Here is a 144,179-nt window from a genome sequence, read left to right as displayed (position 1 = left end):
AAAATATCCTCCCGTCACGTATCTCAGAGTCGATCTGCACGAGTTTCGTCAATGTCATATATGTATATCGTCTAAATAAAAAGAACACTTACGCTACCGGGAATATTATAACGACTAGAACTTCTATACGGTATTCATCCCTAAGTAGATGCTTTTGTCAGGTCACGGGCGTTGTTTTTGACAAACAAAACTGGATGTCTGAAGGTGTCCCTTGGCGACCGTATTCGAGAATGTAAACAGAATGACCATGTGAAACGGTAAAATAGCTTTCAGCCGATCTCAATCGCAGTAATGAGAGGACCGTCTGCATATTTATTTAGGCCGCTTCTTCACTGAACTCGACCTGTCACGTGACATTATCATGCGCGCCTATCTTATTTTTGTTTTATAAAGAACTATTTAATACAAGCGTGTTATATCTAAGGGTGCGGTAAGATAGCTCAGAAAGTGCCTGTGTATAAAATCTATTATCAATATTGTCCTTATGAGGCTAAACACAATGTAATTATATTTTGATTCAAGTAGTATAGGAACCTCATTTGGGAAATTCAATCGGCAGCCTATTATACATTTGAAGCACTGCAGGCTAAGATTGCTTTCACGGCAAAGGCTCCGTCAGAACTAACCGCTGGTTGCAGAACCAGGTTTTCGTATGTTTGCTACATGCATATGAATCAAATGAAAGAAATGGTTTGCCATTTCCATTTGAAAGAAATGGAAAATTGTTTGCCATTATATGTATTGCCTATCGCAGTCTTTTTTTAAGAGAAAGCTATAATGCTTAGACATCATAGCCTTTGTAGGCGTTGCCCTAAGCTGGTTCCAGGTATTCTAATTTGTCTGAAATAGATTTTCAAAGATGTCTCAGAGCAAGTCAGAGTGACTATATACACATGCATATATGCAGAGTCCGACTAGATCAAACGTTCGACCATCTCTGGCCAACGCATGCACATACATGAGTATTTTCCGCCTCACTGTTTACATCACCTCAACCTGAATGTGGAAACTTCATTTACACCTAAATGGCTTTCTAGTTGTGCTTGTTTCTAAATTACAAATCATTATAATTATGGTATTCGGAAACTATGCAACCTTATGTTTGCTCTCAGATCGCCATTCGACCTAGGTCGAACCCCGAAACACAACACACGTATGTCCCAGTGGGATCAAATTGGTCGCATTTAATTCCTATACCTGACGAATAATCTACACTGATAGAAAGTCATTGAGTCGCTACGATCGTATGGCTTCGTATTAGTATTACATACAAAACCGGCTTGTATAGCCTAGAACACACGATAGCGCTAACAAAAACAACTATTGACTGTACCATTGCCATTGAACTACTTCTAAACGATGAGAACATGTTGAAATTAGAATGATCAGCCGCCATCTTACATATTTATAACATTCACTATTAACGTAATCTTCCTGTACGACATACACTCACCTATGCACTCGCTTGTCGAGCAGTATTAACACTTTTTTAAGTTACGTTGAAGAAAACGTTCTTCTTAAACTTTAATATAGTATTACTAAGTTGAATATATATGTCATTTCACTTTTCTGGTGATTTTTTGGCCGTACGTAAAGCTTCGATGAGACTACTAGGTAAAAAATTATCACCAGACTTATCATTGAGACGAAATTGATCTTCCCATGTTCTGCGGAGATTAAGACAGATCTGGCGATATAAGGTTAGGGCTGCAGGTCGAATGTACTAAAATTTGTAGCCTGACTCTCATCAGCTTTTGCCGAATAGCCGTTGACATGATAGAAAGTGATGCTTTTTCTATTACCTGTCCCAGCTGATTTTTTGCAATGACTTCCTATAGTCTAGTGAGTTGCTCACACGAGACGTCTCATTCAGCCGTTTTTATAGGTTCCATCTTACCTTTTTGGCGTCAATTTAAGCTTTGCCAGATATTATGGATCACATTTTTGTGCCTTTTGTCACTCATAATTTTTTTAAAAAGTGTTCCATTTCGTTGTGTTTCTGTAGATTTTAGATAAACATTTAATCTACTTCCTGCTTTCCGTCAATTCGTGTGGCACTCAAAAATCGAGCTTTTTTTTTTGTCGTCAAAACTGGCTTACATTTAGCTTCCGTCCACCGTGGTGGATATTTAGCTTTTTGGCTATATCATGGCTACCTACGTGACGGTCACCAATTTTCATCAATTCTCCCCGTAATCAATCGACCAACACGGAAAGCATTTTTCATATTTGAATCTCTAAAATGAAAGCGACAGAGCCATCTGTGGCCGTTTCGTCCAATGACGTATAAACATTATATCCTTAAACCAGGTAGTCTGATGTCTTTATTGTAATGAAATTATAGAATATAGTAAACTTTCACCTGAAATCTAAATAAAAGCGTTACCGTAATTTTAGCGCGTCTACTACTGCTAAATCGCAGCTGGGCTAAGTGACAGCAACGCCAACCCACACGGTACACGTATTACCTAATATATCTGGTTTTAAAACCGCCCAATATTAAAAACGGTCAATGCTTTTTGAGAATTACATATATACATATACATATATAGGCTGTATGCATACTACTCAGATTGTGACGTCCAAGTTAACACGCGAAAGGTAAAACTACATAGACAGAATACGATGAGAAACAATGGAAGACAATTGCAGTCACCATAGAACATAAGACAATGGAACATACAATCTACCATATGAGAAGAAATGCTCAATTTGTCTGGGCTTTACCCATCAGTTTACTGGCGTTCTCTCCATCACTACTAATTTCCGTACGTCGCCGTCATATTATTCCTGCTTGTTTGTTTATTTATCTTCTATAGCCACCCAGACAGCCTAGTTCACACGAACGATTTACACGAGACGATACGACATGACGATAGATACCTTTGGTTGACTTACGTCTTCGCTGTCTAGCGGCGGTACAAGTCCCGAGGAGATCATTTTGACGAGCTGCTGCGTCTCCTTGTCCGTCCACTGACCCCGGCTCGGGCGATGAGCAGGAGCTGCAGGGGCGGTAGCTGGATGAGGAGGCGTCACGGGCGTTTTTGGGTCGCCCACCGCTTCGCCCACTTTAGCCACACTGGCACACAGGAAGCGCTTAGTAGCAAATAGAGATGTCCGCAATAATCAGCTGCAGTAGAAATGAATCGTGTAGCTCGATGCAATTGCCAGTGGTTAATTATGCTATAGGCGAATCCAGCCGGAAGAAGTAGTTCCGGCCGCTGAATATCGCTGCGATCGCCTCTAATTGGAACCACAACACCTGAGAATGAATGACCAATCGCAATGGCTACGAAGCACAGAAAAAAGGAAGTAGTGTACGAACGTCACCCAGCTGCTACTCTGATGACGGTCATGATGCAGTCATCGTGCAGAGAGTGATGATTAGTGAGCTGTCATGGTTTTTATTACGTAAAGGTGATCTTTATTTTTTTTTGTGTTGCTTCTCGTAGCTGCTGTTATTGTTGTCGTAATAGTTTATGCAATTATAATTTTTGCGGACGCACTTATTCTGCTGGCAGCTTTCAATTTTGCTTGTAACAGTGGTAGTAGCAGCAGTAACCCACTGGATGGACAGAGTAACGATGTGGCCTCGGTGTCATGAGCACGGTGACCACGGCAGTAACTACGAGAGTTGGATTGTATGCATATGCCGAGAGCAGATGATATTTTCCGCGTTCAACTCTTGAGCTTTGAAGGCTTTTAGCACTTTTTCATTGAACTCTCCGAAGCGGTTTGGTGCAAGCCGCCTACGAGGGACTTCGACGTCTCTCTTGCGAACTGCGACGCTGCAGGCTAACTGCCTTGATGACGTTGATCATTTACGACAGCGGCCCGAATTGGCCCAGCCGAGCCTGAGAGCTTGGGCCGATTTCTCTGGTTCGGTGGTTGACGGGATCGACCTTATCCAGGCTGCTTGAGTCCGCCTTAATTCCAAAAGGGCTTAACTGAATCAGGCAGTAATTGTTGTTATCGGCTCTGCATCGCGGACAGCTTAAGGCGTTACGGTCGCAGAGCTAAAAAAGGCTACAATTGTTTCTTACGTTGTATTACCGCTATTGCGGAGGAACGCTAAGGTGAGCACTTAATGGGATTGATTAGTAGATTACGATGATCGTTGGAAAACGGCATTAAGACGGCAAAGTAGCGGTCTTTCACTTTGTACGACCTTGTATTTCTTGTGTCTAGCATACGCATTCTCGCACTTTTCTATGTTTATATATCTATATATATATATAGGTGTATATATATCCTCTAGGTGTTGGTTCCACTCGTTTGACTGGCGATTTTGTGTTTTAGGCTAATTTACTGCTGGCAGTGATGTTGTATTGAAACGGTGTGTGATCGTATCCACTATATCGCGTCGCTTCGGTTACAACAAAGGACCTCTAGTGACGTTGACGTCTATAATATTACAGTTCGGTTGACTGTTTTCCACTCTGTTTTGCGTTTTCTCACTCACAAACATAACTTTTTTCACTGCACACGCAACACTTTCTCGTCTTTCATTCAGTTGTATGCATGGCATTTTTTACAATAGGATGATATTATTATTATGACAATTTTCGATATCCTGCTATCGATCTGGTGTTATTCAACACGTAATGATTCAATAGTCATTTTGGTCTTTTCACTTTCTTTCGTTGCTTTCCTTCTAGAATAATGAGATCGTGTATGTATACTCCCTCTAATACAGACTCCGCTAGCTCGTCACGTTTCAACAACGTTAGCAATATTTATCATTCGAAAGGTCTTGATGATGATGACTTTGTCGTCTTCTTTACTTTCAGGAGATCCCTCATTATTCAATTGACATTATTAATATTTTAGGCAGTTAGTGTGCAAGGCGCGTCGTTTTTTACATCTGTCTCGTCTTTGGGATTTTTTTTTTGTTTCGTTATATTTTATTTACTTAAGCCAATTACTGCTAGCACAGGTGGTAAGTAATTCTCGGGTCGTGAGTGGATGACAGTAGCGTACGTATATGTTTTAGTTGGCCTGTAATTCTATTGTCTCAAAATTTCGTACCCTTGCCTTTAGTTCGTACTTCGTGGCAGTCGGTTGCTAATTTTGTGGCTATCGCAACGTTCGAAAAAGCCGCGCATCTTCACACCAAATGTTACACTGGCCTCCCTATAAAACCTTCCAGGCTAACTTTTCTGACATACGCGGCTCCGAATGCACAACTTAGACACAGCGAAAAAACTCAATTTCAACTTAGTCTACTTGTCAAAACTTTCGTACAGACAGAGCGATAACAACGACTTAAGCGCCTTTAACGAACTTTCGCCATTTCATCTATATTTGGTCTGTCCGCAGCGCGCGTCAACGGTTGCCAGGCATACGCCTCTTCTCGTATTTATGTGCCGTTTATTTCCTTTTATTCTTTAGTCGTTCTTTGTTTTCATATGCTAAAACCCTTCTGTTCGATCGATCCGCTCCTGTCACACTCGCACGGTTCCCACTCTAGCGAACGTCTATGTTGCTTCGATGTCAATCAAATAATCACTTGACACTGAACGTCGGATGGAACTTGTGAACATGGCCGCCGCGAATTCTCTCTTCCATAATTCGCTGCTGGCAGCAGAACACTTCAGTCCAATTAAAAATGTCCAAAGTGTCCAAAAATGTCCATTAGTCCCTAGGGAGGTTCACACGCGGGTGTGTGTGTGGGGGGGGGCAGGGGGCGGGCTACGCAATTTTACCACTTTCACACAGACACCCACGCAGAAAGTAGTGCGAGAGACGCCGTGGCAAAAAGGCCTATAGTCCACTCGTTTACCATTCCCTGGTATGTTTCTTTCGATATCAAATAACGCACACGAATGAAGTGAATTTCTTTCTATTTCGTTTTTCGAATAATGTGTGTATAGGTATAAATTTACGAATGGAAAGCTCAATGTATACTGGTAGCTGTGATAAGCGCTTATAAAAATATCAACTTGTGCACAGATAAACTGACTTTTATGCAACACTCCTTTACACAGCTTCTTTTTCACACGTGTTTGGCAGCGCGTACAGCAGAGCACGTATACGGAGCAGGCAGACAGATAGACAGACACGGGCCTACAGGCCGCCGATAGGACAGTTCTAGGCAACACTCATCACACCTTTTCGACTTTTCGCATTCTCTTTCTTCGAGACTGTCCCTGTCGGTCAACTACTGTCTACCGTCGAAAGCATCTGACCGGCCCACGCTGTCTCGCTGTGCAGGACTCGTGGGCGGCTCGAAGGCATTTGGTCGAGTTGGGCAGAAACGGTGCTCCCCCGTTAGGAAAGGGAAGGCCGTCCAAGGAAACTTCCCTTTCCAGCCACGTACAGCAGATTGTGGACAGGCATGGTTGGCCTGTACGGCCTACAGAAATTGCAGAGTTTTGTTTCACCGGTTAGGTCCTGTCTGGGTGATAACAAGATTGATGACTGCGTGCAGTTCAGCGTGATGGTGTAGCGGTAACGGGTTTGTTTACAACATTTCAGAACACTTAGTGAAGTGGTGTAGCTTCGTTTCCTGCTAAAAGATGTCAGTTGTCTAAAACAAAGCGTAAACTCAAAATATTTGGTTATTTATTTGGTATAACGGATTTAAAATGGAATAGAGAAAATTGAACTTGGCGAGAAGGTGGCTGAGGACCGTGCACAGAGTATAGTGCGGTCTCTCCCTGGCCTTCGACCGAACCTAGGCAGTGCAATAGACCTAGCGGCATTATCCCCAATGCACAAGGTACAAACTCAAAGAAATGGAGATACATAGCGCAATGTAGCACTATCTAGCATCTAATAAAAGCGCGAATACTAAAACGTATTATAGGCGTGAAAACTGACATTTATACACTGATTTCTATAGATATCCATGTCTGTCATGTACGTACAACGAGAGCCGGATTCATACGAACGGTTTTCGGCGAACGGCTTTTCGTATTCTCAATATATGAACTGATAGTTTGCGGAATTTCTTCGAAGCTAAGTTTTTTGCTTAGTCAACCTGGACGAGAAAAATATTGTTTATGGTGCTGTTTATGATTCAAGATAGAACCTTATTTCTTCTCCTAAGTGTGAAGTAAATCGATGAAAGTTTCTGGGAATTAGTATTACTTTCCAGACGTCGAAATATCTCCAATTCAATGTTTTCCCGATGGAGGGCCAGTCCGGCGTAATCTTTAGTAGAAAACGAAGGGATCGAAAGGTACACGACTTCAACACGAAGTTGAAGGACGAATTATTATTTGCTAGCGTAAAGCAGGAGACCCTCAAATTGCTTTTACAAAGCCAATACCTAGCACATATCAAAATGATATTTCATTATAGAGGGTTTGATTGATATGGTCAGTGACGCGCTGTCTGTATTTTATTCGAATTAATACACTAACAACGCACCACGTAATAATGAGGACCTTGAGCAAATTACGTACTGGGGATTCTCTCGGGCAATCGTATCGTAAGCTTTACAAGCCTTCAAGAAATTTGTAGGTTCACTCACAAAATAAGACATAACTTTTTGAGCAGATGCTTATTCAACTTCGATATTAATTAGCGAAGTTACTACGAATTCGTTCACTTATGCTGTTGTAGTATAAGGTCTACAGAGCCTGTCGAAAAGAATATAAGGTAGCCAAGGGCCCAGGTATACTGTTTTTGAAGAAAAGTGTTCATGTATAATAGCTCTCTCTTTCTATTGCTCTGGCACTTTTAAATGGTACTGCGTATTGCAAAACAAGGCGGAAAAGGCTTCGCAATATATCTCCATGAGCCGGTAAGCTTTTGTCAACGTCTTGAAAGCTGACAAGACATTGTATACAGCTTTCCGATCCGTTAAGGATAAGCGCTTTGTGCATTTGTCCTATTATAATAGACACAGTTTCGTCTGCATATGTGAGTAAAAAAAAGTAATGAAAAATATTGTAACGCTTTCGTTTATTTGAAAATACCTCAAATGAATGCTTAGAAATCCATGACCATCGCTGGTATAGATACCTTGCAAAGCATTAAGGCAAATTATTTTCTGTATAATCGTATACTCCTATTACATTTTCCATTGTATAGAACCCGGATTATAATACACCATGGCATTATAATGCTGCACAGGAAGATTATGTACAAAACATGGCATAAATTATATCTTTTGTAGGACTCATGTGGTCATAAAGGTGTCCAGTATGTACTTTTATTGTACTCCTTGTACTAAGGAGCAAAATACGAAGTACAATACCTAAACCTCTACAAATAATAGAATTGTGATTTTTAAGCGAATAGATAACAGTGCAAATAGCAAGACGGTGTTGAAACCATCTTTGATCTCCGGCGATCTGTTGCTCTCAGCGTGTTAAACGGGCGGAACTGTGGTTATTTTCTCTAAAATCACACATTTCTCACAGAAGCAGTCTAATGTATAGAGTAAAAAGCAAAAAAAAAACACTTGTCGGTTTAAAAGTATTTATTTTATATCTGCTAAAGTAGTGAAAGAGTATAGAGGAAAAAAACTAGAAGCTAGAATTTACAAGAAAAACAAAATAAATTGAAGATTTCTAAATTTGTGTTTGTAGCTCATATGTCTGTATGTATTTTGTGTATCTCACGACAAAGTCTATAGCAATGAAAATCGTGAATTTTTGCTACACATGATCCTTGTCAGCCTCGTTCAAGTCCCTCTAAATGCTTTCGACAACAATAGCTTTGATAGGAAAATAAATTAAGGTCCAACTCATTAACCGTGTGTCGCATCGCAAGTGACAAACAAAATCAAAAGGCACGGACTAAAAGGTAATATAATATTATCGATACTATTTCATCTAAATCATGATGACTAATGGCTGGATATTGCCGAAAGTTCACACCTACTATTGGAACTTCTTAAAAATGAAAGCGTGCAAGATACCGGAATCGCTGCTTTCAAACGACCTGGTCTTGGTTCTGCATAGACACACCTATCAGCACGTTGAATACTGCAAAGTGAGTGGGGCACAGAGTCTAGTTGGTGTTTAATCCGTTTCAAAAATTCAAGAAAAGCTGAAAACTGGAAAGGCATCCTTAAATTATAAAAAGAGAAAAAAAAAAGATATTGCTGAAAACAAACGTCTAGGGATCATTCAAGACCAAAACTACTTTCATTTAATTTTATTATTACTACAATTACTCTTCTCTAAAGGCGATAATGGTTTTTAGAGTCTACTGGAAGAATCAAGTGCTGCCCAACCTAAAATACGAAAAGGCGATGAGAACAACGTCCAAAATTATGAGCGGGATGCTCCAGAAGGGCCAATGGGGCGAGCCTAGGTAGGCTTCGTGAGAATCAGGGTGTTCGATACCTTAATAGCTTCTGGACAATGAATTGCACCAAAAAGCTTTGAAGAAATAGAAAGCTTTTTGGAAAAGAAATTTAATTACTTTTTAATATAGGTTTAATGTCATAAAAATGCTCGTCCAGAGCCAGACTATCAGTGACGGATATATTTAATAATACACATGGTAATATATATCTTAAAGATCTGTATGGACGTAGAGAAATGCGGAATCAGTCTTCAGTGATGAGCCGTGTGTGAGCCAGTATTACGTAGCCACCGAGTGAAGAGTCGCAAAAGCGACCACAAAGCTTTGACTAAATAAGCAGTTCGAATAAAACAAAGATCCTTGCATCCCATTGCAGCATCATAAGCCCAAAATAGAGGGCAAAGTGCGTTTACAGCGAGGGTATAGGAACCTCACTTTTAACGGTGACGTATTTAGCAAGACCACATAACAAAACCATCAGATCAGGTAAACCACGTTATGTGTTATGCGTGAAATCCACCCGATAGGATGGATCTAATTTATTTAATAACTTTGTGCTGGACTATTACTGCCCACAGGATGATAAAGGTCGACATTGTAACACGCGCAAACTGCAAATAGTTACTTCAATTTCAATTTGCTGCAGTGTAGAAAGCATTGAAGTGTTTACCTAAACGCTTAATGCTAGCAAGCTCTTACAGTTTATCGCTGTTCCAGTCATTTGCATAAAAAAAAGCCTTCATAGGCATACATGTAGCTTTAGGCTATCTGTACAAATTTTACGTCTTGTTGTTTATGTGAAATACATACAAAGAAGCGATAATTGGACGGCTTTTTGTAGTTGGGTGCCCAGAAGAATACGATTGAGATGCAAAAAAAACACGTAAGAACTTCCGTTATGACGTGTCGTTCTTCGATAGATGAAAGGGTAAATACTAGAAACATACATTGAAAAAAGCCGTCCCCGTGATATCATTATGTCAACAAAATAGAAAATATCATTAGAGAGTTCTGTCAAGCACAGCATATTTTTGTCATAAATTGAAAATGTCAGCAGATGTTATTAGTCAATACTGGTTTGTGTTATTCGTCTAAATCGTGTTATTCCTTTTTTATTTTTTTCTTCATAATAACGCCATACGGTGTTGTTGTCGTTGCTATGTAGAGATTGTTTCTTGTCTGCTTATAAGTAATGGCCATTGAAAGGACCTATAATTGAATTGCGCCATTTGAATCACCCCCGGTAACAAAATCAAAGTAATACATATTCCGGATCCAGTATTTGCATTCGAAGGCAGACAGCGAGAGCATTTCGCCTTGGGCATGTTTCACCCCCCGCATCAGTAGCGCCCTTTAACGTTGGTCGTCATCGGACCTTAGCGCGCAGTCAATCCTGAATCTGAACCCGACCGGTTAGCAAACGCCACAATGTAACGCCACGGTAACATAGCGTATGTAGTAGCAATAGCAAGCGCACAGACTTCTGGCACTTGACTCCCTTCATCCTTGATTGCAGATGAAGGTGGAATCAGCTGAAACTTGAGTACCCTTCTTTTACATTTCCAACTACACTCTCCATTCGGCTGCCTTCGAGCCCTTACTTTTCCTTGAACGGCCTGCGCGCTTTAGTCACTGCACTCAGCCGTCTTACCCATCGAGAATTATGAGGCTCAGAGGACCTCTGGTTTGAGATCGATCGATTATAATGCGGCGAGGCATCGACGTTTTTTCCTACGAAGAGCCAAGTCACATGGCAGTTAGGTTTCGGGACCTATGACCCAGCTCATATATTGACAGCTATTGGCGCAGCCGCGGCAGAAATCTGCTTCGATCTAGCAAGGAAAAGAACAACATTTCCATATGTCTAGAGAGGCTTGGCGTGTACTGTTGTTTCTATGCGTGTATTACGTATAAGTATTCTCGTTTATATACCTTTTACCATGATTGAACGTAACCTTGCCGTGAAAAAGCTGCACTCAAACGGTTACCGTATTTACTAGTCAAAAAGATGCTTCGATCTATTTGTAGTGTGGTGACTCCGAGAGGACTGACGAAGTCGAAATACCAAGCGCTTAAGTATGCACATTTCTAGAACATAAGAACTTAATCTCTCCAAATTCAAATTATATATGAAAAAGAGATACGATGATCTTTTAGTATACGATGATCTGTTAAAAAATTGGTCAGTGGTGTGTAGCTCCTGAGACCTTTACATCTTAATTCTTTTGAGACACTTGAAGCACAGCTCATTTAGGTACGAGGATTTATATGACATTTATCGATAATATATAAAAAACGTATGCCGATAATAAACGAATACGATATTATTACTGGTGATTTGCTACTCAGCTCTCCGGTGAATTAGATCCAAGTAATATTTTAATTATATGAGAGTAACACGCGCATAGGCATACCTTCTCCGCGAGAAAGTCGTTCGTCGTTAGCAGCTCTTCAAATGCTAACGTTGAATTAACGACTTCAACTGATAATTCGTATGTTTGAGCTGAACGTGAAAGAAGAGAAAAACGATGGGCAGAATGCATCTTATAGTATGTCATGTAGCTCTGTGAAGGGCTCGTGTAGATTTCTACATACGCTACAAGTGACATATGCCACCAAATAGGAGAAGTCTTTTAACACCTTTGCTGTAGAGCAAATCTGTAAGCACTACGAGGTATTAACGATAACATTTTTACTGAGAACAAATATCCAAGCTGGACAAACTGGATCAATTGTATGTTTTCCAGCTTCTAATAGACAGACAACAGCGTTCAGTGTTTTTGAGTCATTTTCTTTGGGCAATTGCAGTCGATGCGCAGTGTCGATCCGCCAGTCGGTGGATTGGCGAAATCCTGTCATAAAATAAAGCTTCGTTAGAACGTACGGCGGTTCTACGGTTGTTCCAATCCAATAGATATTAACCTGCGGGAAATTGAGATAATATCGCCAAACAGCGTGTAACAATATCGGAGAAAACAATTTTTTTTTCATCTTTGCCTTTTCCATTTTGCAGAAACCGGCCGTACAGATGAGCAATAGCAGGAAACACAAATACAGGTTTCCGCTGCAAAATTGAACCGAATTACCCGTCGACCTGGAGTCTGCCAGAGGCCCGATGACGGAAGGTCCGCTGCGTCCGAGTTGCCACTTCTCCACGAACTAATCTAACTCTTTCCCTGCTCGTTTTCAACCGTAAGAAACGAAATTCCTTTGTCTCCATTTGCTGGTCCAGCCTTTCCGGTAATCGCGCCTAAGCTGTCCTAGTATATCGAGACATGAGGTAAGGAAGGGAAGTTTTTGTGGTCGAGCGAACACGGCAGTATCGGTGAAATTTCGACAACTGGATAGATTTCCTCCCACGTTTATCGGGCTAGCCTTTCTAATAGGGTAAATCGTGTGAGGGTAGAATTTGATATATTTTTTTTTGACAGAATTTGACAGCTTTTTTTTTTCGATCATCGTTTAGCTGTGCAGTAAACTAGGCTTCTATGGACGGATTCTAAGGCGCTGTTCAACTTAGCTCAAGACCTATCATTTAAAAGTGAGCTACTTTAGCTCAAACATTTAGTTAAAATTGCTACATAGGAGCTAATCAATGTAAATATAGCTATAATCGACACTACTATCACTAGGACAGGGACAATATACAGTCTCAATAGGTAACGTGACATATCGTTAAATTGTATGAGACGAAAACAGCACGGTGAAATGAAAAAAAAAAACTTATTTTTTCAACGCTTCTTTTACATTAGCTTCTTTTGTAACAACGGAAGTTGCCCTTATTATCGGTATCTATAGCTTCTACCTTAGCCGTGATTGAGTACTACCTGAATCAGCTGTTAGCTTTTGCCGTTATTTAAAGAATACGTTTTCAATAATCGTCGCTAGCTTCTGAAATTTCATTCGGTCCATTTCAATTAAACTACTATATTGGGTTAGAGTCAGCGTGAGGCATATTGAGACACTTTAGCGGTAACTTGCAATCTTAACTTTCTTACATCTGGTATGTTAGCCATACGACATTACTTCAAATGCAACTTGCTTGTTTTTCTTCAAAGCGGCACGGTGGTCGCATACCATAATAATAATTTATTAACGATGAAATTTTATCTACCGCTGAGAACATTTTCACAGTTACTGCGACAACGCGCACAAGAGCTGCGCGTTGGCCGGCCACTCAGACCGTAGTACCTTTAATTATAATTGGTGATTTTTACTGTATAATAATGCGTTTCTTATAATTTAATAAGAGACAATAAGGCAACCATAGTAAAAATAATTCCAAAAATGAGAAAGCGGCAGTAAAGATCCAGTGTGTGCTTTAATTATTAGGATGTCGTGATAGGCAAAGCTGCATTTTTGATCTGCAGGATTCCAGGCCTCGATCGTATATCGCCTATTTTATAGCAACAATTAAGTATAGTTGATTAAATACTCACTTGTAGTACATGATTCTTCAAGTATAAAATTTAAGAAAAAGTAATCCACCGGTAATGCTATTTTTTTGCTTTGATAATGCTAGTTTAGCCAAATATTTTGTCTCGAAATGGTTAATATCTCATGATTAGAAAATCCTATATTTATACAAAAAAGAAAAATGCCTTTTGAAACATTTCATCAAGTTCTCCGTGAAAGTATATCACCTGCTGGTCTTTCTAAGGGTGCTTCATTTTACTAACCTTATAGTGTCTATGGAATAATGCTAAACAGAAGTACGTGTGGTTTGACATGTGAAGCCGTAAAAGACAACTACTCATCAGATGGTATAATAATATATACCTCTATGTAAATGTTTGCGCTGGTATGCACATTTACATTCTAAATATATGCAGATATACTTCAGTCATACACTCGAAAAGTTCACCATCTAAGCAGAAGTGCTGCAGACTGGCCAACCGTCACATGGTTAGCCGCACTATTTTCGAGTGGTATCTTCTCGAAGCAATTCTAGGACATCTCCTCCTTCTTCTAACGAAAAAGTGCGTCCATGGGTAAAACTGTATCCTTAGTGTTATAGGATACATTAAGTAACGAGTAACCTTCTGGCGGTCTCGTATAATGCACAATTCCAACGTATACTCGCAAGAGCGTGCCCTAAATATTGGGACCCTGCATGTTTCTTGATTTTAGCTTAAACGAAGTGCGTCAATTTTCATTCGGATAGAAATATCCAATGCACTTTTAGGTAACGTAAAGACCGTAACGAAAGTTTGCCTAACCCTATAAAGGCTGTACTTACAGAGTACTTCACAGGCTATGTCTTCTCGGTTCGACTATTTGTATAGCGGGCGGAAATGGCTAAGACCCGGCGCCGCCACAATGGCGCAGCGGTAACGTGTCTATCGAAGGTTACGTGAGATGGTCTGGGTTCAAAGCCGGGGGGTAGATACAGGGTTCGTTCCGAACCCGAATGAGCCGTCGTCAGCTCTCGAAAGCAATGGGAGATTTAGGCAGTATTGGTCGTCGAAGCTTTACCTGGTTTTATGTTTCGCTACGGAACACGAATCGAACTCGTTTACGAATCTGTTCCGCAACTTTGAGCTCATAGAATCTCAGAACGATTGTTAGCCAAACTTACAAGCTCAGATTGATTAACTATTTAAATTCAATATAATATAGGAGGATAGTAAACGTGCATGCACCAATTTACCCGATAACAGACACTTGCCGACGAATGGAGGCTGTCGGGTTCACGTTGGATCAAATCACCTCGATGTACAATACCTTTGGTCTCTGCCCTATGTAACATTACGACAGCATAATTTGGTGTGTATTTAAATAAAAAACCTATCACTTAACATGAGAAGTTAAAATCACCGGTGACGCATACGCTTGTCCGGACAGTTCCAACAAATAACATTTGCTAATACAGAATAATGGTATCATTTTGAAATTAACAGATACGGATATAATGGTTCCTCAAAGCTAAACCATATTGGCTGAGTAAACCCTCATACCAAGTGACCATTAACTACGGTTTGGACTTGGAAGTGGATTACATACTTGCATGTATGCCCACTTCATCATTGCAGCCAACTCTATACAATTACAATTAACAGGGAATAATGTGGACTCTTAGATAATATCATACTTCAGTTCTGTAATTATATTTCTTTATATCGTTTCTAATTATGGAAAAATTAGGAGCGATATAAACAAAAGAGGAAATACCATCTGAGACTGTGTTATTGCCAAAGCCGTGTGGAAAGTTTAAAAATCTCTGCGTAACTGTTAACTCTTTTAACTATTCGAACTATTTCATCCGAACGTTTTCGCTTCGATATAACTAAATTCACATCCCATTTAATACTAGACTCCTATGGCGTATGTTTGGAGAATCTAGCCTAAAAGATATCTGTTAAAATAATGCGTTGATTTAGGTGGAGTTTCCGTACCCAAGAACAACAAGCCAGTATTACACGTAACGGCGTTTCAGGCCTTTTTTCATATCACACACTCTTTTAAATATACTTTTAGCATAGACCAATCAAGGGACACACGGTAGTCATAATTAGATGTACGGAGTATGCGATATGGTATTGTGTAAGCATAGGCAATACATTCTATTCAAAGCTTTACGTTGTCTTGAGGAGTCATCTTTCCCAGTTTCTTTTTTCACCTTGCTTAAATTTAGCGAAGTGGCAGCTCGGAACTACCTGTAATAACTATATTATACAACAAAACACCACATGTGTGTGTCAATACAAATTGATTAATCAATCACCAGTACGGGTCACTCGAAAAGAGTAGACCGCTGTGAAAGTAAGAACGGCCTCGAACATGGTACTCATAAATGGCGAACCCTGGCCTCATTCAACCAGGGGCTTGACCATCCAAGCCACCATGTCGTCATACGCATGGTGCAATTGCCCGATAGACTATTGCAAAATTATAACTTTAAAAGTTTAGAGATTACTAGGTTTAAGAGCCTTAAATCTTACATAGAGACTAGAGTGCTTTCTCATTATGGGTTATAATTGATTTATTTAAGAATTTATCATACAAGTGTCTCACGTCTAAATTGTCCCACGGCTCCAACAATAGTTCGTTAAGCGCCTTTTACATGTAGGTTATATGAATCAATTTTAGTTAGCCTACGTTACTGTAAGCTTAGCTATCGATGTTCTTTGTAGGTATGAAATATCTCAAACGTACAAAAGCTCAACACGTCGACGACGAGCTTATACGAGGTGTTACCTGTGTAAATGGTCAGGGATGCCAAACTCCTCTCTGTCCTCCGGCTTTTGGCAACAGTCCGGCGCTCCCGGGCTGTTGCCAAAAGCTGTTACCACAAGTTGCCGCACCAAGGCGCCTCAGAACACCTGAGAAAGTATTACTAAAAAATGCCTTATGCTATACAGAACTACACAGATATATTTTCATTGCCACAACCTAAAACGTCATTAATCTTCTTCCCTTCAAAATCCTATATAACACGCGTCCTCTTTTTCATATTTAATCAGACATTATCACTGGCGTGTTGGAGTGCACCAGCTCACTACTAGAAAATGTATACTCAGATTCCGAATCAGTCCGAAATCCCTACTTGCGGAAGGTCTCGATGGATGTTGCCTGCAGACTATATCTATCTATATATATATAACATAGTGTTTGTTAGAAAACCACAGAAAAAAAAACCGACGCGTAGCACGATTGATACGACTGTTTTCATCAGTAGTTCTACGAGAGAAGAAAGGCCAACTTAAAAACAATTATCAAAGATGAAAGATGTTTACATGCACTAATGATAATAAATACTGGGATATACTCACATATAATTTATTATTAGCCACTAATAACGAAAAATAAAACTTACAGTTATGCAGTGGCGTGGTATAACCTATAGCTATACGTGTGGTATTGGCGCTCTAAAACTAGGACAGATGAAATTTAACAATATTATAGATGAAAGTATGATGGAATATTATATCCATTAAATCTCTAATATCGCTTAGAAGCTCTGAGGACACTCACGATAATCGCTCATGCCGTGTAGTATTTGCAGTGACTTCCTTGTGTTATATCAGTAAACGATTATACCTGAAACAAAATGCCACATGTCTGGAGTCAAAGGCATGACCGGCTGACGTACAAATGAATATGTGACACAGTAAAGCGGATTGAACTTCCGAGAGATCGACTGTCTAGTATCCTAAGAAACCCGCCCATATTTCCATGGGCTTGAAATTTAAACGGGCCTTGAAAGAAATTACAAACCAGGTAAAGGTTGTGTACAGGTCCGTCTTCGCGACTGCACTTACGATTCTAAATATTATTCAGCGAAAAATTTTACCAACGGCCAACAGCGTAAATTGAACTTAATTCCACGGCAAGTTACATTTCCTTCACTTTTAACGCGAGTGTTTCTTCGTCTTTACGTTAACTTAAACTATTTAAGTGAATTAATAAACGATATTAAAAATAAATAGTTTACTATTTATTATTACATACTTACTATTACTTCTACAATTTAGTTTTGAATTGATTTTCACATGATTTGATTTATTAAGGCTGAGCATGAATTTTACGGCATAGTTTAAGAGAATTTTGTAAAACGGAAAAGATGAGAATAGACTTTACATAAAACAAGTATGTATAAATTGCAGTCTGCTATTTCTAAATTTTAGAGTAAATTGTAGTTGGAACCTTTTCGACGTTATCCATAAAATGGCGAAGCACTAGATTTTCTAATGTGATAGTTAATCCCAAAAGTAACGGGTTTAATCTTGTAAGGTGTAAAAACTATGTTGAGTATCACACAATTTGATATAAGTACATTTTAGAGAATCAGTTGTACTTTATTTGAATAACCGAACGACATATGGCATGACCATTTTAAAGGATCGTTACTAGGACTGTTTAGTTATTAAAGGAAGTAGCTTGAAAGCGTGAGTGAAAACTTTCTTGCATTCGTCCAAAGCTACGTTTGTATTCATTTTCGATGGTTCCATATACACACTGATGAAAATATTACATTAGAGTTACCGTCATACCATGCGCTACTATTCTTGCTTCTTTTGTAAATATCCCTTGCCTATCTAAGCTTAGCCGATTTTCTGTAGAGATCTTTGAGAAAACATTGTCCAAAAACTTTTATATAAAAAGCACTTCCTTTCTAGTTCGTAGTTGTATATGTGTACCCTGTAATTATTTTTACATTTTATAAGCATTAATGAACGTATCCATTGCCTGTGTATCAAAGTTTCTTGTATTTCTCTGAACATCATGTACATACATGTTTTTGTTCATTAATGATCCCTCTCTATAGTGCGTTTCAGGCATTTGCAGGCTAAAAATTGTGACAAAAAAAACTCGCTGCTATTTTAAATGTTCCCGCCAAATAGTGGATCACATAATCACGTCTGACGCTCTTTTTGTTCTGCCGCTTTGGGTTGCTCCTTTGTCAGCGCACTAGCTGTTATAATGATTTCCGTTTTGCCTATTCGTCAGAAAATGCGTTCATTCAACTTGGGCCACGCGATATTGTTTTGGTTTGCTGCCCAGCCGCGCGTACTCGCACCATATCCCGCACTCGGTCAGAGCAGCACTACGCCAAAAGGGGTACAGGGGAATACCATAAATCGGAGCGAATTGTGAGCGCACTGATTGAGCTCTAGGTGCGACCGTTCGAGAGATCGACTTTCTGCTGGCTTTCACAAACGGAGTGTTATTCAAGCTATAGCTAACGAAGGGAAGGGTGAATTTCTACCAGATGTATTTTGGTGTTGTTATCTGAGGTAGTCGTAAAAATGGAACACGACCACAGCGGAGGTTTACTGAGAAAAAGCAAAATCAGCATTAGAGGTGCTAACAACATTTATAGTGAGTGAAACATCTCGCGGTACCTTCAGAGTAGAGCAAGAAAGAGTAGGAGGCTAGCCAAGGGGTTAATTTTGTGAAAACAGAAGTACACAACGGAACGACAGGATTAGCGAAAGACAGAATGTGGCCACCTGAAAATGTTCGCCAAGCTTAGCCTAATAATATCTGCTACGACAGCAGATGTCAGGCACGTGTAACGCACGAAGGACATCCGAGGACAAGCCAACAGAAATATGGAACAGCATTGTCGTCTCTGGCCCTTCTCTTCGGCGCTGGTGCACACTCTGTATACCAGAGCGATCTGCCTGTCGTGGTAAGTGATTTTTGCGCAGCTCGCTGCAGGAACAAGCAAGTAGCGGCCATAGCGCCACAGTTCTTTTCAGCATTTGGTAATGTCCTTGCTTGCGTTGCACTTTCACGCAAACATCGCCACTGGTTGTCGCTGCTCGTCGAAAACAACCAGACCACTTCTAAAGTTGGTTCTCATCCGGTCAGCTGCGGTACTTCTTAAATGCCCGTTGATTCGTTGCGTCGTTCGGATGGGCGCTGGCGCACACTCGTTGCCCGAACAGTGCCACCACAACGCCCGCTACGACCGCCCTCCGTCCAGCAGCATGAAACCAGCTGCTGCTGTACACGCAGCGGCATAAATCGAGCATTTGAACAAGCTTGCGTCCAGTAATCACTCTTAACAAAACGAAGTAATGGTGCTTGGATTGCAATGATTACAACTTGCGACGTATGCGTATGCTGTGTGTTACGAATAGAGGCTTCGGCTGTGTCAACGGAGAAATAATCGCAAAACATAATGCGGTCGTCACAGAAAATCGAGACCAGCATTAGGCCGATTTACATGCACACCATAGTATAGTGTAAGGACGGTACCGATGTGAACTAGTGATTCAGGATCTGTCCGTCGGATAAGCTGACGAGTCGATTGGCAGTTGCATTAAATGCATTTGTGTCTTTTGTTTCAGCCTAAAAAGAAAAGCGTATGGCAAAGTGGCGCGTGACGCTTGTCGTAATCTCTTTCTGAGAGAGGTGTTGTTCAGCTTGCCGTCACTGGGGCAAGACGTGAAACTACTAGTAAGCCGGACTGCTGTTGCAGCCTCTGTGTGAGTCCTTCCGTAGGTGGTACAGTCGAAATGCTCCTTTCCATTACTTGATGTCGCCCGTCGCGGCTAATAGAGCCACAAAACGCGTCTCGCTTCGCTCCGCCGTCACGATAACAGGAAAACGCAACGACAACGGTAGTCTACGGCAGCAGTGTAGCGGACGAAGACAGGGTCACGGCGAAGGGTGGTGGGCCACCGCTTTGTGTCTGCTCGCATTCGATGTTCACCCGCAGACCGTGTTAAAACCACTGCTGGCGTTTACTCTGTGACTGAGTCGTTCTGTTTGCGCGTGTGTGTATCTATCTGTATAGGTGTTACGGTTAAGTCTTGTATCTTGTATGTGCCAGACAGCTGGCTATTGATGTCTGAAATAAATTGGCGACCATACGATTACTATCGTTGCCACCGTTATCACTCCTGTAAGGAAGGAAGTGAGCCTAATCGAAAAAGAAGGCATCAGGCCTGGGTAAGCGAGCCCCGAGAGAAGGCAGGCTGCTGCTGTTTGCCGTGTATCGGTCTATGTCCTCGACGTGAGAGATGTTTATAGTGGTGCTGATTGTGGAAAAGAGTGTAGTTTGAAGGTGGAAAAAAATTCGTGCGCGAACCGTTTGTCTCGGAAAAAAAACGGCAACGACGAAGAAAAGACTGTTGCTAAAAAGTCTGTGATTCTCATCAGGTGCTGTCTAGCGTACATAGTTGGTATAACTAGTGATTTCTTAGTGGCGGGTTCTTAATACAGGGTTCGCCAACTGCAGGGCCTGCACCGTAACTGTATATAGCAGCAAGGTCGCTCTGCCAATACTGTGCGGCGCGGCGGCAGCCCGAACGAAATACAAGAAGAAAAAAGCTTTTACGAGGAAGTACAACCTATTAATGAAAGAAGTACGCTAAAGAGTGTAGGTGAGATATTTTTTGTTTACTTCGGATCCATGCCCGTATGCAAGAAAGTTCCAGCAGTCTAAACAGCAAAAAGGCATAAGATACAAACAGGGCAAGAAATCAAAAATCTGTCAACGATATCAGTAACGATAACGCAAAAAGTGGAAATAGCAATACTCGCGGCCGAAAAGTGCATCGCCGCGCTGGTACCTTTACCAAACGACATTCGTCCGTCTACCCCCGTACCATCAAGCGTCGAAATCTGTGAATGAGTCTGCTTCAGGCGCGATATAGAGATCAAGAAAATTAACTGGATCGCTTGACTTTCATCTTCTGCTTTACAAGGATAAAACGACAGGATTCACGTCATCATGGAACAGGTAAGAGTTCGCATAGATAATAGAACCCATACAATACCCTGGCTGCAGCGGTCAGCGTGGCGGGCGATGATCGCAATGTCGAAAGAACAGCGAGTGAGATAAACCCATTATGTCCTTCTCATTCAGCCGACAATTACGATAGAATGACTAAGGAAGGGAGCAAGGTTACTTACTGTTCTGTTCGATCAAATGACGCCCGTGGTAATGAAACTGATGGCATAGATGGCGGATGCACCGTTCGAGCTAATTACACAAATCAGGAGCAATAAGTACAACGAGAACGCCGTAAACGTCGAATGTTTGCCACTGTTGTGTAGAGGATGCCAAATCAACCACTTCAAAGGTTCAAATATGTTGGAACGGCGAAAACTTTGGTGTTTGAGCTGGTATATACATATATATATATATATATATATATTTACAGAGCGAATAGATTATATATATGATTATATATATATATATAATCTATTCGCTCTGTAAATATATATATATATATATATAGAGCGAAATACGAAAATGTGAAGGAAAGACGCGCTTGAGAAAGGGAATTGAATTTCAACAGACGAAACTTATTGTTTACGATAAAGTCTAAGTGTGACAGCCTCGTGCGGTAGATCATATCATATGAAAATCGTTTTAGAAAAACAGTGCATCGTGAACCCCGACTGATTGATCTAACACAGTTAATTACGTATTAGATGCATTGGATCAATGATACTTGTGGTATGACTCATAGCAGTGCATGATGAACCCGCTTCCGTTACCTTAAAAACGGGTGTTCTGAAATTTTGTCAACTAAAAATCCCGCAATTCGCTCTTTTGTGTGCCTAGGTGTATTGTGTGTGTGAACTTGAAATTTTCCAATTATTGTTTGAACTATTGTTCTGCAATAACCGTTTAAAAAGTCAAATAAAACAATGTTTGTAGTTCTGTAGTGGTTTTCGTGTTACGAAGAGAACACAGTTTTATAAATCAGTAGTATTTTTTTCAGGTGATCGTTTTAAGTCATGAAGTACTGCTCAAAGAGAAGAAAAACCGTTGACAAAATGATACCTTGCCCCGTAAACTATTTTACCTATTGTCTTTTTTGTTTACATATTTCGTCCACCAGCTGAGAGCCCAGTTGAAGAGAGGAGCACTGTCCCTGATTTTGGAGTCTCAATGCGAGGTATATGGTATTTTCATTTCGACCAAAGACGTCAACACCTGCCTTAAACTGACTGAAATATAGTCTACTATCAAAAATTGGCTTTTTTCACACTTGCTTTCTTTAATCGAACACTCGAATCGAGAAACAGTGATATATCCCGCTAAAAAGAAAATCTGTCCGGTTTCTCTCAGAGAGCTTCTTCTTATGTGCCTGAAAGACCACTACTTACGCGCTCACTAATAACGTTATCATTCATGGCACAACGTTAAGAGGTTAACACCGTTCATATATCGTCATTATTGGTCATTACACTAACTCACCGACTTGCTTGTATTTTGACGCACTTAGCTCATATTTTACAAGCACAGAAATCGTAAACGTTAATTTAATACGTGACGATTCGTTGACGTTCAGCGGCAACAATATGCCGATCGTTAGGAGAGGCCGTTAACAAAAGATTTTTTCCACTGTATTTGATAGACGTTTGTTATTTTTATTTTATGCTGTCATTGATACTGCCTCACTAATGGTACAATATTATAAAAAGCGGTGAGCGTTTCCTACCCCCTAAAGTGACGTAGCTGACAACTGTTTCGTGGTTCTTTCACCTTCCTATGCGTGCGGTATTTGACCGCTTCGAAGGATATCGGTTCCATTTATTGTGGGTAAATGACAATGCCCTCTGCTGTCATACTCTGTATGGTTAAAAAAATACAATGCATCCTTGAAGTTTTTCCGATTTCCCAATGCAATTATGGAGTTTCTTTTTCTCGCCCTTTCGCAAAAAGAGCGTATGTTTTTGAGTTTACCGGTTTAAGTTTTATTTATTTTTTTGTTTTGTGAATATACCGCTTTGCGCTAGATGTGTGAAGTGACAGATGAAAGGCGTACGTCAGATTTGCAATATCCAGGGGTGACTTAAATTGCAACAGCGTTCAACTTCGAAAACAACAATAGCAGTTACCTACGATGCCGACCAGAATGTACATATATGGTAGCATCCTACGAAAGTCGCCAACGTCATTCACCGAAAAGGCCGTTCTCTGTTTCAAAAAGAACTTGTGTTCGTCTTCGTCTGTATGCCTGACCTTCTCAATATGTGCATATACTAAATGGCGTAATATGATTTGTAACAAGGTGCACTAAGAACAAAAAATTGTCCCTAGATTGATGTCGAATACGTTATTCGTTACTCAGTACGATGTCGCTAATATGTTATTTGACTTCACAAAGATTCTTATCAATAAACGATAAAATAATTAACACTTGGTAAACTGTCTTTGGTTTAAGTTCATCAATACAGCACACGTTGACTGACCTGATCTTATTTGATATGCATTATTGATTTAATAAGGAGTACGCTGTACCACTCTGCATAGTACAAATAGCCAAACAAAACAAAATGGTCAGTTTATCATCAGCTGTGCCAATGAATCGGCGAACCAAGAGGACTAACTCTTAGCCACATCATTCTAACGTAAAGCTCTAATTCTGTACGTTTCATTTTTCATACCCTTAACTTTACCAAACAAGTCACTGTTAGCGCCGGTTAAAAACAAAGGAGTAGTAATTAATGTTATACTTGCTATATTTTTTTGTTAAAACAACTTATTGTAAAAGCTCTTGCAGGAAAACTATTCGTTCCCACCGCCGCGCAAAGATAACACCACGGCAGTGAATATATACCTCCCTCGTGATTAGATGATAGATCGATGCCGCGGTAAGATACGGCTCGTCTACAGGATTTTGTACGCAGTATGATGATAAGATTGTGATTACACTGAATGCCGCCGAGGAGTTAGAAACGAAAAGGGTTGCTGGCTGGAAGCTCTGTGGGTAGCACCAACATTTTGCTGTCATGCCGCAAGCTGAACTAAGCAATAGCTGTTTCATTGTTGGCGGCAAGAATCATCACGCTTAAAAGTTGAATGGCGGATAGGCATCGCTTGTGTTTGTTAAATTTCTACGTGCTGGACACGTGATGACGTCATTGAGGACGCACTATGAAGGGACAAGTAGTTTGCGAAGACGACGAATAGCTTAGTAAAAGAAAACAAAGCTTATTATACAGAGGAATGGTTTTCTGTGCGCCAGTATTATAAAGAGGGATTTAGTTTCGATATTTGTATGAATGCCTGAAATTCCAAGGGGCGATGATAACGAACTGTTCACGAATCGAAATATAATAATAATAATGTGTATATTATTCTGAGAAATATTTTAATAAGCTTCAAGAAAAGTAAATTAGACTGTCATCAAAAGCAATTATATTAAAAAAACGAAATACAGCTTGGGCAGAAATATGTATGGTAGCTGGGAGTGCTGATGGTCGACTTCCTATACAATAGTTAGGCAGTTTTAGTATATGTCTGATCTTTATTCGTCCTTTTCTAATGAAGTCGCTCACTATAAAATTTATATATATAAAAAAAAAAATATATATATATATATATATATATATTTTGGGTGATTGTAGCTGCCTGAGGTCGGTGCCTCTTAAACGAGTTGCGCTGAGCTTCATCCAAAAAAAGATTGTTTTTTAAGAAAAAGATGTCGCTTCCCGGAGAGATGCAGAAGGAAAGCATAATTGTGAGATAATTACTTACAAGCGCAGGCCTTTCTTATGTGTAGGAATAGACCACATACATAGAAATATAGAAATAGAGTTCGACTCTTACTTGAAGTCTGTACCTTCGCGGTGCCGGACGCAACCTATGAAATGTTAGACATCGAGTGACAATTGAAAGACCATCTGTTGATAAAACAAACACTATGAAATTGTAAATCTCAGAACTAACCAGAACACATTGAGTGACTGTATATATATTCCAATCATTTTTGCATACGTTCTAGAATTTTATTGCACTTTTTTGTTATTTGGCCAAAAGATTTTCAGATAAAGCCGGATAATTCTGAACTTCCGCATCGGACTTAAAAAACTTTCTTATGTTGCATAAGTAACAAATCCTCCGTCGAGATACAGTTTACGGTTTTTCGAAGTTAATAGTTTACTTTGACACTTGGTTTAATCCTGTATAAATACCCGAATAAAACACATCATCGATTTCCACGCAAATTATTTCCCGCCGCTCGCGCTGAACGTCTCTATTGCATTCGATAGTCCGCGACGGACAGATGTTTCAATGCATGTCATCACATAGCACAACATCACAAATATATATACTTATAAGCATCAAGTAGACGTTTATTAAACAGTGATGTGCAGATCTATAGCGTGGTATGCGCGTGATGTAGCACGTCTCGAGAGAAAACGCTTTGTAATATTCAACGCGAAGGAATGCTTCGCTGAGTGGTCTCTTTTAGCTTATTTGTCAACGGAGAGAGGGCGGGCTAAATAGAATACACATCAAACTCAACTGATTTTTGAGACCTTTACCAAAATTATTGCCCGTAACCAGGTTTGCTTTTTCAAATGAAAATAGCAAACTGTGATTTATAGAAAAAGGAATATTATTAAGAAGAACCGGTAACGTCGAATCGCCGCTGACACGGAAGCTTGTGATAGTGTGCTGCAGTAAAAAATTGAAAACAAGGATGTTTTCAGGGCAGGTAGGCCAATGAGCCAGGATGACACATTCATAGAGTACAGGTCGTAGCTAGCGTTAGAATTACAGTAAATTCAGGGCACTTGATCAAGCATAAGCGTCCAAGAGTCCGCTGTACGTTGCATGATCTACTCAACGACTTGATGGCAAAATGACTGAATGATGAAACGGCGACGTCTTTCAATTTTTTGCTCTAGAACAGCCGAGATATCAATATACGACTCCATAATATTGGAGTCGCACTTTGTTACACCTTTGTTGCACTGTTATTACATTTGTTCGTTGTATTATTAACATACGAGCCTAAAAGCAACTGCCTGAAATGAGCATGGAGGGTACTCGGAACTAAGTTTACCATGTAATATAGTCATGTGAAAAAATGTCTTAATACACATAGTTTTCTTACTGTATTTCGTCTCAGTTAACTAACGGTACCATAACCTTTTTTTGTGATGAACTATACTTCCTATATAACCTTCCTATATAACAACGAAAATTACCAGTATTTTGTGTGCCTTTATTTCTTTTTTTTTTTTTTAAATGACAGATAGCACAGCGTGTTCATGTTTGCGTAGTCACTGAACTCGTATGAAAGCTTTACGTTGTTTCTGTAAACTTTTTACGCCAATTACAGGCCCAGTATATTCGACGAGCGGACAGTAACCGACTGAGGGATATTTTTAATAAGGTATGTAGCGTCCACGCGTTGCACTAAGTGAGTCAGATAAGTTTAGTTCATATATGTATATTTCGAATGTTGGCGCGGAGTCTCAATTCTATATACCAAGTGCGTTTTTGCAGTATTAGTTTATTCGTAAATACAAATGTCAAGTTGTCTACGCGGCTTCTATCTATTAAACGGGCAATGACGTATCAATAAATCAAATAGAACAAATAACCGCATCCTTGTTTACCATTACCATAGAATACAACGAAGACATATATATGTACTCGCATTTGACTTCCGATTGTTCCCGTTTGATGGTAAGCTACCGAAGGGATTCACAGCTGTAGTCAGCAGCCGCAATGAATCGTGAAAATGTTTTGACCTTTTCACATCTGTAGATCACGCGGAAGCAACAATATTATTGCTAACATTAACCTAAATAAATATAGGCCTGACGTAATCTTTTCTGCCCACATCTGCTCTATATAGGCTCACCTCTTTTGACGCGCTGGCTTCTTACTGGTATAAAATGACGTTCGTGAGAGAAATAAGCTTACACAAGAAAATGCAAGGTGTAAATAACAAATATAGCCACTGAGTCTGTACGTAGTGATTATAAGTATCGACTAATGTAACAGATCCTATTAAACATTAGGTGTTCACTTAAAGGTCGTCGATGACAATAACACGAGGGAGCTTGGACATCAAACTCAGCCAGTTCAACTCCCACAACCAAACGTTCCGGCAACCGGGTCAGCTTCAAAAAAAATGAGTCAAGGTGAAATTGCTGCAAGTACCGCCGATGAAAAAGGCAGCACCGAGGCGAACAGTAGTATAGGACATTATGCATAACCGCAATAAGGACGATCACGGAAGTTTGCAGCAATGCTGGACCTCGAGGAAACAAAGATTGCACAGTAAATTAAGAGAGGACTAAAACTCCGACGCCGCTATCCCCCGAAAATTTGAACAGCATAGATATTTTCGGTCTAACGAAACTTGGACAACTATCCCTTTGAGATAACCATGTTTCCATTCTGTCTACTGAAGAATAACGGACCAGGCCGTTCTCTTCTCTACAGTTATATGATAGGCGACCTCAGGCCGTACCTAGCGGAAAATAATGTCATTGCCTTACGTAGTTGGAGCTTAAATCTCTCATAACAGTCTAGGTTCGGCCGAATAATTCGAAATCAACGTATGTATCGTTGGAGGAACTCGCCATTCTGCCTCAAACTCGTCTCAAACCGAGCTCGAGTTCCTACAACTCTTCAAGATACGTGCGCGTATTGCGGTCCTACCTTGACATTGGTCTTCCTAAAACATGCAAGAAGTTCGGTTATCAATATATTTATGCCGAATACAACCAGCAATAGTATTTCAAATAAGTTTCAGCACATCCAATTAAAATTTTTGAATCTACAGTACAGGTTCTCTGTCCTTCACGGAAACACAGGTCATACCTCAACCACATTTGCACCCTTGCCTGAGGGCTAAGATGCTTCTAAACCCTACCCTTTGGTCTCTGCGTGAATAAATCTGTCGAAAAACGTATCCTTCACAAAGATAGCAATATTTTAAAAGCTGGAAACCCGTTTGCTTGCCGATGCGGAACGACCATAGCAGCTCGGCAATATGCTCTGTGGTTCTTGGCCCGTATAAATAACTCCTCAAGTTATTTAGTTTTCACGAGCGATACCTTTTTCGTTGTAGCATGTATAGAGGGGATCTCAATCCTAAAAGAAAATTAAAATTTCAGAGTCGAGGAATTAATGCAAAATCTCGAGAGCCTACACAGGTGGAAAGATGTCGGTACAGAGAATGTATGCAATGAGCATCTCATGTGCGCCGACGTGTTGGCATTGTGCTGGATGGCACTATTTAACAACCTAATTCTATTCTTATTCTTCACCTTGCTGAAGGGCTTCCCTGATCAAATAAAAAGGCCGAGGAAATTAGCGCAATTATCTTGTATGCAAACGAAATAGTGATATAGGAGTCAAACAGGTCCAAGTGCGGCAAGCCTTAGCACGGCTCCATGCGACAGTCACGCACTTGAGATTGACCGTAAGCCTGAACAGTGTGGAGTAATGAAGGGCAGGAGAGTGGCTATTGACGCCTTGCATCTCACCGAGTTTCATCTTCCCTATGCTACCAGTTTCTGTCATGGGGGTTGCTCTTCTCCGCAAACGGCAAAAGTTTCATTGTGCCCGTCATCGAAAGTTGCAGGAATTCAATATTGGCTGCAGGACAATCAAACCGCCTCATCACTCGCCCCTCGCAACCGCTTTTAGCTTATTTTGTACCAAAGTAGTTTCCATCAATTAAAAGGATCTGACGGTGAAGAACCTCGACAATCGGATCCTGTCAAAGCCTCCTTCCTGAAAGAAGTGTTAACACTACATATAGCGATCCGAACTTACCTCGCATATCTCGTAGTCCATTTGTCACTGCCATCCAAGGATCTACGTCGTCGCTTTGAGGCTCCAGCAACCAAAGCCCTGAAGGCCAGCCTTTAAAACTGGGAGTAAAAATTTGTAAAGATCGATATGGATTCCCTTGTTTTTGGGATGCGATAAGCAACAACGAGTGGGAAGGGACGAACCGATTAAAGAGGCATGTCGTCAGTTCCACCACAGATTCTGGAGAAAACCGGGTTTCTACGAACATGACGATACATGTAGGTGCTCCAGACGCGGGGGGAATTGTGATAGTTATGAGGCCACTCGTTGCGTTCTGGTGCCACCTTTAGAAAATCGCTTAAATTGGGTTTATAAACTTAACCAGATTTATACAGCATTTAGGACGTAGTGTTTTAAACTGTTATATATAGTAATTCTATTATTGGGAATATTGTGTTATTAACAATTAGCAAAGATTAAACATTAGTGTTTGTTTTCCTATTAATTGTTGCGCACAATTTAGATGTTTAGATTTACAATTTAGATAGATAGAGGGATGTGACTATTTTGTTAAAGCGAAACTGTTCTGCTGTGTAGTAGGCAATATTGTATGAGTTCTGTGTGTACACTAATGTACTCGATGATTATAAACACGTTTTTTGCTTGCATGATACCCGTGCAGTATGCCTCTGTAGAACAGAAAGGTGAGCGATATATGACAGCAAATGACTTCGTAGTGCGATATCTGGGATTTCTACCTGAATCGAACGCAAATCCGAAGAGTCTTACCTTACTGGGGAACATTCTCGACACTTCGAAAGATGGCCTCATCTCATTCCGTGAGTTTGAGGCGTACGAAGGACTGTTATGTCACCCTGAAGCAATATACAGGTTAGTATTGGTCAATATATTTGTGCATGTATGTGAAAGGTATATGAAAGTACGCAAGTACGTTAATGTACCTTGGCAGTTTGCAGGCTACTCTTCTTATCATCGTTCTACGAATATATAAGTCTTGCATTCTATCTGGTAACGGCCATAACGAATGAAAATGCCATGTATGCAAGTGGATTAATTACATAAATCATTTAATATTTTAGGACGGCGTTCCAGCTATTCGACACGGACGGTTCGGGCCATATTACTGAAAATGAGTTCGAACAGGTCATTAAGCATACCACTCTACACGAAAAAATCCCATTTGATTTCAGTTCCGATTTTGTCGTACTTCACTTTGGCGGGGACCGTAAAAGGACAGTAACATACGCTGAATTTTCGCAGGTTCTCCAGGTAAGTTATACCTGGCTAAATTTATAAAACTTAGAACTAGTCGTTAGTGTGTATTGAATCTAGACAACTCGATTTGCGGGAAGGATGTTGCGTAATCTCTGAGGTACACTGGTCAGGCAACTATATATCTAAACATACTAAGGTCAGAATGTTTCCTATTATATGTTTAATTATTGTGTGTTATTAATGAGGATCTGAAATTCATTCATAGAACTTTAGCTTCATAGCATTCATAGAACGTTAGCTTCTCATGTACTCCTCAGACCCGTATCCCACATTTATCGCACTTGCAATATTAGTTGGTTTCTTTAAAAATCGTAGTTCTAGTTACTCTCGTAGCAGCGGACGTTACTGCATAAAAATCCCTGAGATCGACTATTTGCAATTTGTGTTGTGTATTAACTTTAATGCGTTTCGTTGGTAGGATTTTCACGAAGAACACGCCGTGCAAGCGTTCAAAAAATATGACCCAAAAAAGACTGGTGCCATCACTTCGATGGACTTTACTGACATTATGCTTAGTTGCAAGTCTCATCTACTTTCTGAAAATGTCAAGAAAAACCTGGTTGCAGTTGCCGCTTCCGAACATGGAGGCCATAAGGTGAGCTTACATTTTCATTGATTTTAGCCGATTCGCCATTAAGTCGGACTCTACGACAATGCATTGAATGGTACTTCAGTCTCCGCCTATTACCGCGTGCATTTCACCTTTCAGCTTGCATTAATAATATTTCAAATTGATACGCTTTATTGACCATAAACCATAGTATCGTAGGCAACTACCTTCACAGGTTTTGGCTTGATGCTAGATCTGCAGAGATGCTTATGATTGTAACGTGCTTCTCTATGCGTTTTCTTTATCTTTTGCGTGCAGGTGTCATTCCCTTACTTTATGGCCTTCTGCTCATTACTGAATAATATGGAGCTTGTAAAGAAAATTTACCTGCATTTTACTAAGGGTGACACTCGTACTGAGATGACAAGGGAGGAGTTTGCCGCCACATCTGCTCAAATGTCTCATATGACCCCGCTTGAAATTGATATCCTGTTCAACCTTTGTAGCTTCCTAAGCAACAGCAGTGGGCGAATCACTTATAGCGATCTGGAAAAGGTCGCCCCGTACAGACCAACGCGGGCGGTTCTACTCCGACCGATTGCAGAGGTCAAGGCTGTGGAGGTATGTTAAGTAGCTACAGAGGTTTAGGCAAATTTCACTTACATTTTTATTTTCATTTCCTCTCGAGCGAGTTGCGTGCACTGAATGGCTGTAGGAATGATTTAATTTCAGAAAGTCTCTGAATTTTACACAATGTTTTTCTTCAAATGTTTGCTGCTCTTCGGACTGTTCTCTTGTCTGTTTCCGTGGAAATTTTGCATCACCGATAGAAACCGGAGGACCGCGGCATCGGAATCCAAGTTTTAGAGAGCACATATCGCTTCTTGTTGGGTTCGATCGCCGGTGCGTGCGGAGCCACTGTGGTGTATCCAATCGACCTGGTCAAAACACGAATGCAGAACCAGAGAACCGGCTCAATTGTCGGTCAGTACTATACGGTTGTATCAAAACTAATCAACTAACAAAATAGTTATATAATAATAATCATAGTATTTTCGTTGTTTCATTGAGGGTCAAGGTCGAATGTTATTTTAGGGTAAATACATAACTCTTTACAGATGCGCCGTTTTTACGTCAAACAAACCCTCGCCGACTTTGAATATGAGCTACATATTCCAATTAAATTGTATAATTGTGCACTTACCTTTTAGGTGAAATTATGTACAGAAATAGTTTGGACTGTGCTAAGAAGGTACTTCGGCACGAAGGTCTTTTTGGCTTCTACCGCGGCCTGCTTCCTCAGCTCGTCGGAGTTGCACCCGAAAAAGCCATTAAACTTACGGTAAGATAGCATTTATATTGAGTATTGGCTGGCCAAAAATATCAGAAAATGGATATTTAGGCCATGTGGTTTTTGTATAAGTAGATCTATACCTACGTTGGCTTGGAACCGTAGCGCAGAAGGACTAATCAGCCGTTTTGTCTTAAATAGCCTAGGGTCGACTCACACCAATCAGAGTCTGTAGGCGGTTTCCGGATACACTGAAATGAATGATCGATTATCGAACTTTATTTTAGAGAAGCTGAATAATTTTACAGTTAAATGTATATTAATAATTTTTGTCATGAACTAACGAAGACTGTTCATTTTCTATATGCTCTATCTTATTCAACTTATCCAGATGAACGACTTAGTTCGAGACAAATTTACAGACGAAAAAGGCAACATTCCGTTCTGGGCAGAAATTCTCGCTGGAGCTATGGTAGGTTTGCTTATCTACATGGGGTCCGTAAGACATTAAGGTCTACTCTGATCCATTATACACTATGTAATAGTTTATCATCACACCTCCTGTCCCCGCAGCCTGTATATGTGGAAATGTAAAGAATAAGATTCACATAGCACAGTAAATGTCATGATGTTGTGAATTGAGTTACTATTTAAAATATAACACAGAGAAACACTTCTGCGTTTATAGAATAGGCGCAGGGTTGGAGACGTTTCAGTAGCGCGCTTCTATCTATCAATGCCATCTTAATCACCTTTTGACCCGCTGCTGTGATTTCAGGCTGGCGGATCACAGGTGATGTTCACAAATCCATTAGAGATCGTTAAGATCCGTTTGCAGGTGGCGGGTGAAATAGCCGGTGGTCACAAAGTGTCAGCACTTGGGGTTATCCGGGACTTGGGTCTTACCGGTTTATACAAGGGTTCGCGTGCCTGCTTTCTTCGGGACGTTCCATTCTCTGCAATTTATTTCCCAGTATACGCCCATATGAAGCTCAAAACTCAGGACGATGAAGGCCGCAACTCGCCTTTAAGTCTTCTGGGATCGGCCTTTATTGCAGGTTAACCTTACATTATTTAATCGTAATTACAGACAAACAGCCAGGAAAACGGTTGGAAATTGCAGCTTTGAATTAAAGTGCTTACAAAAACTTTATGAAAAGAATAAATTAGCCAGCAGTTCTGTTAGCCTGTTAGTCGCAATACATTGTTGTCATAATCAGTATGATTGCTCCTTGAACAAATTTGTGCTGATCTAATCAAAGTTGATCTAATCAAAGTGAACCGATGAAGATAACTGCAATGCTTCGTTTATGGCCTTTTCAAGGAAGAAGAATTACTATCATTCATGTGGTTTTTCTTGCGAAGATTAACGCTCCTACTACTGCTACTCATCACCGACATACTACGATTTATAAATTAAAATGCTATACATATAGAATAGACCCTATACACGTAGAATAAGGTAAAAGTATAGTCTCTTCGAAAGACTTTCGCTTTATATAGTATATGATATATCGGTATATCGGGTCCGATTGTTTTCCTATGTCTCGACCTGTTGCTAGATTCCAGTTCTGTTTCCTATTACAGGTGTTCCTGCAGCCTATCTAGTGACTCCAGCTGATGTAATCAAAACTCGCCTCCAGGTGGCAGCTCGAGCTGGACAAACAACTTATTCTGGCGTAATAGACGCATGCGGCAAGATTTTTAAGGAGGAAGGATTCAGCGCTTTCTGGAAGGGCGGCCCTGCTCGAGTGTTCCGTTCTTCGCCGCAATTTGGCTTTACTCTGCTAACCTATGAAGTTCTACAACGGCTTTTCTATGTCGATTTTGGCGGCCGTCGGCCCACTGGTTCCGAGACCTCGCCCGCTCCGATGGAGAAACTCATGTCACACAACCCCGACCATATTGGAGGCTATAAAATGGGTCTCGCTACTTTCAGGGGGGTCGAAACAAAGTTTGGCTTGTTTCTGCCAAAATTCGGTTAAGCGGTTAGTTGTCCCGAGTGTAATTATTATAATAAACAAGTCTAGATTGCCGGCTGCTGATGAGGCCTGCCACAACTAAATTGAATAGCAATACCGCCAACTAAGTTTTTTTTTGGAAGGGCTCAATGTACCATCGTCGCAAGAAGGCACAGATTGACTAGGAACAAACTTATGAATTGTCACAGTCTATCGTCGAAAAAAGCGTCGGAAAGCCACCTCGGAGACACCTTTCTATCTTCAAGATAGTCAAGCACTGTACGGAAATGTTGTTCGTCTATTCTTTGTTTTGTAACGACTGCATGAGTGAAAAATCCCGGATTTTAACAGTGCGCTGTTTCCATGCCAGTTACAACAATATCTGATTTTGTGAGGGTGGACTGCAGTACGTGTACTCCATTGCGTATACACAATTCAACCTCGGTGTCGTTCCACACAGACTCGTGAACCTACTACCTCTCTAATGAGACAAATAATTGATTATATTATTGTTTGCAGGCATGATATGGTTTGAGACAGGTTTGAGGCGTTCAACGAGCTTCTCCTAATATCCTCTTCATTTGTAGTACAGCGAACCTTCCCCAAGCGATATTCCCCATGCCTATTCTTCGAATAAGATACTGTTTGCAATGCGAATATACGCTGATTGTTACAACAGGTAGCTCTCGCCAAAAACAATTATAGCATTCAGCTTTCCTTTCATCCATCGCATTACTTCTTGTACCTTCACAACCGGGTCACGTTGTCACGAGGCCACCTTACGCAGTGGTGGCTCCAATTTGTGAGGACATTGATACAAGAAAACCATGTTGCTTGTTGTTACGGAAGTGTAGAGAAGAAATGTTGCACCGAAAAGATTTTATATGAACCCATTTACACCGATTATATATATATATATATATATATATATATATATTACTTGTATCAACCAGTAAATAACCGGTTTCAACATGCGTTTGAGTTGAAACCGGTTATTTACTGGTTGATACAAGTACCCGAGATGACGAGACTGACGTAAAAGAAGTTCACCATAGACATGTTTTTACATTACTACGGTACGTTATGAATATACTTCCCTCAGGTATAGCCTTCTCGTTACTTGGTAGAATTACTAGTATGAATGAATTTTCTTACATTCTCATACATGTATCTGAGGTTTATATGTGGAAAAGGAGGCAGTAACAATGGCAAATGACTAACGATAAACTGTGCAGTTTCAGAAAAAAGTTGAAAACCATAGCTTTTTTGAGCGGCGGAATAAATTCGTTTCTGCGGGTGCTTCTTATATCTGTATATCGACAGGGGGGATTGCTGGGGGTGCTGTACCAGGAATGCTATAATTACTGCTTTAGAAACAAGTGTATGTCATTTGGAAGCGTTTTTGCACTGGTTCCTGGTATCAAGGAACCGTGAACTTTGTGTGTCGTATACTTCCGATGTGACGATATGGGATTAACTTCTAGAAAATTGATTGCTTTTTTTTAATGAATGATCGTTCACCATTGAACGCGATTAAGAAGTACGCAACATATTTGTACCGGGCGACTCACTATAAATAAAATGAACGAGGTTTCGTATATACCTCTCATTCAAACGGATCATCCATTATACAAACAAGGTGTTAGTCGTTGCCACTTTGTTTCGAGTCATGCGTTGTAGGTGTACTCGGTGCCATCTAATCTGTCTCGACTCTCACAATCTTTTCAATGATACAAGAATCAAATGACCGATGAGTGAACTAGAAAGTTTGATATGAGTGTAATGTAGACATTTTTAGGAAATTGACAAGTTTGGAGTTACTGGGTTGTCTTTGCCATGGCAACAGACATACATTTGTCTCGATAAAGCCGCGGAACCTTGACACAACGGCGATTGTGGCAATGGGACGTCCCGTTAGCGCTCTGGACAAATGAATAGCTCGACTCGAATAATACAATCCTCCGTTTCACACAACTGCCCCATTTTCACACATGGCATGGTAGGCATTCAGTACGCCTAACTATAAAAAAAAAGCACCGAGTCACCGTTATGCAAAACACGGTAGTGACGACAGAAGATGAGACTGGCTGTATGTTTGAATACAGTTGATATACTTGTACTTTATATATAGAGATAGACGATACATAATACTGCCTATGTCAAATGAAAAATTCACGAAGACAACAAAAGAGAGATCGATAGTTATGAAGAGCGTTATTATTGTTATACGGATTAATTAAAGTGCATGCGGCAAACGAACGAACCATATTAATAGTTGCGAACTTTACGGCGAAATATGGAGCTGGTCGAACGCTTCCCCCACCTCCTTCAATCTAGAAGGAATTACGATGGCGTTCAAAACAAACGTACAGAATTATTATTAGAAATTACAAAATGTAGACATTGTATTACGATTAATATACGATACCATAATATAAAAACAAAATAGACTAAAGTGAGTTTTAAAAAAAATATTTATATATATATACATATAGAAAAGCTGTCTTAATAAATTTATGTTCGTTATACTGGCGTCTGGTCTGACCAGAGTGACGCGCAGTGTTATATTGCGGTGTGGTGGAAGTAGAAAGAGAGATTAAAGTTAATAACTATGTCGCAAAACTATGACTCTGACGGCAAAAATGTTCTTAGGTAGATAACCACGTGTGGTAATTAATGAATTAGATGCAAATGGTGGTAACGCTATAAGCTGGCACGAAAGTTGTTCAACAGGCGAACCTGAGCCTGAGATCACCGGCACTGCAATGCAATACCAATTTTTTTTTATCTAACTATTAGATATATACACAGGATAGGATAGAAAGAGATTAAGGAGGAATGACAGCTGTTATATGCAAACATCGACGGGTAACGCGTTCTGTACTACTAATGGCGTACTGTGTATAACAGAAGACAATATTGGTACTTGGATTATTCGAAGCAGCTCAGCAGTACGAGAGATAAAGTTGAAACCATGCCTGAAAAATAGTTCCTTGAAGGAATACACGATATCCGTTAATGAAACTGAACGCTCGCTGTAAGTGATACAAAAATGCGCCGTCGCAGATCGAACGCTTACAGGCGAACGCTTATGGACTGTCACCAATTTTCCAATTAGGGAACGACAGTACATTAATAAGCCGAAATTTGTTCATATCTGGATACCGCATTTTCGTGGAGCGACTCTTACGAATGTGATTATTAAACGGATATTAAATTTACAATTTGAAGCAGTTTAATCACAATTTCTTGTAACATCATAAAGGCAATAGCTCCCGCCATGGCTATTTTCCTCAATTGACATACCTTTATATGATCTTTATGATACTAGTTCTTGACCTTGAAATATGTCGGTAATTTATTCTATACGCACTTTTTTGCACCAAACAAAATGTGGTCCTTCAACTGAAAGGGGACGATTTTCAGGCTGACACCAATGGCAGTTTGCACTTTTTACTAGAATATTTTGCAGAAGAATAATATTTTAGGGCAAAAAAAAACGCCCCTTACGGTGATGCATCGAAGTTATCGAACATAATTACTTACGGCCTTAGCTAGTTGGGCTGATTATGATCAATGCTCTAATGAATTATTTCTATTAAATTGTATCTTAGAATCTTCAAACGTAATCAATTGTTCCAGGATAAACTTAGCTCTCAGACTATCTGATGGTATATTTCATGATAATCTAATCAAATTAGTATCAGTTATTTGTAATTGAACAAAAACTCAACGGACTATTACATCTTTCTTAGCTGGTCTATCCGCTTTAGATCGTAAATATATTTACAACAATAATTGTTATTATGAAATATAAAAAAAAAATCTTAAGCTAGGTAAAATATGTATAAACTGCTCAAAGTCCCAGACAGTTGCAGGAGAACATCAAGATCTGCTAAAAATAGGACTGTTTTCTCGATGCGCCTAAATCTATTCGAATTTATTTAAGTGGAAGCGCCAACTGACGCTCCATATCAGTGCCACACGGTAACATTTGTCATGTATTTTAATGGTGTTTACGACTTTAATCCAGCGTTGCCGAACGTTATAGCAGGGCTATTTACAGGCGACCCCCAAATGGAAACTGAACTTAAACGAAAGTGACACGAATTAAAGATTTGCGCTGCCGAGTCGTATTGGTAAAAGAAACCCGGGCTAATTCCTAAGCGTATTTCTTGATAATATATTACACGTTGATAAAACAACATTTGGATACACTATTTATTCACCGGCTCTTCCGCTAAATTAATTTGCTGCAATGTCAGTAGGCAAGGAACATGTAAAAACTTTGGCTTGATCGGATTAAAGGAATAGGTTCGAAGAGGTAGGGCTTCTTCTTGGGAATGTTTCAGATAAGAAATATTTGACATTCGGTGCCTGTTCATGTATCGCGGGCATCTCATTTAAACGATACCTAGTGTAGGACGGAGGGGGTAGACTGTATAAAATGGAAACGAAGAGGAACCCGAATCTGGTAAACCGAAATTAATTGAAAAATTTCACGAATCTTCTACTACGAGTAAATATTGTTGCATTTAAATCTGTAAGGAAAGTTGATCTAAACCTTTTTCCGTTTCCTAGAAGTTGCAATTAATATTTGAATATCACATGAGTATAATTTGAAGGGTCCGCATCGTTCCATCCGATTCAGTTACCATTTGGGTTATGGTTTAGGTTAGTTTTCGTAAGTTAAAAAGCTGACTCAGTTCTGCGATAGCAGCATCCAGACAGTTGTACAATTAGAAATTCTCCGCCCATAGCTGTATCACAATTATCAGCTTATCTTATTAATTAACCTCACCCGATTTACCGTATCCGATTCTTTGTTAAACTGTGTCGTGTAGTATTGTTAGACAAAGAATTCGCTAAAAACAATCAGGCAGGCCAAAAAACGGTCTTCTCAACTATTCCGCCCGTATGCCGTAGTACTCGACATAACAAATTAAATTCAATATATAATTTTTTCCATGTATTTCTTAGAAAATTGCTAACCCGCTGCGTATCTTTATTGGAGTAATCTGAAATATATAAAAAAGTGAAAAATCGGCCGATTACGGAATGTCATTCAGTTTCTAGTATCAATTAAGCGAGCAGTTAGTTTGACTGGAGGAATATCATTGATCCTTTTTTATCAGCCCGTAGTCCTGTTTATAAAGGTCGATACTAGGCTGCTAGATGTGAATAAGAAACTTGAAATGGCAACAATAACTTCCACTTTTTATATGCAAGGCAAATCGACGACGCAAAAAACATTCTAAAGAATGGAGTTTTTTGCAGCAGGGTAATATTATAATTCCTTTTGGCTCGACTGACATTGTGTAAGAAGCATTTAAACTCGTACTGGCTGACGATATCGAATCCTGACAGATCGGGTTCCTGATCTAGTGACTTCTTATATGTAGGAAAATGTAGTGGAAACAGTTGCAAGACTCACGCATCACTTTCGCCTTCGGAGTTTGCGGTGGTCTATTCTGTTCAGGCTTACTAATAACTGACGATATGGAGAGATGACAGAATTTATTGTTATAATACGTGAATAAACAGGGCCGTTTTGATATAGCTAAAAAAACAGTGATAGAAGCCGTTTCATGACGGTGCATGAAACCATTAACTGACTTAAGAACCGCTCGGTCCATCGTTCATTCATGTTCAAGCTACGGAAAAAGAACTGTCTCAGTTAAACAGCTTTCGGTAGGCAGATTTTCGTACTCGGTGTGAAGGTGTCATCATACAATGTAGGTTCATAGACAACACACAAAAAAGACACCGTACGATCATCAAAAACAAATACCCTAGCTATGCAAAATGAAAACGAACAAATTTCTAGCCAATACAAACTAAGTTTGCTAGGCTTTTTCATTTCACAACATAATAACACTGCTTAAGCGCCTTATTTGGTAATACCGTGCACGTAGCAAGTACTGAATGTATGAGGTGCTTTTATATAAATGGGGGCGACTTAATTAATATAACGAATTAATATAACTAAGATACTACTAAACATCAGTTATGTTTTACAGTAGCGAAATGAAGTTCAGGCTCAGGCGTTGTGTCAATTTGAAAGGACTGACATTTGTTATGAATCATATAAAGAACAATTTAATGCACTTCTAGCAAATTTCCATGTTAATAGTATTAACAAAAATTGACTTTTAGAACAAATTGCGCAGACAGGTATTTGCAGTACTGTCGATTCAACGTAAATGTTTCCATTTTGTCTACACTATAAAAATTTATTGTTAAATTTATTGAAAGTTCAGTGAGTGTTCAGTAAGAAGCAATCTATTCTTTAGTAGTGTGTTTTTGTAAAGCTAGAGCCATCTCTGATATTCTGCCATATGAGACCTTACGAGCTATTCCAGATGCGGGCTATATTGGTATCTTGAAGATAGTAGAAAGGTTGTTTTAATGGCCCTTCCGAACACAAAATCTCCGAAGAAAAAACTATTTCTTAGTTCGTCTCCGTTTTTGCCATTCCTTTTTGTCTATTTTGCATGCCTCAAAGAAAGTTTCCTATGGCTGAACTAGATTCGTATGTTGATGTTTTGGTAATTGCGAGTACACATATGCTTTAAGACCGCTTGATCGTACTAGCGCATAATACGGTAGTGAATACGATTAATGGAGCACAGAATACATACGTATGTATAGTATCGACGTGTCGATGGTATTTTTTATTTCGAGATCTAATCGTCATATGCTCAGTAAGCAGCCCTACTTGGCCCTGCACACTTTTATTTTGTATTTACATTCATGCAGTTTTGGCGGTCTTTCAACAATCACTGCTTAAACATCGTGTTTAGCTATATATATATATATATATATATATATATTATATATATATATATACTAGGTTCCCAAACGTGGCTGGATAGTATTAGGTATATAGGAAGGGTCACAATGATTGGCCAGTTCGACGTTTCGGTCAATACTCCAACAAACAGCAAGACGTTAGTCTTGCTTGTTTTTGATTTTTTTTATTGCTTGACAATTTACACCAAAACTTTTTACACTGTAAAGTGTGCCTGCAGCAGATAAACTCTTTGCCTATAAGCAATGTTTTTTGTTTTGTACTCTGCCTTTTAATTACGTGCTCTTTTTTGGGGTAGAAATAATGTAAATATAGCTATGAAAGGCTACGAGAAACGTGGCAGACGGATCAATGTAGTGTTTAAGAAATTAACCTATCTCAGTCCGTTTCTTTTAAAAGTTATTCCTCGTTCACACTGCTTTTAACTGGGCAAACCCCACCCAATATAGGTAAGCTTAAACATTTGAGCTAGTAGTAATAATTATTTTATGAAACTGATGACTGAGTACCAGCAGACATACGGCAAGAGGCTTGATGCTACAGTCTACTCGCTTAGCGAAGCCGTCAATATACAAGTGTACGCATTGTCCTGATTACAATACCGTGCTCTAGTCAGGCTTAGGAGTGTGCACCTATCATCGGAATTTTGACGCGATGGTACATAATGACACAGATAATACGGTATGACCAATGATATCTAAAATCGTTTTTTCAATTAGTTGAATCTTATATACCAGTTGTAGGAAATTGTAGCTGTAGGACTTAATTTGTTGTATTAGATTAAAAAGGAACCCAGTTGTATAACAAGATGTACTCAACAAATTTTAAATTTCTATGGTCCTGTAACAAAAAGGTACCCTTTCCACGTGAATATTCGTCGGATATATCCTAAAAACATTGTTTTGTTGGAGGTCGCCCACGACATAATGTTATACCTGAGAACTGCAACTTACTTGCTCTATTGCTCTACCTGATTGACGGCCTCGAAGTAGACATACACACTCATGATGATAGACTGGTAGCGCAACTTCAGACAAGTAAATGTTTATCAACGATCTGAGACAAAAAACTATGACGAGCATCTGTCTAACCTGTGAGTAGCAGACTTTAACAAAAATATCTTCATTGTTCTTCAACTGGTAGGCTTCAAAGAACACTGGCGGCAGAAGTCGTGAACGCTGATGTCTTTTTTGTGGTGGATTAAAAGCAAGCACCGATAGTCACATCGTCGTCGCCGAATATCGACAGCTTTGAGGATCCGCCCGTGTCTCACTTATCATCATTTGGCGATGGGGATTTTGTTGGCCAGCATTAAAGCCAAGAAAAAACCCATTGAATTTGACAAGCAATGCGTGTTTGTACAGTGAAAGATAGAACTACAATACTAGACTATTGGATAGCAGAACACAATACGCATCTTTTTATTATTTTTCGATTTATCTGTACATTTTATTTTGCATAAATTATTTCAAAGACTTTGACTCTGTTTCTCATTCTATGCTTCGGGCTGGATGTATTAGCCACCGTTAAAAAGGATACGATTTTCCTTCGGATATTTTAGCTAACCACGATTCTTCAACCGTTCGTAGGACATGCAGATACTTCTTAAGTGATGTGTCCACTTATCTTGAAAAATTATAATGGTAGTTTATCTTTTCTACTGGACATCACATCCAGAACGTGACCTTTGACCGAAAACTCAGACACAGATTTCCAGCAGTAAGCTTACCTTCTGAAGCGTACGCAAATCAGCGATCGTTTCTGTGACTTGGTTTTCCGTTTCTGATGAAAAGTTTTTGTAAGAAAACTCAGACTATTTCATTTTTTAGAAAATGAAGTAACAACCAAAGCCAATAGAATATTTTGGTTTTACTACCCTCGCAGGGCATCTGTTTTGCCATACATACCTGAGGTCTTTGTGAACAACCGTAACATTGTACATGCTACTTTTCCTTCACTAGCACCGTGATTAAAGGATAGATCATTAGAAATGTACTTTTAGAAGTCACTGATTACCTCAAATCCTCAATGTTCTTTTTCAGTTGTAAATTTACCCGTGTGCTATACTAAAACCTGCTTCTATGCAGCCGCATAGAAATCTGCAACCGGGAGCACCGTCAATTTGGAGTGGCACAGGATATTTATAATCCAGCACGTAGAGATTATGCAATACCTGATTGTTGCTGAAAACGACATATTGTCGTTTGCCACGATAAGTTCGCTGTTTCGTTGTAGGAAAAAATAGCTTTCGTATTGTACAGGGAGTAGCGGATGAACGCATGTCCGTTACGTTGAGTTTGTCTTAACTTAGGTATCGTAGTCTGTATATATATATATATTAAACAATTTTCTTTGGACAGTATATATTTATATGTATATCCAAATATCGAAATACGATTGTGTCTTCGTTGCAATTACCGGCTTCTCTTAATCATTTCAATAAATAGAATATATGCCCTAAAAGCATCAATTGCAACGGTTAATCCATAGATACCCTTCAGATTTAGACCGTTACATTGTCCACGGTTCAGAAAGGCAAAGGATGACCTTCCCACTTGTTGCAAACATACCCATCAATTAGTTGGTCAAATATTCAGGAATAAGTAACGTTTTAGAGTAGACCAACTAAGTTAACGATTTATAGCAGTGATTAGCTCTGATCGTTAATTGTTCTTGTCAAGAGGCGAAAGTTCTGACAAACAAACGTTTTCATTCTAATTAAACGTATTAACGTGCGGATGTAGGACATCAGGCACGAGTCAATCAACTATCATCGGTCACAATTTTTTCCTTTTTCACTTGACTTAAATCGTGCGAAATTAACCGTTAGCGAAATTAACGCTTATATTACCTATTATAATATTACTTAACCTAAACCGATCCAATGCCAAATCCCTAAGAATAAACTTGTACCTTACGGAACACTGATCCGAAAAGGTTTCATAATAAGTGCCTGCATTTTTATATCCGAGAGGTACAATACTGACAATCTTACACACTACAATGTCTGCCATGTTTTGTTTTGTTGTCTTTTATTATAGCTTTCCTCGGGGTTGCCTAAGAGTAGTAAGGAAAAATTTTATCCGATTCCTACGTCGGCACCTAAATTGTTACAAGACTGTGAGGCAGATAGAGTAACTTATGGCATAACCCTGGTAAAAAAAAACCTCAGCAATATTGCATTCGTCGTTTATGCCGCTCGTGACTTACAAGGGCAAAGGCTTCATTGATATCACCTGTGGGAAAATAACGCAACGAAATAACATAAGAGAAGTTAGTTGTAACACACTTTGTCTAATAAGGAAACGGAATCGAATATGCTTAAAGTCACAAAGAGAATATAAGCTGAACAAAACTGTAGAATAGAGGAAAATATGACCTACGAAAAGACTTTCACCAGGTTGGCGACTCAGAACCATCGAGTGACCCTAGCTTTTTGGGTAGAGACTGGGTTTCACGGAAGGATCATTTTTAGAAATGTTGTGGGCGGCACGTGCCACATATCGGTGTGTGTAAAGACAATAACATGTCTTTGCTTCGCAAAGAGGATTCAGGAACAGTTCTCCACGCGTTGTTGAACTAGTAGCGTCGCGCTGAACATTCAGTGCGAGGCAACTGTCTCTTGAAGTGGCGGTATTAAAAACAGCACACTTATCATACTTATATATACAGCGCGTTGAAAAAGGGGTATAATTTCTTGTGAGGAACTAGTTAAGGTTGCTATTTTCGAGTTTATTGCTAACGGTAGTATCACCAAACAACGAAAAATGGCTTGATAAAAAAAGTCCTGTATTATAAACAAGAAAGCCTAAGCAACGATGTGACTTTGTACAACACGAAGCACCATATAGTCGTCATTTTACTTGTTTGGCTTTTCGTTGCTTTCTATGTCTCAGGGCTAGCTGGGTACTTCAAAGAATAAGGTGCTGGTAGTTTATTTTGTAACTAAGCTATAAATGAGTACTATAAATGGTTCTTTCGATTAATAGCGCCTCTTCTTCTGTACCTGGGATCGGGCTCGACATCATAGTAGTATTTACCGAAAGTCAAACCATACAAAGAAATCGAATTCAGTAGGTAACGGCGATTTTTTGGGTCGTTACTATTTAAATGCATTATTGTTCATTCATGCTTCACAATATTACCATAATATGACACGGATTTACTGCTTCCATCTGGATGCGTATTGACGTAACATTACAGGGAGCAGTTATGGCGACTTCGTGAAACTATTAAAAATCTGATATTTTTTTTTTTACTTTTTCATTCCTCCAAGAGGAACAGGTTTATTAGTGTCGTTAATGACATTTTTATTATTGTTTCCGCGTGTAAAATGTGTGGCTAGCATTCAAAGGATACTATGAGAGCTGGAAGCAAAAAACGAGCTTAGTTGATAAAACAGCAGTGTGCAATAATGTTAACGAAGAACTAACAATCCGAGAAATACAAATACAAGTGTTTTGTATTTCTTGTTTTTTATACATTTCTTGATGGTTTTATTTACAGATCAAATGGAAGGGAACAGTTTGGGGGGATTTAATAATACATAGCCCCGACATGTGTCCAAGGCAACGTTATAGATTGTTCTATTTAACAGTGAATATCTGTTGCCGACAATTGATTCATGATTAATACACAGACAAAAGTAGGAAATAAATGTTTATCTATGGCTTAAACAGAGTCTTTGGTAAGGCATTATAACAATGGCCAAAGAAATTATACGAGATGTCGCAAACGGAACTATCGATCCCACTGAAACGTGTCAACAAAAAATGTCGTTTTTTCTGAAATGTGCCAAACAAACATTGCCGTCAATACTATCGAGCGCCAATGGCACAAAGGTAAACAATAGCCTATTACTGGGTGTATTACGCATAAATCTCCCAAGTTTGTTGTCTATTAAGTAAGTAAGATGTGACAGAGATGGACAAACAGGGTCCGGAATCCCCACCACAGTATAATGCCTAGGAAGTGTAGTTGGATATCACTTAAATAATAGGTACGACTGTTTCACTTGAGTGTATGAACTGCTATACCACATTGTTGATGTCTTCCAGGCCGCTGATTGTGGTGCATGTGTCAAGAACAGTAAGGCTAACTCTAAACAGATGGCTCATTGGCATGGCAACAGTCGACCCCGAGAATATACATATGAGCGTTAGCAACAGGCAACCACGTGATGTTCTCATTGCCTATCGAAACGCCAGTTAGCAGTTAAATAGGTGTGGTTAGCCATCTACTTGTCTAGATCAGAGCCTTCCCTGTTATCTGGGAGTGTTTTGACTTTGAAGAAGCCTGGTTGTCCACAGATTTTCGAACCATCAGCGCAGTATTTATTCTCAACACGGGGAACCTTCTGAGGTTAGATTTATAATAGCTCTGTTTGGGCTAGTAGTTTTTTGCCACTGTTTGCTAACTGGGTTCAGCACCCAAATTGCTCCTTTCTTCGCCAAAGGCCTTATTTTCTGTGTCCAGTTTAACCTAATGCAGCGGACATGACTACTTGATTTCAAACCAGGCCTGAAGATACTGGTGTATTTACTACGACCATTACGCGTTACGATCGAGCACAAGTATGATCTTGCAGATCTGTTACGTTCTGCTTTATCACAGAAGTTAGGAAGCTGGCTCAAGTCTCAGTGAAATTGCAGGCTGAACCAGCCAGCATACGTGACAAGCTGCTTGCCAAGAGTTCCTAGGTAATGTTGACTGCTAGCACGAAGATTCGAAGTGTTCGGTACAGGTTTTGGTTTTCGAAATGGCCTAGCGAAAATATCCTGTCGGTCTCTTTTCCGCACTGGCTTGCATCGTTTAGATAAAGCTGCGCTTTGACAGAGTCCGTTGTATTCGGTTTGAATCTGCCGAAGACGTGATATGGTCGTTTCATCGAAAATCAGTCGCCCTGAAGGCGCGACTAGTAATACGATATATTGGCGAGAAGTAGTCATGACCAGCCCGGACACGTGCATTGAACGGATTGTGGTACGAATGGTCACGTGGGATAGTGGATCGCAATACGGCACTTATAGAATGCCGTGGTGCGGCCTACTGTGTTCGTTGAATCAGTTTTAGGATTACAAGCAATTTGTCGGTCTTCACTTTTTTTGGGGTCCACTTCGACGCACCAGGAGATCAAGTACAAGTTATGGGATGAGTTTTTCTTTGGGGGTTTCCGCGTCACGCACATAAAGTTAAAACGCGTCATAATGGCGATACAATAACTTGTCAGGAAATCCAGATTTGTCAGAAGTAGGTAATGTATGAAATTCCAGGTTTTAGGTCGCCGTGCAAGTGCTTTAGTGACTAAAGCAGTATTATAGTTGACAGCGACATGCAGTGACTGATGCGAGATTTGACGGAGCTACTGACGAAGCCGCTTTGTGAAATCGAGTCCAACGCTGACGGATTCAACTGACAGCGATTGCGTGTACGTTTGCTAAAAATTACATAACATCAATGAGCTTATCTACATTTCTATACCTAATACCCGGTGTGGTCTTGCCAACTGCGCTAAACTAGGTACGCTGACGGCGTGCGAATGCGCGAAATTGTGTTATGAAATTGTATTGAAAAAACTATGAGCTCGCGCGTTCAAGTCTTCTGGAAGATACCGTGACCCCTCTAGCAAAGGAGTGACACTCCGATCGCCGGCCTTATCATGCAGAAGTCGGTTTTTTTCGCGGAGAGACGGACATTATTTTATGTTGCCTTCGGTTGTAATTAATTCGTGTGCTAGCTATCAGTAGTCGGTACTTCATTTATAGCATAGACAGATAGCTCGGTAAAAAACGCATAATCTTTGATACGTTCAACCCAAGCTGCGAAGTGAGATTACGACAATCTGATATACGTGTCAAAACCCAAACTATTTTATTAACAACATGCCTGGCGCCTACAATCGAATCTATAAGATTTGAATTTTCGAACGTTAATGTATGCGTTTTAAACAATTGGTTGGCATTTCGAGCAAAATCGAGCCCGGGGGCACCGAGTTAATTGAACAACTGTTTCTTGCTTGTCTCGTCTGTCGTTTGCAATCAGCTGTAAGTCTCGATTTTCTTAAACTATATGTACAAATAAATAGACAACGGCAATATCAGAATTAATTTATGACAGACATTAATTTATGATGTAATTACTTATATACTTACATTTAGTTATATGCTATAAAACATTATCTAAAGCACCTAATTTAACGTGAGCGCAATTTTCCTTCGCTAGTACATTAAACTGCGTTTCTTCAATCCAGAAACATAGACGCATTGAGCTTAATCCATATTCTAAATATCTCTAATATTTCGGATTTACGTCCAGTATTGCCGTTAGACATTCCATCAGACGGCTGGTTCAGAACCCGAAACGAAGTATGTCTATTTCCAGGTTCGAAGCGGACCGCAACGTGCCGATACTGTCAGTAGTATCGACTACGTTACCGTCAGCGACGGTGACCTATACATCGCTACGACCATGTCACTTACGATATATGAATTGGTCGTCCAGAAGCTAATATTCAATACTGTAGTCCTAGCAGTGGTCCTAGGTGACTAGTTGTAGTCCAAACTGATAGGTGTAATAGTCACCAATGGAACTGACTATTGGTTCCATTTAATTGACCTGGGGTATACTGTGTAGGAGATAATTAGTACAGACATAAAAAGTAGTTACCGTTTGCACTGCAAAGTAGAAAGTTACTTTAGGAATTTTAAAAAACAGTTTAACATAGCTGGACGTATAAGGGGAAAGGTGAATTTTAACAAAAAAGAATTCTTTTGAATTCCACATGCGGAAAACATATTCCAGCTATAAATATGTGGTTACCGTTATGTCCTACATTATTTTTGCACAATGAACGACTAGCTGCTATAGACATTTCCATTCTGCATTATACATAGGCGCACATAAATTGCCTAGCAAATACACAATACACTTACGGTGACAAGATTATAACGGTTGAAATTCGCATAAATCAAAATTTTCCGCAGTAAAATTGCTAGTACGACATTATAATATTTTTTTGGTATTCGTAATTTTTAATATAACAACTCAAGATATTTAGTCCCGCATTTAGTTAGTGTGTCACAATTTTCTAGCTTCGATTTAGGTGATTTCAACATGCTGGTTTCTTCTCGCCCAGGAAACAGCTAGATGTTTTTACCGTATTTTTGTGCAATCAAACAATGAGAACCCAATATCTTTTCTCAGTTCGCTGCAAACAGAACTACAAATGAAGAATAAATTATTTAAATAAGAAAAAAAAATTACAGGGACTGTGCGTGTTTACTTACGGGAACTTTTTTTTTAGGTCATATGACCAGAAAGGAATTTTTCCAGTTGTACATGTATCTTTTAGTCTGCATATAACTTATAATATTGATCAGTAGTCAATCAAGTCGAAGCCATAATAATTGTTATTGCGCATAGAAAAAAAACATATTTGTCAAGAACTGTGTGAAATTTGTAGAACAGATTAGATCGCAGCGTATTGCAGCTGGCCTAAGAAAAGATATTTGAGATATTAGAACGGAGTAAACGGTTAAGCTTACGAGGGACTTCAATACGAGGGAGTCGATGCAATACAGATTAATTAGGGATTCAACCTTCTCCAGATGGCTTGGAAATGGCTCTGCTTTCGGACAAGTTTCTATGCTATGTTCAGGATGACTCCTCTAAGCACTGACAATTAAACTACTTAAATATATAGAATATTATTGTGTAGTAGTAATATGATTTTTAGTCACTACATGTTAATAAAGGCGCGGCAATAATAGGTAAGTTACTACTTGACTGCGTCTACACAAAGGATCTAAAAAGCCGATTTACTGGCCGCGACACTTTTAAGGCGATGTCGTGGATATAAACCTCTGCTAGTCATCACTCTGCCATTATAATGCTAAGTACATAATTGTATTTAACTAAAGCTATAAAGGGCATATATATTGAATCGTGGAAGTTGTCACATGCCCTATCTACCGCAGTAAGTTTAATCCCCACCTGTGAATTCGTAAAACTGCTATTTTCTCTACAAGTCACGTTCACATGTGAGCTGCTGGTTAATGGGCATCGTTTCGTACGATCTTAACTACACCGTTCTGCACCGAATCAATTCAGCTAAAGCCTAGTTAGAGTATTGCGTTGGAAAAACATACAGTTTCTAGCCATAAGTGGTAATTTTCTATATTTTGTCTAAGTAGTAATGATGATGGACTTAGTTACCCGCTCTACTCAAAATATCGGTGCTCATAATAAACGAGCCCGATATGAACATCGGTTTCTCGCAGTCCTGTCCTGTATTCATGTTTTTTTTTTTTTATGAACTCACGTTGCTCCGATACTTTACTATTAATGAAGTTGACACGGGCAAGCAAAAATACAAATAGCATGGTAGATCCGGTCACGCGTCATTGGCAAGAGGTAATTCTTGTTTGGCCAAATTATTGATACGAGTGTTATGCCTTTTGCGGTGTTTGCCGGAATAGATTGGATTACACAATTAAGTTGAGGATTGACGCTGCAGTCTATGAAGAACTGGGGTAAGCACTGTTCCAGCTGATAGATAAATAGGCAATATATATATATATATATGATATAACGGATTACTTTGTACTCCTAGAGGGGTCAAGCCCGAAAATGAGATCGTGTATAAGAGCTAAAGCACAAGATTGCTTTCGTAATATCCTGCGATTTTGATTAATTTAAATTGTCTTCAGTGCATTTAAGGTTGCCTGTATAGATGCCGTACTTGTGATTTAATCCCCAACAATGACACCAGAAACATTTGCAGCACCTCGCGAACTATCCGAACGGGAAACCAATTGAGGATTGCCTAGTAGCTGGAGTAATGTGAATCGTCTACGAACAAAATTTCGAAAAGAACACTTCATTTTTCACGAATGCGTAAAGAAACAGGTTCCATTCAGTTTTGCATAAAGCACTCAGGCGTACTATGATCACTATCAGTCGAACCAGAGCTAGCAAACTATTCAACGCTCCGTTTTATGCTTTCGGTTAGAAGCCATATACTAAACATTAGTGTTCGTTAATCTGTATCAGTCAAATCGAAATAAGAAAACAGCCTTGCAGAATTAAAGGCGCAACATATCAAGTTCGATTGTCGATATAACATTAGTTATAGGAAACCTTAGTTTCGGATGGAAACTGACTTATTCAAAAATGACCGCCATTCGAAGCTGGCGTGCGACTTCAAACCATTGCGACCCTTTAATCGAATTTTTCATCGTATATTTATTGCCTTATACAAACTGATTATGATTGTATGGTTCTGCCTTTAGCAGCTCGAGTCGTACCTATTGCTGCATTTGATAATTAAAAAGGCATTTATGTATCGAAGTAAAAAAATTTTATTCAGTTATTTCAAGGATTCGTATTATTTTAAATTTGTCTGCTTACCAAAAGTGTTACCTATTGATTTGATTAAGCCATGACGAAAAAACACCATTTGAGACTATGTGGTAGACATAAAGGCAATACCTGCTCAAACTACTCGTCTAGAGATCACTCACATTATAATAATGGCTCATTAGTTATCCGATGTAATATGTACTATACCACAAACTACCACGTTCGTTATCAATTTATTCACACTGTAAAATAAGTAACTTCATCTAAAGTATATTTTCTTGCTGCCTTTTTAATCGGATGATTGAAATAAGAACACAACTTATATAGGGTGACTGAATTTAATTTACTAATAAATTTCATACAGAGAAGGATGCAACAAACGCACCTTATGCGACTGACAATATAACCAAGTGGAAGCTTGCAGCGGCGCCTTGTTAGCTACGGCAAAACTTGTTAGGCCTTAAAATTAGGTATCCCCCATAACCTTCCATATTGCTAATATTCCCAAATGCACAGTTTATGAGCTATAACAGGCAGCAGTGCACCATGCAATAAAGATGTGGACGGTCCCCTGATGCTGTTATTGTGTTTGCGCGAACGACCATAGCAGTCAATACAGTCAACAACGATGAAGACTTTATTTTCAACTTATTTCTTTCTAACAACGGCTCAACTATACATTAGATAGAGGATATTTTTCTAATAAACACATCAATGTCCAGTGAGCAAGCTACTATCTAATAAAATATAACATCAATTGCAGAAATAGAACTTTGCTGTGACTGAAAACGAAAATTGGAAGACACCGTGATTATCACGACACGCACGCTCCTGCCGCTTTATTAAAAACACATGTTTATGGAAACATGCTTGTCGCTGTATGTAACCACTAACTGAAAGGAGATCATAGGGACACGAGTTTTATATAATCATTTGTTTGGGACGATCCGATTCTTGCTATTGATTTACGTTAGTTTTTTATATATATTTATTATACTATATTAAGAAAGCCTCTCTGTAGGGAAACTATTTTAACTCTAACAAATTCGAACTCTAATTTCTCGCGCATCAGTTATACACAGTGTGGCCAAAACCAATAGTGTTAAGCGTTACCGAAGAGGTGATGAAGTAAGGTGATAAAATATCAGGACATAGAACTTGACATCTAAACAAACGACGTTGTTCGTATCCACGACGCTACGTACGTCATTTAGACCCATCGCTAGATGGACAACGTTTTTTCTGTCCTTTATGGACACGTAATTACATAGAGACGCCTAGTGCACTATTGGATGAAACGTACCGTTTCGGGTGCAGACCGCAGACGTGCGCCCTGCGCTTTTTATTAGATAGATAGATTTCGTAGTTTTCTTGTTGTCGAGTGATTGTTTTGGATTGTTAATCTATGATAGAAAAAAACATTGGAGATATGTAAAAATCTCCTAAGTAGATGTTATGATAGCCTTGAGGGATCTATTAAACAAACAGAATAGTTTCTAGCCGGGGTCCCACTAGCTCGGGCAACAGCCAAAACTGAGATGCATTGTATAAAACTAGGGAGGCAATGCATAACTACATTCGACAAATTTTAGAAAAATAGTGGTTGTACATTTAAATAACAGTAGTCATATACACTGCAAAAAAACATTATTGTGCTATGGCAAGCTTTGATTCTATATAAAAAGCTTTCTTGCTCATTATGGTAGCATTACAAATGCATTACGGCTGCAAAACACAAGTTACTTTTCAATTATCGACTACTGGTTCAGCTAAGTTCACCACACAACTGAATATTACGTTGATGCTGCGATCCAGTCATTTGAATTTGAAGCTCAACTACAGTTAATTCTCAAAAATCAGTTCAAAATACACATACACTTGCATCCATACTCAAAATAGAATTATAAAAGCAATATGTACAAACATGTATACCTCTATATGGGCCAAAACAAAAGTCCTCATTCCAGGTTGATAGTTATGTAAAAATTGCTGAATTTTACAAATGATAATTGGCGTTCGTCATATCTTACGTGGAATAAGCTCGATGCGATAATGGACGACGCAGGTATGCCCTATTACTACTCATTAGCCCCCTTCTTCTGGCAAAGATCTATAATCCTATCAGTTGAATGAAGCAACGTAATTTGTTTAGTTTTTCACAAAAAGAACCTTTCTGTAACCACCATTTAGGCCAGCACCATAGTTAAACAGGTCATTGTAATTTAACGATGGAATGTGGTAAGCCACAGGTGTAGATCCTGTGTGAATTCGAATTTTGTGTTGGTCGTATTGTTTATAGGCGGGCTGCTGGCTTTCGTAAGAGGCTTTTACGTCCTGGCCGTGTGCAGGGATCTCCTGAATGCTGGCTTTGTGGTCACCCAGTGTCTGCTTGTGACGGCCATAGTGAATTTTATGATGGCCTGCGATTCGGGCCGAACCACTTGGAATAATCTGAAAAATAAACGCGGCAGAAATAGTCTTGGCCTATAAGCTCAATTTAGATTACAACAAAGGTGAACGAGAAAAGTGTGTAGTGGCTACGTAGAGGCTTTGTTCCAGATTAACAGAATTATTAGAAAGGGAGCCTAGATGAGATAATAGAAAACTATATTTTTTGCAAACTAAGGGGAAATCAGTATACTTTCTCTTAATAGATATATAGCCAGACCACTCACTTGTATTTGATATCTTCCGCACACATCAAAACATGATATCATTGTACTATAACAAAAACCAGCCGGGCCTAAAATGGATTACACTTAGCTAGATTTCTTAATTACAAGCAAAAATAGGCTTGCGTGGTTTTCGCTAAAAATGTTTTTCTTTCTTTGATATTTGTGACCAACGGTTTATGAAAAGTATTTCGATGATTGAGTAGTTTTCCATGCTTCTCATAATGCATATCAAACAAATTACAGATAAATAGTTAGTGCAGAGACCATTGTACCATAGTTATCTGATAGCCTTAGAATAATGGCCAAAGAGCAAATTCCTAAATAATTATCAAATGGGCTAATTAAAACCTTCTTTTCGTAACGTTATTGGGACTCTAAAATAAACTATAGTTACTATGTGAACACTTCGCAAGCTTGCTAATGATTTATTTTCCCACATCTACTACTAGGGGGAAGTTTGCCGCTGTTAGGGGGGCCGGCGTCTTGTTGAGTGAGTTACCATGACATTGGTCATTTAAGCGTTGGCAAATGGTTACTATGGCATATGGTTATCATGTCGTTTCATAGTTCTATTAGACAGAGCACAGATAACTCCAGCGGGACCTATCCTGACTAGACCTGCTAGTGGGTAGTAGACAATACCAAAAATTTCCATCCTTATTATTAAACTACTAAAGCACGTAAAAAATAATCTTTCTGCACTAAATTTTAGCGTCATTAGGAAAAAAATTTAAGTTACCGTATTATTACTAGTGTCACATCGCACACTTCGAGTTGAACTGTGTCCGAAAAATGTTTAATAACAATATTTCACTAATCCAAAATAATGGAAAAAAAAAAATGCGTAATTAGCAGTTTAGCCAGTCTAAAACCGTTCTTGACTTTTTCACTATTCGATTTTATAGCCTATGCGTGAACCGCAGTTCCGACAAACCTTTCCGAAGTCCGACGTAATAGGAGCAAAGGTCGGTTCGGACGTTTTCGTTCCATGTTCATTCGTTTTGATAACAGCACGGAAACCGAATTTGTCTGCTATATATTCAACAGTACGGTAAGGACCGCCTACTTCGCCGAGGTAGTACGAGCCATATACTTGACCGTGTGATCCTTTCTCCTGGCGGCCATTGATGTTATCGTGGTCATCCTTAATATCGTATCTGAACTCATAATGCCCAACATTCTAAAAGGTGAAAAATTAGAAATAAGTTTGTGGGTATATAATTGTATGTCATGCTGCTTCAATCAAAATATACTGAAGTAACGCCAAAGAGGAATGCTTATATCTTAAACAGAAAACATCAAAAAAAGGAGAACTGTTTTTATCGCTTCTTGGCGACACTTGTAGAGGAATGTAGGAGGATCCTTTTAGGAACAAACGTATACTAACGTACGCCAAATTAGCATCGGTAAGCTCCTGCAAATATTCACACTGATCTCTTCATTTAAAGCGTCCAAAACATGCTCTGCGGTACACCAAAGTTATCGTCAGTTGCCTCGGTATGGTAAGGGTAAATTAGTAGCAACTTTATTTGAAAACATTTAACATGAGTTAATCATATTTAAAAAATGATATAGATTTACTTAGAAGATACAGCCATTTACTGAAATGTATATACTTTTTTATTTTAATTCACGCTTGTGTTAAGCTAAAGTAAGCTGCAGCGAACAGCATCCTTGGGAGGCCCTAATTGCCCCCCCGAGAAACTGATGTATCAACTAAAGCCTGCCTATACCCCATTGCCAGTGTTGTTCTGCAAGGGTCAATCTGCTTGAAATCTGTCATGTTCTTAAAAAGCGCAACATCAAAGAGTCAGATATTAACAAACATTAAAGCAACTAAGATAGCGAAATGTAACAATAAACAAACAAGAAGCATGAGTTCGCCGGATCATTATAACACGTCCATTGTTTATCACATTTTTAAGGCGAATTAAGTTTGTGCACGAACGGTACGGCGAAACATCATTTTCTATATTAACCAAATCAATAGGACTAGAAAAAGAATAGGCCCTACGATAATAAAATTATTTCAAATAATTTTTATGATTTGTTCATATGTTTTTAGCTAATGATGAAACGTTTATTAACGTAGACGATTTAGACGCCGTCAAGAAAAGTGAAATAAATCAATTTAGCGTTCTGGTGTTCTAATATGTACACACAAAAATCCTCCTAGCAATTAATTGGGGACACATATATATATTATATATATAATTCTTATATTCCGTAATTATATAATTAGATATTGTGAATTGCATAAGTAAGACGAGTAAAAAAAAGTTGTGCACGACTGTAGCCGATACGAACTAAACTTAATATAAGTGAGTTTAATTGTTAGGGGAATGGATAGAATGTTTACAACCAAAACTAGTGGCGTTCAGATGTGCTGAATGTTTTCATCCACCACAAGATAGAATTATGTAAAAACTATTTATATCATCTAGTCTTCATATAGAACGAAAGTTAGTCACTCTGTAACTTAATGAATTTGACGGATTAAACATAGGCAACGTTCATCTCGAGGAAAAAACCCCGACGTCAAAGGATCGAGTTGCAATAGCTAACCTTGAGCACTCACCCATTTTTGATTTCTAGGCCAATACCCCACGCTTTAGAGCTCCGGCAAACACAGATCTGTAACCTCGTACAGTCGTACACACATACTAAATTGCAACGTATATATGTTCCTATAATGTATATATTTTATATGACTAAAAAGAATATCTTCGCTGTACTTTTCTGGTATCGAACTTTACAAGTTTTTTTTATCTATGTTTTCTACCCATTTTGTCACAGCATTGTTACAAAAGTCTTAATCTGCTTTTTGCGGAGACCAGATCTGCCGGCTATTTTAAAACGTTAACTATTGCAAAATATCAGAGCTTTGCGGAAGTCTATATGTTTACGAAATATTTTGGAAGTTTAGAACGAAATTTTAGATACGACCCAATGCAGACTATCTTAAATGTTTCTTTTCAAGGGACTGCATCAAGACGCTCAAAAATTCGTGCTACTTCTAACGGGATTGATCTAAAAGGATTGCCTCACTAGGCACTGTACTTATGTGTTTGCCATATTAATAAAGTAACGTTTAAACGAAAAAAAAAATGTACGACAAAAAATACCTAACGGACTTCCGAAACCAAACTAGCTTACCTTCTGTTTGTGGTAAGTCAGTGAAGATCCTCCGTTGGCACCGATGTGTCCACAGCGAACAGCTACGACGACTATGGAGAAAGCGATGACCCACTGTGACTGTAATAAGAAATGAAGACGTTTCGTCTTAATTATGGCTTAAAAGTCAATTACGTTGCTTATTGTTCCAAGCGGCGTCACACGTTAATTTTTTATTAGCCAAGATGGGAGAATTTGCGCGTTTGCCTAAGCATATATATATATATATATATATATATATATTAAAAAGAGAACCTCAAGCATTTTCCATCGGGTTAATGTCAGTCAGTAGTAAGGGGAACCACATCCTGTATAAGAGTAATCTATAATATAATAATTCACCTAGAAAAAGATAACGGAGCTGCAATCGCTCAGATTTACAATGGTAGCTAGAGCGTACAACAGCTGCAAGCTAGGCAGATGTTGTTTCCAGCTGCCTCGGTCGTGTCCCGTCAGAGGCGAGCACATGCTGAATTATTTCTTCGTACTTGCGGTCTATTCATTACGACTTTTGGTGAAAAATAATCTCATGTTGATAATAACGTCAAGGCAAATGATATGTTATCAGAACGAGCGCATAACACAGATAATGACAACGAGCCTGAATACCTAATGAAGCTTCATATTGGCCCTGGATCGAGCAAGCTACGCCGTTTTACGTCCATTCAGCTTCATCTAAACGGTTTGAACCTAATGAAATTAGCAATTAGAAACTCGCTTTTAATCTTCACCAAAAGCACTAGATTAATGGTCCAACACTTCCGCTAAAAGTCAAAGATTTATGGACATCGTAGATGAATTAACTGAAACCCCGAGAAGCTTCATGTGCAGCGGTCACATAACACCTCGATCTCCCAGTTAAACACTTCGCACCGCGCGTTGTATATCATCATATGAAGTATATCACTCAGTCATACACGGAACATGATGATGATGATGATGCAAGTGGATTCTATCTTCTGTCCTTTGGTCCAGACTTATCGGCCTCTAAACGTGGCAGTTCCAGGTAAAGTTACAACAGGTGAGCTGCGGTGAAAACTGTGCTTCGCGTTTCGTGGCCAATGAATTTATAAGCGTTTATCGCTACCACAAGAAAATACATCAAGCACTTAAGCTCCCTCTCAAAATTCGGACCAACGCCGATGCACCCCCCTAACTAGCATATGTGGGACTTACATGACTCCGGGGCGGGTTTTCGAAAACGTGAACGGCTGGCCACTATGACGTGTTCACTTTTTGCCCCGTCCCTGCCTTGCAAGCTAACCCCTCTCCCAAAATCTCGCCAATTCAGTCCCCCCATAAGCATTTCTGGCACACCCACGTCTGTGGGCAAAATCGGTTCGTTCCAATGACTTAACTAGGTTGTCGCCTCTTTTCCACAACTTCGCTACTAAGAACACAACAAGTGCCTATGTCTTCCGACATGATTTAGCAACAAGCCTGTGACATTTAATGGCTGCAATAGGTTTTTAAATTAAACGCTATTTTCGTGAGCTATCGGTGGCTGAATGTCATTGTCGTATAAACGCGTGCGATGAATTAGTTTTCCCATAAAGCCATCGGAAAATGCAAATGGTACGTTGGGCACATTCACGCTGCCATTATGTTTTCCGGCGTTGGTTGTACATCCGTTGAGTGTCGGCGAATTGCATAAAAACACACAAACGCCGTGATAATAACGGTATTAATAAGAGAGAAGCGAACTGAAGACAGAAGAAGCCCGTATTTTTTACTCTGTGTTGCAACTGCTATTATTGCTAGTCGCGCTAACAAGAGGAGTGAACAACAACAACAACAAAATGTCCCCAAAAACCTTAACCAACTTGTAAACATGCTAAAATAAAAACAAATGTATGATATGGTGACTAGATGTAGCACGAGGTGCAAATTGCAGAAACAAAGTCAAAATGTTTACAGGGGCATTATACAGTAAGTTTAAGCAAGTTACATGTACCAAAAGAGTGAAATATGCCATATCAAGTAAAGGAAAAGAGAGATCTATATGATTTAGCAATTAACGGTGAGAGATTTACTAGCCGCCTTGCCAGTGTCGGAGCAGAGCCTAGCGTTAAGTAGCTGCTATTATATTATGTGAAATTGAAGTAGAGATAAATCGACGCTATCCCAATAAGTGGTCCATATAAACGAGCCGTGTAATGGTTTCTCGTTCATCGGCCTAAATTAGAGGTTTAAGCAATTGCCAGAGGTAAACTCAACCTGGTTCCAAATAGAAGCAACAAATGACCTGATGTTGGTACAACTCAGAACGTACCAACACGAATAATCTAAATATTGGGTTTTACTTTCTAATGATCTTTGTAACCAACTTTCGATTAAGTAGCTAAACTGACCTTCTAATACCAGCCGCTTTGGCCCTATAATTCTACTCGCTTATGTTGTCGTTTTGGTAAAGAGACATAGACTTATAAGAATAGCACAGACAGCTAGGAACCTATATACGACAGCTGCACATCGGTCGACCTTTGACTGTCGACTTGATATAACGCAAAAGAAAACACAAACAAATTATATATTCTCTTATACCGAGCAGTAAACAAAATACAAGAAAGATAAGATCATACATTCTCTATGCTACGTGTCTTGTTTTTTGGCAAAAATAAAAAGTAATTATAATATTTCTTTTATTGATGCCCTAAAACAATGATTGCTCGCCTGGACAGACCTCTGTTGCAATAGATCAGCAGGCATCGATACTGCTTCGAGTCGAACGACATATATAGCGTAGATTCATGTAAATAAAGAAGGTTTCTTATGAGAGTTTCTATTGCACAAGCTAAAATGTACTGTTACGGACGAATCATTGATATCTAATACATTAACAAGGTTCGTGAGTGAGTAACGCCCGTGACTACTCAGTACTTCGAATTTTCCTCTCTTTCAGATAGCGACATTGAAGTAGGATGGACAACGCCATTATTTAAAGAAAGAAGGGGAAATCGATGAAGGTATACTATTTTACGTATTAGTATAATTACACAATATCAACGTAATTAAATAAAAGTCACAGGGACAAAATTTAGTATAGCCATTGGAAATTTAGTTTATGGGCATCTCTGATTTTGGCGGACCTAGTTGGATACGTAGCAAGCTAAAATACTATATTTATTTTTTGATACGCGCAGCTGCTTTAGTACGCCAAAACCATATTTATAATAATAATAACCATATTTATAAGGTTGTCCGCTTCAAGGTAGAAAGTGTTCTAGCGTTGATTTCTTTGCAGCGACTTCAAAGCGCGGATGTTGTGCTAACGAAAGTGTACGATTTGATCCTTAATAGGGTATTTTTTGTGGGAGGTCTTTTTTTGGGAATTGTATCTGCTCTAAAGTTAGATTAATAAACAAGTGGAAGGGACGAGTATAGGGTCTCTCATTCAATAAACCTTTTTTCTTCTTTCCCGACGTGTCTCTATCTAGGCTGTTGATATAACCCAGTATTCACTAGCCATTGACTACGATTGTGCGCCCATCAGTGTTGCGCTTCATTGAAGCCCCTGTTACTGTTTCGGCGTCATGATATTTTTCTTACCGGGAAGCCTTGTTTCTGATTCGTATATATTGTTGAGTATATTATCTTGCCACGTCTGTGCAGTATCGTCGGGTACATGGTGATGAAGCGTGGTAGTCAGGCAAACAGGTCAGCTTAATAAATGTTAAGGCTTTAGCATGTGCGTTAACGTAACTCAACTCGAATGAATTTTACTACTGCAACACAGTCATCTTTATGCTTCCGTTGAAAATCAGGCAAATTTTTACTCTTCTTGCCATAGTGGCGTTGTTTTTATGTGTTTTTTTTTCCAGATTTGGTCACCCGAGAAAGAAACATTAGATGATTAGGTCATAGCGCTACTAATAATAGTCACGTAACAATGCCAACGGGTGTGGTTGATAATAGAACTCGGCTTTCGCGGTCAATAGACTACGATATTTTTGTGATCATCTTCGTACAAATTTATTCTAAGCTTGACAATTGTCTAGATGTACAGATACAGATCACAACGTCGTGTTTTTTACTGTTTTGTTTATCAAAATACGTACTTATTAAAAGCGCGCTAAATGAATCTGGTTTTGTTTGTTAACATCGACTAATAACGTTATAGTGAGAACAGGAAAAACTATCCGAATAGATGAAATACCTTCATATAGCTTCAGGGCTACGATAGTTAGCATGTGTGATTAGTTTCTAAACACGGTTTTTAAGGGGGGCCATGAGACGGGTGGAGGGCACGCACCCCTCCGAGTGAATTATCTAACGGCGTAAAAATTATTACTAATGCCTAAAATTAATAACCAGGAAAGCAGGAACTAAATAAGGAATTGAAAAAATATACAAGTAGCTGCTCATGTCGTGTCAAAGATTCGTCAAAAAAAATCCAGAAAAATTCACTTCGACTAAACGCCTAGTGACAAGGATCTGGTCACGTAAAAATAACAGCCAAACATGCCATAATGAACCAAAATATGGGTACGATTTTAACGATCATGTTCTATTGCGAGATCTATTGCGCTGAATCTCGTATTTTCTATTCAACTCATTGATAATTTGTGGAACATTTCTAACCTATAATAAATATATAGAAATATATATATAAATAATAGTAAATGTCAAAGTGTTCACTACTACCTCTTAATGTTAAAGACATACGTGTTTTTTTTTTTGCACGACCTGTGATCAACGAATTATTGATTCAGTTAGATTGGTACGTCGTTTAGTACTCGACAAACTGGAGTAGTTGTTTTACGAAACAAACACAACGAAAAAAAAACACCTCCATGCTATACTAACAGACATCGTAATGAAAGAAAAGACCCTTTTAATTAACTTTTCACATTCTAAATAGTACGATAGAGATTTGAAAGCTTATTTGTAAACATAAGCGTAGCTCTGTATTTTACTTGGACGATATTTACCCGTTCATATATTGTCGGGCTCGAGAATTACCTGTAGTAAGCTAATAGTATAAGCACTTAGGGCAAGATAGATTGTTGATATTAAAAAGCGCATGATAATTGCAAACTGCAACATAAAGCAAAGTTTTTATATTGGCACTTAAGCATCGACGGCAAAAACAGTCTGTGGGCTAAAAGTACGCAAACTTTTTAAAAAAAAAAATACTACTTTCAACTAAAGCTAAACACAATTTTTCGTCATTAATCTCGCACATCGTCATTGGTCAGACTGTTGCTGTGCTTCTAAAGGCACGTGTGTATACTCTCGTCCAAACAGAGCCAGCGTTTGCTTATCGAACGGCAAGATACATCATGACGGACATTAGCCTAGGAAGTAACCGGAGTCTTTCTCTCAGCAGTGGGTATCTGTCTTTGAGTGGCAACATATGTAGTGGCAACATGAGTAAACATACGTATTCGAAAGCCTCTCCCCGTTCGATCAAAGCACCGCACATTTTTAATATGTAGAATGTGCAATTTTTACATTTTCTGTTTCTATTATAGGTGCAGCTATATTCAACATAGTGTCATAATCTACAGGGTAGGCTAGAACACTAGTCAGACCTGGCTAAACGAAACGATGTCAAGCTTGAGCAGAGCAAAATCGAGGCTTTCATTGGATTGCTACAACTTTTCGTATCTACAAAACATGGGATTATAATTACAATAGGAACTGTCAAGTAGTCATAGATCACAGGCTCAGGTTATAATAGGTAATTTCGTAACAATATGCAGCGAGGCAACAGGTTCAAGTATTTCATGCAAATGTCGATTCTTCCGAGTAAAGCGTCGTAGTGATTGTTACTATATACGCATGACATACTCATCCATGTATTGCAAAGACTGCCTTGTCTCAATACTGTAGTCTGGACGCAGAATCGGTCACGCGTGGAAGTGTCTGGACTTCGACGACGGTCTAGGGATGCCATATTTTATCGACATCAACAATTGATAATTCTCTACCCTTGAACTCACCTAATAACTGTCACACTGTACTCAGTCATGTAATGTTCTGCAGAGTCGCAACAAAGATCGCCACCAACGGTACCTTTTGCTACGTCTAGAAAAACTATGTCACTACAATTGGACCGGAAGTCAAAGGTAGGCAATTGTTGGTTTTTCTTGGCAGGTTTGCAGCCCATTGTATTCTCCCGTCAATGCAACGGCACTTAATTTTGTGTGAGTAGTTAGAAATTCGATGGAATAAGAGCAAGTAGTTTCTAGATGTGTGGGAGCTTGCTGCAAATTAGATGGCACAAACAAACGTAAGCTGTGAAAATGAGGAATTATATACAAGTATATTTTTTAACGGTGCATGAAGTAATAGATAACGGACAAGAATCATTACAAAAAAAAATTGTGCAATTTAACAAGATTTAAGGATTTGGTGATGTGGGCTAATTGTTTCATGAAATCGTAACGGCCCGACGGCCCCGAGTGATTATCAGCCTGTGCCACTGAAGAAACACGATCATCATCTATGGATTCGTTTTTGTTCAGAGGAACGACACCTGTCTTCTGAGATTTTCGAACGGTAATTGTCATCGTGAATGATTCCCGCACACGCTTTTGCCAGTCCGACTATTTTATTCGGCTTTTCGAGGGAAACACTCTTCAAACGCTTCTTTTGTGATCTATTCGGGGAGATTTGTGAAAAGCTTGATTTCCAAAAACTTCATTCATTAAAATACGTTCCTTAAAGTGCGCTCTAGGGCACAAATACGGTGGAACTTTCGTTTGTTCCAAATACCAAAACAAGGGATTCCACGTTTTCTTGGTGTTATTCAAGCGAATAGTCTCGGCTCTCTTGATCACTTGTGATTTAGTGAACTTGTATAGCGATCATTGTCTTCGGACTTCGGAAGGCAACTCTGACCGTTTCCATAGTCAAAGACATCTTTTTGTCTGAAAACTGATCGTGCCGTAGAAAAAAACGTCGTAGACAATCCTTCGTTAGCACGTGCCAGTTGTCGGGGACGTTTACGTTCAGTTGGCTTGATAATTAAACCCACCTTGGATATGGAATAACTTTACATAGTTCTTTCGTATCGGGCAATAAAGTTCTTAATACGCATCGAACACAATCGCGAATGGATGTATGTTGATACAGGCAGTCCTCTGTGTGCGATAACTGCAACTGGTTTTTTCACAGGGCTATCTTTATCAGTCAGTATTCGTTGTATATACGTATCATTTTGTCCACTGTAGCATTTTCTACGAAAGAAGGTAGAAGATATGATCTCGATCCGTCCCGCATAAGCAAGGACGGTATGGAGTATCGGAACTGGCTATTTTAGGTGATCGCCTGATGCAGAGCATCCAGCAATAATTTACAGGACACGGCGTTCAAATCATGTTGGAACATAACATATTTAAATATATGATACATTTGTCAGCAGAATTGCGCAGTCTCGACGATGCACTATTAAAACAGTTTTACTATGCTATTTAATAAATTGGCAGTAACAAGCGCTACTGTAGAAAATTACAAAACATGAGATTCGAAATCTGTGGCTATAATTTGGCACTGATCAATAGGGTAGAGCGTTTAAATAATTTCGACGATGCTGTAGGAAAACACCGACGTTTTTTTTGTTATAAAAGTTCTACGTAATACTGATCTATATCGTGCTCTCTCACTTTCGCAACCAAGGTAATCCTATAATTTAACCTATAATTTAATTTTAATTTAATGTACGGATCCCAATGAACGTAATAGCGTTTGATTTTCTAAAATTAAAAAATAGCGACGTGAATCGCACAAAAATAGCTTGCGTACAATTCCGAAATTTTAATGGTATTGAAATTTAAGATCAATGTTCTCTTACTAAAGATGAGACCCAGCCGGCCATATAGCGTCCCCTCCATATAGCCCTAATCTCCCTTATTATTTCAGAATCTTCAATGCCAAAGTTAAAGGATGCTAGTTTCGATTTTCAATCGTCGTCCACAAATAACGTTGTTTCATAACTTTGGTAATTTGTATACGCACCATACATTCAAGCTTGTCCCTAAGTTGGGCTAAGTTACGACATTTAGGAATTTTCGTTGAAAAACCTTTATTTAGCCAAGCATATGTGTCTTCGTGTTAAAATGCTGGATAGTTATATTTAAATTAGAAAAAAAAAATTAGAAAAAAAATTCTAGTTTTTCCTTTTTTTGAAACAGAAACCCCTAAAATATATGATATTAACCTGTATTCAACATATTAAGTATTAGATGAAATTTTGCACGATTCTTAATGATAATAACTCATTGAACCGACATAGAATATAATCATATCTTTAGCCGTTTTATGCAGAGGTTATGATGGAAACAGAATAAGTGTTGTATCTTATTCGTGGTAAAAATTAATTTGATTTTTCCATACGGGTCCATACGTTTATTCCATGACGGGGCGTTCGAAATATAAATCTACAAGCTCAGGCTACGTGCTAATTGTGTTCCATATCACCGAAAGAGATGTGTCCTCTTGAGTCTAAATCACAATGAAGAAATAGGTTTCGGAGCGGGCGATTTTAAACACTACTGTCTGAGTATAAAGATACAAGTAAAATGTTTCGCATAAGTGTCTATCTCTTTAGGCGACTAAAACACATAAAAATGGGATATAGAAACAAGCAAAAATCAAGTGACTGATCGATACTCTTGGTTAGATTGACGTATTGATATACTAAAGCAATAACAGAGGGGCTTTCTGTAAATAGAACAGATTTAGAAAACACGGACAAACAAATAGCTTCTCGTCCCGGTTGTTATATAGTGCTGCGCCGGTGATAAACGGTTCTTCAAATAACATGCACTATTTTGTACATGTAAAAAAATTATTTAATTCCAATTTTTTTGCCCCACTTAACAATGCCATCTATTATAGTCGTTAAAAAAAAGATAATAACCATATTATTGTGTGTGTCGAACATGGTCTATATTTAGTATTTCTATCTATACTTACAAAAACCGTTGCCAATAGGTGCTTAAGGATTAACTATGACCAAAGCAATCAGTTCTTTCAAGCCTGACATACCAAAAGCCACCATGTATACCGACTGTAACTGCGTATTGAGGTCTCAAACCGCTTTGCTTGTTTACGTCGTACATAAAAAATTGGGTTTATCCAACATGAGCAATGGACTATCATAATAGAAAGAGGTTTACTCAACGAATGTAGATATATTTACGTAGTTCGCGGAGTGAAGACCTGTACAACGTATGGTTTAGCTCCGCTGTGTAACGACTCAATTGGCCTGTACAATAGATCCGGAAGCAAGCTCAGAGACCCACTTGGTGCCTCAACATTTTCGAAGCCCGATGGAGACGAGGCAAGATCCGTGGGTTCCTTTTAGATGTTTGGGACTTAACGGTGTCGCTATTTATAGTGCTGGCTCTCATTGCCTTGGCCGGAGCTCCGCTCTTTTGCACGCTACTGCTACACCCAGGTGAGGGTACGAGTAAAAGTTATTCATTACGCTAGATGCATATTTCAAACCGTTAATTTTGTTGAGCCGTCCTCTATTTTTGCCTACTTAAGTTGCTCAATGCACTGTAAAATTACTCATTACCTTCATAACAACGGTAGTTATCACATCATTGATAAGTCGGCACGTATACCACTGTCAACAGACATGTTTGCACTGCAGTAGTAGGTTCTTAGTAAAGATCCCTTGAGGGTGTCGAACCTCCATATTATACAATCAAAATGTTAGCGTAATTTCAAGTTAACATTTCGTTAATAATAGAATTGGGTAAAACGAATATAAGGGATTAGAAAGGCTTTATCTTATCCTTGTGATATATTGTTGCCCTATTTTTGATTGTAGGTTATATGAAATTCTGTGATGATGGCGATTGTCCTGCGAATTCGCGCTGTGTAATAACGGCTAAAGGTGAACATCACTGCCTGTGTGTGGGGGCTCGTAAAATGGTTAATGGCCAATGCATGCTCTATAACGGCTTTTATACCCCTATGAAAGGAACCGGAGAAGAAGAATAAATACAACGATTATCACCGTACTGAGTACTAACACTGTCTTCAAGCGATTGCAACTATAGCTCCTGTGAGAGCCTATGACCAGACGATAATTTCATTTACCGTGACATGGATGTAGGCCAACGGATTTCATTGGTACACAATAAATTATTCTGATCTTCGCGTCACGCTAGCTCGAAACATAAATAACACTGTTTAACCATTTTATGTCGAAAGTACTAAAAATGTTTATTTATGTTTAGATCTAGTAACTTGCATTTCGAGTGACAGTAACTAGATAAATGTAAGTGTCCCATATCGGAAAAAATTCACCGGCTGTATGTTCAGGTTAACACAGTCGAAGAAGAGGGCACTGCAGCCACCATATACGTAAAAGTACTTCGGGTAGCTTTAGACTAGATGAACTATTCACGCTAAACCAAAACAAGGAGACTTGTGGTTCTAGTAAATGTGGTGAACTTAAAATATATTCCTGCTACATGTGTCATATATGTTTCTATAATATCGTGGATGCACAGCATATATTGACGTATTAGAAGTTTGATACAATTTGGGTACTTTCACTGATACCTGTTGCTGAGTCCATATTAAGGGCAATCAACAAGATGAGCAATAAAATATACTATGCCTAAAGCGTAACAGGTCAAACTATATATATTATTATTTGTAAGCAAAGGAGAGATGCTGATGTGTCATGTGTTTCGTGGTGACTGGCCGAAAACAAATTTGAAACCTGAAGGGATTTCAGCTTATTCTAGTTGAGAGATTGTTATCAGGCATTTTGATCAGTTCGCCTTATCTATCACCACCTAAACAAACAAAAACATGCCTTCCGATTATTCGTTAAATTCTAATATAAAAAGTACACGAGGAATGTCCATATCCTAGAGCTTGAAGTCGACACTCTTCGGCAGAACCTTGACAGGCTCGACAGCTTAACACCGAAAGTCTCCAAACGTAACTGATGCAAGCAGCGGTGGCAAGGCGATGAAGGTTAGCGTAGCTGAGCGCCATTTCCTATATCGAGGAACAACTGTATTGACGGTCCTATTTGTCGCGCCATTATCATGGAAACAATGTTTGTTATGGCATATGGATACATAGGAGGCTCGATATGTACTAGGCAGCATCAGCGAATTCGATTAAATCGATTGTAGAAGATAACAGAATCGTGAATATTGTCATTTCAGATAAATGATGGTCTTGTTGCAAAAAGACATATGCGATCTTCAAGTCAATGGTAACGTTTACCAATCTGTTTATGAATTTACCAACATTATGCTTACGTGGGTTTTTTTTCTAGCACTTTAGTCATCTCAGTTAGAATCTTTGTATTTGAAGTGTGGTAGAATCTGTTTACTAAAAAATGCCGACAACTATTAACCAGAATTTGAAAAGCATTCACCATTATCCTTTGAAAGGCCATCACCATTATCATCATTTTTTCCACAATGGTCTACTAGTGCCATTACTCCGAGCCCCTTACGCGTATCCATGTCTGGATATCATTTTGCGCGTACAAACACACATGGAGCTTAGAACTCGAAATATATCTCCCTTTTGCAAGCCGCTCATTGAATTCGTATGCAAATGGCAGTCTCCGGTAAGTGTATAGCCGAGCAGCGCTTTGTGGAACAAACTAACCTTAGGGCTTGCCTTTACAGCCATCTGTATACGAACTCTCCTTCCTTTCCTTTCCTATTCCTTGCCTATTCCTTTTCTTCAAAGACAGTTCATGCCCCATACAATGGCCGACGCTAAACTTGTCAATAGTGAGTAGATATTGATGTCGATCGATCGATTGATTCTACGCTCCATTACAAGCATAGAATTATATATGTCACAGCAATGAAATTGGGTTTGTTGATGTATTCCAGATGCCTGTTTTCAATTGTCTTAAAGACCTGCTGAAAACGTATACCCTCTACTTTTAAGTGTGCGAACGACTAACTACGTTTCCAGTGGGTTGTTAATGCACGTCACAGTGTTATCTGTATAGGTGTTCAGCGTTGTTGGCGTGGTATCGTCCTTAGCAGTGGCCTACCCCCTACAACTAACCGTCATACTTGTGGAAAATAAGCGGTCGTTGGCAAACAGCTTCTTTGTAGCCTATAAAGTTGATGGCTAGAACTATAAGGAGTGCGTATTCGAAAAATGATAAGTTGTGTTCTATCCATAAATTTCAATCCGTCATGTTATCTAAGAGCGTGCCTCTAAAGTTTTTCAAAAGCAAATCAAGTAGAGAAAATAGCTATTGTCTAATCGTCATATGGGTGATTTGAGGGCTTCTACTCATTGAGGATAACTGAACAATAACACAGCGCCTGTACGCATACTGAATAAAAAGTGTTTTACAACATGATTTAAATAGAAGTAAGAAAATGGCGACTAAGAACCATATCGTATTTATTTAATAATTACTATTAACAGTAAAGGGATTACTCAAATAAGATCGTTAAGCTGGCAGGCAAACATACGTTGTTTGAATGACAAATTAAACACTATCCCAATGTACAGTATGCAGAAATCATCTAGTTTTTAAAACGAAATTATATCTAGGGAGATTAACATCAGTGTGAACGTGTGGGCATCCAGTTTGTTAAGGCTACCCTAACACTCAAAACAGCGCACAGATATTGAGGCCTTAAAAAGAGTATACTAATACGATATTAAAAAGGTACAAGCAAAGTTGGAAAGAAATTACCCTTCGCTGTCCGGTATCAACGAGCTGCCACACCTTCACACCTCTGCGATACATGAAGTGAGCTAGCTTACCGAAACAGGGACGACTGGAAGATTATTTCGAGAGAAACATATTATACCTGGAGGTGTGTAGAACTTCGCGTTCATCCGTTCTACACTACGTCGTCACGGAGTACAAATATAGTTTTCGTTCATAATTTAATGGATACTTTTCGAAGAAATAACATGACATTGATCAAGAAAATATTTGATATCTTCAACGCAATCTTGATATTCGAAGAACGACAAAGGTGCATCGCAACGTTGTATCTGACTATACGCAGTAATAGGGTAGCTTAAACACTCGAAGAAAATTTAAGGTGACATCTGAGCAAACATGATGCTTTATCTGAGTATCTCGAACGTAGCTGACACCTAGCTATACGTTCCGAAATTAAAAACATGTTGAAAGATATGGGATCAGTGCTTTATACAGTATCTATATACAAGTTTGCTCATTATATCATCGTATCGAACATCTACAATCAGCTGCGGTCACGACTCTGAATAGTTAGAATGGCTTAATTGACACTGTTTTCAGTGCACTGATGCATCACCATTTAGTGCCCACGTTACTACGGAACAAAATGTCAAAGTCTTTGAAATTTCCATCTTATTCATCCGCCTACGTCCTGGCTTAGTCGGTTTGCATACTGAATTTTAAAGCAAGTTATGGTCTAGGTCGAATCCAGACGTAGCTACGCTTCGTTGCGTGCTGGGAGCAGGCCATCTAAAGTAATGCCTAATAACGAAAACGCCAGGGGTAAGGTATGAAAGACATTTTATGGTCTGCATTAGTTTCTACATTGGTGCTACCTGGGTTAGATAAAGAAAAACAATGGTGTATCTATCTCAGTGATGAGCATTCTAATTACTAGCACATCGTTCAGACCGTCCGGTATTCTGCTAGGAGCTATAATGTCGGTGCACGAACAATGTCCTTGTGTGTTTATTAGCATGATTTTTTTTCAAGGTTTTTTATTTTTTGTTCTTTGTCACAAACTGTTTTTGCTATGGAGCCCGATTTTATCTTCGGGCTCCATAGTAAAGTAGACAAGATCACAGGGAAGAGGTTTCAACATATTTCATTTGTTTTTTACGGATATCAAAACGGTGTCGTAATAAGCCGGAGCAGACGAAACGTGCAAGACAAGGATTCTGGGGCTGAGAGTGTTAGTGCTCAAGAAAAGCTCGTTACTTACAAGGAAAGCTTCTCACTTTCCATAAATCGCCTTAAGTAGCTTTTGAAAGAGGATAGCAGCTAGGTAAGTTCACATCGTATAATAACTACAAAATTCGTAACGCAAGGAATCGTTCCCGCAGCCTTTTAATACTAGAAAGAACGTAAACTAAAGCATGCTGACGTCTGCGGCCGGTGGTGAAATCTTGCGGTCTGAAGCAAGTCCTATAGGCCAAGAAAGCTGCACCCAATGAACCAAAATGCCCAAAATTCGAAAAGTTACAAACAGTTACTGTATCTATGAGCAAATCTAATACGAATAGAAAACACCACGATATTTACATATTTGGGAACTTATGAAGTCTTTGTAGTCGTCATTTGAAATGTTTTAAGTTCCACGTCGGCTGTTATTGTCCTTAAGCGTTGCTTCAGGTGGCTGGAGCGAAAGGCGTGGATATATTAAGTTTCCATTTCCTCATGCGTCCTTAAATTTAGTAGGCAACCATGTCAGCTTTGCGTCAAAAATCCTTGCCTCCTCACCCATGTGTATGTAATTACGCTTGCAAAGATAGTGTGCAATAGTGTAATAGTTCATTTTATCGTACTTCGTCATAATTAACTGTAAATAGATAGTATGCAGTTTGGTATATGTATATACAGATCGCTGGAAATGCACATCCCTCATGTGAACAGAACGTTACCAATAATTCTGCGACTACTACTCAAACGATTGTTGTATTATAATATTTACAAATTAATAACTACGTAAAGCTCTCAAAAGATCAGGTGCGGTTTCTAGCAGGATTATCCTCCTTGGACGCTTTCTGAAACATTTTAAAGACTGCGGCTGAAGTATTAAGGCGTAGAGCATTTCGTAAATGCTTCCAGAATTTATGAAATATCATTCGTTCCAAGGCAGTATATCCGTTACATTCTTAACTGACAGGCTTTATTTAGAACGAGACATGTCCTAATTTGATATCGAATATTGATTAACAATCAACTAATCACGGTTCTATCCTCTCATATAAGGGGAGTGGAAAAAAAGTTAAACTTTCTCCTCCCCAGGTCCTTTCTTTTATTCTTTGGCTAGGAACAACGTGGCATGGCAACGATGGCGATACACCGTGAAGCCAGTACCAGCATCTTTGATAGCTTGAGCAACAAGTGGTGTAGTGTCCAGCCTTAAACTCTATTGTAAGTGCACGTTAACCAAAGCAGAGTCTGTGTTTGAAACGAAACCGGTCGGCTACTATATAAATAGATGTGCATAGTTCATCAATATTTCGAAATATATATGATAGCAGTAAAAAAAAACAGTCCATTCCAGCTCTAGGCTAACCGTTTCGTTGTATGTTTTTAAATACTGCATCCATAATGTTCTATTTGAAACACGAAAGTGAGATCGGTTAGACATGTATGTTTGCACGTTTAGGTAAGGAGATTAGTAAACGCGCGCAGGCTGTATATTTACTATAGCCTTATAGCCAATGTTACGTTCTTCGCACGATGCACTGCAAGAGCGCTAACCGTGTAAATCAGTCTTCTTTCGTACGCAGATCACTAAATTTACTTGCATAAGATAGCGTAGCGATTTTTGCATTCACAAGGATTCGAACACACGACGCTGAAGCATTTACGTGCATACAACATTTATGTGGTCTATTATGGTAAATGGCACAATTTTGGCAATGTGGCCGGTGGGGTTAGCGACTTTTCCCGAGAAAATCCTCAATGTATGCTTAAACTGTTTGTTCAGTTCTTGTTTAGACTATGGCTACTGTTCACAGGCGGCTTGTTGAGCTCAGCCCACTGATGCACTACTTACGTACGTACGGCGTAACATCTGTGATTCAACTAAACCAATTAAGGCCGAACAGGTATCAGTTCGCAAGAGTATTCGATAAATTCTATGAAAATCGAATCAATTTTCAGCTAACGAACTCAGCATCGGCCAGACTCATTTAATTAGGGGCCGTTCATTTTCACTAAATGTACATAACGTCAAAAAGCTACTGGGGTTTACTATTTTGCATAAAACCCTCTCATCTTCTCGTCCAAAATATATGACTGACAAACAATGTATGAATATATATATAAAATGTTGAAATCTGCTTAAGTGTAAAATTTTAGATTTAGTTAATTGTTTTCTGCTTTATCCTTCATTAAGACAGGATCGTCGAATACCTTGAGCAGCTATTGTAGTCATTATTTCTATTATAAATCAAAGAGTTTAAAAAGAAAACAAAATTTTCCTTCAACTGGTTTCAAGAAGTATTATTTGCTATATAAATAATGTTCAATTTGATTGAGATATCATTGTTAACTATTAGTATGACAGAGCTGCTTTTCGAAAACTTGACAGGCGCTTTTTGATCAGTTGCTCATAAAAATGTAACACTTTTTTCTTATCTACCTATTGGCATGTTGGCTGTCATTTTATGATATTTATTATTATTATTATCATGATACGAATTCGTTAAGAGCGTGTCCTTCTGCCTGCTAGCGTTACTGTTTATGAGTAAAGTGACGAAGTTTACTAATGTCTTCTCTTTCTGTATCTGCAAAATGACATGGCTCAGAAAAAAGACTTAAACGATAACCAGAACAACATTAATAGACGGAGCCATAGCTACTATAATATAAATTAAATGATCGGTACAATTAGTTTAATATCGCCCGCTCACCTAATCCTTTTCTTTACTGGGTCTAACCTTGCCAGTTTTTTCATTCACCATGCGGGTATGTGGAACCAATGTCGTTTGTCCGATAAACGCGGCTTACTCACGTAGATTATTCGTTCAAGCAAAAGTCATACGCAGACTCCACTCGGGCGCCATCGGAAGCTTCATTGAGCCAGTGTCGCTGCCCCTCAATTCTAAGAGGAATCCAGGCACTGGTTCGCGTCTTCCGGACGGAAAGAGATCCGTCCGGACCGTGGGGGACATATTAGCGAACGGGTGAAATATCGAAAACGCGTTATCAACGCTTCAGTGCCCTTTAGCAATAGCTTCTGCATACGACTACCACTTCTATCCTTTTCCGAAGTTTCCCCTACACCCCGGAGCACCTCCTTTTGCATGGCTATCCAACAAATTTTCTCCCTGAAAGACTCGGCGATCTCGCCCTATTTCGGAGCAGGAGAGGCTGTTAGAGGTGCAGTAAAAGGGTGTCAGCAGTGGCTGAGCACGAGGGACCCACAGAAAAGTATGTAACGATCAACCGAGGCTTGCGGCACTACTATCGCTCGCATGTTGGCTTGCCACTAACGTCATTGGATGCTCTTTCCATCTTGCTTCTTCCAGTTCTATCTCTGATTAATATAGCAATAAGGTATGTGTATGTATGTTTATGTGGAATCTAACTGTGGCTCAGCATACGACAAGACAGGCGCTTGGCGGTTGGGAGAAACTCAGGGAGGTTGAAAAAGCTGCCTCATCCCTAGGATTACTCGCGAGTACACGACTGCTCACTGCTGTCGTCTGCCTGTAGTTCCGCGCTGTGTTAGTAGCTGCCAGAGGTCGGTACCTGTGTATGATATCGTTCATTGTGGGCTCCGGAATCTAGCAGAACGTCGAGGCAGTGTTCATAGAGGAAGTGCGGCGATACGTTAGGATTCCTGTACGCACGCTTCACGCTGACTGTCCCGGTCGTAATAGATCCCCGATCTCATATAGGTTCCCTATACCCTACTTTTTTGCAGACAGCTCAGGATTCGAGCGGGCTAGCCCAAACTGCCGCAGCCTCCTCCGCCGCTGCAGACGTTGCGATGGTGTTGACTATTGATGTTGGCCGGTGCCTGGTAGCGGTGAATGGAGCACATCGCCCATGCAAAAGGAGAAAACGGAGACCAGTCAGTCCAGCTAATATCGCTACTAGTGTAACTGCCCTCGTATTACATGGACGCAACGATAACTATCGTGTAGCGGTTTTGTCGGAAGTACGATAGGATATAGCCATTCTGATTGCGAAGCGCGGCAGAATGGCGTAAATCCATATCATTGGTAACACTCCCACTACGTTCCCTTGATGCCCCGTGCAGTCCCTTTTGGGTGGACAGAAAAGAAGTCGAGTCCAAAAATCAACGTATCGCGCTTTTTCACAGGACCATAACACTTAGGACACAGGCTTGGAAAAGAAGAAGATGCTGTCAACGCACAAGGAAGTCGACCGTGAACGGATACAGAGGCGTTGATAAAGCTAGATTTTTGCTAATGCATATATATTGATTATAGCTATAAGAAACAGATGATTAAATGACATGGTAAGATGAGCTTTGGTCGATACTAAATAAATTAAATTAATATAAAATTTATTTCCTTCTACTTAAAGTAAAAAAAGGCAAATTACAAAATATGTTCAGAGCATTGGAGAAAAAGCTAAAAAAGCCTTGCCTCTCTAGCTAGGTTTCGGTAAGTACAGTGGAATTTTGCGTGATTCAAAATTTCGAAAGTTTTAAAATACCGTCAGTAGAAGACGTCGGCAATGAATCTGGTGGATCTCTGGAATTTGGAGACTCAGGCATCTTAAGAAAAATCTGCAAGATACCTCAAATTTGAGTTCCCCTTATGATTACATTTCAAATGACTTAAAGGACATTTGTGTCATTAAATCGGTGCCAAAGCATCTGTCACTCATTTAATCAGTAACTATAAACTGGATAAATAGAAAAAATGTAAAGATACAAAGGTCAGTCTGTTTTAATCCAACTTGCCCAAAGTTAATTGTATTAGAAACCATATATATATATATATATATATTCTTATATATATATATATATAGAGACAGAGAGAGATTTTCTTGTAGGAGCATTTAATAGGACCGAAGCTTTGTTTAGAACATGACATGGTAAAGTATAGGTGGGAAACTCTGAAATGACGATAAGACGGACTGGCAATAAAGAGCTATTAAGAATTTTGTCGTTTAGACGCGAAGACGACATGACGGGGGTCACTCGGACATGTTAAACAAAACCGCTGTCTTGCGGCACAGGTGTTTATCAGTGCGCATCCTACTAGCTAACCACTGAAATACATCCATCCGTCCCAGGATTTTGTATCGTTTTCCGATGAACTCTATTACCAACGATGTGCTATTGCGCTTTTCCCAGACATTGCTTCCAGTACCCAATTCTTCCTCTGTAGCAAAACATGCTAAATTACATAGGAGCTAAACAGAGGCCTAGAAATTGTCTCTGGTCAGCCACAGAGAGTAGCACTTGCTAAAAACTTATATTAAATACTCTATTTAGATACAAACAGATTACGCTGTTCTGCAAGAAGTCGTCGTGACGAGTTCGTGACCGGTATTGTGACGAGCGTGTGTCAGTATCACGCACCTATCACTTAATTAACTGACACAATCCTGGTTTTCCTCTCATCAAAAACTTTTGAATGTACCGATTCAACTCAGTCCATTGAAGTCGAGCGTCAGCTAGCTTCCTTCTGCCTCCCTCGGAAATTAAACTACTCAACCGTTCTAATATTGCAGTTATTCATACATAACTCAAAAACCGAGGTTGAATTTTCTAAATTTTATTGGTTTTAAATCAAAGATGAGCGTACTAACGATCACGTGCAAACGTCTTAGCCATGTCTCAGGACCCTGATTAGCCTAAACACAGCGCGGAAACAGGCAACGAGATAAATGGACATAGACAACGTCGGACAAATAAAATGATTTATCAACATGCAAGATAGCTAACTTACGCAAAGAGAAGTTTAGCTGATCATTGGTCCTCCTACCACAGCAGTAATCAAGCCTAGATCAATGTCGTATAAATCCGATAGAAAGTTGTTACTGTCCGTTGTGTAAACTGTAAAAAATCCAACGCAAACACTAGCAACCTAAGCCAGTGCAGGATTAACGTAACCCATTAATATGCCTAGCCCAATCTGATTCGTCAGAGTGACAAGTCACGGTTCATGGCAAAATACAATAGCGCAAGTTAGATATAAATCTTAATAATTGAATCCTTCCATTGATCGAGCGTGGACAGGCGGGTAGAGTTGCTGCAAAAAAGCATAAAATACTCCCAAGCGACTCATCTTGTCGTTCGTCAGCTACTCGATTGTATTAACGTGCTCACCCTGAACTCTCTCGGTATTTTATCGTTGCCGTATCACCACCCATAGAGTTAATATCTCCTCATTGTCTTGTCCCTTCTTCAGCGAGGGAACGTCCACGGCAATCTCCCGGGTCAGGGTTCACAATTGAAGTACAGCTAATATTATCGCGGCGCACTCTTACAATGCGAAAAAGGGTAATCAAACGATCGATCTAATCATTTGAGGGGTAATAACTCCGGTGCGAATTTCGTCGTCTGCAACGTGCCATGCCGCGTTTCCCGCAATGGACAGCAAGTTGTTGGCACGTTGATTTGGCTTCCTTTACTCCAACTGCACGACCGATATTGATATTGTGATAATAATCACCGACAAAATAACTGCCCTCTCCGTAAATACTATAATAACTTAGTAATTATAGCTATTTTTATTATAGTGAGACGGGTTTAATACAATCAATGAAAAAAAGGCAGAAAGGTTACGAGCGTTATTCTGGCTATGTACCTCACTTGCTCAGAATACAATTTTTTTGCCTTTTAGAGTGGATTGGGTCTAGATAGAAGACGATGCGTTATCAGTATAACAGAATCCTTATAGAATAATCTCGATAGAAGTACATGTTAAAAGTGCAGGTATATGCAGTTCCAGCTTTTGGATCGTGGATAAATTATTTACCAATATTTGTAAACTTTATTTATAAACATTCAAGATCTAAGCTGAAATTTTAACAAGGGCATAAGTCATACTGCCCACTTCACGGTTTGCAATAAAAAAATCTTGCTATTCAAGTCACAGCGATAGACTGATGCTCTAGTCGCTCTCCCTTAGCCCATAGAGGTTCCCACAAAGGCTTTACATAGGTGTGAATATATAGTGATTATATATCATTCGCTAGATACGCTGACGACGCTAAATATGCATGTAAAAGACAAGTTATTTTTCAAATCAGTTACCACTGTTGGAGTACTCCTAGTGTCGTGTTTAACGCGCGCGCACATTACTTTGTGCATTTATCAATTGTGTTTCATTTACATTTTTATATTTCACATTATGTATAATTGTTTACATTTGCTACCTTTTTTGTCTTTGTTTATGGCAGGTGAGCAAGTGCTGCGGTTCGGGTTACGGGGCCGGGTATTAGGCCACTATCCCACTTCCGATCAGCCTTTTGCCGTCGTTACTTATGTTGAAGCCCAGCGCTGTGCAGAATTGTCGCGTTTTCGTCTCAGCTAGCAGTAGTACAATGTACGTTGCAGCCCGAGCTTATCCTCATTCTTCAGCATTTTCACAATGTTCGCCACAAAAAGCAAAAAGAAAACTATTCAAAGACTTCTAACATACTCGAAGATCGACATAAAAACACACGTCCACAGGATATCATATCCCGTGGTGGTAGCAGCAGTCATCACAGCATAAAATGAGCAGCGCATCACCGCAGTGTCACCCGGTCAACGGTATGAGCCATCATCGCATACGCCAACACGGCGAGAATCCCATTACTGACACCGACTATGGCTCATGACTTGAAAGCGCGGTGTCCATGGTAGCGGAGTCAGGAGTGGTCGAGGTCCGGACAAGCGTGAAGAGACAACCGGGGTCAGCTAGGGGCAAGCTAACATGTCAACCTCGGAAATGTGTCTTTCTCGTTCTAACTTTCTCCTTCATTCCAACAGCGGCCAATATCAGTTCCTTCACTCGGGTCGGTACGACAAGGGCTCCGCTTACTGCGAAACATCAGGGGCAGAACCACTACACACAGGATGCCTCTAGACACCAACCTCATTCGTTGGACGTGTACGTGTGTGAGAATGTGTTAGCGAGCTATAACTACAGAAACGATAGTTTCTCTTTCACGCTGTCCCTCTTTATCGCAATCGTTCCACTTCTCGCCTTCGTTTGCGTCTTCTGTCATGTTGGCGACGTCTGTTGGGAGTGGAAATGTCGTCGCGGGAGCTACATCAGTGGTGGCAGGCTAGACTTGCCCTCTTTCCGGGCAGCTCTGCAGCCGTTTGTCAAATAAAGGAGGCCAAGCCATCACGCCAGCAGTGCTATCCCGCACCATTTCCTCGTCTGAAACAGGGCGAGTGCCTAAGCTTTTCGCAAAAAAGGAAGCCAAAAAAGATTGAGTACTGGAGAGACATGACACTCAGATAATTGACGTCACCCGCTGCCGCCACCAATACCCGCCCCTTTCATCCCTAGAGGCTGGCCCCTCATTTGCCACTCGTCCCATACATACTCGATATAGTCGTTGAAGTTGCTCTCGCTGATCCACAACAACCAAACCATCACCCAGACAGACAGGGTCTCGCTCGCACGCTTTTTTTAGTTTCTTCGTTCTTTTGAACCCCAGACGAGGGCTATTGGGCAACTACGAGTAGCCGACAGCCAGGCACCTGCAACGAAACTTCCCCTTTCTCCCCACGACTAGATGCCTGATGTGCCTATGTCCAACGCCGCCGGATCAGTTCGTCGGTTCCGAAGAAATGTCGTCAGCCAGGACGCTGTATAGCAACCAAGCAAACGACATTGCACGGACAAATCGATCGACAGGTCGAACTCTCTTGTCTTACATTTCCGTCTCGATGTCTTTTCAAAAAGGCTTCGGGGAAGTCATAACTAGCAACGACGCCGCTGACCACCAATAGTTGACTGGGCAACAGTCTGCCACCCCATCGAATAACAGCGAATAGTTGTTGGTATCACAATAGTGTAGCAGCAAACGGAAATATATTGTGGTAACGGTATCGCAACAATAACAAAGGTAAAATAGATGATTGGAAACCTGCTAAAACAGAAATAACAGACGAACTAGAGTGAACGCGAGACAGCCTTTCGTATCTATTGTATTGGAACTGCAAGTACAGCCAAATCCTGTTTTGATAGTCTCGTTTTACCGCCTTGTACGAGGGGGGGGGGGGGTAATATCTGTAACATAAATGTTACTTTTGACGTATCTCACATCATATAACTAAGACAAACGCTTCTGTAGTATTGGTAATATCGGAAATAATATCTTCAACGTGACTTACTAAACGAATTCTTCTCGTAACATATATATGCTACGAGATATAGACGCGTTGGGACATAATACTGCAAGCCTGTGATTGAGTAAGCTCATAAACTACATCTGTGTCTTTTGCTCGATCCGTTGCTAGATCATCTCGGCCGTCCAGATATAGAGACAGGACTGATTAGAATAGAGTCGCTTGTTGTATAAGTGGTTTGGTTCGAGTTTGTGAATGAAAAACAACAATAAGCAACAATAATACAAAAAACTGAGGAGCAGCTATGAAAACAGGAACAGCTTCTTCTTTCGCAATAAGCTTATTTTGCCTGTGTGTCGATATGTTGGCGTCCGTTGACTCGAGCCCATAGGCAGCAGAAGGACCGCGGACTCTAGCACTTGCTTACGGAGGTCTATCAGGTCCCAAGCACTACAATATCTTCGCCTTCATCACAAAGGTAATCGTATTTTCGTTGCTTTTATCGATAAAAGCCGGTGAAAGGCCCGAGTGAGAGAAAATCTGCAGCTGCTCATTATATGTTATTACGGTTTGATGGATGTCAACATATTACAAATTGTGGGCCCGGAACCGTAAGCAGCATGGTTAAAATCCGCAAGAAAACGTATCAACTAATGTAATCATACGTATGAGTTTATTAATATAGATAATTATTTACATAACACTGTGTGTATTCGCTAATCGTTTGTATTGTAGGGATATATATAATTGTTTTTTTGACGATTATCTTCTCGGTTGGGGTATCTTGAGTAACGTCACGTCTTGCTGATAGGTTGTCATGAACTGTTTAAGGAATTTGAACATTGTTTAAAATTAATGAAATAGTTTTTTTTTTTTTTTTTTTTATTTCATCTAGCCTTACTTACTAGGAGTCAGCCGTCAGGCATAAAACTAAAAAGATCTTCTTTGATCTATTCTGGTGATACTGCAGTGACAACGTGTTTGCCTATTGAACCTAAAGGCACATGGAAGTCTAAATTCGGATCCGTTGATACACTTCATTCGGTGCCGAAAGCCGGCTGTCTAAAGCAATGCCTAGCGGATTAAGTATCAGATTTAAAACACGGGTACTCACTTCGATTTAAAAATTTAAAAAAAAAATGAAGAAAATTAGCTATGATGAAAAAAGGAATTGTGCTTGCAACGCTTGTTCTTATAATATTCTCTCAACGAAAATAATTATAGATTAGTATAACTCATTTTTTCTTAGATTCCAGCCTATGGATGAAATGGTTGGCATTTGTAGGAAATTTATATACTGTTATGACCCGTATCGATCATCCTAAATAGTTCCGTCGCTATCGCTATATAAGAACCAGGTGTTGCCTAAATATACTCGTATGTCGTTACCAGAGGGAGGGGCTTGCCGACATCAATAGGTTAGTTAATTTAAAAATAGGTGAGATGGTGGATGAAGTTGAACCTGTGATGATGGCCTTGCATGTAAAGGAAATTACAATTTTTTTGATTCGACGGTTGTGAAAATTCCGAGGTGTATACGTGTTTACATCAGTGAACGCTGTTCATAAGTGAAAGTTCAAGTTCGAGCAAGCCACGTAAGTTACGACGGTGGCATGATAATGTTGAGAATAATCTGGGTACAGCAAACCCTAAACGACTGCAAATTGACGATCGTCTCATGCCTGGAGGATTGGCAATGTTAGTTGAGAGGACAGACTGTTTTTGGCCGCATTTTGGGTACATGCGGCCGAATGCTATTACCGGTACCAATATTCTAAGGCGTTTTTGTCGCTATCATAACGACGAGGGAAAATAAATAGGACTTGTGTCGGTATTAGCGCTTTGCTATTACAATGTCGTGAAAGCGTACCTTATGTACTACTACCGTATGCTAACCACACCGGAGGAACACAGGGGTCTTGCAGTACTGAAGTCTAAAGACCCGGAAGTTAAGAGTCACTTCGGGTCGAGGATCGACTAAAAACTAGAAACCTGTGTCGCATTTCTGTCATGACTAGTAATTATCTACTATAGCTTAATAGACAATAGTAAGCTCAGCAAGGCAAAAGCAGACTCATAGTGGTAAAACCATAAATCCTAAAAAGGCAGCAAAGAAAAACACTTCAGATTTAAGCGGATGTCACCTTCAGTGTGAGCCTACTCTCTCCTAGCTTAAAGCATACTGCTTTTAAGCGTACATTTGCATTATGGCTATGTTTCATTCTGCCTGTATACCGTTGAGCTATTATAGACGATAAATATGCGGTAGAACCTTAACTCGAACCCGGATAGTGTCGAAGCATAGCTCGATTTTGCATTAAAAATTGCATTGTTGTCACATAGATCCTTTTCCGAAGTTATCTCATTAGCCTACATTACGTTTTTTCTTATGTTTCATAGTGTATTAAAACGATCCCGCCAATTCGATATTTATAGTAAATGTGTAAAAAGATAGCGCCGATGAAACAAGAAAATGGCAGACGTGCTTCAACTGTCATCGACGTTAGCATAAGTTAGCTAGCAGCTTTTAGAAGGAAGTCCTGCGTACGGGTGGATGACATGAAGACGAAAAAATGGCCGAGGTCGAGCATTATTTGCGTTTCTAATTACACCTCTCCTGGAGCCTTTAAAGAACTCAAACATCGCACGGCAAAGTCGCAGTCGCCGGATGCGGTCTATGCTTGAGAGGTAGTACTCGCCCGTCCGGATAAGCAGAGTAGAAAGCGCCGCGACTTGCCCCTACGGAGAGCAACCTAGTCCGGAGCAAATACTAATGGTGAGAGGCAGGGAGCAAATGAAGTGCGAACTCAACTAGGAACTCAGTTCGGCCTAACTCTAGCCTCGAAAGTCGATGGGTCGCTGGCCCGTCGCGCGCGAACCAACTTATACCATTTACGCTTGACGTGACTGGGCAGTTCACTCGCGAATGACACCCCTTATCTCTTTCATTTCCAAATTCTACTACGTCTGTAAAACAGCTATTACAGTCCAAGGCTGGGAGCTGCTGTAGATGAAGATGGTGGACGGCTGGGAGCTCTTATCGTCACCGGGCAGCTATGTAAATATTCGCTGCCAACCCCTTACTAACGGCTTCGTTTCCTGTTCTTTTTGCCTTCGTTGTTTACGCTGCTCCTGCTGGTATTGATGGTGAAAGGACGGTTACGATTATGGCAGGTTCGCGTTTCTTTGCAGGATCAGCTTGGTCTGGTAACCCCGTCTGACTTCATTCCTTTGGTTTATTTACGGCCCTAAGTCAATTACTTGCAAGAGATTCGATCGAATTACAGCAGAGGGAATGACTAGGTACTTTTTTTAGCTACATAGATACAGACAGTATCAACACGATACGATCTATGTGGTGGATCGCATTAAATTTAATGGTGATGTAATGTGTTGATGCATCCCGTAGCTACACTGCAAACGAGCTATAAGTATCAAAAGCAGAAGTGGACTTTAATATACATTATATGCATGAAATGTGTCAGTTTTATAATATGAAAAAGATAACAGTTTTATAATATGAAAATAATAACATTGTTATTTTTCTAATAAGTTGAGACTACTGATCCTACAAGTATCGGCTACTTAAGATCAATATCGAAGGTGACTGAATTTACTGATACATCAAGGAAATCGAGTGATGCCTAGGCTCTGAAAACTCGCTAGATTGGCCTCCGTGTAACATCTTTCAGCTATAGTTACACACAGGTTCTACCAGCTATCAGATCTGACCTGATCAGTTTTGCTATCCGCCCCCGCGAGCAGTCACGTAATTTGTTGTTCACTAATTAGCGGTAGGTGAAAGAATCAGTAACGTGACTTCGTATCCGTAACAGAAGCAAGCCGCTTTGCTCGACCAGATAACTACTATTGATGGTTTGATCGGGTTTGTGGTGAACGGCTCTAACACTGCGTCGACACCGGCAAAGAAATCGTACTTAGTATCGTTGACAAGATGGGGGGTGAAATTAGAGGGAATGGGCTTCACTTGCAATCAGGGTGTGTTTGGGCTTGCAGTTCCCGCGCACGTGGGCCCAGGTACGTAAGTCATGACCAACATGAAAAGTGCTAAACAGCTATGATTCGTTGTATTGTTTTCAAAAACGTGGGGAAAATTGGAGGGGTCAGGCATATTTAAACCCTCCCTCCCAAGCAATAAACGAGGCGATAACAAGGCTCCCCGTTTCCATAGATGCTTCCAGAACACGAGTTCGAGTTTGGCATGGCTTAACAGAACTTGTCTCAGTCTATGAAGGTCTTATTTAGACACCATGTAGCAATCATGTCAGTGTCTCGTTCCACCTAACGTAGTCTGATAATTCGTATAGAGGCTTGATATACTTCCTCGCTGATAAATAATCGAGCTGAACAAGTAAGAAAATTGACGATATCTGCTCCTTAACTTTTTATTAGTTATTGCGCTATAACCATTAGTCTGCACATATTAAAAATAAAAATGCTGGAGAACGAATTTGTTTGCGATTGTCAATAATTGCCGTTGCTTCGACGTGCGTATTATTTTGCTCCACGTTTTTTTTATTTATAGATTTTTTTTTTTACCTAATTCTAGTTTGACTAGAACAGCGATACGAGTCCGCTAAATTAAACAAGTGGCTGTTTGTTTATTTTCAAGACGATTTTACGCGCAAAAGGTCTAACGTTTCCATAAGAGCTGTTGTTATTGTATATCGAAATCGGAGAACTTACTTCCTATACCGAGCTAGAAATCTTTCATGAAATCAAAACAGCAACAGTAGCAGCTCGTATTAGGCGAGTTAACAGTGTTCCTTAATCTTCGTCAGCAATGAGATTTTGTTAAGATCTACTGCTAGACGCTCTAATCCCAATCATTAAAATTAAGATGCAATGTGCAGTGGGACCTCGACGTATTCCCAAATTGGTACGCCAGGACGTTCATGGCTTACTCGTGGCATAGATCTGGTTAGCCTGGCATGCATTTAATCGTCATAGGTGGCAGACGCTGACATTGCTGGGGCGTCAAGCCCTCATCCCGGATACTGCTGGTCACTCTTGCAATCACAGCACCCAACTAACCAGTATAGAAATCACTGCCTTCCCGACCCGTCTTTCCGCCTACCAATGCTGATATCCGCTAAAGTTAGCGCGCAATTTCGATTGCATCGCTGTAAGTCCTTATGACTCAGATCGTTTAGTTCGTTCGTGGTTGCAGCTGGTGTTCTGGGGAAGTTAGCGGAAGCTGCCAGTGCGAAGGCGGAGAGACAGAACGAAAGGATCTGTTGCTTTTGCCCTGTTATTGCTGCAATAAAAGACTGGTCCTGCGTTGCGGTCACATTGCCACCGGACAGCGATGTGGGATGGCGCTTTCGCATCTGCATAAAAAGCTGGCCGTCCTCAACTTCCCTGGAAACTATCCCCTTCGAAGACCGAAACCATGCACTAACATCGGCGTGGAGCCTAAAACCAGCACACTTCGACCTGGTCTCGTAGCCCCAAATGTCTTCCTTGCCAGCCAACAATCTAACTAAGCTTCCTGCTTAATTCCTGTCTATTCCCGTATCTGAATGCTCCCACTCAATCAGCAATTCACTTGGCAGTCCGAAGCACGAAGTCTGGTCAGTTGTGGTTACTATCAGCCGGTTCGGCCATTACTGTTCATCAGCTAAGCAAAAAGAAGTAAGTGCAAGGAACTTAGGGACGACATAGAATGACCGACCATTTTCCGTGCCAACCCCTGAATTCCTATAAACCAAACGGCGCTATCCATTCATCCTGTTGCCGTTTCTGCACAGAATAAGGGGCGCGTATCAAGACGGATGTCAGGGCTGCAGTAAGCAGCGTCATCACTAAAACAGGCAGAGACAACAAGAAATAAAGACCGGAAACTCGAAGACGGTGCGAGCTTAAAGTGAGCTTTCTGCCCGATTCGGACCGCCATGCGACCTATAACGTGTGGCAGCATCATACTAGAGGATATGTGTTACTTCTAAATCCTGAATTAAGCTTGAGTTCCAGCTTAACATAGAGTTTATTCTTTGTCCCAAGTTAATTGGAGCCTCTAAAGAAGGCGAGGGTTAGTATTTTTCAGTACTTCTGTAATAGCATAAGGACAGACATAAAAAAAGCATGAACTAATAAGCTGTCCACGCTCCCTAAAAAAGGCTTAGACTATTTATGATAGTCGTCTAAAAGGCGATATCTTCGTAAAAAAGGAACAAAAAATGTGAACCACGAGCATTATCCAGCACTTACCAAAAATATTAATTGTTTTCATCTTTACTTACAGAAGCAGTTATGAAAACGGGTATGTGAAATATGTACTATACCTGTTCATACATTAGGTGCTTCATTCCAAACTCACGCGTCACCAGCCATCCTTTAGTGATTTACATATATATATATACATAGGAATGAAAGCAGGTACCTGATATGCTAACGCCAGGCAGTTACATGGATAAATCTGCCCACTGAAATCTGAAAAATTGTGAATATGCCCTGTTTCGTGCCCCGTTTCACTACCCCAAAGCTTCAAACGTTCGGAGCTACAGCGCCTTCGGTAGGGTCATCTTGGTTTATCCACTACGTTAGTTGTTTCCCAAGCTCGCTCACATGTGCTCTCTCGAACGTGCCGCGCACTCCATTTCGCAGTATTTTAAACTCAACTTTCGTTCTGTTCTCGACAAGTCATGCAGTTACCCTTCAAGAGTGGTCCGTCTTGTCCCTTTGTAAGCAGCGCCACTCAAAATGGCTACAGCCTCTGCGTCCCCTATTCGTTCTATCAACGAATTTGCTGATTCGCTTCCTTCCCATGTTTCGTATGACTGCAAAATCAGTTCGTTCGTTCTGTGCGCACCCTTTCCTCCGGAATTCGCTTGGCCACCAGCACGCGTTTATTGCGTTTTCACGCGTTACAGAGAGTAGAAACGCGAAAAATTTCGGGTCAGCAATATATTTGAAGTCGATTGCATTGTATTCATACTGATATATGTATATTCACGCCGATAGCCCCACAAACCATATCAGCGAAAGGGCTCAGTCGAAACTTTCCATCCCTAGATTTTTATGAAAAGCCGCGTTGTAGTCCGTTGCGGTTCGTCCAGGAGGTATAGGGCCAAGGTCAGCCGCGCTAGCCATCCATATTAGCTAATACTCCTACATATATCTAACTGACGGGCATATTTTAACGTGGTCTGGTCGAACAACGATGGATGGGGTCAAAGGACACACGTTTGCTTAAAAAGCAATACACGATTCTATGATCATGTGTACTGCATGTTTTTAAATTGCGCGATCTTCCTTCTATACAGCTTTGTGTACAGGGTGTTTGAAAATAAAAAAAAGGCAAATATTTTGCATACACACGACCAAGACATTCCTGACAAACATGCCCATCTAATGCAAGCCATTGGTTTCAATATCGTCTTCGCTTCAAAGCCTATGATACTTGCAATTTAGTGCATTCTTATTCATATTTTTAAACCCGTTTTCAGTAGCGACTCTGGGCACGTTGATGTTTACCACAAGTCCGTCATATCATGCCAGGAGAACTATATCATCCCTGAACATCGTAATCCAGCAGATTCAAACCTGGATTTATTTCAAAGAATTCTCGCGTGTCTAACCGGTCCTGCTGAAGGACAGCCTGCTTGATACGGTACCTATGTACGGCTTCGCTACGGGTCCACACCATCCAAATAAACGTGTTTTACATATGTGTGTATGAAATATCCTTTATTGAACAATGTTCAAAACGTAGACATTGAATAAAAGTTTGTTTTTAAAATGCGAACCTGCCCTAGATCGTGGATTAGCCAGAGGTCATTCTTGCAATCGATCCTCGATGACTATTTGCGTGAGCTAAGACTTGTGGGTAAAGTGCTGCTTTCCGTTTGATGGAATCAAAAGTTGTACAGACTAAAGAAGAGAATCATTGCTTTCAGAGGTTCTTGTACCTGGGGTCTTCGCAAAGGACTCAAGATTTAGACACAAAGATGTGCGCTGAAACACTGGAGAAGTCAAAACCGTAGTTTAAACGTTTTCAATTCCTCTGGAGGTCCTGTAGCTGTTTCCACATCGTAATTTTTGGTGTATAAAAATCCACTTTCCGCCGTCGCGTGCTCAGCCGCAATGCCGTAAACTATTGATTCTGGGCAATAAAACGAGCTGGTCATCTTGGTGAAGTTTGTCAAGTTTTTCAGAAAGTTTTTCATTGCCGCCAAGACGTTGGACAGTTGATCCGTGCTTAGATTAGGACAGTTTAGGAATGCTCTAGACACATCCAGCTTTTCGTTAATATCAAAAAAAGGTTGCCTCGCGCAGCCTTTTTGTAATAGTATTCTTTGATAAACGAATAAAAATATTTAGTGTGTATGACTCTGATATACAACCATCATGAGACCGTGACTAACGGATCGTAAATAGAAACACAAAGCAAACAAAGTAAAACCGGTGATAACTGGCTGGTATATCAAAATAAAATTTCTGTAGATTATTTCAGTAGTATATAGGGTTTGTAATTATCGAGGTAGCTAGCCAACGAAATCAACCGTACGACCAGAGTAAAATGTTTATAAGAGCGAAGCTCAAAATATAAGAGCATATGCTACCTTGTTACTGTTTTAGTATACGACCCTGTTAGGGACTGGTATTTCTTCCTTAGCATTACTTAGCATACTGCGTCCACCTTAGAAAGCTTGCAGTTACGCCAATTCCAGCTGCAAAGTCGGTCACTTCACCGAATTCAAGAAAGAATAGCGGCAGACCGAGCCGTATAAACTCTGGGCGTGAGAAAGGATACGCTCGTTTTGTTGAGTGGCTAGCAACTGCGCCGACGACGCGTCGGATGTTGTCTTTCGTTCAAATGGCTCTCATGATCTCAAAACAAACCGACGAAACGGGAGGAACTTTTCCAACCTTTTGCCCACTTTCGCCTCGGTCTCTTTCCATAGATACTGACGCACTCTAAAAGAGTGGCTGGCTTTACAATCGGGGCAGTTTTCGCCAGTCAGAGACAGGTGGACTGTATTCTGTCCGTAAGCTTCCGCTCCCGACTTCTACGGCGGATTCATTGTCTGCCAGAGCTCTTTTAACTCGTTGCTTACAAACGAACATAGCAAGGCTTGTGCCAGGTTGATTTGGCCGAGAAAACGTTCGCCGTAAAGGCAAAAACGTGTCCATGCATGCTCATTCTCGAAAGGGCGGAGCTGCTGGCTGAGAGAAAATGGGGTGTTCAGAAGCTTACAGTTCGCTCTAACATGCGCTGCTTGCTCCTCACTCGTGGGCACAAGCATTCCAAGAGATACGTGAGGCCCGTGAGCCAAAACGGGACCGAAGATAGGGGACTCGTCGTCTGTGATAAGGTTTGCTGACTATATTCCCTTGTTGGGTAGAACAACAACGGCGAGGACGGTACTGACTCGAGTACGAAAGAAGAAATCGTGCTGTGAATATGCTATATATGCACCGGCATGGATGACGGTTCGAGGCATCACCAGCAGCCGCACAAGTAATAACGACCGATCATTAAAGGCTAAAACGCTGGGTGTTGAGGGCACGCCGGAGGCGATGCCGAATTCCCGACGTAGATGCGTGACGCAGCGCGGCCGGGGCAGAAATAGTGGCGAGTAACTGCGGAACGTCGCCATGGGGTGACGAGGGGGGGGGGGTAAGAGGTGGACGTAGACAATTGGTAAGCCGCTACCGGAGCGGGTAACAGTGGGTGTGCCGAAGCTGGCCGGCAGTGCGGCGATAGCTATGACGACCGCCGGGGAGAGCAGAGATCAACACGGTTGCAGCACGACCGACAGAGAATAAATAAAGACGTGCGAACCAGAGCTGCCTGTTGCCAGGGCTCTACCGGACCAACGTTGAGTCTGCGTACTGCTTAAAGAGCGGAACGACATTTGCTGAATAGCACAGATGGGCTCGAGTTTGCCAGCACGAATCAGAGGGAGATGGCTGTGACTAAATCTAGTTGAAATTTGTTGCCTTTAATTGAGTTGAATCTTTTGGCTTACGTGTCTCACTTCTTTGGCCACACATAGGTATGGTTAGAGACAAGAGGTCTCTAACCATACATACGTGTGGCGGGAAGCAGACAGTCGAATAGATTCCATATACCATTAAACAATGAACATTGTAGATCACGGTTTCAAGAATACGTCAGTTTGTGTAAATATGGAAATACCTCTGAAAACGAAAATGACTCAAATCCTGCTACATGTGCTTTGTGTTGCTAGTTTATTACTGATTCCATTTTTCCGCTATACTTTAGTATTGAAAAATAAAAATTACCCTGGTGGTATCTATTTTTGTATACCTTAGTATAGTAGTATCTCTTTAATCTGTCACGTTACATTTCTATTTATGTCTTTCAATGTGTATAACGTAAAATATATGGTTTGGTATATGATACAAGTGTTTTAAAATTATTATTATTAATGTCACTGGCGAGTCTCCTGCGTTACTATGGTACTGTATTACTTTAGTGAGATTTATAATAGTCGCTCCCGAAACCCAAATAAATCTTTTCTTACATATTAGTAAAACATTTGGCACATTATTTTGTTGCTAATCTGGCTAATTTTCACTATAAAAGCTTGCAAAAATAAGCCACCATTCTACTCGATCCCACCTGAGGCAGGCCGGTCGGCGTCGGAATTGTAGCAATAAAAGAACGTTTTATACTTAGTTATCCTTAGTAATTTCGCTACGTATTCGGCGCACAAGCACAAATTGAGCGATTGAAAAATTTATAATCTTTGGCAATTAATAGCTCAGTGTTTATTATCACTTATGTCTATATTTTGTCTTGATCGAATCGCTTACCAGATTCGCATATAGATACTGGTGAATAAATCGATTCTGAATCTTGCGTTTGCTATGCCTCTCTACGTTTCGAGTTTTACGTCCGGCATCACCGTTAGCCATTTTATCGGACGGTTGGCCCCCAGCACAAAACGAAATGCGTGTGCGTACGGATTCTAAACCACAACGTATCCCCAGGATTAACAGGCGAATACGCTACTCACTAAGTAGTCACGGGGATTGCGTGTAGTACGGCGAGCGTAACGCTTTTTAAGACGTCGATTGGTAATAACTGTCTAATACTGCGAGAGTAGTGACTCAATCAGAACAGTCATTGGGTACAGTTTAAGCCCATAGCATTGCAGACGACCGAAGACCCAGTGCCGACGATTATGTCGCCATCTTTTTCCCTGGAGGGCCAAGAGAAGCAGCACCGATACAAAATATCACGAAAAAGCACAGGTGCTGTAGCAGAATATTCTCAGGTCGTTCTAAGCTAACGGCCATGTATCGTTCCACGATTCGAAGAATCGCAAAGCCAGCCCACTATGAAAGAGAGTACAAGGGCCGAATAAAAAAACCGACATTGTAAACAGCATACGTTGTCCGAGTTGTACGACGGAACGCAGCAGCACTTCCGGCGCCACATCCGCTCGCAAGATGAATCCAATCCGGAAAATTTGAATACCGGTTTCTCCTTGACGGCCCTATTCAGACAAACAGCAAATACATTGCTATGAACACTTCAGTATGGCAGAAATCTCCTGCGAGAGCTGCGCCTACAACATGACCATACGTTACATATGAACCTAGAGCATCAGACCGAAGGCATTAATACGGGAACCAGTGCAGACGGTAAAACTGAATCGGCAATGATCCCATTCCGTCGATATGTTTGTGTTATGTGGCACCAAGCTCACTTGATCTTCACTGCAATGCCATCGCCGGTGAGGCAGACGGCTGTTTATTGAATTGATACCAAGCCAGTGTTATGGCTCCGACCTTGTTCATTTGGACGGGGGAGCGTCGAGGAGAACTTCCTGTTTGTTGGAAGGCGACCCTGTTCTTTGTTTTGCAAAATTTACCCTACACCATTCAAACAAACGCAATGCAGCAACCGAGAGCGACAGCACGCGATATTCTTACCTGCGCAAGATAGCAGCTTGGGAATACAGAGATGTACACACTTCCATCGAAGTGATCGAATTTATCTTAGTTATTTGAAAACAAAAAAAATATATATATATTCACTGTATATATATATATATATATATATATATATATATATATATATATATATATGTATATGGCGTGCCCTATATAATAGAGTACGTTACCTTTTGCCGAGTTCCCACAAAGATATACCTTCCCACATTATAATAGGCGGTATTATTTTTTTCTATAATCGCCAATCTCACAATTACCGGGAGCACCATTACGAAGTTAAATGAATCAGCATAGTTTCAGAAAAACATTTTGTTGTATGTAATTAGGTGGCGGTCGATTGGTACGATATTTTTCAGTCTGGGTGATTGTATCACGATGAAAGAGCATACGATAAAGAGGACGCTGTTTGTCCTATCTATTTAAATCTAATCAAATGCTGGTTTTAGCTGAATCTATCAACTTAAATTGTTGTCTACTTCCTCTTTGCGCTTAAGTGTAATGGCTTACGTTGCACTCTTTACATTCTATGACCAGCCCACTTCACTGCTTCCAGCGGCGCAACTCGCCATGTAGCGTTTCGACAACCAACTCCCTGGCACCGGACGGCTTTTCTGTTTCCTGTATTTCACTCTTACCCTGTTTCTTTCGTCTTCTATCTTTTGCCATTATTCGTTTGGCCACTGTTCAACTAATTTATATGCAAATTGTACAACTTTTAATAGAGCACGCTCCACTCTCGTACAATAACTACTTCTACCAACACGACTACTTAGTTCTATATTACACAATGGCAACCGCGTTCTACTTGACTCGACTTGAGAGAAGTTCCTTGCGGCTGCGAGGGCGCGGGCGGTTTGTGCCAATAGAAGACTCAACGTCAAGGAGAGAGGCACAGAGACAAAAGCGCAACGTCTACTGTAAAGTGGTTCCTGTTTGAGGTTACTGAGTATTCGAAGACGGGGACTTGAACGAAAATAAAAGGATGATTCATAGGCATTGGTACAAAAGCCTCGAAAGATCTAATCGTGGCTTCAGGTAGAAATGTATTGGAAAGATTAACGGGGAAGGTATCGACGAAGTCGTGAGCCATGGCTAATCCAGGTAAGTAGAAATAGTCCCGTGATGGCGCAATGTGTTTTGCTTGTTAACGTGTTTAGCTGTTAAACTTAGGAACATTTAGTGAGGTAATCTAGATTCAAGGTACGCTTCGTTTCATGCAGGATAAGCCCAGTCGTCTAAAACAATATTTAACGATTCAAAATTCCGAACGCCTATTTCAAGTAGAGATAAATTTAATGAAAAATACGTTTAGGTAAAAAGGCTAAGGAGTAACTACATTTTTATATGGGTTTTATGATTGTAAACTGTTACTGATCGCTGTGATGAGTCGTGAGTTTATGTCTATGATGTGGATACTCTTTGGACAGCTCTTTAACCGACCGCATGTGTTTCCCTGATCTAACACATACAAAAATAAACCGACATTGGCGTCCTTTGTAAATGTAAACGTATACTCGTCCTAGAACTTCTACGAGTATCTTTTATCCGCGTGACGAATTATGCATTGTCTCTACGTCATGACTTCGTCTGGAGTTCGTATCTGTGGAACAGGGCAAAAGAAAAACAATTAAGCTTCTGAGCTTACTTTGTTTTCGCTTGCAAAGGAAAAACGCTCTAGTGTATAGCTGTGAAGTGGAGGCAAATACTGAAACCACTTCTATTTTATGGTGAAAAATCTATTTACACTGAACCAAGTAAGTATCTTCAGTTTTACATAAATCAATTCACTTCAACGCTCGGTGGGCAGGGAGAAAGGAAGAAATTGTCGTCGATGATAAGAAAGCTTTTAGCTAAGGGAACGTCTGTATGCCTGTTCCTTAAGTAACTGTATCATAAAAAAAAAACATATACTCAAGTGCATTCATCTAAAAAACCGGGTGGTAAAACTTAGGAAAAACTTAAATATAGGGCCATTTTATGCCTAACGCCTAACCGCATGTTTAATTCAATGAGTTAACTTTCTCTAACGATTGGTTGTCTAAAAGGTTCTTATGGATGTTTCAAACATCATTATTTATACCGGTGTCTATTCTCAGCCTAGTTAGGTGACTTCTCATAAAAGGAACACCATTCCTTAATAATTGAGCGCTTTTCTATATTTATTCGCGCTACTTTTTCTTTACTAGTCTCGTACTACTAGTCGCGAGTTCAATGGTATTCGAAACAACTTAATGGTACTAATGAAAGCATGATATTCTTCATAGAAAATATATACAAAAAAAACTATCTCTTCAAAGCCCTATGAGTTCATTAGTGGTTCCAAAGCTTTGTAGTATTAATGGCAATGTACATTTATGTTAATAGTTTTATTCGGGTACTAATATAAATGTGTATCTCTATTTGATCATTTAAAAGGAAAAGTAAGCTCTTCGTACGATTCGTTCATTACGGCATTATACGACTCCCAAAGGGTGCCATCATCACAATTGCATATCCCGAATTTCTTACGTCGAGGATAAACAATAGGTACCTTAACGAGAGTTTGTTTCAAAATCCATTTTTACTGTCCAATTTAGTAAAAACTAGCAAGCTTAAAACAACGACTAGCTTGGCTTTTACAGAACAAAAACCACATAATTCTCGAATTTAGACGAAACATTAATGTGACTCCCATTGGCTCAAGGGTAACACCGCGTACGTACAGGTTTGCTTACACTTGCAGGTGATCCTAATGACGATGGTGCTTAACAAAACAATGTGATATTCGAAAGCGACCTCATGGCGTGGGGGTCGCTAATTTACTTGCCCATGGTCTTAAAACAACGTATCAATCACTAAATACAACTCGCACTGCTTTTGAACACTTAGTGCTGTGAATAGAACATTGAAACAGACGCCGAATCCTGTTTGTTTTTCTGGCAGTTTTAATTTCTCACAGGTAAGCTTTTTTATTCAAAGAGATATCACTTATTCGAACCCCATGTTACGGTGTAGCGTTCAATAAGAATAGCCTTTCGTGTATATTTGATCAAGACACACTATATGCAACATATATCAGTAACTAACGTGACACATAAGAATGTATGATAGATAGGTCACTGTGTTTTATATTTTCGCAAGATATACTAAGACGACAGTATCGAATGGCTCTTAATGAAAGAAAGTTTTTTTTAAACACAATTTAACTTATTTGACATGGATATTTACCACACTAATGTAGAGTTTTGCTTCACTTATGTTCGTGTGGTCTTTTTCACACATAAGTGCTTGCACATACATTTGCTTATGGATCACACAGCGTAAATAGTATTCTTGGGATAAACAGTAATAATCTTGTCTGCGTATCTTAGAACAGTGTAACTACTGTGAAAAATTCAGCTACATGTAATTATATATAAATTTCACAGTTTAGTAAATGCATTTTTACAGCTGAGCTGAATTGCGGCTTTAAGAGAACTTATAAGAACGCCTCTCGGCTAACCACGGTGTATTTATAACAGAATATCTGAATTGTCTATGCTACGTTTCACGTTCACGAGTAATTATCTACAGACGGTGATTGGTAAAACTGCTATACATGTATATATAGTTTTTATTTCACACAATTTCTGTGCTAACGACTTTTTAGTGTAGCAAAAAAAATACAGTTCGGAATAAGCAGTAGTATTATTGAGAGGTTTATATAAATTTTTTATAAAGGTTTATGATCATGTAAAATTTCAGAGTATTTTTAGTGAACGTCAGTGAAATCGATGAGAGCTCATTTAAATATAGGCCCACTTGTATATAGAGGCTGTGTATATAAGTGACTGGTATGGTTCAGTGACACCTCTCTTCGTTTACTACGAAAAATTTTAGGGCTATACACTGCTATCTGACCTAAGCAGCTAGTGACAGTGGTAGTACTTGATGCTCGTTGAAAATAAGCTAGAGTATGTATTATTACTATTCTACGGTTGACGCTAATGTTTCAAACAAAAAACCTAAGAGTAACAATATGGCTATTTGAATTAAAGGGAATACAGCTGAGTGAGATCATCTTTTCTACTGCACGTTTACAGATAATCGCTAACCCATTCTCTACCCAGCTTCCACGTTCGAGTCGAACTGCTCTTCCCCGAAAAAGCCGATTTCTTATTTTATCAAAAGGCGTATCTAGAACTAACGAGCCAGGTAACTCCTTCGCGTAACAAGCGAAATGTCACCGAAGGTAAGAAGGCGTAAGCGCGGCCGTACAGCACAAGATGAACATAAAGAAATGGACTGTGAGCCAGGTACATCGGCCTCGGCGGTCATCTGCAATCCCTCTACATCATCTGCCCCCCATATTCATGTAGCATCCATCAATGCATGCAAACCACCAACACCCACCGCAGCCTCTGAAAGGCCATTGAATTATATTCCACCAGCCACATTTATTGAGGAAAAAATAGCAAACATTCAGATGCCTGAAGAGGTGCAGGTATGGCTCAAGGCGACAGCAATCAAACGAAGACAAACCGATTGCGAAGATTTGTATGAAGAGAAAAGAAGGGGCGAAGAGGTTGAAGATAAACCGTTCAGTGCTACTGAAGGCAATGATATGGAGAAGGAACAAAACCAGGAAAAACAGCGGCTTTTGCAATGTAAACAGTGCTGGAAATGGTTCAATACAAAAATAGAATTAATTTGGCATCAAAATACTCATGAGATCTTGCCACGCATCTTTCCAAAATGCTCGATATGTCGAGCTGAATTTCGTAGCATGAAGGACTTTGTCGAGCACGTAAATAGGCGAAAACAAGAAAAAGAATGCGCGATGTACCGATGTTTCCCTTGCCAAAAGATGTACACCCGTACTCAGAAGATAAAGCATCAAATGGTAACCTATGGTATGAGTGCGAGGGAAAAAGGAAAATACGTAAGCTGTCATGAATGTAAGGATACATAGAAAGCAGCTAATGGGTAACAGGCCGAAAAGAAAAACGTCAGTCACGAAAGGCTAGGCATCGAGAGTGAGATCGTATATTGATACAGAAAAACATTGGCCAATAGTGCACCGGTGCCAAGTAGCCGTGTACGTAAACCAAGGCAGGAAACATTTGCCAGTTGGGATTATTTATGGACAGCGATTTATGCTTGTTTCGAGAAAAACCGTTCACGAGTAGTTATATTATTGTAATGCTGCACGATCGTATTTAGAGCAACGCCTGTGAGCGAAGATCGATGCGAAAATTTTTTACTAAATAATATAATTACGCGCCGTAAGCGCAATTCCAAGTATTAATCTTCTTCTTCTTCTTTTTTTTCACATGCACTGATATACTCAACTGCACAAATGTTGCTTACAATCATAAGAAAACATATATATATATATACATGAATAATTTGTAGAATTTTCTTCTAATTACAATTCTATTCTACGAAAGTACTGTATCCGATTTTTGAAATATAAATTACTTCTAGTCGAAGTTACGAATCGCTCCTTAGCGTACGTGTATTTTTAAACATTTAACAATGTCTACTTAGTGTTGCTTTAATTACGGCGGTACAATGTTATTTGGCGTTAGTTTGTTTGATGATGCATCAGATGCTTCATTTTACACGAAGTACAAGCATCAGCTTTCTAAAATACCGAACGGAATACAATGCTTTTCCGAGTGAATTGGTACGCAGAAGAATCCTAAATGTTGCGTTAGGTGACTTATCTACAGTTCAATTGAAGTATGGCATGTAAGATCGATAGTAGATTTCGTCAAAGCAAATAATCCAGTTAAGGTTGCTTGAACAAATCTGGCAATATAAGGCAAAGCATGCGATTCAGTACCCCCTCTAAAGCACATACTGGCATAAATATGCATGTTAAGCAAAGGCACTTCTATATATGAGATTTGAATTTGACCGCCAGCTGAATCAAAATCGATGTTCAATCATCGGCCCATAGATTCCGACCTGCCCTTTTGACCAGCTCTCCAATTTCGGCTCTATTTTTCTCGTAGATTATTGTATTATGTATTCATTTTGATTAATGAGATGGATTGATTTTTATTTCGCCAGCCGCTGTGGCTTTCCCCATTAACTCAGCCGGCTCCACCGCTACTAATTATAACTATACATGAGGAAATATTTTGTTTTCACCCGCATCTAGTTCGATAGCTACCAAACGCGTCCTCTACAATTATAACCTTTCATTTTTTAAGGCTCCCTTCACAGATAAACCCTTTTGGGACCATTCGTAAATGGTATTTAATCAGCATTTGCTTAGTCTACTCCTTGAAACCGAAACGTCTTTAGCAATAGCGTGGTTGCCGAGCCACGTTCAATAGACGTCTGCACCATGCTACGTTTACCATTCGCTCTGATGCTTTCTTCCTTTTCGCTGTCCACTGACACAGGCAAGCAAAAGGGAGGGCAGAAAACCATTCCGGATAAAGTTACCATTCTTTCCTATGACTTGGAATTAAACAACGACCAAACGTTCCGCTCTGTTCAAGCTGGTACTGAAAGGCATTACCGGCAACGGCTAGCAAAAAACATAATGATGGAGCAGCGGCAAGGGCCAAACGGTTCCATCTGACGGAACGCTATTGCCGGCCCCTCCAGTCCTGCTCTACACGCTCTACGTTTTGGTAGATGAGCGACTGTGTTTCCATGTGTCGGGCGGAGGGTAGATGTATGCATCGGCAAGTGGTGCTCATGTAGTCACGGTTAAAAGCTGAGCTATGAATTAAATAATTCGTGAGACCAACGTTTTGGGCAAACTACGAATTGACATTTCTGAACAGTGGAGGATGCCTGGTTCACCAGTGAGTAAAACAGTGACTGCTGCAATAGCGAATGACAATATTGACTGATGGACGGACGGACGGACGGACGGACGGACAAATAAACAAACAAGCAGACGGAAAGCTTTCTCGCGGGACGATCCAGTCAGCGTTCGGGCGAAGCAGTCGGACGCGCAACTGCGGAGCAGGTAAACGGGTGTTGCGTATGCAATGTTGTCGTTTACTTGTGGAAAGCGAACGGATTGTTTATGGCTTATCGTCATGTGTCGGTAGTTTGGTGCTTAATATTCATAGGTTTCCTGTATCGCTGGTATTTCGTCAGCGAACCGTTTGCTTTGGAGCCATAGCTTACCGTAATTCCATTTAGCATGTGTTCATGTAAAATTTAGCTAGTCGAGTTCGTCTTGTGGTCATCGCTTTTTGCCTCTTGCTGCTGTTGGCCGTGAGATACTGAGACACAAACAAAATCCGCTGCTGTGACAAGCCTACCGTACTACCCTGAAAAAACCTCAGCATTAGAGAACATCCATTGTTTACAATTTGTCGAAAGAAGAACTGAAGATCGACATAAAAAAATTGCCGATCGTTTAGCTTCGTGTGGGTGGGTATATTGACGTCAGTGGACTGAAACAAACAAAAAGCTACAACAAATACTTGACATATCCGAGCTTTGACATCTTCAAACTGCAGAACCTACAACATTTTTGGGAGGAAATATCCTTCCTCGACATACGAAACCTGCATTTTCCTCGCGTCTGCAACGTTTCACCGCTGTCTTTATGATAGCTACTTCTTTAAATTACTCAATGTGAGTACCCGGATAACATATTGTCGTAATATACTGTGAAAGACCACCCAGAGACTTATCACTTTTATAGCAGATGCCTGTGGATGGTTACTAAGAAGAGATCGATAGTGCGCATTTGGTCACTGTTACTATTTAAAAGAACATGATCATTTTGGCGTGAATTTATGTAAAAACGTAGGCAAATAAAGATAGGTTCGTTGAAAAGGTAGAAAAATATGAGCACTTATTTAAATAATTGGTAAAAAAATGTCCACTATCCATAAAAGTAGCAAGTAAATTATTTTTAGGTTAGATTAGGGTGCTTAACAAAGAAATTTATTTTCCGCCTATACCCTTCCTCCTCTCCCTATTTATCTTGATTTTTATGCTCTTTTCTCAGCGGGATGCATTAATACGAAAAAAGTAATATCATCACGTTTGTATAGATAGTATCTAATGCTTTCCGCCAACTACTTGTGAACTTATGCCATTTGTGACTATACGCATAATCAAAAATCTTGGGTTAAACTAGCTTTCTATTCATGCAATGTACATCTTCAACACAAAATTACGCATAAGAAACATAACATTCAAGCCGATCGGCCACCAAAAGCACCAGTAGTACACTGATGAAAACCGCGACACTGTGTCTGATCTTAATATAAATATAATACTGATATAAAAAAAAAAAAGGAAACTGTTAAAATTTGTCTATAACCTCAAACATCAGTAATGGTGATCACTAAATATTGGGCCATAGGTCCTTTAGATTGATTGTACGCTTACATTCGTATTTTGATTTTATTTATATAATCTTCTCTCGGTAGCATGTTTCAACAAAAACTTATATTAAACAAGAAGTATATTTATATATTCTTATGTTATGAAAAAGCGTGTACGTCGCGCATATAACACAAGCACGTTTCGGTGGTCGGCCTTAAGACAGCAGATCCTTAGCTGAAAACATCAGGGTTGCTAGTCTAGCCATCCGAGGCACCTCAACCGATTAACCATTTTGTCACCTTTTTTTCGATGCGACGTGATACAGAAAGCACTGTAGTCAATATTTAATTTCAATTGGGGAGTTAGGGTAATTTTAGATTGACTTTAATGTCTATGAGTGTCGAACTGTTTGCTAAAATCGTCGATCCCCAAATTCTATCCGTACCTATAGTGTTTAGATCGCTAGCGCCTAATAAATGGTAATTAGGAGCATTGTCATAATTGCAATATTTTCATCGCCTATTTAAAAACCATAAAGTCCTCGTGTCAGCAATTGATGATATAAGCTAGTAAAGTTATATTCTATTTGGCCACGTAACGATTTTCCAGTGTTGTACTGAATAAAACCGGAGTAAGAGAAATTAACTCATGATTCATTTGCATATTTAATACGTTTATTTTTTTTTATCTAAGTGAGAGTATTCAGGGCTTCGAAAAAATAACTGGCGCTCATTTGGTTTTTCGCAAAAATCCATTGCCAATCATTAAGCTGGCTCTAGATGATAAATTTTGCAATGCCATTCGTATAATTAGACGGCAGACTTCACTGGGACGAAGGCTAAGGTGCCCGATAGATAGTCGCCACAAGACAGCTATAAAGATTCTGCATGATACAGGTATTGTCTGGAGTGGCTGAAAGCAGCTGAAATAAGCTAACGGGTTCCTTTTGATAAGGTCAGTAAACGAGAGTGACTAAATTAACAGTTGCGCAAACGCAATCATAAAATCCCCTAATAGAAATCGTATAGTTTAGCGAAGCTATAAGAGCCATCCCAGTTCGTTTGTGGTGTTTCGCTGGGATAGCTGAATAAAAGAACATGCTTATTAATCATATGTAAGTTTCGGTCTACCTGAAACTATGTAGAAGATTGCTCGCTAATAGTACATGCCCTAAAACAAAATTCAATAGCGTTAGTATGTATATGGATGTTCACCTACACGAGATCAAACGTTGCGAAAATCAATTCTCGTTATAGTAAACCGCGAACAATTTCGAAAACCTGCCTATCTTCTTAACTTAGTAGAGGCTGCGCGATGAGACTTTTTTCCGTTTGTAAATTTGATCCTTTATCTTATTATTTGGTGACTATAGCACGACGGAAGTATAGAAGGCCAGTTTCTATTGTCTCGATGACAATACAGGAGATTTAAATAACCTCTACAGACGACAAACAGATTGTAATCTCTAATGGGCACTGGGCTTGACCTCTAGTAAAATAAACAGAAAGCACACCGAATTTATGATTAAATAAAATATCGAATCTACCATAATAAATGGCAATATATTTTTTAACAACTACCTGACCGAATTAAGCAGGCAAGTTCCTCAAAAGGCATTGTTGACCAATGCGGTCTCTCACGTCCATATCATCTAATGCGTACCTAAAATTAAATTTTTGTACAGGCACGTTATCGTGTGGTTGAATACATTTGTTCATTATGTCTTAACCTATAACCTGGTTTATATGTATATTTTTCTTAGCCCAGCAGTGTTTGCATAATTGAGTGGCCTTTTAGCATTGAAACAGCGAACACTTGACGGATCTGCCACTCTTATTATAGAAATTATCCGCTGAATTACAGGCGAAAGACAAAAACCATATGGATGTCGTAAATGCTACCCATACTGCATACATATATACGCTGCATTTGTCTCTTAGAAATAAGTTTAAATACCTCATTTTATAGAAACGGTTAGCTATTATATAGCAAAGAACAATAGTTTAATTAACAATTTAAATAGAAACATCCACAGCTCTAGCATAATTCCATAAACGTTTAATGCAAAAAAAAAACAAGTCAGTTCTTATCCTGTGTATAGCAGTTGTTTGGGGGGACTGGAAGGAGCCAGTTAAAAACGACTGAAATGCTTTTACTGATATCTTTACTGTTTAATTGTTTACGGAGATACACAGTGGAGCTTCGTCTGCTACTTTTCAGGTTGTCGTGGCGAAATATTCTGTACAGCATTTTACACAATTAAGACCGGCCAGCGCGTCAGCATTCCAGCCGATCATATAATATTATTGGGCGCCTTTTACTTAATTTCGTTATTTTTACTCATTCAATTGTACTTTTACATACAGTTACACTTATCGTACAGTGTATGGCTTATTGAAATGCGAGCACTATCTTTGCAGACACAGATCGTTTCTACGTTTTCCCGCTGACGCCCTTTCAGGCATAGGGCTCTGAATGATCAATGTTGAAGGACTAAGCAGAAGAAGCTGGGCTTGAAGGTCCGAGATATACGTTAGGCGATAAATATGAACATGTCCTATCATGCTTGGTCCTCTAGGTTAAGTGTAATCCTGAGAAGTCATTGAAGCGATATGAAGAAGCACTGCTGCTGAGCCTAGAAGGGATAGCCGAAAAAGAGTTCATAGCCGAATCCGCCATGAAAAAAGCTATTGCTGTTTGAGTTACGTTAGCACTTCGATAAGATGAAAACAGTACTTATTAGGAAAGAAGTTCTTAATGAAGGAGTACTCCATACACAAAAGAAATCCTAACGTCGGCTCACAATAGGCTTAACGCATTGTTGATCAATTGATTTATGCTGGCAATACCTTACATTTGTTTACAGTCAAATGATTTTAACATCATAGTGGGTGCGAATAACAACGTAAAGAGTTGACAGAATTCGACCGTGACGTCCTACCACGGTGTTACCAGAAGGTTTGGCTAATAAAAGTTACTACAAAAGAATTGTAGTTATTGTTTTAACTACTTTATATTTTTATGTGTTGTCGCTCATATTCACGTAGAATTTCTTTTCCGAATATATTCGTAATCACCGGCTATCTCATACTAACAAAAGAATCAACACAACGGAAAAAACGTCAGTCAACTTCATTTTCAGATATTTTTGGAAACGCAGATGGTCAATAAGCCTGCCTTTTTATTTTTCTACTGACATTACGATAAACAGAATACGTTTACTGAACAATTGGAACGTGCTCTTCGAAAGAGATGCACCATTCTAATACCTGCCGATGGACCGTTTGGGGTTGGCCATGAATGCAGCCTTCGTCGGTACGCTGACATATGTATAGTGATGTTGACAAATAGTAAGCAATGGACAACATCAGGATAAATTAAACAAAGTATTAGTCATTGTATAGATAAGTTGTTCGTAATACGCTAATCGAATCTTCGCTCAGTCACCATGGTCAGGCACTACAGAGTTTTGTTCCGAACGCCAATTGTTGATTCAGAGTAAAATAGGTATGAAAGATCACAATACAGCTCCCCTACTGCGAACCTGTTCAAATTAGTTTAAGTCGTATAGACACAAAATGCGTAGGCTTCATGATTTTTCGAGTTGTATTAGGTAACTCAGATCTCTGTAAGGTGACGCATTACATCGTTTCGAATATATTTTTAGGCAATTGTTAAGCCAAAATTGCATAAGCCTATTCGTTTTTACGTGTTTTTAAAAGCGCAGTTAACTGGTGTAAAGAGAGACTTTCCACTATTAGGCCAGTTTCGCCGTATAAGTATTTGTTTTAGCGAAGTTCAATTGAACTGGCGGAACTTTTAAAAACAGGAAATTGAAACTTAAACATTAAGGTATTCGACTATCAGTTGCGTTTCGGAAAGTATATTCTGCAAGGGACTGTCCGGTTATCATCACAGTTATAGGTGTAGAGCTATCACATGTGCAATTACTGTAGATATTTACTTGGATTTTTGCCTAGACCTGTTTACCTACAAATAATATATACGTTTATTAAGCCTGATTTGGTTACGTTAGCATCATTATACATTTACGCTAAATTGATAACTTATATTGGTTGATCTTTTCAACGTTATCACATTTAATTAGTTTTTGATGTACCATATAGAGCAATGTTTGTAGGATAATAATTCTTAATTGCGTTCAACTCAACTTTTTTAATCTCAACACACGGAGTAGTCCCTAATGTAATACCAATACCCTCACCGCTCCGCTTTACGGTTACAGATGTTAGCGTCACTCGATTGCGTCTAAAGCTCAACGGCTTGATGCTATGTATTTTCTCTGGGTTAGATTAGCCTAGTAAAGTCGCTTCTTTTAGGTGGTCACTTGTGGGCAACGGGAAAAAACGTGGGAAATCGTGTCTGATCTTTAGCTATCGCTTGCCGTCTGAAGAGTTGGTTTTCATCCAAGTTTGCCCTGCACTGTCTTTGAAATGCTTCGAGTAACCGCTAGTGAGTTTATCTGATGTCACGGGACTGTTACGGCTACCGACAATGCTCAGGAAAAGGATTCCTGAATTAATGTTGCTCGATTCGTAATGATTAACCTTTGGATCGAATAATTTCTTTCTCTAAACTCCTCAAACTACGCTTTTTTGACAGAAACTTCTGAATTTGGGTAATGTTTAATCAGTACGACATGTATTATAGACCTTAAAAAGGTAAACGGTAAATTAAAGAATGTATTACTGTAGTAATTTATTTATTCATCTGATTAAAATATTCCTTCATGATGCCGAATGGTAGGCGCGTATTACATGCAATTGGGCCACTTTGTATGAGATTGGCTGGAGCGCCGTTCTCGTGCCCTCATTTAGATATGCATCTTCGTGCGTAGGCATTATACGTCGAGCTAGTGCTTTAAGCTAAATTTACCACTAAGCCACTTGACGAATTACGATAATCTAATACCTAACTTCTTCTTCTTCTTCTGTCATAAACAATCGCGATATCTTCTATGCAGTTTTTAGGCCCCAGACCACTTACGTAATTAACTTAATCAATCGCTGTGATTTTTATTACAAATTTAATTCGAGTAAGATATTTGCTCTGGGTACTGTGGGACTACTTATACACCTGCCATAAATTCATTTGTAATCTACCTTAGGGAATTCGAATGTACATTAGATTGGCCTATGACGGTTCGCGAATTAATTAGTTTTTAGTCAGCAGTTTGTTTCTAAGCTAAATCTTAATTTACTGTCCTTTTTAGACTACCACATAGTACATCCCTCGCTCTTGCATACTTTGAGGCCTGCCGAAGCCTAGGCAGTGGACCAAATTCAACCGCAAATAATAGTAGACAGACCACTGGTTGAATGAAACAAAAAGCAAAAGCTCCAGCTTACTACCAGCGGCTTCCCTCACTCAAAACAAGCTGAGGTACTTACAACTGAGCTCGCCTATAATGAGGTACGTTTGTCATTAATAAGTATCATTTAAGCCTATTTCTCAATCTTTTAAGTGGAAAATATTTACACAATGTATTATGAGTTTATAATTGTGTGAATATTGTTTCGTTTCTATTTATGGAGTGGTTTAAGTCCTATCTTTTTTTTATTCTAAGATTCGTCTTAAATTTAATAGGTAGACAGGCTACCACCACATCGATCGCTTATATCTGTCGGAAGAGAATTTGTTACATTTTTGTAATTTTAGCAAAAATGACGTCGTCTTTAGCAATGATCTCCTATTGTGCAATGTAACTGTTTCAATGTAACTGTTGAGCTAACTGCAGACCAGTGTCGATGCTCAAGTTTTGATTGTAAAGATAAAATTATATTGTTGATTTTTTTACTATTGAAGGACCAATTAAAATCAGTACCTTTTGATTGTCCTATTTTGTTCGTTTTCAATAGGTTCTACAGACATATAGCATTTTTTAAATAGCGAACCGCTGCACACGGTCCCGATTCCCAAGCCGAGGCCGCTGGTAACAACAAGACACGGTCGGAGTTTTAGCTACCGAGAGTATAGCTTTTAGTGTTTTCAGGTAAATGTTAGTTGGAAATATTTTATACGTCTTACAAATGTGCCACAGGTCCATCGACAGCTCTCTGCAACGATTAACAAATACCAGTTTAATCCTCCGAAAAGCTCGCACTACTAGGCGCAATGGAACAATTATTAGGTTTTGAGAAAGGCTGCCCTATATCGAAAAAGCAAATTATTTTAATATTTTCCTTATTATTTCGAAATTGTGTAATACATTTTTGAAATTATTATTATTATTACTATTACCGTTTGAACTAATAATGGCTGCTACCTATTTATCCGTAGTCGTGGAATAATTCTATCAATATTCAACGTCTATTACTAACTTTGTTGGAATAAATAATCTATGCAGATCAAACGATGATCAAATAAGTGGATCTATGGACGATTTGATGGGCGGTCGAAGAGGTCCAGCGACGCCTTTTTCACATCAAGAGGCACGCACCTATCTGCTCAGTGTACCCGTCCTGGCCCCTGTATGTATCCCTGTAGCCCACAAGGTACCGCGGTTATTTTGCAAGAAACTTGCCAACTCAAAGGAACAGTAGTCGTTAGAAGCCATTTTTAACCATGCCAAATATGACCTATTCATCACCATCTATGTAGACTCTCGATAGAAATAAAAATAGCCCAGAAAATTAAAGTCCATCCATTTCTGCTGATAATATTACCATTTTAGCGTTGTATATGCATAAAATAGGTAAGAATAGCGCCATATAAGCCGACATTTACAAAATGTTACCATTGAGAAAAACCGCTGCCACGGGACAACGCGAAATTATACCAATGTGTTTGTCGGGAAACCCTCCATTCGGTGGCCTAATATGAAGTAGCGATAAATTGTTATTTTCTCGAAAATTATGGTGCCTGTAACCCTGCCTTGTGGGACTGTATGGTCCAGAGGTGGGGTTACATGGACCACTAACGATTTTGTATGGGGAAGGTAATTAGAGTGGTCGGACACCGCTCTTATAATCGCAGGCCACATTTCCTAAATATTTAAGCGTTTTTGTAACAAACATATATTAATACACAATTAAGCACCACAGTTAATTGGATCGCATAATTTAATGTCATTAATTCTTGCCAATTCTAACCAATGAACCTACATTCTGAAATACGAAATTTGATTGTTCTGTGAGAATAATGAATGAAAATAAGCAATGAAATTGTCCGCAAAAGGATCTCCATTTCCGAGCGCGAACGGCTGTCCTACTGGAATAATGATTCGCGATCGCTCGACGGTCCCGGTCGATTATCAGCCTAGGCCACTGAAGGAAGATTTGTTATTATCCAGCAAAAAGACATCTCTCTCTTTTGAAACCCTCTAGCAATATTTGCTATCGTAAATGATTCGTCATATAGACTTTTGCCGATCCGACTATTTTAAGGCAATGGTTATAGTTTCCACCCATCGTAGGGTAAAATTTTGTTGAGCTGTTCGAGATCGAATTCTATATTGCAGAAATACTGCTAAGTTTAGGGGGTCGTAATGGCTTATTTGAACGTTGCGGAGATGCGTAAACGCCATTCACCAAAGCTAATTTTATCGTACTTAGGTTTGTACTAATCTTGTGGTTACTCATGATTAGCGAACATGGATTCTCTAGAGAATAGCAAATGGTCGCGACAAAAGGCTCAAGATAGTATTTTGCAACTTATCCGGACGGGTTTGCTAAAATCATGGCTTCCAATGGGTACATCAAGTACGATGTTCCCTGAAGTGCATTCTGTTTTAAGTTGCGGACACAAAGGCCGGTGTTGTAATGAAGATTCCGTGTCTTTTGAGCAACTGGTTTCATTCTTTCGGGCGCTGTTCTCGAGGGTTCATCACCTAGGAAGGGACATCTCATCTACGTTAAGAGTTAATATTTCAAATAGGACTAAAATTGTATGATGCCATCAATGCTTCGAGATTCTCGAAACCAAAGTTTATTCACTTATCATCGGGTACACTATGCGTGCAAGAGACACCTTCTTGAAATGTCCCGCCAAGGAAAGCTGGGTGTGCCGTGCTGAAAAGTCATCACTGGTCGCGCGACTGTCTGGTACGTCTATGTTTAGTTTGTCGGCAAATAATTGACCACGCCTTAAACTTTTGTTCTTGCTTATTGGATAAAGTGTGCTACCAGTATGCAGTGTTTTAACATATATCAAATACATAATGCGAATGGAGACATACTGAAGCACATATTCTAGTACCTATAGGCGAGGCAACATGACCTTGGTCATCCCGTGTTCACAAGCTGCCTGCCTAATGGGAAAAAGCCTCACTCCACAATAGGCTCACGTGCTTTTTTCAGTTTCGAACTGTGCTCTTTTTTACGTTTACGCACTGTTTTGGAAGATCAAGTTTACTGCAGCACCTTCTAGAGAACGGGCCAACGAAACGTGTGATCTCGATCGCTCTTGAAGACGATAGGGTGTATAAGAAGAGATTGTTTTAAATGATCATCAGATGCATAGTATCGAGCGCTGATCAACCAGATTCAGCGTTCAAGTAATTCTGAAGCGTAACACATTTAGATATATGGCACATTTTGTTAGTAACATTGCGTAGTCTTGATGACACGCTATGAAAATAGTAGTTTCACTGTTTTGTTAAATAAGTTGGTCGAGTGAATGGGTAGCAATAGGCGCGCATGTAGGATCTCAGGAAGCATGGTATTAACACCCTTAGCGAATTGTAAATAATCGTAAACAATGGCACTCTGCTTAAAATTTAGCGCTGATCAACAGGATGGATCAATTGAGTTACATCGGCTGCACCGTTTCCCATTGATGGCGCTCTAAAAGGAGTAACCTTTTTGCACCTGCGTCCAAAAACAACTTTAAAAGCGTGCGATACCGACATAACAGTACGACACATCAGTGATGCATGACAGATACCTGCCAGTGGGCTCTACTCAGAGGCCACTTAATTCTTCTAATTTCTTTATGTAATAGGCAATCGATAACGTTTTGTTGAAATAATTCTGCCGCACTTCGCGGTGAGCCATATTGTTTTTGGAGTGATCTTTTAATATAGCTCGGCGTAATGGTTTCTAGGAAATGTAACCTGTCTTCAGTTTGGCATTGGATAGGTAGCTTTGGAACAGATGAAGCTGCGATGGGAAAGCGAATGTTTGTTCTCTATCATTCAATAAAAGTTTGATAAAAAGAGAAAAAATCCCGAACCGTTCCATAGAGTTCCCCTTCCTCCTATGTATGTAATTAATCTAAAAGGTGTCTAGCCCGACAGAACAATAAGTTTGAAATATTTGATTTCTCAGCATAGTCTCTTTGTAAATCTAGAAGACTATTTCATCGAGATTTCTACGTAACAGTTGGCGGGCGGATCGGCTTGCAAAATACGCGTTTACAAATGTACTGGCCTCGTCTATCGGTGAAAATCAGTCCTTCATCCAGATGAAATTTTCCGTCGCATATATAAAGGAAAAAATCTGGCTGCATTTCTGCCATGGCAACCACTGAGGCGTAAGCCCGTGTGCTCCCACAATAGAATGATATTTTCTTTTTTCAACACGGAGACAAACAGACATACACGGCTGCTAAGTAACAGAGCAGCATTCAACATATCTTGAACTTTTGCGAGCATTGTTTAACGCATACGCGAATATATCATCTAACGCTATTTTCATATTAAGCTTGGATCAGACTATATATTGGCGTTCATTTAATAAGTTACAGTTGTCGTTTACAGGCATTGAAAGTCATCGACGAAAAGGTTGAACATTTTAACAACAATTATCTAATTCTCCCAAATTTCATCAACGACACCGTGGACAAATTGAAAAGCATTTCGGACACAGCAATTCAGGCAAGACTGATTTTTTCGCCCACTTAGTGTCTGTTTACCATAATTTACGAACACGTTACATTGGGCTGCAGCTAGACATACGGCAGTGAACCAGTACTTTACTTTTAGTACATATTATGACCGTTTTTCATATGGGTCTATTTCAGATGATATAGATTAATATAGCATTAGATATGCGTCTATATTAAGCCGGTTAAGCTAGGTCATTATTGAATGGACGAGCAATAATATATGGATCCTCGATGAATGAAGGAAGGTAATTTATTCATTGATGGGCTTATTTTCGGTCTATTTTGAATATCTTTCAAGGAGAACGGTGTGTTCAAAAAAATAGTGTTGAATATACACTATCATTTAGATTTAACCATTTATCGTAGGATTTGATCATATATGAAAGTTTTGCAAATTGAATACGGAAAGCTCCGTAGAGAGAGTGTGCCATGTTTCAGATAAAAACAGATAAAAAAAAATATAGCTAAACAGATAAAAAAAAAGTTTAGAAATTTAAAAAGTCGAAACTACTGAAACTTCACAATATTTATATGCGCATTAATAAAGTTATTAAATGTTATTCATCCTTTATTCAACCCAGCAAATAAATAATGATTTAAATGTGTTCCCTTGATGCCTTTCATTGACCCATCTGCAATATAGGTGTTAATCTGCAATATCCCAGGTGACGAAGAGCAATTGAGCAGTTGCATTGATAACTATGTATCAGGCCTGGCACATCACAAAGTATTCGGGAGTGTGAAAAGCTTCTGTAGAAATACGGACGCCGACCTTGAGAGGTAGCATTTCGATTCTTTGTTTAATCAGTGCTTCTACAGAGTACTGCTTTGACTCCCATTTAGAAAATAGGCACACGGTAATTAATATGTTATTATAGTTTCAGAATATATAAGGTGCATACTCGCGCCGCTCTTTACAGACGCCTGGAGTTCTTACGCACCTCCCACGTCACCGCCGAGGCGTTAGGAGTTCGTGAAGAGGCTTTCTGCTGTGAACTTCCGCAAGCAATCGTTGAACTTGCTTCCCTTGACGCAAAGTACACTCCCGTAGACAAACTGTGGTGTCTAAGATCAACGTTGCGTTCCATCCAAATGGAGGTTGAGGAACATTGCCACCAGTCGGGTGTTCAAATCTACTACGGCGAAGGTTTGTTTACTATCTTATTTTTTGCTCAGGGTAAACGTTCTGGCGTAAATATTCAAATAATAGGTATTAGGTATCGGTACTGGCGCAACCGAGGGGGTTTATACACATAAATTATACGCTTAGACGAACCTAGTTTTTTTACTAAGCTCACCTAACAACTGTCAATTTAGATAATATTTTTAAAGTAAAAGTTCACGGTTGACAAACAGCCCAGTATCCAAAATACAATGCAAACACCTATCAAGTTGAAATGAAGCCAACTTTAAAAGAAATACTCAAACCTCAAGAAACCGAGGTAAGCTTCCCTTTGCCTACATACCGATTTATTTGTTATTATGTTTCTGCTTCTCGTCACTTTTTTGAAAACAGATATGCCCGTTCTGACAAATGAAATCCTAATCTTACTTGTTGTTTTGGTGATGGCACGATCAAAGCCGATGTATCTTGCCTCGAATATCTTCTACATTGATCATTTCTGTGGCGTCAAGGTAAGCCTGTTTCTGTTTCGCTGGCGCTCATATATAACGATCTTATTGGCCACTAGATATTAGCGGCAAATCACACAGATGTTGTAAGCGAACATTTGTACGAGACGTCCAGTCTATGCACCTAAAAAATGTTTGCCAAGAGCCCGTGTTGCGTTATGATTAGTAAATAAGAACAAAGGAGCTGAATCGAGCATGTCTAATCGCAGAAAATACGATCCAATATAGATCTTGTATATGCTAATTTCAGGACGATTTTTCGAGTTTTACAATATCCACCTTCAAAGCAGCATCTGAATTCGTTCGAAACTTCAACGGAAACGGTCTTGAAGAAGGATTAAGTCCTAGAATGCTTAAAAAGGAGGTAGGAATCTATGTAAACAACTCATTATTATTGAACGTTTTCAAAAGCAAGTATCTATTTAGAGAAATTGTACCTTACGGTACGGCTAATTACGGTACTATACGATGTGCGTAATAGGCTATCTCTGATGTTCGCTACACGATAAACTTTCAGTATAACTTAAAAATGTGTGCTGAAATAAAGTTTTCTTGGCTGGCCTACCTAGTTATCCCTAGCGGATCTAATGGAAGTGACGGCATCAATTAACGAGAATAGCAACAACAACAACAGCAGCAGCAGCAGCAGTGGCTCGCTAGCGGCAGAACCGAAGAATAAAGACGAAAACGATAAAAAAGGTAGCCACGTGCAGGATAGTGGCAATGGTCAACTTCTGCCCCCCCGAAAACGCTACGATGAACATTCATCACAGCGCAAGGAGCGGCAGCAGTCGCTCTCACGGCCGCATTTTCAACAGTCACTACGACAGCGAACGTCGCTTATTAGAGACAACCATCTCAGGGTTAGTAAGGTAGTATAAAATGTGCATCCATCTAGTGAACGAGGAATTGGCATCGTAAAAAGATGATTTTCAGATACAATCATAGCATATGAAATAGAACACGTTAGGTTTGAACACTGTTTATTGGGTCCATAATGGATATGTGCATGGGAAGACGTAGATAAAATGGGTAAGCACAAAAACGCTCACGTTATCATCTGTCTGACGCACTGCTTTGAACGAGCTCGCTTCAATACGTTCGGGCCACCTCATTAGCAGTGTCGGCCGTGCTTAATACCATGTTTTTGTGCTTTCTTACTATTGCTTTGTGTTGTGTATATGAACAGTCATCGCTGGACTGCGGAAGCGGAGCCGGTGCTGGTAGATCTGAAGGCGCATCGTCTTTCGGGGTCGATCGTAAACTGGAGGAAATCACTCGTTTGATTCAACAACAAACGCTGGATTTCCACTCGAAAGAAGAGGAGCATCTGAGACGTCTTGATAATAGTTACAGCAGTAAATCATCTATTGCCGGCCACTCATACGGGCTATCGCCGTCTTCATCAAGTCTCAACTCTTCATTCAATAAGTCTATTTGTTTTTCTTACGCGAGCGAGCTTTTGTAAATACTTACACAAGCAATATCGAAAATTCCACTGCTCTGGTGTGAAGAAATCTAGACTCTTACAATTAACATTGATTGATTATGAGTAAAACAAAAAAATCAAGAAAATAGAAATGACTTAAAAGATGCAATAGAATAGTCCGTAATCGTTGCTGCTCTTTCACTTGAGAGAGCTGCAACTGTTACAGACACTTCGCACCCAAATTTGTAATTTCTATTATCTTTGTCATAAACAATAAGAACAATGGTGGCTTACTGCTGATCTATTAATTAAGTTAATTGTTTTATTTTTTTAATCTCATTTTTACCCATCTGTCCGGTTTCGCGCTCTTTGTTTTGGTTTCAGGTCTATTTTTATTCTTTAAGGTAGAATACGCTTGCTTAAGTTTCCTCTGATCTGGATGCTTGCAGTGTCGCGGGACCGGGTTACGAGGCACCCAACCTCTTATTTTCACCTCTGACATCTCGAAGAAGATCGTTACGGCAACAGAGGAACTCCTAATACTAGGATAAAGTATCAGCGTTCAAGCTGATCGACATTTATTCGATAACTAAAGCCTAACTAGCTCCAGGCTCGTTTCTTGTCGTCATCTCCCCTATCAAGAGGTGAATTCCAAATCTTACGGAACCCTATTACTTATGTTTTACAGAGTTGTTACTGTGCAGCTGGCTATGCGACTGTGTGAGATCTGCAACAAAGTCCGAGTCGCAGTTAGATATTGGTTGGGTGTTAGCCTGGACGCTTATTGGGCCTAAGCAATAACTTTTCATATAACTTAATAGTGAAAGAAGAATAAAACAGAAGTGGGGCAGAATAAAAAAATAGTTACTGAAGGAAGGTAAACAAGCCAATAAACGGGATGTTTCAAAAACGATTTTGTTGTGTACTTTATTTCTGGTTAAAAAATATAAGACGCAAACACAAAAAAAAACTCCACTACTAAGCGTATTCGCAAAATTTGTCTAAATATTGAATATGCTTAGCACATATTGGATGTGTTGAACTGCGTATATCTGATTAATGATTTGTAAACATTTTAATATAGTTTACAATAGAGTTACCTTACATAAAACGTTTTATCCAGGTAAGCTTCTCCAGGTAAGAATTTATATTAGCGAAAATTCTCTTCAGCCTTTTCTTTGTCTACAGCAGGTTTTTGACTTGGACACTTCACTTGTGCCGAACCGTTGCTAATATGATACAAACAATCAGCTATAAAATAAAGTATTAACATCTTTGAGCTATCTAAACCTGTTACGAGGCAAGCAATTAGATATTCCTTATACCCAAGTTCGAGTTCGTTTAGATAGACGTCCTAGTGCGACGTGCCAGAAGTGGATGCACGCGTATCCTCTACCTATTCAACTTTTCAGCTTTATGCGTACCCTTTCAACCACAGGCTGTTTAATTACCTCTAAGGTCTGCTTGTTAGTTGGATTTAGTAAGCTGCTATACAGCAGATGAATTATTTTTGTGAAATGATAAACAATTTTTCTTGAATCGTTGGCAAGTCGTCCCGTTGTAGCTTGTATTGGCTAATTTGCTCATATATGGATTATTTCTCACTTTTTCTTTTGAAAAGGCTGAATTTAAAAAACATGAATACACAGTTAACAGCTGAGTAGAGCTTTTGCGGTCTGTTGTATGAATTACATTGATTCCTCAGCTTCAACTTAATTAACCTCAATAAGAAAATAATCGAAAATGCTTATTTACTAATAAAATAAATGTTTTAAGTATTATGTTCGGGAGTGGCGTTAGGCGTTACTTCAGATGGCTGACTTTCTAGACGGAACTAAATGTGTCCATGTCCGGTTTCAAGCCTAGGTTACCACGAGTCCCTAAATTCGAAGACAAATGCGTTACCACTGCACTTTCACGCGAACGTTTCTCCGCTGCCTTCAACTTATGAACAGAGTTTTAGCGTCAACAAAAGCTGTATTATATTGCTCAAAAACATTTAATGTCAGGTTACTTTCAACCCTGATTTTCATGCACTTAGGGCACCTAAAATTTTTCTTAAAGCTATCGAATTTGGTTTACATAACGAGAACGTTTTAAAGGTGTTGCTCATTCGGCGACGCAACCCACCTTCACAGACTATCGATCGACGCATTCCTACATTTCTTGAACACTCGGGTTTCTCGAAAAGAAATATGGACCTGCGCGCAACTTCGAAGTCGACGACTTCCTGTCAATGTTTCGTGTGAAGTTTGTGCGCCCAACCAAACTAATCAGGCCTGTTCCATCTAAGCCTGCCGAGCTGTGAAGAGAACAGCCGTGGGTGCGCAGTGTTGGTAATTGAGATATTATACCCCATAAAAATAGTTACAGCGACGAGGAGATATAATGAAACAGCTTATTTAGATACGCCTCCTACTGCAATTGGACCAAGACCCACTAGAAAGCGGGCACAAAGGGCGAGAGCAGTTCGTTCGTTCGTAGGAGAGCGTGTAGCATTCTGAAACTTGGAATGGGGCAAACCTGATGTTTAGGCTCCAACACGCATTTCCTAGCCCGGCGCGTCGGCAGGAGCGACAAAAACACCTGCGTACGTAATTCACGGTATTGCAGTGACAGATGCTGTCGGTCTGTTTCTGTCAGGAAAAAAGCGAATTCGAATGGAGCTGAAAATTTGATACGACTCAGCTTGCTGGCACGTCGGTCGTTTCCGCTCGACGATTACCATGTACGTGACCTAAGATACGGCATCTATATAGGATTTTAAGGGGTAACAAAGCAGGTTAACGAAGGGACCTAATGGGAATAAAGCGTGCTTCAGTATTGAGCGCTGCTTTCCCTGTTGCCAAACGTGTTGTATTTACCCATCATGATTGATGCGAACGCGTACACAGGCTTTAGCAACAACATAGAGCATCAAAGTTCAATAAAAACGAACGGGCTATGGAAGTAGAAGAGTAAGTGGCGAACTGGATTCAATCACAAAATGGAGGCGTAAAAGAAAATTATATGCTGAGCATAAATTGTTTTAGAATTCAATAATAATAATATATGCAATTGTGTATAATATTAGCTTAAAGAAAAACTTTAAAATTATCTTTTATGATATATTAGTGAATTAAAAAAGTATTAACAGTAACCTATTATCGTTGTTACTCAATGTACCGGCTATCGCTCCGCCATCGATGAAATGCACCCAACATGAACATCGGCAATTTACGGGACGAAAAGTTAACGAATCAATCAGATCCGTAGATAACATAAGTTTACCGATAGCTTCTTCTGTGAGCAAGGCGCTAGCTTAGAAAGTTAATAATAAGCACTATTGTATCCTAGAACAAGTATAACTCTAACTTGTAGGAAAACACAAAATAATAGGTATATACTTAATTCTATTATTTAATATGTAATAGTAGGACTGTAAATAGAAAAGAAACAATGGCGGATGGATGTCTGCCTGCCTGAATAGATGTTTAACCTTTTAAATGAAATGAAAGCGGGTATATCATTGTGTGAACAAGCTATGAAATATTTGAAAGTTAACTAACGTACGGGTCTCGATAATATATCAGGCAGTTTACAGGTCACCGATCATGGCCTATTTTGCAATTGCAAGACGAATAAAGTAAGCAGAAATGGTTTGTTTTAACGGATAGCAGGTAAAATGTATGCATAAGAGGCCATAGTGGCACATAATAATTAGGGTGCAGAGCACGTATTTAGGATATTGTTATTAAAGCTTGAGCCTTGTAGAAATATAGATTGGTATCTCACATTTTAGCCTCCGAATTCAATAGGTAGCTCTCTATAGATTGAGGCTATCTCTAAGTTCCAAGGAATTCCCCAGAGAAGAGCTACATATTGGCAGCATGACGCGCAAGCCTATTGTGGATTTTTCCGGCTACCCCGTGGTTAGGTTGTCCCAAGTCGGTGCAGTCGATTTAATTTTACTGTATGCATTGAGCGCATCTTTATTATGTCCTGCTTCCTGAAAGAATCATTGCGCGCTAATTGTTCTGTTCAATATAGGAGACTAGCAAAGCTTATTTCGGAAAGCTACTTTGCATGAAGGCAATAACTACAGGCGTTAGACAGCAGTAACATCGCCGTATAAACCCTAGCAATAATTTCAGTTTTTAGGGAATTCTCTCTAGAAGTAAACTCAGGACACTGAATTAAAAGAGTATGCTCCTTTTAGGACACTGTAGATCGCTTTAGTAGCTTTTTCGTTTTCAGTCATTACTTCGATAGAATCGTATCGAATAGCCATTGCATAGTGTCTCCTTGACGTGATAAAGTGAAATACACTTGGTAATAATTACGTCAGCGAAACGTCTAATAAGTTGCGGCGAGTTACGCTTCCCTAACCGATTAGGTCATCCTCTTCCACTCTACATTGTCAGTAGCAGAAGCAGAATTCAAAACGAAACCGTTAAGATTAAAACGAAATTTGACTTGTCCTGCCAGGTCATACGTTCAGTCCCACAAAGCTAATGAAAGCTGCAACGAGATGAGGCCAAACCCTGATATTAAGGTAATATTGGTCGCTTACGAGACGAGGCAGATATATATTCACTGTTTTGCAAATGAAACTTTTCTCTGTATAGAGAGCCTGTTTTTCGCTTGATAGCCCTCGTAACATCTAGAAATGGGCCAATGAGAAATAAAGCTGATCTGGTCGCAGTTTTCTCTGGAATCGCGATTTTTGATCTGCTAGCTCGTCTGAGTTAAAAGAGACTACGCACCAGAAAGGATACTGGCCGTTCATACTCAAGCTACTCATACTCAAAGCCGATCAACCGACCCAACCTAACACAATTTTTGCTGCCCAGCATTCGTTCAGTAACTTTTAGAAATGCGATCTACTTAAAGTCAGTCACACCTATCCACTGCATATATTTGTACCAGGAAAGTGCGCTTGATAGCGTAGATTATAATATGTTACTAGAAAAAAAGGATAAAAAGGGGAGGAAACAGCTGCGTAGCCCGACTGCTGTTAGATACAAAGCGATGCTTACCGAAAAATACGAAACGTCTGGCTGCGCGCAGTGTTATTCAATGTTGTTCTTATTGGTATCGTGTTCATTTAAATAGAAGTGTGAGGTTTTAGAGTATGACGCTCTCGACCTAACTAAGAAACCATATTTTTTGGTTTTTTGATTAAAAAAGCTATATCAACTTATTCCAAAACCGTTTAAGGTTTTTTTTCTCGAAAAATCTTGCTGACAGCGTACACTGTAAAAGGGGCAACGTTTCTCTTCCTTCACTCTTACAACAGCAACGGCGTCTGTGCGCCTGGCCAGCAATACGACATGAAAATCCCAAAGAGATTTTTTTAAATTAGACAAAATTATATACAAGGGCGAACTTTAGTTCAGCAGAACGAAGTAGCTTATAAGGAACTTGCAAGTAATGTTTTTATGCTATAAGGATGTCTCGATGTCCACCCCCAAAAGCTCTACTGTTGCTAACACGATAGTTTAATACATATATCGGAAACGAATTAGTCTAGCTAGACGGCTTTTATACAAACAATGCGATTGAGTTATGTGAAATCTACAGACGATCGTATAAATTAATCTGCTCAACTGCGGACCAACCCGTACGCTTTCTTTACAAAATAGATCTACGTTCATACGTAGCAACCTCCAGATTACAAATGGCTACAGTTCGTTAACGTTAAGAAATTAAGGTTCATCTAACCTGTGTGAGGCGTTCGATTTGCACGCTTCTCTGCAATTACTAAGTCTTTGATAAAAAAAAAAAACACAGAAATACACATATATCTAATATCAACGAACCACGGATTTTTAGTATTGTTTGCTTTACACACTTAAGAGGGACAAAGGCTAAATGCCCTTCTTGTATTCTAATGCGGCGTGTGAATTATATCAGTTAAGCTTAAAGTTCCAGGGGCGTTCTTATGCTTAAACGGCGGGGGGGGGCGTCGACAAGGTCGAGAAATCGAGAAGCTCTATGAAGTCGTCCGTATGTGACAGTCACTTTAATAGCCTTGACTTCTAGCATTTGCCGTTACCCCCTCCTAAGTGGACTGTCGAAGCCATAATACGCGGATATACAGTACATTCTACCCCCGAAGGGCGCGAAGAATTCATTACTCTCGCAAGAGCGTTCACGATGTAAATTAGACTATTTTGTCTTCTCTGCCTGGATGATTATGTCACAACCTTCTGCGAGCCGCCTTCTGCGAAGTGCATGTTACGATCTTTGATCAACGCTTTTTGACCTCAAGATTTGAGCACTGACGCCCGCCGGGGCCTAGGATTGCCAACAGGGCTTGCGAGCTAAGCCATCTGCAACTCATTATGAGATCACTAAACGATACAGACGCTCCCTGGCCGTCCCTTGTCCTTCTCTCTTCGGGCAAACGGCCATCTCTTTGCGACGTTACAAGGGGGGAGGATGACGTTCCTTTTTTGTGGGTACCCAGGTCCAAGTTACGTCGAAATGTTGAAGATAGTGCCTATTTTAGGTCTATTTAGATTTTAGGTCTAGTCTTATATGAAGTTGATCTGCTGTTCCAACAAATTAACTTAATTCTCAGCAGTAATTAATCTGATGATATTCTGTAGTGCGGAAAAATTATGACAGAGACCAAATTTCGCTATGATCCCATGCGTAGAGGTGTCACCGAAAAAAGAAGCTCCATTTATTGTAACGTAAAAAAGGATGCTATCTACGTATTCAGCTAAGCGAGTTTCATATTTTGGCATCTCCAACGATCCGTTGACCATGGAATCGGATAGTAAGAGCCATCACGAAAAAAGCGGACGGATCTTTGAATATGCGCGTGTTGTCATTGCCACTCACCAGTGCCTCAGTTGTCAAAGACAGCCATTCGAATGCTATTGGCAAGGAAGTCTTTGAGAGTTTTGGCAAGATCGTAAGTTGGAGAAGTTTGATAGAGCCTGTCAGTGGTTCTGCGGCTGTCTTATTTGGCTGGCACGGGAGAGGTCCTATAGTAGCACACTGAATATAGGGTAACTTGGTTAGTAAATCGGTCTGATTTTGAAGCTACGCTTTCCGCTAACAACGCCACTCGTCTATATCAAATGACGAAAGAAGTGTTTAGCGTAACCTATTGTAAAGGCTAATTCTCTTTGAAGACTCGATACATTCAAATTCGAAAAAAACGAGTCATTTTCAAAGTCTGATAATAATGTCTCTGACTCAGGCTGAAGGATATGAACTGAAGCCTTATGTTTATGGGTCTAGTGTCAACTCCTGTTTTTAGTCTGTCAAGCGTCAAGCTTTGAAAGATAGACTGACAAAATGCTACCTTGGTTCAACGGGAATTAGAAAAGTATTTCCACAAATATTGATTTGTTAGTGTGACAAATAACGAAGCTGTTGTTTCCGCTATTTTCTGTATGCGCCAACTTAACTCTTGTTAGATGTTTTGACTGTTTCAAAGCTCGCGCATTACTACAGTATTTCAGCCTAGCTGTATAATACTAAGAATGCCCATTTAGTCGGGTGTATTTTAAGTCAAAGCTTACAGCAGGTTGTCGTACTGTCCTAAGGTACGCTAGGGCCTAAATGTCCAGGAACGGCATTTAAACAAGGAGAAAATTTGGTTAGCTTTGTAATGTTTTCGCGTCTAGCCATTTCGCATTGAACTACAATAGAGCTAACCCGCAGCCTGGATTTAACGATAAATCTAAATGTATCCTAGTTCTGCTTTTGAGTTCTTTAAAATTTATAGTTATTTATGCAAAACTACAAAAACAAAACCGTACGGCATATCATGGTACAGTAAGGAATTTCGTTCGAAATAAACACACGCTATCTTGCATTGAGCGAATCCACAACGAAATTACGAACATACAAACTCGACGATCTATGGTTAAAGAAATTCTAAAAGAGAAATTGATTCCATGCTCCAGTCTGTATTATCCACAATAAGATTACAGAAATTGAAAACCACTTCCAGAAATTTTTACAAAGGAATTGTATTATCAGTCGTTATATAGAGGTTATAGCGGCTAGGTTCCCTTTTGTACCTTTATGCATTCTGCAAATTGTCGTTTTTTTTTCGGCCCTCGAATCTGTGAGACCTTTAGTGTGCTTTTAGTTCAGAAAATCAAGCCTGCTGGATTTCTTTGTATGACTGATTTAAGTGATACATCAGCGAACCTCGGCATAACAGATACTGCTTCACTATTGGCTCTTATTAAATAAATAATTTTCGAACGTAGAGAATTTATTGTTCGAAAAACTCGAAGTGAACATGTAATTGAAGTAGATCGTGGTTGCATAGATACTCCTCGTCAGGGATGTCTCTGTAAACATATACAACAGCTGTCGTTCGATTTTCTGTTTTTATTTAGCTTATTAATAAGTAAGGTCACTTTTGTTATAATTTAGCGCGGGTATCCTTTTTTTTAAATTTAAATTTATTATTTTAGCAGGACTTGCTATCACCGACATGCGGCCATAATATAAGCAACTTTGACAAACAGGGTGAAATTTAGAAACACTGATTTCATACTTTATTGCGGCCATCTGGAAGGCCGCGGTCCAATCTACAGTGTGGAAGGGCGCCGGTTCATGTGTTTAAACTGCGATTCGTTGGAGGAATTAGGTTGTGGCCTGGCCGTTTGACGCATTTTGAAAGTTTTCGGTTTAACATTTACTTTCGCCAAACAGTTTTAAGGATGCAATATGATAGCGAGAGTTACATTCATGAGAACCATTGTCACCCAAAAAATAGTTCCAATTAAGTTACAGTAACACCCTCTGGTAAAATTCCCGTCTTTATTATAGATAAGGTTTATTTTTTGGTCAAATAGGTTGTTTAATGTGATAGCGGGCGGTACGGACGAAAAGTTTTTCCGGCGGGACTTCTGTAGTATAGATAAAAAAAAAAAAAAAAAAAAAAATAAAATATATATATATATATATATATATATATATATATATATATATATGTCATTGATTGCCTCGATTACAAGTTTTTAAAGTTTGTTCATTCCAAATTAACGGTTGAACGTGCTGGCTGTTCTTTCATTCTTTTTCGTCGGACTGACGGTGGTCTATCTCGATCGACTCTATATCTCTTTCATTGAATTGGCTTTGGTTCTCCAAGCAAGTGACTTCACTCTTTGAGTACTATGAAGCATGAAGGACAAAACTGCTGAACGTGCCGAAAGAGAGAGATTGAAGGGCTGGGTTAGTTACTCCTGTTTCGGCTCCAGGGTTCGTTTTGACTGTCGGGGATTGGAATTAGGGCATCGTCGACTAAGTCGTCCTGACCTGGGTCAATGGGTTAAATGACTCGTGAGTGGCAATCGCCCTGGCTGGCTGACCGAACCTTCACTAACTGAAACTCTCCTACTATCGTCATCGGTGAAAACTCACCAAAGTGGCGCAGCGATGACACCGCCTGCAACCTCATTCATCGGTCCCGTTCAGCCGGAGGAGATGGACGAGGCGTCTTGCAACACCCACTACAATCCTCCGTTCCCTGCTTTATTTGTCCCGTCCAGCGCTTGCACCGCAACTTCGTCGGGTTCTCCTTCGCGCTCCTTTTCCCATACCATATTTTTTCCAATTCGAATGCGTCGACCTTATTGTATCTGTTCATACGAGCCGCTGGTGATATGATGTCATTACTATATGGAGGAGCAAACCGGGAAAAAAGCGAAGCCGAGGTCGACACGGTCTCAGCGCTTTCCTCTGTGCAGATCTCCTGATATGGAGTTATAATGAGGCTGAAAGTCGGACTGTGTATGTTGGTCTCGTTGATGGTGCGTATAATGCGCTGTACGAGTTTGTAGGCAGCGAAAATAAGAGACGAACCTCGTTACTGTTATTGTAATCGATAGAAAACAACCAAATGAACCAGATGAAACTCCGGTGAAACAAACTAAAGCATGACTGACTATAATAATGATGAGAAGGAATGAAAGAGAGAGTTGCCGTAAGACGGGCCAAATCGGACGTTGCTGGGCTAGTTGTTTATTGAAAATGCTTCGCTTATATTATACAAGTCATCTAGTGATGGTGCCCAGCTGTATCACGAGATATCAATTCAACTTCGAGGAAATGGCTAGGAAACAGATAACACTTGCAACAATTGTTTCAGGTTTAGTCATGCTTTTGGTTGATCCTAATCGTTGTGGAACATTAAGAGCGGTCGGATATGTCTCCGAGATGGGGTTCCTGTGACTTAGATGACCACCTGTTTATAGCTATACGACAAACGGTACCTATATGGCTGAATAATAATTTTTCTATTCGTGAAGCTAGGTGTATGTCTTGACACGTATTGCACTGATTTCTTATTACCAGCATGATAATCCGCTGTGATTGGTAAGAAGCACAGGCCTGTACAACGAGCCGTCCCTGATTCTACATCATCTCTGAGGCTTAAGGCCCACTCATGAATTTCATATCAGCTTCTCAAGAACTACCTGTATGTGTTTCTTAAAAGCAGGCAATTAAAAGGGCTGGTCTAGTAAATAAGAAATATGAAATAACTTTACAGTACTCAAACACTGACCAAATTGAGAAAATGCGATTAAGCTATTTTTTGAAAAATACCTCGCTTTTTTAGCAGCGTTATCTGTGTTTACTAGATCTCATATTATCACTAGCGGAACATTGCGAAAAATTTCGTATGTTACATTGGCTTGCTGCTAGGCCGTCCTAGAATACTGAGTAAGAATCGTTCTCGTTTATGGGTATACTTTTTGCTACACGATGTGTTTTTGGGGAGTTTGATAAGATCCGGGTTCGTGACTCTATACCAATATATGTTGCATTTTTAGTCAGCGTTCACAATACCGTCATTTCGATATACGTCAATGAAAATAAGTATGCAATTTTTATGGAGATAATATGTCCGATTTAATAACTGTATGCTGTTTGCTAGCATCGTGTCCTTGCGATAAAACTCTTTGGCTACACGAGATAATGAGCTATTTTTCAGTCTGGCGAAAACACGCCTCGCCAATAATATGCTAATAATAGCAATGTGACTGTAACGCCAATTTCTACCTAATTTTGATCAATGCTTATGACCAAACAAAGAAAATACGGTTTTGATGATACGGCCACTCTCTGTTCCGGTGGCCGACTTAGGCTGCTTTTCGGACGAAGATTAGATCTATGCTCCCTTTGATGAACGCGCCGAGAAAACAACTTACTTACATCCATGTAATAACCGAAAAATCCAACGCGCTTATCTATAACTGCATAGAAATTAAAATCGATATCACCGTCTACTCGAATCGAATTCTCGGGACTTTCTAAGGTCAGGTAATGCAAAGCCAAGAAGTACCGGGCGGGTTCATCCTCTTGCCTTTGTTTCTGTAATTACTCTATGATAATTCAATATTTACGATGCAGGATATGCATGGGGAATGCGACTAAGGCGGCCATCGGTTTCTGCCTGAGCAGTTTCTTGCCACTAACATATGCCCTGTGTTAGTGGCTGAACACTTCACGAATTCTTGTAATCAAATTAATCAAAATTAGATACGGGATGCCACAAGGTGCGGATCCGTGTTGGAATATGCCATATGTTAAACAGCTCTAATAAAAAATTTACACAGAGCAAAAAATTACTGTCGTATGCCCACTCTGTATTTTCCTGCGTCTCCAAACAAAATATACAGGGTCCTTTTTGACACTTCTTACGTATTGGCTTGATCTATGTTAAATATTCATATTTAAACCTGTATAGAGTCTATGTTACACAGTTGAGTGGTCCCAAACATGCCCGTATGAAAGGAACCAAGTTTGATATCATTATATACCTATCGAAGCAGCCAAAGTTTAAGCCTATCTTTTATTATGAATAATATTTAAGTATACTTATTAATGAAATAATTTGTTCAAGCTGGATTTATTGAACGGTTGACTTCCGGTAAATCTTGCCTTTAATATGAACTATATAGTTGCTTATGAGTCTATCCCACTAATTGGATTGCTTTATTTTTATTGGAGATGAAAGGCTGTCCGATTATTTGCTTAATTTGTTTAAAAAATATAGATTAGATCAGGCTTCCTACTTAACCACGGGTCTTTTTTGGGAGGCCAATTGGAGCTGTCTAAAAGTAACTGCCAACAGCAGCTCTTTCAGTGTTCCTGTTTGGTAAGCTTTTATCGATTCTGCCCGTGAACCTGTTGTGGACATCTGTAGCACCAGCTATCGGTGTATAGCTACATTCTTATTTGTTGTTCGAAACAAGCTCGAGGTTCGATCTCGGGCATAAACACATTTTGTTTTGTGCTGGGAACTAGCCGTCTGATAAAATGCCCAACGATAACGCATGACGTAAAACATAGAGAGCTACATTCGTACTAATTCTTTTCATCCAGCGGATTCGATTCATTGCTTCTTATAACACCTGAATTGACGTTTTCATAGCAGTCACAGAACAAACTATGGTGGTTAGTCCAAACAGCTGGACCCAAAATGGTTTTGCTGTTTCTACTTATCGCGCCCGTTTCATACTAAACAACTGCAACGAAGTACCAGCGGCTTTTCTGCGTGGCATGAAGTTTTTCACTGTTTCCCACTTCTAATCAATGCCCTTGCCTCGCCCTTGTTCAGTTCTCGAGCGGAGGCAATGCTAATAGCTAAAAGAACTGGCTTGAGATAGGCTGAAGCACGACGAAGACAATGAGACAAGATTAGGAAAGCAATTGCTTCCACCTTATTATCAAGGATGGTAAAGAAACAATGGTATACCTCCGTCACTGCCAACCGCCCAGGCAACGAATGATGAAGAAGATATAGTACCTCGCCCTGAGGGGACGGTCGCAACAGAGGGCGCAAAGCTGGACTGCTGATGCGGGCTTTCTGCTCCCAATACTGCAACTGCTTTAGCAGCAGATTATAGTGGGACTTTTCAGATTACTCTATGGACAGAACGGAGAGAGAGAAAGTGAATGGAAGAATGAAGACATAGTTGTACTGTACTGTCGCAATGTGCCACACGCCGTACTTTGTGATTAGGTTCAGAAAGAAACGAAGATGGTTTGAAGAAATTAGTTTTCTTCAGTATCTGCTCTTCTATGCCACCACGGGTGCCGGTCGAGCAAAATAGTTTTTACTCCCTTTACCTGTCGATCGAACAGGTATTGGAGAAACCAATAAAGAGATATTATATCTTTATAGTTCACAAGCCCATTTTTGTTATTCTTCCTCCTGTCCGCTACGCTCCGCCTGCCTTTTGCGTATCCATGTACATATATTATCTGTACCATTCCAGCAGAGTTCGTCTACTGCTATTAAGGTTTAGCTGCTTAAAGTTGCTTTTATGGCCACCACTCGCTATTCTGATTCAAGGATTCTTGCTACACTTTCCAAACCTAGATTTCTTGTTTCTTTCTTGCCACCCTTCTCTCTTTGTCTATTGGGCACGTTTAGTGGGTTAGATCGGACCGACTACAAAGTACTGGCAATAGCCGCTGCACAAGTGCAAACTCTAGTTGGTTTTGATTGTGTCAGTGGCAGGAATTGCGGTCCTGTCTGGCTAGATGGCGTACCGTCCGAACGCGTTTGTTAGTGAGCTATCTTTTTTTTTTATAAACTAGCCAATGTAACTAACAACACATACTCTCGCTTGCCAATACCTGGCCCGCGGAACCCCTTAGGACCTGCTTGCTCCTCGAGGACTAAAAAGGGACTTCGCGGAGCATCAACCAGAAAACTTTGGACAGAGATGGCAGTGGAAAAGAAAACACGGTGCGAGACACAAGGTCAACGCTTCGAAGCCCTAATGCCAGGGGCAATTGCCTATTCTGTCACGTTGTGCCAGGACAATGGGGCAAGCACCACAGAAGGGGAGAGAATAAGAAAAAACTGTAAAAGCAAATAAGGAAGATCGAAGACGAACACATGAAAACAATGAAAAGTTCGACTAGTATCCCAGTTGAGCTACTTAAGACAATTTGAAGTAAAAGGAAAGACGGAGCCAAGAATGATTGCCGCGAATGATACGACCCCACGAATCGCTCTTAGGCAATGAGGATGAGCGCACACGCTTCAACATATCGGTAGAGGTATTGTAATTAATTCTGCACGAAAGCTGCACGAAATGCATATGTGATTCTTTTGCTGAGATTTTTTGTGAAAACGATTATCTGAACATCCTGCTAAGGCTGTAACCGTGACCGTTTTCTTCTATGAAATTTCTCTAAAATTCTAAGAATGTGAAGTAGAATAGTTCAATATCCCGTTAAAAATCCGTCGAGTAAGAAGTTCATATCGGTTCCCTAAAATCGAACCCTTCTGTACCATCCGTGATTACAAGTATCGGCTATAGATCAAAGGTTCACATAATAGCCTAATTTACTGAGTGCTGAGATTTCACGCGATAATGTTTGTCAGGATGTAGCTGCAGCTTGGAAGAATATATTCATCGATATTATACTCGACCCTACATTATACACAAACCACAAGAAGCCAAGGTTAGATAACAAAGTTTTATCGGAGGCTTTGTTTAAAAAATTAATTTGTTTCTCCAATTTATTGGCATCTAGAAAACTTAATTTAGAAAATTTCTCAAGCAGACACCTTAGCACAATACCGAATTCTGATTATGAAGTAGACTTCTTTGGTGGTGGCTTATTGCGTATGGCCATACTTGAATTATTTTTATATAGCTACCTCACCATTGTTCCTGTCAAATATGTTCTTTTACGAAGCCTTACATATACTATGAAGTACGGCAACATTCACCGTCATGTGTTTAGCCATTGCCGTACAAATAAATGTTTTCAGTTTTGCGGGCAAAACAAAATTGATATGTCCATAGATCTGGTAAGACGACGCCTTTCAGTTATGACCCTGAAGCTCTTGACCTTGCACGCCGCGTGAGGCAAATCGACTAGTTTGAGGAGGGCTACCCGAGGTTACCCCAGCCTGGGCTAAGTTTTTTCTTCATCGACACGGTCCTATTTCACAGTCCTTTCACGCCTCTTTCTTCCTTGACCTTTCCTCTCGTAACATACTCACACAGGTAGAGCCCACGAAGATTGCGTTCTTTATAGAACCACGTGTATATCGCTGTCATTACGGTGAGGCATAGCCTCCAGCATCCAGTATCATTGCGTTAAGGTGCCACCTCTATCTATTCTAGTAAAGGTGGGCGACCTCTGTTTGAAGACTGAGTTAAACTCTACCGAGTTTCTGGCATTGGAACAAAGCAGCAGCGACCCAGTATCAACCTAGTTCACTGAGTTCAGCGAATGGTACGCTCACTGTGAAAGAGCTCTACTACACCGCCTTAATAGCAGCAGCCGTCCGACCTCATCGACGCCAGCGGCTCACGTTCCATTCCACCACTGGCATAACCAGCACAGCCACGATGCCATCGAAAACGTGCAGTCCAAACGGGTGTAGTGGAAGCGATCCAGGCGCGTAGCGGCTATAAGTAGTATCGTTGCAGTAGTAGTAGTAGTTGTGAGCGACTGCTGCAGGATCGACGTCCGCGGGACCCACGCAGACAGCCACTGCGTGAGAGTGGAAATCGATAATTATCTCATTAATATCATCACTATCGCACGAATATCAGGTACTGATGCTAATGCCGTAGGCGGCACGAAGAGGTTCAGGAAGGAACCCTGTCCGGCTACCCCCAAGTGCGACACACTCCTCCGCTAGCAGTATTTTCGTACGCGGGCAATGAAGTAGCGTCATTGTCATCAGCATTATAATCATGATTCTTCTGATCGACAATAGGACACGGACCGCATGTATATTCGAGTTAATGGTTTTGTTATTATTATCACTTCTATGGCGAAACTTTCTGAGGCTACAAGTGTATTTTCAATGTAGTATTTTACGACAATTCCAGTGAAGTGCATCAGAAAAGGAAAAAAAGATCAGAATTTATAACGTTACAACTATATCTAGTAGAGATAACGTCAACAAAAAATAGTTTGCGCATTATCTATCCAGAGAAAGTCACCTAATCCATGTGAGATCCTGAGATAATTTGTTCGTTGATTATTTTTTGCTTCAACGCATCTGTGCCCAACAAAAGGTAGTTGAATAATGCGTTTTACTCAATGACGTTATATTATATTGCATTAGGCGGTCGGCGCACCTTCTATTGGTGAGGAGAGCTTTTCAACTGTCGACTGGCTACTTGGCTGTTTATGATATTTTTGTCGTCTTCAGCGATGTGCTATCTACGCAAAGAGCTTAAAAAATCCCTATCGTAATAGCACACATGTAAATTCGAGACGTATTTGGGTCGCGAGTGTTTCGTACAAACATCACCAAAATAACGAGTTTCGGTGCTGTAAATGATGCGTGGACAATGTGACACCCACTCGGTTGGCAAACGACCCAAAGAGAACTTGTACGGCGTTTAGCATGGCTCGGACGGCTTTCGGTCAACAGTGACTTCGTAGAAACCCTTAACGATTCCTTGTTGTCGACCTTCGCAAATGTTGAAAATAAACAGTGCGCCACAAAGGCACAAACAAGGCATTCACCTGACATAAAAACTTTAGCTTACCATCTCAGGTAGTAATTTGTAAGCCACGTTTCTGCAGAGTTTAAAATGAAAACGTAGTCCGAATCTATGTAATCGATCGTAAGTTACGACGTAGCAGATGCATTTGAAGTAGCTTTTTACTAGAAGTTTGGCTTTTCGATTTAGGAATAGTTATTGATTTAATCGGTTATAGTCTGCTGATGAAGATGTATTGAAAATTCTTTTCATAAGATCACCCGTTGTCAACCGTTCAGTTTGATAGACCCTAATATTCATGACGAAAATTTGCCTTAAGTGCCTATCATAAGCCATATAGAATTGACGGCCTAGTATATGAAAGGAGACGTGGAGTAAACATTAATTGTTTGGTATGCCTCGTAACTACTTGTGCCAGAATTTGAATACGAAATCTCAAATGTTATCGAACGTTCAAGAATTTGCAAGAAGAAGAAGAAGAAGACAAACAACCACAGACACGATATACATATATATATATATATATATATATATATATATATATAAACTGAATTACGCGCCGCTAGTAGACAAAATTTCGCTACTTTTCGATACCTCAGTTTTTTAGGAACTTGTGAGTAAAAACCCCGTTGACTTCACAGCAGGGGAAAATAAGTTTAAAAAAAAAAACATCGTTTGCTCTTCGAAAATAATGCTCAGTGGTTAAATCTTTGTTCTTCGAAGACCACAGCAGATTCACAAAAGATTGTTGAAGACATTGGATAAAAAGGCCTTAAACAAAGACAAACACGTGAATGGCGTAAACGTTTTAAAAGCGAAGATTACAGTGTTAAAAACTGAGGCGGAGGTGACCCGCCAATAAAAGACAATAAAAGGAGGTTTTTACAAAATCAGAGTGAGAGGGCTTGAAGAATTTTAACCCGGATACTAAAAATACGAAAACATTGTGAATTCACTCCAGACGAGGCCAGTCGGAAGTGCGTGCGGTATATTCCAAGCGCAATTTGCAGAATTTTAATCAACAAAAAATCTGCCTGGACTATACGATCGTAATAGTTCATCCCTACCGTTAGTTGACTAAAGACCAGGTTATAGGATGGCCTTGCCATGGAGAGAAGTTGAGTTCGGTGGCACTATCGGGTAGGTTTGGGTGTGAAGTGAAGCTTGTGCTTGTAATGGACATATGCTACGATGAGATCCTTACCAGAAATTAAACAAGAAATTTGGCCCCCTGTGCCGAGTTTTTCAAGAGCCCCAGGCATCGTTGACACAGCAATGGGCCACTTGAAAACGTGTACTGAGAGAACAAAAAGTACTGCTAACTCATATTAAAACATAATATTCTAGCCCACCTGGTTTAAGAGTCATTCAATTCAAAAGTCCACGGGATTCGTTACTAACCTAACTATTTACAAACCTATTTGCCGAGCCATCTTAATACCTTCAAAATATAGGCGCTAAGCTTTGAGTCTAAGTGGATTACGGTGCGGGCTGTCATATATAATGTTTAGCGGTAGCATAATTTTCTTAAGACCTAATTAAGTTGCTTTCGACCTGTTGCTATAGACATTTGGGTAGAAAGTGTTGCAATATGTCATTGTATTTCGTGTCCTCACCGAAGACGACCATATGTATTTTCTAAGCTAGCACAGTCTATACCAATACGACTGATCGAACGGGCGCAAGCAAACATCATCAATTTTGAATAACCCGTAAGTCTTAGCGCCCGGCTGTCCCTTGTGAAGATCGTTTAACGATCTAGCGGATCGTGGCATCATTAGCGAATTGCAGCTTCTTCCCTCGTTAGGTGTATGTATATATACGTCTTTCTATATATATCGAAAGACGATGACAGTAAATGGTTTCAGGCCCGGTGCAATGAGACATAAACAAAGCTATTCCGTTCCGCCTCGTCGAGCCCCGAGCAACTAAAGGCACTCGCTGGGACCACATAGTAATTTTATGTGGCCTTTTGCATCAGCTTCGAATGACCTAGTCAGCAAGGCAGATTCGTCGAGCGGGTTGAATCGATACGGCAAGAAATTCACAGGATATGCTTCTTTAATTCTTTATCTTATCGACATTTGTCAAGACATTATTATTATTCGAGACACTATGTAAATATTAACGCGATTGCTAGTACCTTATCAGGATATCACAGGCAACCAATTGGTGTGATTGGGATTTGAAATATAAGCTATGCTTTCCTTGTTTCGGATAGCTACGGTATATTTGAGATTGTGAGAATGTTATGTTTGAAGACTATGTAAGTACGTAGCAGTATGGAAATTTACGAGCACTGACCGCCGGCAGTACTTTCTGAACTAGGACAGCTGAAAATAGAGATATGAAGGTATTTTTGGAAAAGTGCACGAAAGCTACCAAATTTTTTGGTCGATCTGATCCAACAGTAAATTGGCATAGACAATATGGATTGGTCAGAAAAGCAAATCCTCACTATTGTAACATATCTTGTTTGTAAGCTGACTCATCCATAACCGCGATATGTGGCGTAACGTTGAACTTTGATGCATCGTCATTAAAGCCGACCACGGATTACTTGCTTAGCCGGAAAAATTTTTCCTGCGCTCTTTAGAAGTTGTCTCAAATTTTTTCTTCAAAAGAAACGAATTCTGCACTTTGGTCGCGCCTTAAATTTTTCACTGAAAAATCGTTGTCACGGACTAAAATGAACCAAAAGTAAAAATGTTTCCATCTGATACGAGCTGTACATGCGCAATAGCACTGGAATCCTTAGACAGTAGCGGGTCTCACATATGCACATCAAGCACACCTGTGCAGTTCCACGACTACCAATTTGCGTAGATATTACAAGAGTAGGCGCCCTTTGCTGGAAATGGGCTCAAAGTGAATTTAATAAATAGAGTAGCTCAATCTTTTATGTAGTTGGCTCAAGACACATTTGGTAACAGATCCCTATTTCGTTAAGCGTATACGGTCGGTGCCCAGAAATTCTGTAGCTGGAATAGTTAAGACTTTACAGTCAGGCAGCGCTAATATAGCGACGTTTGACTGCGTAATATCAGAGATGCCGTGATACGTATAGCCACTCAATGATAGGAGGATTTCTTTTAGGTTAATAGTTACTGAAAACATCGTCCGAGTAAAAAAAAATGAGAAAAGTAATACAAAGGAGAACTTTAGCTGATTGCTGCATATACCATCCTTTGCTTGATTTCCCAGATAAATCATCCCAGACCCCATTCGTATTTCAGTTTGCACTATTTAGCTAATTAGCGCACTCTGGCTCGACATCATCCGCACAGCTTAAGACTACCACCTACTTTCAACCGACGTTCTCAACTAATTAAAATACGTCCTTGAAATAGTTTCAGATTCATTTCTACACAACGTATGAATAAGTATCTATTGAAACGTTCAGACCGGTCGCCGTAAAAACGAATAACCGGCACTGGCGTGTGATCATAAGTTGGGCTCATGGGTCTTGATAATATTTAGCTTTTTTTTTTTTTTTTTGTTAACATGTTATTTTTTTCTATAGATTTTCGTAAGTTGTTAAGTTTTAGCTTTGGATTAGTAGGCTTTGGAAGTTAGACTTTGGGTAAATGAAACAAATATATATATCACTTGTATACTCTTGGCTGATCTTTCATATATTCCAGTGTCGGAATCCGACCTTGTATATTACTATATTTGCATGATTTACAGGTAGTTCGGAAAGTATGTTCGAGATAATTCTTCTTTAAGCTAATTAAAGTGAAATAGGTTGATACACAGCCATAGTCGTGTACAAGCTTAGCCTTTGCAATCTTATCGTGCAGAGACTCCAGCCCGGCACAGTATTACATATAGTATCCTATTTGAGAGACCTGTTAAACAATAAAAACTCTAATTCGACTTTAACACTTCAGTTAGTTCGTAGCCATTCCTATATCTCTGCGCGAAATAAATATATTATTCCCTTACGATCCCAGGCAGGACACGAAAGAGGCTAGACCGCGCGATCTACCACAGCAACGTGTGGCAAAACTGGCGTTATCGAAGGAGATTTTAATAAATACGCTAGTTAGCTGCGTCAACACCGAGCGCGATGCCCCTTTCAGGACGAACTAGTGGATATTAAGAGCTTACTTATTTGCTACTTTTGCTGTCTAAGGGCGGAAGCTTGTCGTTTTCGAAACAATGCGAACGAGCTCTGGAATCGTTAGGTTCGAGGAAGCTTCTATGGAAACAGGCTATCTTCCCGGTTTCAGAAATCAAATCGACGCTGGGTTGGCAGTTTCCAGCCGTGGACGTCACACCTGTACGAACTTCCTTCGTACAACTCGGTCCGCTGTGATCCCACTCTGCTACAGCTAACGGAAAACAGCGGGAGGTCTGCGGATGGGTCGGCTGCAGGACCGAGAAGGCGAGTATTAATTAGGGAATTCGAATCGAAATATGGTTCTAACGAAGCAGTCAGCCGAAAGTCGGTGTCGGCTGTTCGAGTTAAGGAAAAAATGGCTCTGGCTGTTTAATGAAGGACAGCGCCGCCCTTAGAGTTAAAGCCGGTGGCAGCAGCAGTGGTTCGCGTGGCAAGCAAAAATGGCCAGTAGCTGAGAAAAAAGATGGATATGTATTGTTACAGTTTTCTGCCAGTCGAAATTAGCTGATCGCACAGAAGCGTGTGATGATACGTTGTCAAATTACGGGCTATCAGCTGTTCCGTAATGTTTGTAATCATTTTCTTCTACTGCGTTAATATATATATATATATATATACACACACACACACATATATATACTTAACGTGACTTTCTGGTGATAACATATGAATACGGGAGACGGTCAGAAATGCCGCAAAGAAGTAATAGCAAAAAAAGAAGAATGATCGTGCTTTTCAGGCCGTATAAAAAGTATCGACATAGTGAGACAGCTAAATGTGTATAGTTTTTAAATTGAAATTCCCGACATAAAATGATTATGCACATTAGCTACCTACAGTTACTGGATTGTGCAGAAAGCTTGTTCTTTCTACCATGAAACTCCAAATCCGTAATGGGCGAAGAAGGAATGTTCAATTCTGGAAGATGACGCAAAATCGCCTCTTATTGAAAGTGTCGGCGTCGGAGGAGAAATCAAACTTCTTTGCTTACCGCGGAGCTAACGGTCTTCTACACTGTCGAGAGCTGCTATCTAACTTCTGCAGTAGCCGAGAAAGAACTTTCTACTTACTAAGTGCTCAAAAAAAAACTCCAAGTTGCTTGCTATTTTCCAGCGAAATACGCGATTGTAGAAACCAATCGTGTGGATAAGTCGTGATTCAACTGCCACATTCGTGCACCTAACTGTATATTACTGAACACAAGAACAAGCTTTGAGAGCGGTTTTGCTCATTTCGAAAATTCCGCCATTTGAAAATGGGCATTTTGTGCAATGCTCGGCGGATCAGATACACGAGCTGATTTATGAAGAAGAACCTTTTCACAGATTCAATAACAAATACAGATGCTTTGTGAGTGCACTATGTATATCTGTATTCGATTTTTTCTTTGATAGTGTTGACAAGCCCGTTCCAGTAAACGTTCATGCATCTGCTTCACGTATTCATCTTTCATACGATGTTGAGGATAGCATCATACCGTGCTCATCTTGATCGTGTAGATGTATTTGCCGTTAGCCGACCCTCGGCCAGAACTTCGGAGACGGCAATGTTGTATTCCGGGCGACAAAGACGTCATATCAACATCACTCCCCATGCCACCGTAGTTGTCCTCAGTTAAAAAGCGAGAGCAATTAGTCATAATGAGAGTTACTAAGCCCACTTCGTCCCGTTTCCCTGCGTCCATTCAGAGGTATCACTGCAAAAATTGGTTTCTTTTGGATGACTCTACGGATGCAGAACGCCGGTCGAAAAGTGGAGCGAACTGAGAAAGAAAAGGGCAGTCGGAAAGCGCTCAGCCTATCATGGGAGGTAATCGACAGGCCCTGTCGAATCCGAAAACCAGCCGGGATCTCGCCTAGCCCTCTTATCCTTTTGCGTTCATCTGTCGTGTTAGCAGACGTTCGGTTCGCTTCATTCGACTGGCGGCACCGAAACTGACGTCGACATCTCAGTGGGTATGGGCTCCCGCAAGGGCAGGGAACTCATTTAGCTTATTTACGGGGAGAAGAAAAGGAACAGCGTCTCTGGTGAACAATGGAGAAGCAGTAAGAACGAATCACAAGGCAGAGAAAGACCGTCAACCAGTGAGCAAGCGATCAAGGCTTGCCGACAACAATGACGAATATACGACGCTGGCGACATTGACAACTGGCAGGCTGCTACGAAACTCTAAGAGATGAGAAATGTAAGGCTACAGACCACTACAGTTCCATGCCGCGGTGCCACAGACCTTCGCGAGGAATCGAAGAACATGAACGAGCCAATCGCGCACAGACGGCGACGAATGAGTTGAACCACAGTTCGCTACTTGCTCCTGCTACTACAAATGCTTCACGCCGCTTTTCTAACAGGCGTAAAAACATCCAATCGTAGGAGACCGTTGTAATCCATGTCTGCCTGTTCCCGTCTCAGTGAGCACCTCCAGACGCCCACTTTCTCCTGTTCTATTGAAAGTGAGAGTAGATCGATGAAACGCAAAACGTACAGGCGTTCGCGGTTGAAAAAGAAGACGCTCGATGTACTTTGCGGGACCGGTGTCTCTCCCTTTTGGGCGGCCGCGCCGGAGCGAGTAAATCCGCAGAAAATTCATAGGCTACTGTCCAACTCCCTCTAAGGGCTCCGGCAGCGAAATCAGCTAAAGAATGAAACATAACGCCAAGCGCGGAGACACGGATGTTGAAAAGGGGCGTCTATGAAAAGCTAGACCCGAAGTCGATGATAAAAGAACGATTGAAGCAGTGAAAGAATTGAGATGAGAGGAACAATTCAAGATAAAGTGCATAGAGGCGTACGTATTCTGTTTTTCCTTACTTAGACTTTGCCACTCGTGCTTCTTTTCTTACTTAATGATCCTTTCTGTTTTTGAAGTTTCTTACAGCCGCGCTGTTGTTGCTGTGGGTGACGTAGTTGCTGCAGTCGTCTCCTTCATATAGTTTAACTTACGTTTTTTTCTTCTGTGGCGGATAACTCTGTACCTTTAGTGCTTCAAGTAATTTACAGGAAGGCTCGCCGTCTTTCCCACAAGGCAAGACGAAAAGAGAATCAAGGAAGACATTAGTACAAAACCTTTATCTCGCTTGAAGACGAGAGAAAAGAGAAGCCAGCCAATTGCAGGATAATAGAAACGCGTGTGTGAACATTCCAGGGTACAGAGCCTTGCAAATTGCCAATGTTAACGGAGTAGACAGGGTTATAAAGAGCTGTAACTTTGTCGAATGCCAAAAAGAGGTGGTTTTGGCAGTGGTCACGCAGGTTTTCGATAGTCGGGACGTATTTATGCCTTTTTCTGGAGAGAGTTCTGGCGCGCAAGGAAGCCATTGATAGAGGATGCCTTAGAAGGCAAAGGGGGAGCAAGAAGCAGAAAAAGAGCGATGTAATAGAAAAAGTAAAAATCTGATGGTTGAGGGGCGTACTGAAAGAGACACTGGTTAGAGAAGTTGGACTGCATGCATAAGATAGCTGCAGATCGGATAATGCCCTAATTTTGCTTTGAAAAAGGGTGAGAAATAAAAAAGCAAGATGACGCGGAGAGAAAAATCAGGAGCAAAGGGGCAAAGGCAAATGTAAGGAAAAAATAAAAAGAGAGCTAAAGAAGGTTGCATGTGAGAATCAGAAGCCTTGCTTCCACCTACAGATGGGTTTTCAGGGAGAACGTGCCCAGAATCGTCGATGACCGCAGTGGTGGAAAGCCAGTGCCGCCTCACTGCCAGCGAAAACCAATAATTGCTGGCGGCGGTCTTTCTTGAACAACGAACAGTCACTATTACAAGCGTGGGAGAGGAAGTAACAGACAGCTTGAGAAAAGGGAAGGATTGCCGGACAAAGACAAGACGCGGGGGTGAGAATAGGGGAGAAAAAAGGTTGCTTGAAGAAGCGAGAGTGAACATCGGGTGGGTCAGGGGGAAAACCGAACGCAAAAAAGGACAGCTGCGTGTAGTCAATATGAGAAACAGTCCGGAGAACGAAGCAGATAGGCGGATCCTGCTCGTGAGAGAAAACACAAATACAGAGTTTTAGAAAGAGCGACCAAACCAGCGAGAGAAATGGGGCAGGGTCAGAACTAAGGCTAACGGGACTAACCGAAATGGAGCAAGGCGGATCCGAGGGAAAGATGAGGAATAAGTCAAGGCAGTGGCTACAGTGGAGCACGAAGACGCGAACAGGCGCAAAAAGTAAAATTTATGATTGGCCTTTGTTGTGGGTGCGTTCCCGGAGGCAGCAGTGTCGCCTTTGCCAATGCATGCAGTTGGAGTAAGAATCGTAGCCGGCATTACCGCCTTGGGCTTCTGACCGGACAGAGGCTCGCTGCCGGCGGCTTTCAGTCAAAACAGAATCGTAGCGGCGGAACTATAAGCAGCAATGGGTGCCTGCATGAAGGGCTGTTGCAAGAGGTCTCAGTGGGGCTGAATGGGATATGCTGAAGAAAGGGGGGAGAAACTGGGGAGAAAGCAGGCACGTTTTCAGGTTTCCTTCATCTCCTCATTGCCTGGGGCCACGAAACAAAGAACACGAATAGAAGAAAGACGAACAAGAAAGCAGCGAAGTCGATGACGACGGGCCCAGCCAGCGGCCGATTTTGATGGGGCGGCCGCAAACGCAAGGGTTCAACAGGACACGGCGAGGACAAAACAGAACGGGCGACGATTGCGAACAGCCTTTGCGAGTGGTGTATCCACCATCAACGTCATCAGACAGCCCTGTTCGACCGTCGTGCGTTGTTGCAGCGCTGGGCATAGGGCAACAGCCTTCCCCTACTTGTCCGACGCGCCTCATAGCTCTGCACTTTCTCAAGGGGCTGGCTAGTCGCTAGCAGAACTGCGTTGCTTAGCTGGGGTTCGAATGTAGGAAGAACAAGAAATAGAAGGATTTGAATGAGTCGCTTGAAGATGGGAAACACTAGTTGGATGCGCAACGTCTCAGCCAATTCACAAGCAGCAACTTGAAGGATAGATTCGTTGACTGTCCTTCGTTCTGTTTCAGTTCGCTATTCTCTGCTTTATCGTCAGCAGAATCGCACACAGCACAGCACCATACAATCTTGTAAAATGGACCTTGCACGATGCGCCACAATCATGTTGTGGAACACCTCCATGTTCACTTGTAGTACCCGTACTGTTCCGCGCAGATAATGCCAAAACCCATAGCGGGTAATGGTACCGACAAGACGAGCGTGTCGAATGTGAGTCTACTGAGAGAGAGAGGCAGCGGCAGCAAGGCTCTGGAGCGTGATGCAATGATATGAGAAAATGAAATAGGGACATCATAAACTTCAGCAACGTAAAAACATGTGGTCCTTACTAGATACCGGTAGATGTATCTGTCTATTAGAACGCTGGTGACAGCCAGTGACGGCAGCTCCGATATTCACCTAAAATTTTTCGTCGAAAAGAGGCACGTATTTAAGGTGATGGGCAGTATTTGAAATACTGCTAAGCTAAGCTGTTTACCTCATTTAAAATTTATACTATTGGTCTCGTTACAAACACAACAAATGGCACAGTTGATTTTTATAGAGCCAAGAAGGTGGGATCTTATTGTTGTTGATTAGTGTCTTTGTGTTATAAAGTGAGGTAGCTATCCCTAAAGAAACTGGTATTGATGGGTGTACTGACCTCAGCAGACCTCGTATTAGTCCCAGTAATAGATTAGTGGGTACCATGTTTCCATAGTAATATCATGGACACGTTGTGGTATGGTTCGAATCCGGACATAGGTAGACTTCCTTTCGTAATCCTTAATGACGATACCAGACATTAATCTAGAAAACTCTTCGTAGACATAGTTATTTTGACAGCGATTGGCTTCTGGCGGAAACTATTGATTTGAATTCTTTTGAAATTTGGTTCTGCACAAATACCTCCAAACCCATGTCTTTTTATGTCAGTACATAATACCCTCTTGTCCTCGCGTCATCGCGTGTAGTATGTCGCAAATAGCAAATTCCTTATCATGAGAGGGTCGGGCATCCTTCAGAGACACGCATGTGTCTCTCTAATATTCTAGCTGAAAGGGAGCGACAGCCCTAGTACTCCTCATGGCTTTTCCTCGAACGAAACAAGACCTTGCAATGCTTTTGAAAGTCGTGCTCAATGATTCTTCTAATTAATATTTGCCATTTCTAGTTGTATAGGTTCGTACCAGTGGTGCAGGAAGCGGTGCTGCCAGCAACGTCGTAGTGGCGAGATCGACCCAGCGGACGAGAGCTAACCCCAGTTTCCGCGATCCGAAGTAACCAACCATTGCTAATCAATGAAATACGCTGGTTGAGTCGGCTGGCAGGATCTTGAAGAAATTTTATGCCATTACGCTTTAACGCCGCTGTCGCATTAGGGAGCGGGAACATGTCACCGGGCACTCTACAAACAGGGTATGCAATCAGCTTCAGTAGCTACTAATAGTTCTGAGATAGCCATGCGTAACCCCCTTCACCTTGCTCGCGTCTCGCAATCAAAATCACCTACAGAGATAGTTAATGCTAGATGTTGATGTCACGAGACCGAGAAGCTGTATAGGAGAAGAATGCAAGCCAGTCGGGATTTGTGACAATGTAAAGTACTCGATCTCTCAAACCCATTTCGCTTCCCTCGAAAAGTCATTTTTGCCTGCTTTCAAGCTACCATTGTACCAATTGTTTCAACTGTTTCTTATTCAGGTACAACTCTCAATAACAAAAATAGCGCGGCTTAACCTAATGAGCAATTACATTTTGTCTCAGCGGGAACATATGCACCAAGTAGCGGCCATTGTTACGATGCCATGCTCCACACTACCCCCGGCAGCAGCAGCACCACCGTTTAGTCGGTCGGCGTTGAACGACAGACTTCGGCGAACATTAGGTTGTTTCTTGTTTGGCCGCTTCTTTTTGTTGCGGTTGTTCTCTGCCTCTGAAATACTTAAAGTTGTCGTAGCATCCTTGCGGCCATTTCAGGGCCGTAGCGCCTATCTGTCCTCAGTAGCACGGGCTCAACCGCGCCCTTCTCCATTCAAATCTCTGCCACCGTTCGGCCTTCCCTTAAGCATCTGCCCAGTTCCGCGACTCATTCCATGCTGATTCCTCTTGCTTTTTTCCAACAGTACTTGCAACAACTTTTTTCTTGGGGGCAAAAATGTGGTGGGTTAGAAACGACGACGGTAGGCGGAGAAAAGAAAGGCAAGTGTTCCGGTATAGGAAAATGAACGCAGAGCAAAGCTCGGTCGCCTCTAAGCCATCGAAGAGAAAATCAAGGCCAGTCATTTTTAGATGGGACAAAATGGCAATGAGTAGCGCGACCTCGCGCAAACTGCCAACTAGCAATGAGAGGCACAGGAATAGTGCAGTGCAATGGCATGAATCGCTCGATCAAAGCGATTGGTGAGGCATTCTCGTCATATTTCGTCGCTTTTGAATCGAACATGAATGTTGCACTTTCGCTCGGGATGGTCTATACAGAAGGTTCTTCAGGAGCCTCAGAAGGACAAATTCCTTGCGGAAAAAAAGCATTAGTGATTGTCAGTGATTTTTTCCTCATTTATGCACTCAGTTCAAGGTTCGATTGAAGATTCAAACTGGCATGGAGTAAGGTGGAGCGCCGCGAGGATCAGTTGACCTCAAGTCTATAGCATGTAACTTAATTTAAGGCTACCTGTCGACCGCTTTCTCCAGCAGCGCCCCAATAACATGCCGATCTCCGCTTAAGTTCTAAAACTGACGCACTGGTCTTTGCCATGGCTCCAAGTTTGTTCACATCTTCCTTGAAGAAGTTCATATACAATAGTACCGATTTCGGATCAACGCGGCAAAGTAAAAGACCAGTCAAAGGAGGCCCTAGTTTAGTCCGGCGACCCGCTGTACTGGTAAGCTTGTAATCTTGTAAAAGGCATTTTGCAAAATGTCTCTTACAAAGACCGTTTGTGCGAGTGGACGCGATGTTTGCTCCTTCGGATACAGATGAACGGTTTCTTGAGAAAAAGAGACAAAACCCAGCGAGTTTTAAAGAGAATGCCAGATTCTACGAGTAAAGCAAGATGCATCTTTTTTGTATGTGCACTTGAGTCTTCTAAATTTGCCCTGTATTTTCGGTACACCGCTTATCGTTTTGTTGCTCCCTCTTTTACTGTTTGTACAGCTAGTGGTGGTATTCCCTGGCTGCCCAACAGCATCCGAGACTAATTAAGAAAATAAATTCTATCGTGGACTTTCCCAGCACAAGGCCAGCGCGGCTCAGGACAACCACACTAAGACACAAAAGATCTACGAAGTACGAGTCTAGCAACAACTAAGACACGAATGTGTTTGCAAAGGCAACGTCAGGTCACAAAAATTTTACAAAAAGAACAACGTTTGAAAGGAAAATGGCCAATAAAAAGAAAAATTCAGGGAGAAACCGAGAAAACCAGCGAACTACATAGCAGGCATACAAATAAGTTAGTCTACGTTTCGGGAAACAAAGCACAAGTCAAGGTGGCAGTCACCATAGGTTTACCGGACGCAACCGCGGAGAGATGGCGGCGGAAAACCTAGCGGAACTGGGGCTTTAGAAAAGGCGGAGGTCGATTGGATATACCCAGACCTTAAAATCACTCTGAAATGGCGGAAGAACGCGTATTCAACGTATGTCAAAATCTTTCTTTGCATACATTTAAAAGGTAGAAAAGGCAAGTAAGCACAGCAAAACACGAAACGCCCGTCTAAATGAGATCGGCGTTCACTGGCATCGTTCTTGCAGGGATCGAGGCAATCCGCGAAAAATAGGAGAGTACAGGTTACTATACCTATAACAAAATAATGAACAGAATCCATTTATGTTATAGTATGTTATAAGTATTGTAGGGCTTGCTTATACAGGATGCGGGATTTCAAATATTTCGAGTACGCCACTCTTTTACGTCCCGTTTCTTCGTGTAGCTTAGGAGCAACCTCTCGGTCTTCTAACGTTTTGAGGAGACCCACAACCTTCTAATATACGTAATATAACAGGAACTGTAATAGGAATTTAAGGAAGAGCCCGGTATTAGCATAAATGCGTTTAGAGTTCCGACCTTTATAGTCGGCTGCTCCGGTCCGATCAAACATCCAAAACGCATTTTTTTAGTTCACATCTGAAGCATTCAGACAATTCGTTTTGTTTAACAATATTTTTGTAACGCCTCTGACAGAAAAAATGTTTTGAAAAAACATCTTTTATAGTGGATTAAAATTTGGTCCTTTGAATGCTATTTCAAGGTAAGCCTCTGGTTTCTTATTGTAACTCCATATGACAGTGGTGCAGATATGGAGAACCTGAAAAAAGAGAAGTGTCTATCTTTACTATGGTTGTTACCGAATGTGATCACAATGCACCTATAAACTGCCTTTTGTGTAGTAATAGTTTAGACTTTCACTGAAAGATACCAAAAAGACTACTGGGTTACAAATCAATGAAGCACTTAGGCTGAGGGTCGGTTAGGAACAACTTCTTAATAGAAGATACCTATGCAGCGAAATTTTTTGAGGTCGTAATCTTCATTCGTTTACATAGAAAAAATCCATGTGTCCAAGACCTGCGCCCCGTTAAAGTTAGCCGACGGGCAATTTCCGGCAGGGGATTCGGCTTTAGCTGCCATTTCTACTAACTCGAGTAGTTTACAATGTATAGCTAGAAAACTAGCCAAATCCATATAAAAAATACTTTGTTTCATTTGCAAGGCTACCGCTATAGAACATTTTCAAGCTTCGTAATAATTTAGAGGCAGCATCGTTACATCTGGCGGCTTAGCTTCGGGCAGCTTGTGAGCTATTTATTTGAATGAATTTAAAAACGCTAAAATCTATCGATAGCTCAATATATCAAGATCTGTGTGATGTACAGCTTCGATTCTTCTTCTGCTAAGCCAATAGCCTATCAGTAGCTTTCATTTAGACCGTGCAATTTTCGATTAGAGTGTTTTTTTCATGAGGAAGATACCACTGTATTTTTCTGATCCCGTTATTCGTATAGACTTTACAATACCTAAATGTACGATATCAAATTAAATCGTCACTATTAAATATTGACGATATCAAGCGGTTGATTCGGACTCTCATTCTGAATAGGTTTCACGTTTTAATATAATTAACAAATCGTACTTTCGTTGGTTATAAGCTGATGGTTCTACTATAAATTGTATATCGATAAATTTAGGACGGCGCCATAGACAAAAGCAATACATCGC

The 144,179-nt window shown here is 40.1% G+C and overlaps 5 protein-coding genes and 1 long non-coding RNA gene across 43 annotated transcripts in view; 3 read left to right on the top strand and 3 right to left on the bottom strand.

Annotated features, from left to right (window-relative positions):
• Positions 1-6,381, bottom strand: part of LOC111242808 (uncharacterized) — a 403,678-nt gene extending 397,297 nt beyond the window's left edge. The window contains exon 1 of the mRNA XM_086975453.1: positions 2,884-6,381. Within this exon, the coding sequence (XP_086831579.1) occupies positions 2,884-2,940 (57 nt within the window). The 5' untranslated portion in view covers positions 2,941-6,381. The remainder of the gene's footprint in view (positions 1-2,883) is intronic.
• An 8,270-nt stretch (positions 6,382-14,651) lies between these two features.
• On the bottom strand, positions 14,652-21,765 carry LOC111243628 (uncharacterized). 2 transcript variants are annotated; one of them, XR_015317580.1, is made up of 4 exons: positions 21,634-21,765; positions 17,239-17,304; positions 16,462-16,586; positions 14,652-15,929 (listed from the first exon to the last, which is right to left on the bottom strand). It is a non-coding gene; the product is annotated as an uncharacterized LOC111243628 (long non-coding RNA). The 2 variants fall into 2 exon arrangements; XR_002670549.2 differs by lacking the exon at positions 14,652-15,929 and having other exon boundaries at positions 16,222-16,586.
• Positions 17,750-34,458, top strand: aralar1 (calcium-binding mitochondrial carrier protein aralar1). Of its 15 annotated transcripts, none has more exons than XM_086975218.1 (13): positions 17,750-19,399; positions 20,064-21,460; positions 22,572-22,628; positions 26,811-26,864; positions 29,928-30,136; positions 30,346-30,535; positions 30,960-31,136; positions 31,410-31,712; positions 31,922-32,075; positions 32,303-32,433; positions 32,774-32,854; positions 33,161-33,440; positions 33,970-34,458. In XM_086975218.1, the coding sequence occupies exons 2-13, from the start codon at positions 21,452-21,454 to the stop codon at positions 34,365-34,367; spliced, it is 2,043 nt and encodes a 680-aa protein (XP_086831344.1). In that variant the 5' UTR covers positions 17,750-19,399; positions 20,064-21,451; the 3' UTR covers positions 34,368-34,458. The 15 variants fall into 15 exon arrangements, with proteins under 15 accessions (XP_086831344.1, XP_086831345.1, XP_086831348.1 ...); XM_086975219.1 differs by lacking the exon at positions 17,750-19,399 and adding an exon at positions 23,473-26,180 and having other exon boundaries at positions 19,406-21,460; XM_086975222.1 differs by lacking the exon at positions 17,750-19,399 and adding an exon at positions 23,473-26,180 and having other exon boundaries at positions 19,406-21,460; positions 22,452-22,628.
• A 17,374-nt stretch (positions 34,459-51,832) lies between these two features.
• LOC111242800 (uncharacterized) lies at positions 51,833-92,987 on the bottom strand. Of its 4 annotated transcripts, XM_086975465.1 has the most exons (5): positions 92,753-92,892; positions 91,680-91,785; positions 57,345-57,443; positions 55,123-55,368; positions 51,833-53,964 (listed from the first exon to the last, which is right to left on the bottom strand). In XM_086975465.1, exons 2-5 carry the CDS (start codon positions 91,725-91,727, stop codon positions 53,662-53,664), a joined length of 696 nt encoding a protein of 231 aa, XP_086831591.1. In that variant the 5' UTR covers positions 91,728-91,785; positions 92,753-92,892; the 3' UTR covers positions 51,833-53,661. The 4 variants fall into 4 exon arrangements, 3 of the variants coding, with proteins under 3 accessions (XP_086831591.1, XP_086831589.1, XP_086831598.1); XM_086975463.1 differs by lacking the exons at positions 91,680-91,785; positions 92,753-92,892 and adding an exon at positions 92,416-92,731; XM_086975472.1 differs by lacking the exons at positions 91,680-91,785; positions 92,753-92,892 and adding an exon at positions 58,280-58,436 and having other exon boundaries at positions 52,128-53,964.
• On the top strand, positions 62,360-67,971 carry LOC111246164 (uncharacterized). Of its 4 annotated transcripts, none has more exons than XR_015317545.1 (5): positions 62,360-62,690; positions 62,837-63,433; positions 63,714-63,866; positions 66,588-66,768; positions 67,150-67,971. XR_015317545.1 is itself a non-coding variant. In XM_086975478.1 (5 exons), exons 3-5 carry the CDS (start codon positions 63,404-63,406, stop codon positions 67,320-67,322), a joined length of 384 nt encoding a protein of 127 aa, XP_086831604.1. In that variant the 5' UTR covers positions 62,370-62,690; positions 62,837-63,045; positions 63,351-63,403; the 3' UTR covers positions 67,323-67,967. The 4 variants fall into 4 exon arrangements, 3 of the variants coding, with proteins under 3 accessions (XP_022651036.1, XP_086831604.1, XP_022651055.1); XM_086975478.1 differs by lacking the exon at positions 63,714-63,866 and having other exon boundaries at positions 62,370-62,690; positions 62,837-63,045; positions 63,351-63,433; positions 67,150-67,967; XM_022795301.2 differs by lacking the exon at positions 63,714-63,866 and having other exon boundaries at positions 62,368-62,690; positions 63,351-63,433; positions 67,150-67,967.
• A 218-nt stretch (positions 92,988-93,205) lies between the features above and the next one.
• Positions 93,206-114,339, top strand: LOC111246092 (uncharacterized). 17 transcript variants are annotated; one of them, XM_086975287.1, is made up of 16 exons: positions 93,226-93,346; positions 93,673-93,999; positions 94,661-94,771; positions 94,968-95,183; positions 96,307-99,817; positions 105,753-105,952; positions 106,399-106,532; positions 106,887-107,034; positions 110,238-110,354; positions 111,009-111,145; positions 111,244-111,512; positions 111,882-112,000; positions 112,248-112,361; positions 112,567-112,869; positions 113,187-113,461; positions 113,876-114,339. In XM_086975287.1, exons 8-16 carry the CDS (start codon positions 106,915-106,917, stop codon positions 113,964-113,966), a joined length of 1,545 nt encoding a protein of 514 aa, XP_086831413.1. In that variant the 5' UTR covers positions 93,226-93,346; positions 93,673-93,999; positions 94,661-94,771; positions 94,968-95,183; positions 96,307-99,817; positions 105,753-105,952; positions 106,399-106,532; positions 106,887-106,914; the 3' UTR covers positions 113,967-114,339. The 17 variants fall into 17 exon arrangements, with proteins under 17 accessions (XP_086831434.1, XP_086831421.1, XP_086831418.1 ...); XM_086975292.1 differs by lacking the exon at positions 93,673-93,999 and having other exon boundaries at positions 93,209-93,346; XM_086975303.1 differs by lacking the exon at positions 93,226-93,346 and having other exon boundaries at positions 93,374-93,999; positions 96,307-99,197.
• Positions 114,340-144,179: the final 29,840 nt, after the last annotated feature.

Source organism: Varroa destructor, unplaced genomic scaffold (assembly GCF_002443255.2).
Source record: "Varroa destructor unplaced genomic scaffold, Vdes_3.0 BEIS01000001.1, whole genome shotgun sequence".
Classification (NCBI taxonomy): Eukaryota; Metazoa; Arthropoda; class Arachnida; order Mesostigmata; family Varroidae; genus Varroa; species Varroa destructor.
This window is presented reverse-complemented; position numbering and strand designations above follow the sequence as displayed.

Bases quoted from the DNA above. Each gene is read 5' to 3' on its own strand.
- aralar1 (XM_086975207.1), top strand. From the start codon at position 21,781: ATGCCAAATCAACCACTTCAAAGGTTCAAATATGTTGGAACGGCGAAA. The intron at 21,847-22,571 runs GTATATACATAT...TTCGTCCACCAG, and splicing joins AAACTTTGGTGTTTGAGCTG to CTGAGAGCCCAGTTGAAGAG. The intron at 22,629-26,810 runs GTATATGGTATT...CGCCAATTACAG, and splicing joins TTTTGGAGTCTCAATGCGAG to GCCCAGTATATTCGACGAGC.
- LOC111246164 (XM_022795301.2), top strand. From the start codon at position 62,645: ATGACGGACATTAGCCTAGGAAGTAACCGGAGTCTTTCTCTCAGCA. The intron at 62,691-63,350 runs GTGGGTATCTGT...AATGTTCTGCAG, and splicing joins CCGGAGTCTTTCTCTCAGCA to AGTCGCAACAAAGATCGCCA. The intron at 66,769-67,149 runs GTGAGGGTACGA...TTTTGATTGTAG, and splicing joins CACGCTACTGCTACACCCAG to GTTATATGAAATTCTGTGAT.
- LOC111242800 (XM_086975463.1), bottom strand. From the start codon at position 92,514: ATGGTGCTCCCGGTAATTGTGAGATTGGCGATTATAGAAAAAAATAAT. The intron at 55,369-57,344 runs GTAAGCTAGTTT...TTCACCTTTTAG, and splicing joins TGACTTACCACAAACAGAAG to AATGTTGGGCATTATGAGTT. The intron at 53,965-55,122 runs GTTTGTCGGAAC...TTTATTTTTCAG, and splicing joins TTACGTCGGACTTCGGAAAG to ATTATTCCAAGTGGTTCGGC.
- LOC111246092 (XM_086975308.1), top strand. From the start codon at position 106,915: ATGGACGATTTGATGGGCGGTCGAAGAGGTCCAGCGACGCCTTTTTCA. The intron at 112,001-112,247 runs GTAAGCCTGTTT...TGCTAATTTCAG, and splicing joins ATCATTTCTGTGGCGTCAAG to GACGATTTTTCGAGTTTTAC. The intron at 113,462-113,875 runs GTAAATACTTAC...GGATGCTTGCAG, and splicing joins TCTTACGCGAGCGAGCTTTT to TGTCGCGGGACCGGGTTACG.